This window comes from Miscanthus floridulus, chromosome 6, assembly GCF_019320115.1.
Source record: "Miscanthus floridulus cultivar M001 chromosome 6, ASM1932011v1, whole genome shotgun sequence".
Taxonomy (NCBI): Eukaryota; Viridiplantae; Streptophyta; class Magnoliopsida; order Poales; family Poaceae; genus Miscanthus; species Miscanthus floridulus.
The window spans coordinates 97,080,395-97,224,573 of NC_089585.1; the positions used below are offsets into that span (position 1 = coordinate 97,080,395).

At 45.3% G+C, this 144,179-nt stretch overlaps 5 protein-coding genes, 1 non-coding gene and 1 pseudogene across 11 annotated transcripts; 4 read left to right on the top strand and 3 right to left on the bottom strand.

The window, feature by feature from the left end:
- Positions 1-50,268: 50,268 nt before the first annotated feature.
- On the top strand, positions 50,269-65,304 carry LOC136456382 (splicing factor SF3a60 homolog; annotated as a pseudogene).
- A 580-nt stretch (positions 65,305-65,884) lies between these two features.
- LOC136456383 (uncharacterized) lies at positions 65,885-71,519 on the bottom strand. Of its 2 annotated transcripts, none has more exons than XM_066456234.1 (7): positions 71,303-71,519; positions 70,282-70,375; positions 70,098-70,189; positions 69,205-69,301; positions 67,953-68,805; positions 67,729-67,862; positions 65,885-66,961 (listed from the first exon to the last, which is right to left on the bottom strand). In XM_066456234.1, the coding sequence occupies exons 2-7, from the start codon at positions 70,371-70,373 to the stop codon at positions 66,073-66,075; spliced, it is 2,157 nt and encodes a 718-aa protein (XP_066312331.1). In that variant the 5' UTR covers positions 70,374-70,375; positions 71,303-71,519; the 3' UTR covers positions 65,885-66,072. The 2 variants fall into 2 exon arrangements, with proteins under 2 accessions (XP_066312331.1, XP_066312330.1); XM_066456233.1 differs by having other exon boundaries at positions 70,282-70,425; positions 71,303-71,518.
- Positions 71,520-73,933: 2,414 nt separating this feature from the next.
- On the top strand, positions 73,934-77,098 carry LOC136458726 (D-glycerate 3-kinase, chloroplastic-like). 5 transcript variants are annotated; one of them, XM_066458650.1, is made up of 12 exons: positions 73,934-74,134; positions 74,217-74,575; positions 75,073-75,152; positions 75,235-75,286; positions 75,417-75,458; positions 75,566-75,644; positions 75,802-75,840; positions 75,925-75,989; positions 76,057-76,131; positions 76,209-76,325; positions 76,414-76,464; positions 76,700-77,098. In XM_066458650.1, the coding sequence occupies exons 1-12, from the start codon at positions 74,128-74,130 to the stop codon at positions 76,838-76,840; spliced, it is 1,107 nt and encodes a 368-aa protein (XP_066314747.1). In that variant the 5' UTR covers positions 73,934-74,127; the 3' UTR covers positions 76,841-77,098. The 5 variants fall into 5 exon arrangements, with proteins under 5 accessions (XP_066314747.1, XP_066314749.1, XP_066314748.1 ...); XM_066458652.1 differs by having other exon boundaries at positions 75,925-75,971; XM_066458651.1 differs by having other exon boundaries at positions 75,802-75,833; positions 75,921-75,989.
- A 1,033-nt stretch (positions 77,099-78,131) lies between these two features.
- On the top strand, positions 78,132-78,206 carry TRNAE-CUC (transfer RNA glutamic acid (anticodon CUC)). The gene has a single exon. It is a non-coding gene; the product is annotated as a tRNA-Glu (tRNA).
- A 280-nt stretch (positions 78,207-78,486) lies between these two features.
- Positions 78,487-82,177, bottom strand: LOC136456385 (serine/threonine protein phosphatase 2A 57 kDa regulatory subunit B' kappa isoform-like). The gene is made up of 2 exons (XM_066456235.1): positions 80,446-82,177; positions 78,487-79,104 (listed from the first exon to the last, which is right to left on the bottom strand). Exons 1-2 carry the CDS (start codon positions 81,610-81,612, stop codon positions 78,769-78,771), a joined length of 1,503 nt encoding a protein of 500 aa, XP_066312332.1. The 5' UTR covers positions 81,613-82,177; the 3' UTR covers positions 78,487-78,768.
- A 5,634-nt stretch (positions 82,178-87,811) lies between these two features.
- On the top strand, positions 87,812-94,682 carry LOC136456386 (katanin p60 ATPase-containing subunit A1-like). Its single transcript, XM_066456236.1, has 7 exons — positions 87,812-88,063; positions 88,847-89,312; positions 90,429-90,626; positions 91,100-91,344; positions 91,599-91,757; positions 93,730-93,817; positions 94,215-94,682. Exons 1-7 carry the CDS (start codon positions 87,945-87,947, stop codon positions 94,494-94,496), a joined length of 1,557 nt encoding a protein of 518 aa, XP_066312333.1. The 5' UTR covers positions 87,812-87,944; the 3' UTR covers positions 94,497-94,682.
- A 2,122-nt stretch (positions 94,683-96,804) lies between these two features.
- LOC136460865 (uncharacterized) lies at positions 96,805-97,707 on the bottom strand. The gene is made up of 3 exons (XM_066460407.1): positions 97,638-97,707; positions 97,359-97,502; positions 96,805-97,109 (listed from the first exon to the last, which is right to left on the bottom strand). Exons 1-3 carry the CDS (start codon positions 97,705-97,707, stop codon positions 96,805-96,807), a joined length of 519 nt encoding a protein of 172 aa, XP_066316504.1.
- Positions 97,708-144,179: the final 46,472 nt, after the last annotated feature.

Here is a 144,179-nt window from a genome sequence, read left to right on the forward strand (position 1 = left end):
CGCCCAACCCCGCACTCGACAGCTGTGGTACTAGCATAACGCTTACTGGTACTTGGCTAACCAGAGGAGGGCAACGTCGTGCGCTTCATCTAGCTGGTCCATGGCATCCTCAAGGGACGCCTCGGCTCCCCATTTGTTGTACGCCCTGACCCTTGGTGCTCTATAGTCGAGGTCAGTCGGAAGGATAGCCTCAGAACCGTAGACCATGAAGAATGGTGTGTAGCTAGTGGCCTAGCTAGGGGTCATCCTCAGACTCTAGAGCACTATGGAAAGTTCCACAACCCATCGTCCGCCAAACTTGCTTCACCGGTTGAAGATCCTAGGCTTGAGGCCTTGTAGGACCATGTCATTTGCGCGCTTGACCTACCCGTTCGTGTGGGGGTGCGCCATGGCGGCCCAATCGACGTGGATGTGGTATTTATCGTAGAATTGGAGGAACTTCTTTCTGGTGAACTACATGCTATTGTCCGTGATAATGGAGTTCGGGACTCCAAAGCGATGGACGATGTTAAGGAAGAATAACATGGCTTGCTCAGACTTGATCACGGAGATCGGTCGAGCCTCTATCCACTTTGTAAACTTATCTACGGTGACAAGCAAGTGCGTATAGCCCCCTGGCACCCTATTGAGATGTTCAACCAAATCGGGCCCCCAGACCGCGAATGGCCATGTGATGGAATCATTTAGAGCGCTTGGGTCGGTAGGTGGGTCTATCGAGCATAGTATTGACACCCTTCATAGCTGCGCATAATCTATTTACCGTTGGCTACTGTGGTTGTCCAGTAGAAGCCTTGTCAAAACGTGTTTCTGACCAGGGTCCTAGGCACAACATGGTGCCTATAGACCCCACCATGGATATCACTCAGCAACTGCTTCCCTTGTTCGATGGGGATGCAACGCTGTAGGATCTCGGTGTGGCTTCGCCTGTAGAGATCATCCTCAATAATGACAAAGGACTTGGCGCGACACGTGAGCCGTTGAGCCTCTATTTTGTGGGTCAGTAGCGCCTCATAGAGGTGGTAGTCGAGGTAGGGCATCCTCTAGTCAGCCAAAGGGTTGGGCTCTGTCATTGGATCCTCGTCACGCTCCATGACCTCAGGGTCGGATGGAGCCACCGGCTAGTTAGCCCCTAAGCCTAGGGCAAGCGGTGCATCACCGGTCTATTCTGGCTCCTTGTAGCGGACCGAGGGCTTGTACTAATTGCTAGCAAAGATGCCCATCGGCATTAGCTCTCAGCCAGACACCATTTTTGCCAGTGCGTTGCCCGCTTCATTGAGATGCCTCGGGATGTGATTGAGCTCGAGACCATCGAACTTGTCCTCCAGCTGGTGGACTTCTCAGTAATACACGACCATCTTGGCATTATGATAGCTTGATTCCTTCATGACTTGGTCGATGACCAGCTAGGAGTCGCCCTAGACATCAAGCCATCAGATATCCAACTCAATGGTGATGCGTAGACTATTGATGAGTGCCTCACATTCGGCCACATTATTGGAGGAGGGGAAATGCATGCGAACCATGTACCTCATGCATACCCCGAGGGGCAAAACAAAGACCAGCCCCATGCCGGTGCCTTTCTTCATCAATGATCTATCAAAGTACATCGTCTAGTACTCTTGGTCAACGGCTACTGGCGGCATTTGGATCTTGGTCCATTCTGTAATGAAATCAGCCAGCACTTAGGACTTGATGGCCGTCCGGTGGGCATATGAAATGCCTTGACTCATCAGCTCGAGTGCCCACTTGGTGATTCTTCCCGTGGCATCCCAATTTTGGATGACCTCACCGAGATGGAAGGATGTCATGACCAAAACTAGACGTGACTCGAAGTAGTGATGCAACTTCCTCTTGGCGATGTGGACGGCATACATGAGCTTGTAGATTTGGGGGTAGCGGGTCTTGGAATCGGACAAGACCTCACTAATGAAGTACACGAGACACTGCACTTTGAGGGTGTGTCCATCTTCTTCTCGCTCTACCACCAGGGCTACGCTGACCACTTGCGTGGTGGCCGCAATGTAGAGTAGAAGCGGTTCCCCGTTGGTTGGAGGGACTAGGATTAGGGCCTTTGTCAGAAGCTGCTTGACCATGTCAAGTGCCTCCTAGGCCTCGAGCATCCATTCAAAATGGTCGGCCTTCTTTAGGAGCCGATAGAGGGGGAGACCTCGTTCGTCGAGGCGTGAGATAAAGCGGCTGAGTGTGGCGAGGCACCCTGTAACTCATTGTACCCCCTTTATGTTCTGAATCGGGCCCATCCTTATGATGGCCGAGATCTTCTCCGGGTTAGCATTGATGCCACGCTCAGAGATGATAAAACCCAACAGCATACCCCTTGAGACCCCAAAAACACACTTCTTGGGGTTGAGCTTAATGCCGTTTGCTCGTAGTTTCGTGAAGGTCTACTCTAGGTCGGCTATGACCTGGTCAGCCTATTTGGACTTGACCATGATGTCATCCATGTAGGCCTCAATGGTTCACCCGATGAGGTCCCCAAAACACTTGAGCATACAACGCTGGTACGTAGCCCCCATGTTTTAGACCGAACGGCATTACGATGTAATAGAATGATCCGAATGGGGTGATGAAACATGTTGCAAGTTGGTCGGACCCTTTCATCGTGAATTGATGGTTCCTGGGGTACACATCAAGGAAGCAAAGGGCTTCGCACCCTGAGGTCGAGTTGACTAGTTGGTCTATGTGTGGCAAAGGAAATAGATCCTTTGGACATGCCTTGTTGAGACCCGTGTAGTCAACACACATTCTCCATTTCCCATTCTTTTTTCGTACAAGAATGGGATTGGCTAACCACTCGGGGTGGTATACTTCCTTGATGAACCCGACCGCCAAAAGCTTTGCAATCTCCTCATCGATAGCACTACGTTTCTCCTTGTTGAAGCAATGCAGGCGCTGCTTCACCGGCTTGAAGCCTAGCCTTATCTTCAAGGCGTGCTTGGCAACTTCTCTTAGAATGCATGGTATGTCCAAGGGTATCCATGCAAAGATGTCTCTGTTGGTGTGGAGGAAGTCGATAAGCGCGCTTTCTTATTCGGAGGAAAGCGTGGTGCTAATGCGCTCCACTTTATCTTTGGAGCTGCTAGGGTCTATGAGGACCTCCTTGGCGCCCTCTACAAGCTTGAAAGACATGGTCGACTGCTTGGGGTCAGGTGCTTCTTTGATGACCTCCTTCCTGATGGCCACAAGCTCTTTGGAGGCGACAATTGTCGTGGTGTGTTCGCAGCACTCAACCTCGCACTCATAGGCGCGTTGGAAGGAGGTGCCGATGGTGATGACCCTGCATGGACCCGACATCTTCAACTTTTGATAGGTGTAGTTGGGGATGGCCATGAACTTCACATAGCATGGATGTCCTAGGATGGCATGGTAGGTCCCGTGGAACCCAACCACCTCGAAGGTAAGGGTTTCTATCCTGTAATTGGTCAGATCCCTAAAGGTGATGGGCAGATTGATCTACCCAAGTGGTAAGGCCTGCTTTCTAGGCACGATGTCATGGAAAGGTGCCCCGATCGGTCGGATGCGCGATCGGTCGATGCGCATGGTGTCGAGCGTTTCAACGTACATGATGTTGAGGCCGCTGCCTCCATCCATCAGCACCTTGGTGAGCCGCTTCATGCCAATGATCAGGTTGACCATGAGCGGATATCTTCCTGGCTATGGGAAACTTTCTTGATGGTCGGTCCGATCAAAGGTTATGGCGGACTTCGACCATCGGAGGAAAGTAGGCGTGGCTGGCTCGACCGTATAGACCTCGCGGCGCACAAGCTTCTAGCGGCGCTTGGAGTCATAGGCCATTCACCCTTTGAAGATCATGAGGCAGCCATCCAGCATTGAAAAGTTGTCGTCCTGCCCCTCGGTGTCCTCCGTGGTCGGCTTGAACTCCTTCCTATGCTCCCACTTGTTGGAGCCTCTAGACAAGAACCGCTTCATAAGGACGCAGTCCTTGTATAGGTGCTTGATGAGGAAATCATGGTTCAGGCATGGCTCTTCGAGTAGCTTCTCGAAGTGGTCTGGGGTACACTCGGTAGGCTTTCGACCCCCCTTGCGGTCAGCGGTGGCCACGAGTGAGCTCTCGTGCCGCTGCTTGTTCTTCTTCTTATTGGGACAGATGGAGACACCTTCTCCAGTGTCCTTGTCCTGCTTCTCTTTGCCTTTGAGGCGGTCGAAATTTGCTCTGGCCACCTCCTCACCTGAGGCATGGCTGGTGGTGATGTCGAGAAGTTCCTTGGTGATTCATAGGCCCTTATGTCCGAACTTGTGGACCAAGGACTCGTAGGTGATCCCAAACAGGAAGGCTCCTATGATGTTGGTGTTGGCGATGTTGGGCAGCTTGTTGCACTGCCGAGAGAAGCATCGGATGTACCCATGAAGAGTTTCCCCGAACTTCTACCAGCAGTTTTTGAGATCCCATGGGTTCCTTAGATGCATGTATGTGCCCTGGAAGTTTCCCACGAAGATCTCTTTTAGGTCCGTCCAACTTTGAATTCGGTTGGATGGAAGGTGTTCCAACCACGTTCGCGCCAAATCGGCCAAGAATAATGGAAGGTTGCGGATAATGAAATCATCATTATCCCCTCCACCAGCTTGGCAAGCAAGCCATTAATCCTTGAGCCACAGTTTGGGGTTCATTTCCCTGGAGTATTTTAGGATGTTAATCGGCGGTCGGTACCGCGGTGGGAAGACAATGTTGAGGATGTGCCGGCCAAAGGCCTAAGGTCCTAGCAAGTTAGGGCTCAGGCTTCAATTCTCATCACTGTCATAGCATCCGCCATGACGAGGGTCGTAGCCGTGGCTAGCCTCCTCCCTCGCATCTCTGCGGGTACACCAACGGACATCGAGGGTGTCGCACGTGTCATTGTGGAGGCCAAGACGTTCATGCACTAGGACCATGGTGCACAGCCTACCGCCTTGCTACACCTAGTGGGCCGACATGACCTTGTTGGGTCGCTTTGATGGCTCACGGTGGATGGCGTCGAGCTCACATCGTCGGGACAGTGAGCTCTCAGCCTGCTGTGCCGCCACACGCTCGAGTAGCATACGAATCTCATGATGGGCCCAACGATTCTCGGGCATCACGGGCCCTGAAAGCCCCCAGAGCAAGCCCACAGTAGCAGCAATGTTCTGGCTTGCCCAGGTGAAGTGTGGGAGGGCTTTGTCATCCTTGATGATCCTCCGGTTCATGTTGCAGGCCACGGCACGCGCACCGTCTCCGTGGCGCTCGAGCTCTACGCATTCCTGCTCAAGCTAGAGCCATGCTTCCCTGATCTCTTGGTGCTAGGCCTTTAGCTGCTCTACCTGCAGGTGAGGTGGGGCCCCTACTAAAAGGTCCTAATGGCTAGAGGGGGTGAATAGCCTAATAAAAATTTCTACAACAACACTTAATAAAATGGTTAGACAATTATGAGGCAAAGCAAGTGTTGCGCTAGCCTACTTAAAATATAAGCCACCTACCACAATTCTAGTTTAGATAGTATCTATTCACACAATAGCTATGACACTATCCTATGTTAGTGTGCTCTCAAAGGCTAACTAACGAGCCACACCAACCAAGCAAGCAAACTCTCACAACTAGATATACTAAAGAGCTTGACAACTAGTTTGCGGTAACGTAAAGAGAGTGATCAAGAAGATTATACCGCTGTGTAGATGAAGGAACCAATCAATCACAAGGATGAATAACAATGAAGACCAATCACCTCAGAATCAATGAAGAACACAATGATTTTTACCAAGGTTCACTTGCTTGCCGACAAGCTAGTCCTCGTTGTGGCGATTCACTCACTTGGAGGTTCACGTGCTAATTGGCATCACACGCCAAACCCTCAATAGGGTGCCACACAACCAACATAAGATGAGGATCACACAAGCCATGAGCAATTCACTAGAGTACCTTATGGCTCTCCACCGGGGAAAGGTCAAGAACCCCTCACAACCACCACGATCGGAGCCGGAGACAATCACCACTCTCCGCTCAACGATCCTCGCTGCTCCAAGCCATCTAGGTGGCGGCAACCACCAAGAGTAACAAGCGAAATCCGCAGCAAAACACGAACACCAAGTGCCTCTAGATGCAATCACTCAAGCAATGTATTTGGATTCACTCCCAATCTCACAAAGATGATGAATCAATGATGGAAATGAGTGGGAAGGCTTTGGCCAAGCTCACAAGGTTGCTATGTCAATGTAAATAGCCAAAGGTGTGAGCTTCAACCGGCCATGGGGCTTAAATAGAAGCCCCCATGAAATAGAGCCGTTGTACCCCTTCACTGGGCACAACGCGGGGTGACCGGATGCTCCGGTCCGATCGACCAAACGCTGGCCCTCAGCGTCCGGTCACGTGATACATGCCACGTGTCCCCAGCTTCAAATAATGTTCGTCAGATTTCAACGGTCATCTGTTGACCGAACGCAGCACACAAACTGACCAAACGCTCAGCCTCCAGCATCCGGTCATTTCTAGTAAGGTTCTAGAAACAATTTTCTTTGACCGGACGTGTCCGGTCATGCTTGACCAGACCCTACAAGCGTTTGGTCACTCAGTGACTTTTCTCTACGCTACCCGACAACAGGACCAGACCCTAGTCCTCAGTGCTACCCTACAAGCATCCGGTCACTCTGCTGCTACTGACCAGATATGCTGGTCCTTTAGAGACCAGCGTTCGGTCACTTATAGTGGCCTCAATCTTTTCTGTCTAGGGCACCGGTGGCACGCACCGATCCTTCAGAGACCAACGTTTGGTCACTTACAGTGACCACGTTCACCTGAGTTTAGGGCACCGGTGGCACCGTCGGACTGTCCGCACTCTACGGGCAGACACTCCACCGGTGAAGTTCCTAACCCTTGCTCAAATATGCCAACCAACAAGTGTATCACCTTGTGCACATGTGTTAGAATATTTTCACAAACATTTTCAAGGGTGTTAGCACTCCACTAGATCCTAAATGCATATGCAATGAGTTAGAGCATCTAGTGGGACTTTGATAACCACATTTCGATACGAGTTTCACCCCTCTTAATAGTACAGCTATCAAACATAAATGTGATCACACTCACTAAGTGTCTTGATCACCAAAACAAAATGGCTCCTACCATTTATACCTTTGCCTTGAGCCTTTTGTTTTTCTCTTTCTTCTTTTCAAGTCCAAGCGCTTGATCATCACCATGGCATCACCATCATCATGATCTTCATTTGCTTCACCACTTGGAATGTGCTACCTATCTCATGATCACTTGATAAACTAGGTTAGCACTTAGGATTTCATTAATTCACCAAAACCAAACTAGAGCTTTCAATCTCCCCCTTTTTGGTAATTGATGACAACCCTTTCACAAAGATATGAATTGAAATTCAATTGAATCCATATTGCTTGCCCGAGCATATTTATCATGTGTAAAAGAATATGGACAAGTTTCACGAACCCCAAATGGTAGCAATTGCTCCCCCTACATATGTGCTAAGAGTTTGGATTGTAGCTTGCACATATGCTTAGATAGGAAAAATAGGAGACAATGTCTACCGAATGATGCTAAGGTGTAAAAGATAGACCTTTGAAGCATGATACCAATTGAAGTGCACCATTATACTATCCTTAGCACCATGGTTAGCTCTATACTTCTTGGAAACACACTTTGAAAAGATACCACTTGGAAATACTTGGAAATGAAATCATTAGATATCCTATGCATGCTAGTTTTTCATTTTATCATTCAAACCTACGACTAACATACACCACACAAGCATGGATATTGAAATTTAAAACTTGTGTCATGCAAGCAAACATATGAATGCACATTTAAATGCACTATACAAGTTTATGAGCTTGCTCCCCCTACTTGTGTGCTCAAAATTTTAATTGATCCCTTTTCTTTGTCATATTTTTCCCTCATGTCAAGTTTTCCCCCTTTGTCCAAATTCTCCCCCTTATTGTCTTTTTACCGCCTTAGTACACTAATATATCTTTTGTCTTTCTCCCATGTACTAATATCTTTGTTATTTCTCCCCCTTATTACATATATCTTTGTTTCTCTCCCCCTTTGTCATCAATGACCATAAAGGCTTAAATTTTAGATAGGTAGAGATTATCAATGTCAATCAATGGAGTGAGGATCATTTTACCAAATTTTGTCCAATCTAGATTATTTACCAAAGATATTTAACTCGGTTTGATCCAAGGACAAGCTTCTTCACACCTCCATATAAGGGTTATCTTGTACCATGTTGAGTTAAGCACTTAGAGCTCATTTTCTAGATTAAACACTAGGTCTACAAGCCCATAAACATGTCATATGCTACCACTAGATTAAGTCAAGCATAGAAGCAATAGTGGTACCATATAAACATCAAATTCATTTGATTTTTATGAATGAGCCTAGTAAAATTGAACCACTTGAAAGGTCCTAATAAAATTGAAAATGTGACTAGATGCACTAAACATGTCGTTAGCAAGGATGTATGTCATGCCAATCAACTTTTACCTTGAATAGCTCGAAGGAGATGCATGTCATATAAGTGAGGGGGTGTATCAACACATATTTGAGAAATCTAATATGTTCAACTCATTCCTTAGCTTGCAAAACCTTTTCTCATCCAATGCTTGGTGAATATATTGGCAAGTTGATCTTCGGTGCCCACACTCTCAATGCAAATGTCCCCTTTTTGTTGGTGATCTATTATGAAATAGTGGCAGACATCAATGTGCTTTGTTCTTGCATGTTGAACCGGATTGTTGGTCAACTTGATTGCACTCTCATTGTCACATGGCAATGGCACTTTCTTGAACTTGATTCCAAAATCACTCAAAGTGGCCTTCATCCAAAGTATTTATGCACAACAACTACCGGTGGATATGTATTCAGCTTCGGCGGTTGATAATGTAACACTATTTTGCTTCTTTGATGACCATGAAACAAGTGATCTTCCTAACAATTGATATGTGCCCGAGGTACTCTTCCTTTCAACCTTGCATCCCGCATAATCCAAGTCAGAATAACCAACTAGCTTAAACTTTGCTCCTTTGGGATACCACAAACCAATATTTGGTGTATGCTTTGAGTACCTCAATATTCTCTTTGTAGCCTTCAAATGACTTTCTCTTGGTGAGGCTTGAAATCTTGTACACATGAATACACTAAACATGACATCCGGCCTTGATGCGGTCATATAGAGTAGGCTTCCAATCATAGACCAATACAACTTTTGATCCACCATGTTTCCACTTGCATCACTATCCAAGTTGCCATTGGTTCCCATTAGTGTGTTAATGACTTTACTATCAATCATTCCAAACTTTTTGATTATGTCCTTGATATACTTGCCTTGACTCACAAATATACCATTCTTCAATTGCTTGATTTGGAGACCAAGAAAGTAACTCAACTCTCCAATCATGGACATTTCAAACTCATTAGCCATCATCTTTCCAAACTCATCACAAAAATCTTGATTGGTTGATCCAAATATGATATCATCAATATAGATTTGCAATATAAATAGATCTTTTTCTATCTTCTTGATGAAAAGAGTGGTGTCAACCTTGCCCATTATGAACCTTTTAGAGAGTACGAAGTCCCTCAATCTCTCATACCATGCTCTAGGTGCTTGCTTCAAGAAATGATTTCTTCAACTTGTACACATGGTTCGACTTCTTGTCATCTTCAAAACCGGGAGGTTGCTCAACTTATACTTCTTCATTGATGTAACCATTGAGAAATGCACTCTTAACATCTATTTGATAGAGCTTTATGTTGTGGGCACAAGCATAGGCTAGCAAGATTCTAATTGTTTCCAATCTAGCAACTGGGGCATATGTTTCTCCAAAGTCAAGACCTTCAACTTATGTATAGCCTTGTGCTACCAATCTTGCTTTGTTCCTTACTACTATCCTATCTTGATCTTGCTTGTTTCTAAAGACCTATTTGGTTCCAATCATATTGTGTCCCTTTGGTCTCTCTACTAATTTCTATACTTAATTTCTTGTGAAGTTATTCAATTCTTCATGCATAGCATTCACCCAATCAATATCCTTCAATGCTTCATCTATCTTCTTTGGTTTAATGGATGATACAAATGAGAAATGCTCACAAAATGATGCCAATCTTGATCTTGTTTGTACACCTCTAGAAATATCACCAATGATAGTGTCCAATAGATGATCTCTTGCAATATTAGTTGGTTGGAGCATTGGAACTTGATTGCTTGCACTTGCTTGATCATTTGGTTGAGATGATGTACTAGCCATTTGATCTTGTTCATTATCATGAGATCCACTTGTACTAGCTTGAGTTGTATCATCTTACACATTTGAGTTAGAGAGCACTTGCACTTGATCATCTTCTTCATCATTCACTTACCAAGGCCTCAATTCACCAACATTCATGTTTTTCATGGCATTTGAAAGTTGAATGCCTCTAACATCTTCCAAGTTCTCATTCTCTACTTGTGAACCCTTGGTTTCATCAAATTCAACATCATGAACTTTCTCAAGAGTACCACTATCCAAATTCCAAACTCTATATGCTTTGCTTGTAGTGGAATAACCAAGTAGGAATCCTTCATCACATTTCTTGTCAAACTTACCCAATCTAGTGCCTTTCTTCAAGATATAGCATTTGCAACCAAAGACCTAAAAATATGAAATGTTGGACTTTATACCATTTAAGAGCTCATATGGTGTCTTCTCTTTCAATGGATGACAATAGAGGTAGTTGCTACAATAGCAAGCCGTGTTGATAGCTTTGGTCTAAAAAGATTGACTCACATTGTACTCACTAAGCATAGACCTTGCCATATCAATGAGTGTTCTATTCTTCCTCTCAACAAGGCCATTTGATTATGGAGTGTACTTGGCTGAGAATTGATGTCTAATTCCAAATTCATTACACAACTCATCAATTCTAGTGTTCTTGAACTCACTACCATTGTCACTTCTAACTCTCTTGATGGTTGTTTCAAACTCATTGTGAATACCCTTGACAAATGATTTGAATATTGCAAATACATCACTTTTGTCCACTAAAAAGAATACCCATGTGTATCTAGTGTAATCATCCACTATCACAGAGTCATATTTGTTACCATCAATGCTAGTGTATTGTGTTGGCCCAAACAAATCCATGTGCAATAACTCAAATGCTTTACTAGTGCTCATCATGCTTTTCTTGGGATAGGTGTTTCCAGCTTGTTTGCCGGCTTGACAAAAGCTACAAAGCTTATCCTTTTCAAACACAACATCTTTCAAGCCTCTAACCAAGTCATGCTTAACCAATCTATTCAATTATTTCATTCCAACATGACCAAGCCTTCTATGCCATAAGCAACCCATGCTAGACTTAGTGAACAAGCATGTAGATAATCTAGCTTCACTAGCATTGAAATCAACCAAGTATAGATTCTTATATCTAAATCCTTTGAAGATCAAGTTAGAGCCATCTACACTTATGATCTCTACATCATCTACCCCAAATATGCATTTGAATCCAAGATCACACAATTGAGCCATGGATAGCAAATTGAAGTTCAAGCTCTCTACTAGCAACACATTGGATATGCTTATATCATTCGATATTGCAATCTTACCAAGCCCTTTGACCTTGCCTTTGCCATTGTCACCAAATGTGATACTATCATAACCATCATTTCCATTGGTATTGATTGAGTTGAACATTCTTGCATCATCGATCATGTGTTGAGTGCACCCACTATCAAGAACCCAATGCCTTCCTCTGGCTTTGTAATTGACCTACAAAAGAAGATTAATTCTTTTTAGGTACCCAAACTTGCTTGAGTCCTTGAAGATTAGTCACTAAGCTCTTTGGTACCTAAATGGCTTTCTTCTTTGAGCCTATCCATGGTTTACCAATGAACTTAGCCTTTACACCATTTGTACCCTTAGTAAGCATATAGCATGAATCAAGCTTTATAAAGGATACATAAGCATTTTTGCTCTTGCTGTTGCATTCTTGCTCTTTATGACCAACTTGCTTGTAACTAGTGCAAAACCGACCATTGTTCTTCACAAAACTAGTTTTATGAGGAGCAAAGGCCACCTTGCCTTTCTTGGGTGTATAGTCCAATCTCTCTTTGTACAGAGAAGCTCTTTGGCTACCCAAGCACATAAGCAAGCGGTCCTCACCACCATAAGCCTTAGCTAAGGTGTGAGTGAGCTTGTTGACCTCCTTCTTAAGGTTCTCATTCTCAACCACTAGTGAGGCATCACAACTGAGACCATCACTACTAGATGAGATAGAAGTGGAAATGCTACAAGAAGAGTTAGTGGGAGCAACAATGATAGGCATAGATAATGATTCATCAATTATGTCACAAGTTAAGCCTACATTGCAAGTTTCAACATGCTTCTTTTTAATTTGCTTATCAAGCAAAGAGGAATGAGCCTTTTCAAGCTTTTTGTGAGCCTTGCCAAGCTTCTCATTGACTTCCTCTAGCCTCTCATGAGATGTATTAAGCTCATCAAAGGCTTGCTTAAGGTCTTTTAGTTCCTTACACAAGCTTTTGCATTCCCTTCTCTTGATGTCAAAGTGTTCTCTAGCATCTTCTAGCATGTCAAATAATTCATCTTTGGTGGGTTCATCATCATCACTATCGCTATCATGGTTATTTTCATTTTCATTTACATCATCATGTTCTTCATCGCTTTCATCATCACTAGTTTGTACCTTAGTGGCCTTTGCCATGAAGCATGATGAAGATTCGAAGAGAGAAGGCTTCTCATTGATTGCAATGCTTGCAAGAACCTTCTTCTTGGTGGTCTTGACATCATCACTATCCTCATCATCGTCACTTGATGAAGCATCGCTATCCCAAGTGACTACATATGAGCCACCCTTCTTCTTGAAGGCCATCTTGTCCTTCTTCTCTTTCTTTTCCTTTTTGTCCTTCTTCTTGTTCTTCTTGTTGTCATCATCATTGTCGCTATTGTATGGACATTGAGCAACAAGATGATCTTTGCTTCCACACTTGAAACATCTTCTTGACTCTTCTTTGTTCTTGGATGAGGACTTCTTTCTCCTAGCACGATAGCCCTTCTTCACCATGAACTTGCCAAATCTCTTGACAAAGAGAGCCATCATCTCATCATCATCATCATCATCCCATGAATCATCGTCTTCACTTGATGTTTCTTGCTTAGCTTTGCCCTTGGATGATATGACTTTGAATGCCATGCTCTTCTTCTTGTCATCCTTCTTCTCATCTTTCTTCTCCTTCTTTTCTTCCTTCTCATCATCATCTCTATATGTATCATCGGTCATTATATCCCCCAATACTTGGTTTGGTGTCATGATGTCCAAATCGCTTCTCACTAGAATGGTGACTAATGTACCAAATCGTGAAGGCAAACATCTCAAGAACTTATGTGAGAAGTCCTTGTCCTTCACCTCTTCACCAAGTGCTTTAAGATCATTGACAAGCACTTGAAGCCTATGGAACATCTCCGGCATACTCTCATCCTCCATCTTGAAGCTTGCAAACTTCTCTTTGAGGATGTATGCCTTTGCACCCTTCATGGCTTAAGTGCCCTCAAATGATTCTTCCAACTTCTTCCATGCCTCATGAGCCATCTCAATATTCTTGATTTACTCAAATGTTCTTTCATCAATTGCATCATGAATAGCACTTAGAGCAATGTCATTGTTTTGGAGAAACACTTCTTCGGCCATGGTGGGATTCTCCAGATCACCAATCTCAATTTTGGTCTCTACCACCTTCCACACCTTTCTATTGACTGACTTGATGTGTGTGGTCATCTTTGACTTCCAATAAGGATAATTTGTGCCATCAAATTGGGGTGACTTCTTGGTGTTATTGATTTGAGCCATTTTTATACCGAAGGTTGTTAAGCCTCAAATCACGGTGACCTCGGCTCTGATACCACTTGAAAGGTCCTAATGGCTAGAGAGAGGGTGAATAGCCTAATAAAAATTTCTACAACAACGCTTAATAAAATGGTTAGACAATTATGAGGCAAAGCAAGTGTTGCGCTAGCCTACTCAAAATGCAAGCCACCTACCACAATTCTAGTTTAGATAGTATCTATTCACACAATAGCTATGACACTACCCTATGTTAGTGTGCTCTCAAAGGCTAACTAACGAGCCACACCAACCAACCAAGCAAACTCTCACAACTAGATATACTAAAGAGCTTGACAACTAGTTTGCGGTAATGTAAAGAGAGTGATCAAGAAGGTTATACCATCGTGTAGATGAAGGAACCAATCAATCACAAGGATGAATAACAATGAAGACCAATCACCTTGGAATCAATGAAGAACACAATGATTTTTACCGAGGTTCACTTGCTTGCCGGCAAGCTAGTCCTCGTTATGGCGATTCACTTACTTGGAGGTTCACGCGCTAATTGGCTTCACACGCCAAACCCTCAATAGGGTGCCACACAACCAACACAAGATGAGGATCACACAAGCCATGAGCAATTCACTAGAGTACCTTGTGGCTCTCTGCTGGGGAAAGGTCAAGAACCCCTCACAACCACAACGATCGGAGCCGGAGACAATCACCACTCTCCGCTCAACGATCCTCGCTGCTCTAAGACATCTAGGTGGTGGCAACCACCAAGAGTAACAAGCGAAATCCATAGCAAAACACGAACACCAAGTGCCTCTAGATGCAATCACTCAAGCAATGTATTTGGATTCACTCCCAATCTCATAAAGATGATGAATCAATGATAAAAATGAGTGGGAAGGCTTTGGCCAAGCTCACAAGGTTGCTATGTCAATATAAATTGCCAAAGGTATGAGCTTCAACTGGCCATGGGGCTTAAATAGAAGCCCCCACAAAATAGAGCTGTTGTACCCCTTCACTAGGCACAACGCGGGGTGACCGGACGCTCTGGTTCGATCGACCGAACACTGGCCCTCAGCGTCCGGTCACATGATACACGCCACATGTCCCCAGCTTCAAATAATGTTTGTCAGATTTCAACGGTCATCTATTGACCAGACGCAGCACACAAACTGACCGAACGCTCAGCCTCCAGCGTTCGGTCGTTTCCAGTAAGGTTCTAGAAATGATTTTCTTCGACCGGACACGTCCGGTCATGCTTGACCGGACCCTACAAGCGTCCGATCACTCAGTGACTTTTCTTTGCGCTACCCAACAACAGGACTAGACCCTAGACCTCAGCGTCCGGTTAGTCCAAGACCCAGAATCCAGTCATCCAACCGACGCCAACATCTTTGCTGCCACACTTGACCGGACGCGTTGGTCCCTCAGAGACCAGCGTCCGGTCACTCAGTGACCAGCAAGACTAACTCCTTTTCACCTCTAACTTCTTTACCCTTGCTTAAATGTGCCAACCACCAAGTGTATCACCTTGTGCACATGTGTTAGCATATTTTCACAAACATTTTCAAGGGTGTTAGCATTCCACTAGATACTAAATGCATATGCAATGAGTTAGAGCATCTAGTGCCACTTTGATAACCGCATTTTGATATGAGTTTCACCCCTCTTAATAGTACGGCTATCAAACCTAAATGTGATCACACTCTCTAAGTGTCTTGACCACCAAAATAAAATAGCTCCTATGGTTTATACCTTTGCCTTGAGCTTTTTATTTTTCTCTTTCTTCTTTCCAAGTCCAAGCACTTGATCATCATCATGTCATCATCATTATCATGCTATGATCTTCATTTGCTTCACCACTTGGAATTGCTACCTATCTCATGATCACTTGATAAACTAGGTTAGCACTTAGGGTTTCATCAATTCACCAAAACCAAACTAGAGCTTTCACCTACATCCCCCTCGACCTCATCGTCAAGGTCATTCATTGGGGTAGCCTCTCCCTCGTGGATGCTTTCGACATATCCCTCGGGGGTACCTACCATGAAACATTCACGAGAAGGGTGATGGCTCCCCTGCTGGAGTCAAAGTCAGAGGGTGACCCTGATTCTACCATGAGGAGGTTGTGGAAAGATTCTATGACATATTCGATCATCCCCATGAACTCATCGTTCATGGAGGATAAAGGCATGCGTTGCGTCACAAGGTGGCCAACGGTTTTTGTGGCATTATGGAGACTAGACAGGAGTGCTGTTGGGGCGCTCTGGATGAAGTATTCTAGGGAGAGCGGCTCTCCTCCAATAAGCTGCATCATGACAATAGCGAACGAGAAGATAAGGTGGCGAGGTCCTTCTGGGACGGTCGGGGTCCCAGAAAGGCGCCGAGCTGGTGCTCTAGCCTCCCATAATCGAAGCCAAGGAGCTGGTCTCTCCCGTGGGTGTGGGCCTCCGGTGCATGTAGCTATAGCTCCTCGAGCGCCTCAGTGATCGTGTCGAGGCCAATGGAGTGGAGACATTGGACCGCAACAGGAGCCTACATCAACTCTCCCTCTGTCATGATGATAAAGTCTAGGTTCCCAAAGTGCACGTGCATGCCTGGGACCCAGCTAATGCCATGACTAGCCATCTGAGGCCTAATGTGGACATCGAGACACGCAAAAAGCCCCTACCTGGCCCGCCAACTGTTGGTGTTTTGAGTTACCAACTAGTAAATTTTTAGTATTACGCGTCTTGCTCGGGTGGTGTGCTTAGAGGACATGAGGTTTATACTGGTTCGGGTAGAAAGTCCCTACGTCTAGTTCATCACTTCTACTCATGTTACTAGCACTAAAAGTTTGTAGTAGAGGTTACAAATGAGCGAGAGAGGGACAGGTCCCAAGTCTCTAATGTGCGTGTGCTCCTAAGGCATGTTAGGGCATGTGTTTTGATGTCTATAGCCATGTAGAGCGGTTAACCCTCCCACCTCCTAGGATGTCCTGCTTGTCCTTTTATAGATGAAGGGGAAAAGCAGGTTACACAGAGATAAATAGGGAGAAGAGGCAAGGAGAGGAAGGCTTCCAGGACCGCTGGGCCTTTCTCTTCCTTTATGCGGGTCCCACCAACACTACAGATGGTGATAGGGATGGCTCCACATCGGGCGCCTATTCATCGTTGATGCCACACCCCAGCGTTGTTAGTGAGTCATGACTTCCCATTTTGTCCTGGCGGGCGACGCAGCAAACCAGCGTGCTGGTCAGCGGCCGTACAGAGAGTAGGCAGCATAGTGACCACACGTCCATCACTGTTGGAGATGTGAGTTCCCTAGAGTGACATGCTGTGGGCACGGGTCATGTTGAGATGTGCTCGCTCCCTGCACGATGCCAGAAGTTTGACCTTGGGTTGTACTTTTTGGCCTGTAGTGGTTGGTGGCGGTACAGGCTTTCATCAGGTGCCACGCCTGAGGGGTTGGGCGAGACGGAGCCCCTAACCCAGAGGCTGGGTGAGGCGGAGCCCCTGACCCAGAGGTCGGGCGAGATGGGGCCCCGACCCAGAGGTCGGGCAAGGCAGAGCCTACCCCTAGAGGTCGGGCAAAGCAGGGCCCCCGACCCAGAGGTCGGGCGAGGCAGAGCCCGCACGCCTGGGGGTCGGTTGGAGCTATAGTCGCTCTCTTGACTGCTCGAATAAATCAATGTTGATGATCATTAGCTTCTCCTCTTCGGGTACCCTAGTATTAGTCCCCGACACTAGGTGCGGTAGAACCGCCTAATCTAATGCCACCTAGGAGTACTTGTCTTCCATTACACACTAAGTTCCTAAGAGAGGACACTAAACTATGCAGTTCCATCGAGCATACCCTAAGGGAGAACTCGAAAATCCACATTTTTCCATCAGGATCATAAATGAGAGAATAAAGCTTACAACATTCTTAAGTCATTTCTCACACTACTTTATTACAGTACCAGAATATTACCTCAATTTATTATAACAGCAAAATATAATAATGTTATCAGAGTTATAGAGGAAGCGGGATTACTTTAATGATATGGTGGAGCATTAACATAGTGGATGCTAGCAGATTTTACATATTTTCCTATAAAAACATTTTGTGAGGGTTATAAATAAACACTACAGTCGTAGTGCGAAAGGAATCCTCTCTGAGCCCACCTGGAGGTTTCCACACATAAGTGTTGGCTCTACATATTCCTATCACCTATAACAGGGTAGAATAAACCCTGAGTACTCAATTGTACTGTGCAAGACTTACCCGTCGAGAGGAAAGAAAAGACTCCAAGGATATGCAATGCTATCTGGCTTATGGGTTTATTGCATCTGCAGGAAGCATTACTAAGAGTGCATCCTTATATTTTATTAGCAGTCATCATGAGTTCATTAACTAACCATTCTAGGTAAGCACCTATGCTACTTTCAAGCAGGTGGTAAGCAAACATGACCATTTTACCATCTTTCATCTTCTAGTTCTTACTATGGTGCTACATTATAGACAAGTCATACCGGATTACCTGGCAATTCATGAATCAATGTGCCTAGTTGGGTACCCCGAAACACACGCCCCACTTGTACCCTAGGCACAAATAGGACCAACCCATCAATGTCCTATCAAGGGGTTCAGGTCCCCATCCAAAGTTGGACTCCAAGTCCCCACACCTGAGTCTCGGACTCAGTGTGGTGCTTAGACCTTCACCATCCCTGCCTCCAATCAGTCGGCCCGAAAAGAGCTAGAACCCACGACAAGAGAGCAACGAGTATTCCCTACTCCCATAAACAAGTATGTGCTCAGGATAATAAGTCTGTGACCTGACTACCATCCACAGCAACGGATGGTCCTCAATTGACACAGGCGAAACAAGTGCAATTTGAGCCTCGCTCGAATGCCTAACCAAGACCAGATTCAAAGTACCATTCCGCCCAGTCTCTGATTATCATCCATATATATTCCATGTGATAGTAATATATTAACAATAATATCTTTCCTATCTCTCGCGAGTGATAGGTAATCACTCGACTTCTACCAGATCCTATAGCATAGCAATCTACACGATCCTAACATACTAGTAGGACTCATAGGATAAGGATATATATTTATATATGCAAGCGGGTTTCATTCAGCTCCTTAAAACTTAATGCACAAGCATAAGATAAAGTGCAGAATAATAGGGGTTATGCACCGGGGCTTGCCTAGGTAAGACATAACCAAAAGTTGGCATTCTTCATGGTGACACGATCATCAAGGCACTATCTTTTCTGCTACTTCGGTCATCTCCACGATCCATCGTTGTTCCTATTATGATATACGTGGATGCAACGTAGACACGCAATTAATCAATGGTAATTGTAACTCTATAATACGATTACGCTCCACAAGCTAATGAGCTAGCTTTAATGACTAATGTACTAGTCTACATATCCAAGCCATCAAGTAAAGCTTTGTCTCCAGAACAATGTTTTAATTCTAAAATCCCAAGGTGTTTCAGCAATTTATTGCTTAAACATATATTTTTGAACTAGGGCTCAGTTACCTAAGCAAACTAATTATTATGGAGCTACAAAAATTACAGTGAACACCTAATAATATTAGCAATTTACTGTGAAAGTTTCAGAGCCAACACTATCACCAATTTATCACAACAATTCCTAGAAGTTTATATTTTAACAATATTAAGTATTTCAAATTAATTATATAACTCTTAAGAATATTATAAAACTATGTGAACAAAATAAACTAGCAGATAGATTATGATTTTAGCAACCTAACAAAATTGGTTTCACAATTTTTGGTTAACCACACAATTTTATACTAAATTTACAAGTTTACCTTAGAAACTAAATTAGAAAATGCATTAGAAAAAGAAAAGGCTGGCAACAACCCTCATAGGCCCGGCATCCCAGCAACAGCCCAAGGTCGGGGTGCCCACGCGCGATGGCAGCTTTGTAGAAAAGCCCCCGTGGTTTTAGATAATAACATGACTACTATGCATACTATTCCTACCATCAGTAACTTTGTAACCAAACCCTCGGATGTTTTCGCCTTTACCACAGGGAGGTCCCTGGGGATCCCCGCGTGCGTCGGCATGGCAGCTGACGAAATAAGGTGGTTATGCCGGGCAACCTAGGCGTTCTACGACGGAAGTAAGGGGCCGACCACCATCTACAGCAAAACGAGCAAGGATCGGGGTAGTTAGGGACTCGGAGGCGCACTGTCGTGGGCTACAGCGGTGAGCGGCTATCCTCGGTGGTCGCACAACTATTTTGGTGAGCCTACGCCCTCATAGAAAGGTAAAGACGGTGGAGGAGCATTAGTAGCTCACCGTGGTGCATGCCCTACTGACGATTGAAGCAGGGGAGCACTGCAACGGTCTGGCCATGTGCGATCGAGCGGGGCAGCGGCGCTCTGCAATGGACACCAGCGCATCACCCCACCAACGATGAGCACCCTAGCCAAAATAGTGTGAGCACTGGATAGAGGGAGTCAAGACGAGCTTAGGGTTACGAGCAATCAAACTACCACCACTCCTACATGCCTTACCTCCCAACCTATCGATTCACGCGGCGCCTATGACCGGCGACGAGCATAAGGCAAAATTACTGGATGACAGGGCATGACCGAGCTTGAGGGGAAGGAGACGGCTAGCCTACTTCCTAAGCTACCCGCTAGAGTGAGGAATTGAACAGCAAAGCCACTAGCGCTAGGCAAATAGGAGGGCGGAAAAGCAAAGCTCAAGCCTCGGTCAAGCCATAGTGGAGCACACGAGTGAGCATGAGCACATGGGCACAGGTGGCAAGACAGTGGAGGGATTGGCATGATGCGCTTGAAGTGGAGCAACAGAACTTGAGCCGGCCGCACCGGCATTAGCTAGCGAGGGCAAGTGAGGCAGGAAGGCATCCCATCGCCACTATGAGCGAGACATCGACCAGACATTGCGGCAGCCCATACACCTAGGGCATGACGCGGTAGGTGATATGAGTGGTGAGGCGGACGCCACATCGACCGAGCGATGCAGCCATAACCACAGCGTGGCCCAGCGGCGAATCGTGCGAGTGCAGCGCACGGCAGCAGCGGGACTAGTCCCAGCCAGCTAGGACAGGCCCACTCTAGGCCGTAAGCACTGCGCGGCATCACCCGGGCGCGCGAGCTGGCCAGCGGCAACAGCCCAGCCACGGCCTAAGCCTGGCACCAGCAGTGCCCACATGCTCGATGATCGTGAACTCGGGCCGAGAGGTAGCAACTTGTGACGTGCACGTATTTTAAAGCAAAGCAAAGGATGCCAATCATCTCAACCGAAGTTCAACCAATCCTACTAAGCTAAAGTCGACACTGCTAGTGAGCGAGCGAGCAATTGTCATGACCCAAGAGCAACTAGAGAGAGAGATACAAGGATGCCAACTTGGGTTCATTGTTGGAGTGCCGGTTCTCGAACAGAGTGCCAACACGTGGTTACAATGCGTTCTAAGGAGGTTTGGGCAATTTTTATGAGAGCAACGTGACATCCAACACAACTTCGACCTACACCATGCTCATGTACTCACTTTGATGCAATCAACAATACCAAAAATAGGCAGCTAGTGTTTAAACATTTTTGTCAGAAATTAAATTTCAAAATAGCATTGTCTTACTACTTTTCCAAACTTAGGAAAGTTAAGGTTTTCAATTGAGGCTAAATAACCATTAACTCTTTTGTCGCAATTTTTAATAGATCTAAACCTTGTTAACTTCAACCAACAAATACTTCATGCAATAGTCCATACCTTATACTAACCCGTAAGAGCAAAATATTTAAGCACCATTTAACTATTTTGCTCAATATAATTGGCCAAAAATAGTATTTTAACAATAGTTTAAGTGTTTGTCGTCTTAACGAAAAGAGCTTGTCTTCATGTCAAATTTAATTTTTGAGCTCCCAAAACACTAGTTAACAACATCTATTTTCTAAAAGTTAAAGTTGCATTTCCATCTACTAAACTTGTACTTCAAATTTTTTAAGTACTAAATACAAGTTATGTTTGATCCTTGTTCCTAGAAATTGTTTTTCGCCTCACGTGCGTTATAAATGTTTAAAACCCGGAAACTTGTTAGGTTAATCCTTCTCGGACCTAAATCTTGGTGCTAAGTAAACTCGTAACACCACGGGTGTTACACTAGGTTGCATAGAAATTCCTCTCATAAGTACACACACTTAGCTAATACTAGTAGAATTCCTCGCGTGTTGCTGCGGGATTTTTGGAGACAGTTTTTGATGAATGAAAAAAGTATTAGAGAGCTAAAAAGCAATGCACATATATTGTATCCTAGAGGGGAAATATAACACCCTCGGTGTTATGCCCTAAATAAATTACTACGTGATAATGCATGTGATGGAATAAATAGATGGAGTATTGCAACCTAAAATAATTAATAAAAAAGTTAAATGAGAAGTTATTACACAACTCATGTATATCAAGTAGGGTTTAAAACCAATTTTCATTAAACAAAAATACTATAGAACATATATGTGGCACTTAACTAAAGTTTGGAGTATGAACTTTGTAGATGACAATGAAATACTTGCTGTAGAAAAATAACATTGCTAGCTAGTGTTTCTAGTAGCTTAGAAATGGAACTTGAAATCAAAACTAGCTTAAAGACTTAGAAAATTTTTAAGTTTAAAAATAGTTTGATAGCACCGGGTTTGCGAATTTATTTTGAGACATCTAGTTAAATATTAGTACTATATTTTAGTTCTTAGGGGTAGCCTAATATGTTCTCTTAAGCACGGTGAAGGTGGCTTGGTTCCAACATCATTCGTTTAGTTTTTACGGGTGCTTTAAAATCCGTGCACGACACAGCCTCGGGATGGTTGGCGCCATGCGCGCGGCCACCCCGCGCCACGCATAAGGCCATGTCCCATGCGGTCACCCCATGCCACCATGTTGGGTCGGTCGAGCCCACCAGGGCTTGGCCGAGGCCAGCCACAGCAAGCCGCTGGCCCTGCGCCCTGCCTCGTGCTACCGCCATTGGTGCCACCACGGCCATGCTGCACTATCATCGTCTCACCGTCACATCCTCACCCCCTGCGGCTCTACACCGTTGTTCACCCTACCGGTGGCCCAGCCACTGCTCCGCATGCTTGGCGTATCCGTGGCATTGGCACATGGCTGTACCTTCTGTCGCCTCACCCATAAAGGCGCGGCAGTCACTCGTGCCATGTTGATCGCAGACGCGCGCACGCCTTGTTCGTAGCACTTGCGCGTGTGCGTCCTGATCGCACCGCTCACATCCCGCCAAGGTGAGGACGAGCTAAGCTCTGACCTACCCCCTCCCCTCTCTCTTCGCTGCTACCATGGTGGACTAAGCCACACCATTAAAATAAGGAGGGAGAAGTCGCCATCGCTCGATTCATCACATTGCTGGCTCCGTCACCTAGCTGCCTAGCTACCCACCCTCGCCCCGCCTTGAATGGCGCCTGGACGAGCTTCAATTTTGGAGCTTTTCCCTGCCACCATGCCGATAAGGCTGAGTCCGCCCATCACCGAGGGCAGCTTCCATCAGACCACCTTAGGCCAAATTGGCTGCACCGCTTGACTCATCTCGAACCCCTCCTCACCATGCGCACCTGAGCCATACCCCTACCACTGTTCCAACGCTGTTAACACAGTCGTGTCCGCCGTGGCTCGTCGCCGAGCTCACCACGCGTATGTGGCCAGCCTTGCTCAGGGCGTCTTCGGCCGAACCATCGCCTCGACCAGGTCTTTGGTGAGTCGCTGATGCTCACCCGCTACCTTTACTGCTCCCTTAGTGTTGTGGCTCACCAGAACATTGTCGTCACCACCGTAGGTTGCCCGCCAACATGGAGAAGTCGCCCTACTTTGTCTCTAGTCTCTGAATCACTGTCCATTGTTGCGTGTTGGCCCGTAGGTGAGCATCGGTCCTCTAGATGGGTTAAGGGAGTCCCCAGTTGTCCGGCGTAGCGACCCAGTGCCGGTCAATGCCGCGCCAGCGAGCGCGGAGGCGTCAGGGACCTCCCCGATATAAAGATGGGTTAATACGAGGGCCTTCCTGCATAAACGCTGTCTGTAGAAATAGTGCGCATAGTCATCGTGTTAATAGAGGATAGCGCGGGGGTGTTTCTGCAAAAGCGCCAGCGCGCGGGGGCTTCTCTGCTGTGGGTCGGCCTCGCGTGGGCCATGGAAGTGGGCCACTGCGTGTGCGCACGTCGCGTCGTGTGGGCCACGCGTGTGGGCCGCGCTGGAGATTGGTTTTTATTTTTCTAGGAATATGTGAATGGTTTTCTAATTTAATTCTAGAACTAATCTTTAGTAATTAATATAAAATCATGTAAGTGTCCAAAAATTATGAAATAAATTTTGTTAAGTTTCTAAAATTGTGATCTATCTGTTAGTGTATTTAGTTCATATATATACATGTTGATACCAGGAGCTATTAAATCATTTGAAAGTGCTTCATATTATTAAAACGAATCATTGTAGGAATTTTCATGGTAAATTGGTGATAGCTTTAGTCCTGAAATTTTTATGGTAGCTTCATTGTATTATTATGTGCTCACTGTAATTTTTGTAGCTTTAGAATAGACTAAGCATTAGGGTAGTTAAATGCTTTTTGTTTCAATATACATTAAATCATTAGTAGAAATAAAGATATATCCTTCATTTGTAAAGCTAGGTGTTTGTTAGTTGAACCCAACACTTTGCTTGGTAAAGATGATAGTTAGCTTAGTACCTTAGTTATTAGAGCTAGCTTAGTACGTGTATTCTTAGTTTAAGAGTTGTTGTTGCCTAAATGCTAAGTGTTGCATCATAATTGCATGCATGTAGAGAACAAGTTGGCGAAGATCGTGACCACCGACGATCACGAGCTCGAGGAGATCGCCGAGGAGTACAAGGAGGAGATTCTCGTTCAGGAGGAGGTCCCGGAGCTCCCACTGACTGACTCAGCTGACACCATGCCTGCCTAAGGCAAGCCCCGATGCATAACCTATATTTTATAATTCACCGTATATATATGTATTGTGCATTTACGTTACAATAATTTTATGGAAACCACATGCATAGATACACCTGTCACAAGAGTTTTACTAGTGCAGGTTCGAGTAGATGCTATGCTTAGGTCATTGGTAGCGTGAGTAACTTGCTTTTATTCACAATAGGAGATTATTATTACTCGCATAATAAAATGATGAAAGGAAAAATAGAGAGAGGACAGGGATATGGTATGTGGATTGGTGGGTGTAGTAGGTTATGTCCCGCAGCCAATGAGGCTTAGCTTAGTTACACTGTTTTCTCTGTTCGTGACGATTAAGGACCGTCTGTTGCTGTGGATGGTAGTCAGGTCACAGACTTATTATCCTTAGCACATACTTGCTTATGGGAGCGAAAAGGCTCGTTACGCTCTTATCGTGGGTTCCGGCTCTTTTTAGACCGACTGATTGGAGGTGGGGAAAGGTGGAGGTCTAAGCACTATATTGAGACCGGGTCTCAAGTGTGGGGGCTTGGAGTCCAAATTTGGATAGGGACCTAGACTCCATGACAAGAGTGAAATGGGTTGGTCTTGTTTGTGCCTGGGATATAAACAGGGTGTGTGTTTTGAGATACCCAGCTATGATACATTGGTTCGCGAATCACCGTTTCTATGAGACGGTACGACTTGGCTATCGTCTAGCACCGTAATAAGAACTGGAAGATAAAAGATGGTGAAATGGTTCTGATTATTTAACCCTTGCTAGAAAGTAGAACATGTGCTTACCTAGAATGGTTAGCTAATGAAATAATCATGGCTGTTAATTAAACTTGATCTTAAGGACGTATTTCTAGTAATGCTTTTTGTAAAGAAAAAAAGAAAATAGCAAACCCATATTACCTATCATATCTTTGATAGTCGAAAAACTATTCCCATTAGTCGGGTAAGTCTTATGAGTACATTGTGTACTCATGGTTTATTTTACTCCTGTTACAGGTGTAGCTTGAGGAGTAGCTCTTGTGTGGAGGATTCTTCTGGTGGGCACAGACGGATCCTTGTATCGTTTCCGCTAGATGTTTTTTTTTCTTCATTCTGTTGTTTAATTATCGTACTCTGAACTCTGGTATTGTAATAAATAATTTCCAAGAACTCTTGTTGTATGAAATGGACTAAGTATTGTAAGCTCGTACTAATTATTGGATTCTAGATGTAAAACGTGGATTGTTTCGAGTTCTCCTTTAGGTTGTGCTCGATGGAACTGTTCGATGTAGCTTACTTTCGAGGTGCTTCATGTCTGGTGGAAGACGAGCGCCTCTAAAAACGTGTTATTTTGGACGGTTCTGCCATAGGAAATATTAAATGATTATCTAGTGGTTCGTGCTTTGTAAAACAGAATTACTATTAGGATCCTCCACAATTTACACTGAGCAAGCAAGATAAAATATTTTAGGCATCTTCCGTACATTAGCAATGAACTTAACTGATAAAAAAATAATTTATTTTGTGGGTTCGTAAACTGCACGTGATGGATAAATACTATTGCATGACTCCTGGGTTCCTTGATGGTTTTGCAGCAATTATTTTCATGTCTCTTCCTTCCTTCAAGATATTTGGTGGGAGTATAATTTATAATTGAGCTTAGTGGTTTGGTGAGGCCTCAAGATAATGTGGCTTCACGGAATTACAGAGAAATATTGTAGTGGGGTTTTACTTTATAAGAGATATAGATTACGCTTTTATTCGTAGTCTATAGGCTTAGCTAGCCAAATCAAGTATGTTTGAGCACTTGGCATGCTATAATAATGTTTCTTAATAGGTGAAACTCAGAGCGAGTTTGGTATGGCTCCAGGGACTGCTTCTTCGCTGAAGCCGAAGTCAAAGTGGCAAATGTAGCTCTGCATCCATACGAACTAAAATGGTTCAGGCTCCTCTATTCAGCACCAGAAGCGCTCCTCCTCGCACAAATGTTTGGTGCGAAAGCTAGGTGGAGCCGTAGCCAGAGCGCACCAAACTGGATCTCAACGTGACAACATTTAGGTTGTTACCTCTAATTCTTTTAGTGGAATCCAGTGTTGGGATTATGGCCCTGTTCGGATGGTATGGTTCTGGAGGAATTTGGATGGTTTGGGGAATTCTGGAGGAATTTGTGAGAGAAAAACACTGTTCCGGATGAAAAAAAGAAACAGATAGCCGAGTTCAAGAACACGTCCCTAGAAATATATAATATCTAACCTCGATAACGGCTACATTTATGGTTCCAAAAATCCATCAGGTTAAGCATGTGCCGATTAGGGCTCAGTTTTTGCAACGAGATGATGACGATTAGGGCTCAGTTTTTGCAACGAGATGATAACAAACCAACTTTTGCGGAACCTTTTACAGTGAAATTTACACAAGGATGAATTGCTATCGATTAGAGTCTGTCTACTCACCACTCGGTTATTCTGTTGTTTGGTACCAACCGGTTGATACAAAAGCACAAAACAACCGAACTCTACCAATTCACTAAATTGGTTGTTTTGAAGCTTCGTAATAACCGAATGTTTGAAACCCATAAAACAACCGAATGCAAATGAAAACAAAAAGCGATTGTTACAAAACAAAAAAAAACAACCACATTAAAAATAAACAAATCAGAAACTAAAAAGCCACAAATAATTCAGGAAAAAACTGATGTAAAAAAACAAAAAAAAAACAAAAAAATAATCTAAGGGATTAATTGCTGAAAAAATGTTAAAAATTTTCTGCAAAGCAAAGATTATTTGCAAAAATGAAAACATAAATACAAATAAAACACATGGGATTCCATAATCAATATCTGCATGGTACACCTAATAGGGATCAGAGCCACAAAAATTATAGCAAAAAAAAGGATTTTATACATACAAACTTAACTTTACAAAATTGAACAGCTGTAAGTAAGACAATATGTAAAAAAATCAAACAAACAGAAAACATAAAGAATGACTGCCTCAATGACATTGACAACATGGGAAAGCATATATATACATAAACAATAACGAAAAAAAACTATATATAAATATATAAAAACAAAGTAGCAGTTTAAATATTACAATAATATAGAATTTCAGGTTCAAACAACCATTAAATAAACAGCTCAGATAAAAAAAATGTCTTCTAATTCAGGTTCAAACAACCATTAACCAAAACAGTTCAGATGAGCAAAAACTGTCTTTTAATAAAGAGAAACCAGCAGTCTCGGGCGGTTCGGCGTGCATGCACGTTGATGAAGCCGCTGTGGCCTTTACCACGCTGGCACGTGAGCCTGTACGGCACCAAAGATTCCTGTATACCCGTGAGGCGTTCTGTGCCGGCTGCTTGTCGATCTGTGTCACGCGTTGGCCATGTCGCAGCGGCAGAACTAGCAGATCTACGGGGCGACGCTCCCGGACGTCCCGGCCATCCTGGACGGCCTCCGCGCCGTCGGCCTCACCAATCATACGGCTTAGAATCCGGTTGTTTTGAACTTCCAAAACAACCGGTTAATGTATAGCATATCTGTTTTAATTTGGTCCCGAAAAAAGACTACCCTACCTGTACTGTACACCTGCCATTCATTAACCTACAAGTCAGTGGTCACCATCTTTGTTTCCTCCTTTTATTTGCCCGAATGCCCCGTCCCGGACCCCTAAACTCAACGGATCAGTATTCCATTGGCCCTTGAGTACAAGCAAGAGACGGTGCTGATTGGGGCCGTGGTCAAGGGGTCCCGTGGCATTTGACAAGCTGCCATGTAAGCCATGGCTGAAAGCCCTGTTCATTTGGGCTGATTTGATTTATAAGTCATGACTAGAAGTACTGTTGACTGGTTTAGTGTAAGAGCCTAAACATGGCAGCACCGCAGCACTGAGCATTGCCATCTGCGAGTGCTCCCCCTGGCTCATGGGCATGGGCTCATGGCCATGGGCAGTTGGCCACGGATACATGGTGCATTCCCCATTCCATGAGCGTTTTGGGGAAAGAATGGCTGCGCCTGTTGCGCTGTCTGCTGCGTGATGCTGGGCAGCTGGCTGCTGATGCTGGTCACGGTCTCACGGAAGCGAAGCGAAGCGATTTCTACAGTGCGATCGGACGGTGCGCTCAGACGGGACGCTCGCCTGGCCAGTCTGACACCCTTCCTATTCATTTAGGTGGCTAATAAACCATAACTGAAAGTACCGTTGACTAATTTAGTATGAGAGAAAAATATTATTCTATGTAATTAATTATTTTTTAGTCTATATTTAATACTACATACATATATATAGATATATCTATATAATATATAATATATATATATATATATATATATATATAATCCACCGACAATATCCGAGGTGACAGTGAGTAAACAAGCTGGTAGTAGTGGATGTGGGGATAGCAAAGAAACCACTTGGAAAGACGTGATGCATCCCCAGCTGTCGGTTGGTTGGATTCGTATCGTTGCTGGTTCGTGAAGAAGTACGCTGGGCTGGTTTGTGTGAGGGAGAAAATATGTCGGTGGAAATTACGATCGTTTACGACAAGCCACAGTCGGTGTATGAAATTAATTAAATAAACAAGTTCGAAAAAAAAACGTTATACTACTACTATTACTATAAGTGCTTTGAAATATCATACATTTGGAGAAGTTGATCGAGTTCCGTGGATCGGTGATCTTTTGAAAGAGACATTTGCCAGATCGATGTGTTAGCAGATCCAAGGACTACTTTGCCGAGTCATCATAAAAGAAAAGAAAGAGGGTGCCCACTTGCTGATTTGTTGCCAATTCCCATGCTTATTTCTAAAAATTCACAGTTTCCAAGGCAAATATGCCGCCAACTTTCACATGGCATCATCGTGTGCTGAACAGCAGATTACTCGATGTAATACAAAACTTTCCCAATTTACATCTATGGTTAGGAGGAATGCCCCACAAGTGATGCTTCATAAAAAGTAAATATAGAGTGAGGACTACCACAAAATAGGCAAGTACTGTCAAACTATCACCATGGGTTGCTTTTGAACGGGGGCATTGATAATACAACGGCAATGAAACTCCAACTATCACTGGTTCATGGTTACAACCGATATTGATAGTCTGTGTTGCATATTCAAATATTTAATATAATTTCTCAAATAGGATTTGAGATGGTTAACAATGTCGAATGCAAACAAAGTCAACATCAAAGTTGTAATATTCGACGAGACCTATAACTCTGCAGTTAACAACTTTTCCATTTAAGATCGTCTAGAGTATCAAATATATTTCCCCCGTTCCAAATTATAAGTCACTTTGACTTTTTTGGTACATCAAATTTGCTATCTATCTAGATATAACGTATGTCTAAATACATAGCAAATTCGATGTACCAAAAAATCAAAGCAACTTATAATTTGGAACATATGGGGCATAATATAAGATTCATAAATGTATAGTTAAAATAATAGCACCAGGTCATATAGTCATAAATGTTGCGTAGCTCGACTGGTAAGGACATTTGAGAGGACATTGGGGTAATGTTGCATAGCTCAGCTGATAAGGATGCTTGAGAGAGAACGTTGAGGTCTTGAGTTCAAATTATGAAAACACAGGCTTTATCACTTTCGTCCCGTTCGCTTGGAGGAATTCTGGAGGAATCTGGATGAATCTGGAGAAATTTATGAGATGAAAATACTGTTCTGGATAAAAAAAGAAGCGGATCAAGCCAGATTTAAGGGCACGTGAATGGGTTTATCATTGTCAGGTCTCGAACTACCGATCTCTATCGATTGCTTTCTCTTTGTCTCTCATCCGATCAGCAGCGATGCCAGGTTTAGATCTAACAGTGATATTTTCTGTTTTCTTTATCACTTATCACTAGCGAGTCTAGTGTGATGCCAAGTTTGGATTTGTTCACGTGTAATTATATCTGTGTCTGAAAGTCATATGCATAATTGTAATTCATTTACGCATACAATGTACACTGACCCTTGAGACGTTTATAATAACTTGGTTACTCTCAAAAATCAGCCTCGCATAGATATTCATATGGGAGTACATCTCCATGCTATCTCTATTTTAAATTGTAAGATGTTTTAGTTTTTTAAATATATATTTTTTGCTATGCACGTAAACATAACTACGTCTACCTACGTAGTTAAAGCAATATATTTAGAAAAATCACGAAAAGACCGGTAGCCTCTAGTGGGTACAAAAGCCTCAGTAGCATCTTAGATCCTGGTTTGACTCCCCGTGAAACCGAATATTTTAGAGCCGCATGTGGTGATTTCGTTAAACTCGATGATTTATCGGTCCAAGTTCGTAGGGGTAAGAGAAGTCAAGACATATATTATAAAATAATAATTACTGAGGGAGTCAGAGCGTACGAGCAGCTGCAATCGTATTGTTTTTTATAAATAAAAAGGAATATATATTAATTCATGTAGCAAAAATACTTCGCAATAGTGGCAATCTACGGAACGATCTCTAGTACTGTATCAGTCTACGCGACTGTAGCAGTATTTTCCATTGACGGAATGGGCCCAACCCAACTTTGTGTCCTGGGACCAATCATTTGCACCTCTGCAAGTTGGCAAGGACGAGATCTGAATGAGAAGGGAAAAGACAAACTTGCCCCTACGGATGGTAGACCGGGAGAGGCTACCTGCTTATATAAGCATCCGTGATTATCACAATATATATTAGTGGATATATCGTATTAATTTCGCAATATATACGCGCAGAGAAACATAATTCTTTTCGAGGGGACAAATACAGGTGGGTGGTGCAGCTCGCTGCTCGCCAGGCGACGAGATTCTATACCTGTCACGTCCCGTGATGTGCACGTGAGATGACCATGAGCATTTTGGCGTCGGCGCGGCGCCTTTGCTACGCGGCCGAATGGGATCAAGCGACACATTGTTGAGTGGAGCATTTCCTCAAAATATATAAGCACAGACAGTAGGCCCTCTCACCCATTAGCCGATGAACCCAAATAGGCAAATACCCACTCTTTGTATGTAGTTAATCTGCCACGAAAAGAATACAATTCTAGCATACCCACTCAAACCGTCTTAAATTGACCAAAATTATCGAAAAATATCAATATCTATAATACCAAATAGATATTGTTAGATTTTTATGGAATTCGTTTTTTTAATACACCTATCCGGTATCATAAATATTGATACTCTGTTTTATAAGCTTAATCAAATTGTTAGATAATTTGATTCATGACAGAGCTATTATTGGAAAGAAAATACCATGGACACCATTGCAATGCTGGAAAGAAATATTGATACTCTGTATCATCTTATTCCTAATGTTCCAAGCATGCCATAAGAGCATGAACAAATTTGCCAGCACCTCTAATGAATTGTTATGCACCAGCATCAATAACCAATCGGGACCAGTCCAGAACAGGGTGTGCTCGGCTGGCAGTAGCCAGTGATCTCTCATAGGCTGACGGAGAGCCAGAGCATGGGGACAGACCACCGAGGCATGGTAAGCGTCTTCAGCTTGCTGCCCAGTGCCCACACAACTGACAAGTATCCTGCTGCTCGAGATGGCGATACTTGAGGCCTCTTTAGCATGGCTTATGTCGGCTTCGGCTTCATTTATTTTGCGTAAATCGAGGCACTGTAGCGTGAAACCGTTTTGTAAGCCGGGCTTAAAATAAACTAGAAGCCGGAAAAAGCCAGTTTTTCTGGCTTCACCGGCTTTGGCTTCATCGGTGAAGCCGTTTTGGATGAGCCGTGCCAAATGGGGTTTTATTAGTGCAAGTATGATAGCAGGCTGTAAGCCGACTAAATGCTGAGGTGGAGAAGAGAGGAGAGAAAGAGAGAGGAGAAACGGGCTGTAAGCTTACAGCTGGCTTGGGCACAAGAACCAAAAAAGTCTGTGAGAGAGACAAGTGGGCCATGTATTAACTGTAAAGAGCTAACTACTATATGAGTGGGCTGAAAGAAGGCTAAAAAAAACCTTACAGCCAGCAAGTCAACTGTATTATTAGCCTTGCTCTTATTGACCTGGGCTGGCAAACCATTACTAACAATCTTCATCGCAAATACACTAACCTTGGATGGCACTTTAACTTGCCATAGCTTCTTCCACCCCGCACGGCCCTGCTCTGAGATTGAACTACCCCCAATGTCACCAACACCATAATGGCTATGCAGAGCCAGCCTATAAGCGTTGCGCACAGAAAAGGTACCCGATTTCTCATAATGCCAAGCAACAAAGTCAGCCGAACTATTCACAGGAAGCTTAATTTTTAAGATCTCAGAGACATCACAAGGGAAGAAATACCTGCGGATAGCAGTTTCATCCCAGGAGCCATTGTCATCAATGAGATGATGTACCCATCTTAGTCTGCAGGAGTGCCGGGGGCCAACTGGTTTCAGTCCATAACCCCTCGGAAGCCAATTGTTACGCGCAAATCTGCGTGCTTATCCCATCACCAATTCTGCTAATGACGCCTTGTTTCTACAAATCCAAACCATATTCAACCGCACGCCATGTCTGTGAAGCGTAAATTTGACTACGTTTGTAACAATTACAACTTTAAATAGGTACGCTATCGAAATATAGTTTATGGTGAATCATTTAACTAAATTATTTGGTAACATAATTATTTTTTTGTATTTGGTTAAACTAAAGATAGATTGATTTGGTATCATAAATATCTTCTACTTTATAGTATTTTTGTGTACTATGAAATATGGTAACTATTTTTTACAATTACAACTTTTTTGGGAGGAGTATTTATTATCTTCACATAGCAAAAGAGCCATAAACTTTGAGATAGATTGGAAAGTATTTTCTTACATAGTATCTACTTTCTTCGGTCCTAAAATAAATGTACATCTCATTTACCGAGAAGTCAAAGTTTGTAAAGTTTAACCAAATATATAAACAATATTCCCTCCGTCCCAAAATAGTTGACATTTTTGAGGTTGTGTACGGATACTAATGTTGTAAAAGGCCAAAGTATCCCTATGAAAAGAAGGGAGAGACAGAATAGAGATGTGTCGGGAAATGAGAAAGTTGTATTGGGAAAAGAGAAATGTGCATTGAAAAGCGAAAAAATCAAGTATTTTGGGACAAAATTTGAATGATATAAAGTCAACTACTCTAGTGAAGGAGGGGGTGCACTATTATTTATAATAAATTATAAGTATCAATACATTATGCATTAAATATACTTTTATGATAAACTTATTTAGAGATATAAATATTGATAATATTTTCTATATTTTTAGTTAAATTTAAATGAAAAGTTTGACTTCTCCAAAAGCGAGATGTGCATTTTTCTCTAGGAAGGAGGGGTAGTTAAATTTGAGATATAGTATTAAGTCTGTAGGAAATTAAAATTACAATTTTTTAGGAGGAATATTATTTATTAGCTTCACGGAGCCCAAAGAGCCATCTGATCCATATCAGTCCAGCCACTCAAAGCTTTCTCACTGAAAGCGCATTCATCTCCACCCAAACGGAAGAATTTTGTTCATGTGCAGCCAAAACGATCTATAAATTAGAGGACAGAGTAATTTAAACGTATCTCCTATCAGCCTTCTACTAATGTCTTGCCACCAAAGTACTCTACGTAAGGCTGGACAAAGAAAGGTTTTGTTTCTGCATTACAACAACTCAGCTTACCTAGCTGCCTCAATCAAATGTTAGGTGACTTCCAACTCAGAAGCTATGGAAGAGGATCTATAAGGAATCACACCTACCACTGAGGAACACAAGAAACCATCAGACCACAGCTAGCTCCGGTTCTTCTCTTTGTGAACTCCAAAATTGCCATTGGATACATAAAACTTCTTGGATTTTTTTATATGGCGCAAGCAAATACAAGATCCAACCTGCAATAGTTTGCCTGAGAAGCTCAATTTAGCCATAAACAAACAAAACTTCAGTCTGGGATTTTTTTTTCCCAAAGGGAATGGTTTTTTAAGTCTAATCTGGTTGGTAAACCATTGATTAATGTGCACACCCCACACGCACCAACCCCAATGTCAAAATCGCTGTACCCCTATTATAGTTGCTGGTTTGTCGCTTACTCCCTTTATTCGAGGTTTTAGCTAAGACAAAGCCACCTGCCTCCCATGTTCCGCAGACAGGCCATGGTGCGTGGGAATCTGGAGATAGGCAAGATACCATGTCGTCATCTTCCGTCAGCACTCTAGAATCTCCATGTTAAATAAGTGAACATCTGCACTCAAAGGAGTCAATCAATTTGAAATTCAATTAGATTATACTCCTTAAGTTTTTTATATATCACATTAATTTTGCCTAAGTACCTTTGACCATCCATTTCAGAAAATTATATAGGTTCATGACATAAGATATATGTTTTTAGATTCACTATGAGAAACACTTTCGTAATATATGATTCATATACATTGTTAAATTATAAGCATTTTTTTAATGATGGACGAAGATAGGAATGTTTGACTTAGAATAAAGCTAATGTGAAATGTAAAAAAATAGAGGAAGTATTAACATCTGTATATTGTAATTATTAGTACTTTTTTGTGTCTATTTAGTCAAACTTGAGATTTGTTAGCTTCTCGAAGTGTGAGATGTGCACTTATTTAGAACAGAGTGAGTATATCTATATCTATCTAATCTAATATTAAAAGCAATCAATTTCTTTCTTTCAGTCTCTCACTCTCTACCTCGTCTTTATGTCATTCACTCTTCTTTCGTTGCCACCGTACCGCTCATGTCATGGCCTGGCCACCTGAGGTCGTGCATTTTGTGATGCACGTGTATTTTGTGAGGTGCGTGTATATGTCGTTGCAAAGCGCGTGTAAGCTTGCTAGTATCTGTTATGGAAGTAAGGTAATTTTTCTTCCCTCACTCAGTCCGTGGACCCTTACTCCCACTCCTCCTTTTTCTGGAACTCCCATCCCTTAATTTGTCATTACTTACTCCCACTCTTCCTACTTTCATGCATGACCCACAACATGAGTCCGAGACCTGAAACCCAGCGAGGTAGACAGTGTCCTCCTCCAATACGACACTAGTTGCGTCGTGGCCTGGCCAAGCCCGTGTTTACAGCTCGGCACAACTTGCCTTCCCCATTTCTCAACCTAATAGTAAGAGCATATGATAGCCATTCATTTAAAATGAGTTAATCTCCGATAAAATTTTCATCCACGATCAATCATTTATTGCATCTATCATTTACTATGGGTCCTAAAATTTATTTGATTTAATTGAAATAAAGTTAGGTGAAACCCAATTAAATCCAACTAAGATGTGTTTGCTTGCCTCAAATCTATATCTGTACCTTGGAGGAAAAGAATGTAAACATTAATGTGACTTTCGGTTAAAAGAACATTACAACCTATGACTGAGATACCACGAATGATAACATTTGGCACTTCATGTGGGAGTGGGACAACATATATCATGTTTGCCCACATGCCACCACATGCGAAAATGCATTGTTTGCTGATATTATTCTCCCTAACAATTAGTATTTTGGGCTAAAAAAATCCTCATGCAACTTAGAATTAAAATTAGTAGATTGTCACAACAAAGAGAGCCCTGGGGGCTGGACGGCTGGCTGGGGGAAATGAAAGGGAAAGCATAAGACCAAGACCATCTCGTCAAGCATGTGGTCCTCGCGCGCTTGTTGGTGTTGGACGCCGACCCTACGGTCAGCATATCGGTAGGTGCAAAGAAAGCAACGCAACACAACGAGAAAACGCCTCCCTCCTACCAGGCGTCCCCACAAAAGCCAAAAGCGGTGCACAGATGCCCCCATTTAGGGCCCGTTTAGTTCCACCCAAAACGCCAAATTTTTCAAGATTCCCCGTCACATCGAATCTTTGACACATGCATGAAGTATTAAATATAAATAAAAAATAAAACTAATTACACAGTTTAGACGAAATCCACGAGACGAATCTTTTAAGCCTAATTAGACTATGATGGAACACTAATTGTCAAATAACAACGAAAACACTACAGTGCCTATTTTACTAAAAATTTTGGAACTAAACTGAGCCTTAGTTTGGCCACTGATAGGGAGCTCTGCTCTGCATCTATGCCCTTTTCCTCCTCTTACTTTGATGAAATCGCTGCCTCTTTGGACTCGATCGCCATTCATGTGTTTCAGGCCCGGGGGAACCCGAGCGATTCCCGACACCATCACAGGAGGAAAAAACTTAACCAAAGCGCTCCCCACCGGCCACCTAATAATAGCGTGGAATTAAGTAGTCGCATCATTGTAATGGGCACAGAATCGGCATGATAGAGGCAGTAAGATTTCGCACCGGTCCTTTAATTTGTTCTTATTCAGCCCAATCTCCTTGGCTTGCAAGTCTGGATCTTCTTTTGATCTTGGAAAATAGATTTAACATACGTGTATAAAAATATGCTCCAATCGATCCTCTCGCATCTGGTCTTCGCTTGTTGAGCCCATGTGCTTTGACGTTGATGTCCTAGCGACCCACTTGGCGTTTCGGAAATTCTTCTTCGTGCTCTGCTCTCTCCAGGAACCTGGACTGTGCTCTGAAAGAGATCACCAGATTTGTGGCTGGGACAGAAAAATCACGAAGAACTGCACCTTTTGGCTTGTTCCTTGCACTGAAGAAGATATTTTTATTCAATCCTGCACTTGCCATTGGGGTAGCAAGGTTCCAAACGGACACAGGGACACGTACTTTGCCTGTGATTGCTGTAATGTTGATTATTGGTCAAATATGGTTGGGTAGGACGGGTTTATCGGTCACTGAGAAACACTGCAACTCTCTCTCTCTCTCTCTCTCTCTCTCTCAGGGTGTGTGTGTGTTTGACAAACTTGGCCAAGCTACAGTGCCCAGGGCTCTCTCTCTCTCTCTCTCTCTCTCTCTCTCTCTCTCTCTCTCTCTCTCTCTCTCTCTCTCTCTCTCTCTCAGGGTGTGTGTGTGTTTGACAAACTTGGCCAAGCTACAGTGCCCAGGGCCCCGGGGCCCCGGAGTGATCGCGAGATCCGCGACTGGGATATGTAGTACTCCAGTACTATATATAACTCGTTGCTTGTATCACGGTTGCCTGCTGGGTGAAGCGAGGCGCGATTGCAGTTGCAGCAACCCGATCAGTCTTTCAATGCAACAAAGGAAGCGTACCATGGCCTGATGATGATGGTTCGTGTGCCAACCACTAGCAAGGAGAGAGAGAGAGATGACTTGCGTCGAAAGAAGCTTGAGCTGAGTGAGTTCACCAGCAGCTTTCGGTTACAAGTAGTAGTACAAAGTAAACGGCAAGAGCTAACTTTGCAGCAGATCAATTGGCAACCTGGAGAGTTTGTAATGAAGGCCTCTTTCACTAAAAAGTGAACCCGATGAATAGTACCACTTTCGTTTTATTTGGCAAATATTGTCCAATCGTGGACCAACTAGGCTCAAAAGATTCATCTCGTGATTTCCAACTAAACTGTGTAATTAGTTATTTTTTTTACCTACATTTAATACTCCATGCAAGCGGCTAAAAATTGATGTAATGGAGAGAGTGTGGAAAAAACTTGAATTTGGATGGCATCTAAACAAGGCCGAAGATGCACTGGCTTGTAACGTTTCTACTACTCCATGCTGTTGCTTTCGTTCGTATTTTTTTTTCTTTCCAACTAAATCCCAACAAGGAGAGAACGTAAAATGATGCGGAGCGGCAAGTCGTTCAAAGTTGTGTTGAACTGTCGTGTTTCTATTTTCCCATGCCTTGATCTACGTGAATTCTCGGTGATTCTGATTATTCTCTGAATGAAGAGAAAGACTCCAAATCCGATGCAATCACATAGGAGTACGTACGACGATATGGAGGAACGGCATGTTGTCGCTCTCGAGCGCTAGGACGTACGTGCTGCAGAGGAGCGGCAAAGTCGCAGCAATAGCTGCAGAAAGTCATACATGTGAGGCATGCCAATGCCATGTATGTAGCCGCAACCAGCTGATAGCTAGAGCCTAGAGGTTTTTTTATATATATAAAAAAAATCCAGGCGTTTTTTTTCTCTTGTTGTTAGAAGAGGTTGTAGGCGAAACAGAGAAAAAGATCTTCTAGAAATGAATTTAACTTTTCTCCAGCAGCAGGAGGTAGCCGAGAAGATTTTTGCTGCGCAAATCTCCAGTTAAGGATCCAACCATCAGTTTTTGTTTATCAGGATCTATGATCTATCTTAATAAAGCCTATGAAAGATGCGATTCTCGCAGTTTTCTATTTCTGGCGCAGATATATAGTGTAGGTCATCCCTTGGAGGCAACCAAGGTCGAACTCTAACCAGCAGCAAGGCACCCATGCAGGCAGAGGGCAAATAATCTCTTGCTTGCAATTAACAAAGCAAGATTCCTTGCAATGATCCAACACCAGTTTGGCTTGCCAATGATCATATCTAATTGCGCCACAGATTCGTGTACAAGTTGAATAAAAAAATATAGGGACAGAAAGGAAACGAGCAGCCGCTGGTAGCCGTGACGAGGTCATGCCATGCTCCATGCATGCATGTCTGTTGTGTCGCCGTTAAGTAGCAAATGGCAACTCAGACCTGGCATGCAATATGTATCTTTTCAGTCGTGTGTATTTGTACTGCCTACATACTAGTATATAGTATAATAAAAGTAAAAGGAACAAAACAGCAAGTCGTCCATGTTCTAGCTCTTCATAACTTCATTCACGCTGCTTGACTGATTGATTATGTTATTCCTTCGCGGCTTCGGCTTGCCCCGTCCGTCTAGAACCGCAAGAGCTGGCTGACACCGGAAACTCGAAGCAGAACGGCAATCAGGGCACGGAATCCGCCAACGATCCGATGGGTCTCGCAGCCAGTTTGCCGGCGCCGGCCCCCCACGCCAACGGCTTCCCGTGGATGCATACGCGTCCTGCGTGCAGCCTCACATGCCACTGTGCATATAGGAAATCCAAATCGGCGTTGGCTAGCTAGGGCCTTGTAGCTAGTGCTTTGTTTTCCAGCTGGTTGGTTGGATAAGGGCGGAGCCGTGCATGCATGCATAACATCCAACGCCCCCGACGCAGCCAGGCCGTTTTTTTGCTTTATCCGTCTCGTCCGTCGCCGTCGGCTCGCCTCGCATCATATACGACACGGGACGGGACGGATCGTCGTGGCGTCGCATAAAAATTTTCTGCCGATCGAGCGGCGTCGTTTCGCCCGCGGGTAGTCGTCGCGTAGGGCGCGGACGAAGCGAGCGCGGCTCTTTGCCTTTGGATTTGGATTTTGTCCCCGTGTCGCGTGGCCAGCAGGCTCGAGCGCGTCGCGGCACGCAGGAGTGGACCGCGTCTCTCCGTGTGCGGGCGGCATGAATCGGTGTGCCCAAAACAGAGGCACCAACGCACGGTTCGGAGAAAAGCATCGATCGGCTTTGCTTGCACAGTTGCACGCGCTGCTCTCCTCTTTTTCGTTTCCCTTTTTTGATCAGTGGTTAGGGCCTGTTTAGATTTCAAAAAATTTTGTGCTAGTACCTGACACATCGAATCTTGCGGCACATGCATGGAGTACTAAATGTAGACGAAAAAAAAACTAATTGACATAGTTGGGTGAGAAATCGCGAGACGAAACTTTTGAACCTAATTAGTTCATAATTAGACACTAATTGCCAAACACAAACGAAAGTGCTACAGTAGCCAAAATCCATAATTAGACACTAATTCCCATGCAATTGACTTTTGTCTCTGTGCTCTGACGACACCTGCAGCTGAGTGGCACGGCAGTTTTCCCCCTAGTGCCCAACAGAGGACAGTGCCATCGGTGTCCCGGTACAATAAATTAAGTATAAGCATCAGCATAAACTAAATTTCAGCGAAGTGTAATATGAAAGGTAGAATTTCCAACTGTGCCGGTTTAATTTCACTAATAGACAAGAGGCGTACGCAAGAACTTCTTGTGTTGTGTACAAGAGTGCCAATGAGTGTGGCAACCAGGACAGGAGCACAGTGAATAGCTTCTACGGTTTGGCTAAGCCTCTAGAAGTTGACTTGGTTGGGAAGAAAAAATCACCACACTTTGCGTGGATAAAATGGTGGGCCAAGCCGACAAGACTTGGCCCTGTTCGCTTGAACTTATTAGCCGTACCTTTACAGCGAAATAATAGTATTTTTCTCTTATAATAAATCAGCATCAGCATCAGCCGTTTTTTCAGCCAGCTGAACAGGCCGAACAAGGCGTTGGATGCTGCAGACATTTCCAGGAAAAAAATAGATGTAGCCGACCTGTACCTGGCGCAACCTGCAGACTTCCAGTCATCAGCTGTAACAACCCAAAAATCTACACACCAAAAATCACAACTACAAATTTTTTTCTTAAAACCCCATGTGATGATGAGTGACATTGTAGGAGCCAACCCTAAGTGTTGCATTAGAAGTAACCCAACTAGATAATTTCATGAGCATGGCATGTCATTTATTATCATGTTTATTTAAGTACTGACAAATGAAACATAGCATACATTGTCAACTCAAATAAGTGATTTGGATTTTCATTTGTTTTATGTAATGTCTAACAACACCTTTAAAGAAATACACCATAAAGTAATTAATACTCAATCAAAGAATAAATGCTTCAATTTTTGTATAACAAAACTCCACCTAATTTTTGTTATACAAAATAGCTAAATAAATTCCTAATACACACATATAAAAGAATGTTGTGGGCCTCACATCTAAAAAAACTCCAATGAATAAGGTGCACCAAATTGGAATTCAAATTTCAAAACCAAATTTGAATTCAAACCAAAGAAGAAGAAAAACAAAATGGAAAAAAGAAAAAGAAAAGAAAGGAGGAAGCCTCGCTGTGGCCCAGGCCTGCTCGGCTTCACGGCCCAGCCAGCCCCACCGAGCCAGCCAGCCAGCCCAATCGGCCTGCCAACCGCGCCCGCCATTTCCCCTTGCGCGCGCACGCGGCCCACGAGCCGGCCCAGCACCCCGCGCATGCCCACGCGCCCTCCGCTTCTCCTGCTGTCGCTGCCTGCCGAGCCCCACCTGTCAGCTTTCTCCTATTCATCTTCCTCGCGCCCACGCTCAACCGCCCGCGCGACCAAGAACCGACAGCGGTGGCAGAAGCGAGCCAGGGGGTCACGCCCGGGGCATGGCCTTGCTCCCCCTTGCGCCGTGCCCACGCAACCTCGCGCCACCGTCGGATGCACTGCACGCGCCTCCACTGCACGATGTCGTCCGCCATTGGAGCTTGGAGCTCGGCTATAAAAGCCCCGGTCCCGGTTGCCCGGGAGCTCGTCCCATTGCCCTGCCGCCACCTAGGTGGCCGTCCACTTCACAACCGAGCCAGAGAAGGGAGAGGAAGAAGGAAGGGAGAGGGAGAGAGCAGAGGAAGGCGCCATCGGAACACCTCCGGAGCCGCCGGAGCAGGAGACGACGCCACGACGCTGCCCTGCACTGCTTTCGGAGCTACACGGCTGCAACTCGTCACTGCACCGCCATCCCATCTTCCACATCACCGCCGGTGAGCTTCTCGCCGCTGAGACCTCCTCCTAAGCCCCCTGGACACGAGCACACACGGGCGCGCACCGCAGCCACGCGCATGGTTGTGGCGAAGCCACCGCGGCCGCATCACCGTAGTGGGAGTGACGCCACCGCCTTGGCTGGCTCCTTCTCGCCGCGGAAAAACTCCATGCTTGCGATCAAGGTAGACAAAGGCCACCGGGGAACTCCCGAAGGCCGCACCACGCCGCGGCCGGAGCGCCGTCGCCATCGCGTCGACTCCACCGTGGCCAGGACTGCTGGGAGCACCTGACGTCTCCCTGTCTCGCCTGACCTGTTCACTAGAGCCATGGGAAGCTCACACGCCCCGCCAAGCAAGCTCCCAGCCACCACTTCGCCCTGTTCGTGACTCGTCGACGAGCACCGCCACGCCGAGCACCGTTCATCGTGGCCAGTGACCTAGGGAGCCTTGGTCGCCACCTTGATCCCACCGTCGCAGTTGCCATGGCGTGGGGGAGTTTTTCCCCTTCTCAATTGGACACTAGCGCCGCCACGAAGGCTCACCAGCGAGCTCGCCGTCGGCAAGAGCACTGCCGAGGAAGAAACAGAGGATTTCTTCCTCGCCGCCCCGCCCACGCCTGCACCCGGTGTACATGGACCCAGCCAGGAGAGAGAAGGGTGGACTTAGGCCTACCATGGACCCTGCCTTAGGTCCATGGACCGTGAACATGGGTCCACCGTGAGCCACGCTCACGCCCACGGCCTAGAAACAAACCCCTGTAAAGGCCCAAGGCCACGTGGCAGCGCCACAGCATGCCACGTGGCGGGCCAAGCTCGGCCCAAATCTAGCCCTGTCTAGGCCCAGATTGAACCCGGCCCATATTGACCGTTGATCGGTCAACGTTGACCGTTGACCTGGCCCCACATGTCAGTGGCACAGACACTCTGGACCCACATGTTAGATGTTGACGTCATGCTGACGTAACACGGGACCCACACGTCAGAAGCCAACAGAGCCAGGGTGACGTCACGATGACATCAACTGCTGACGTCAGTAGCCCTGGCCCCACATGTTAGTGACCCTGACCATTGATCGTAGACCGTTGACCGTTGACTCGCCGTTGACTTTGATCGGACCCACATGTCAGTGACCCAAGAGCCCCTGGACCCACCTGTCGGAACTGATGACGTCAATGACGTCATGTTGACGTCATGCTGATGTCAGCTGGACCCCACCTGTCAGCTCGGAACTGAGACACTGATGTCATGCTGACGTCAGCATGCCACATGGACCAGTCACTGCGAGACACGTGTCAGCCCAGGATTAATTCAGCCTTTTTCTATTTTCAGAAATAATTTAAACTTCGGAAATTCATAACTAATTCATACGACCTCGGAAAAATACGAAACCAGGACCAAAATTCATCTAAAATCAAGCTCTACACAATGAACCTATGTTTGAGTGCATTTTGCTCTTTTGAATTTCCATTGCTTCTTTGTGCTATTCTATAGACGTCGCTAACGCGACTATAATGCGATCGATGCAGACTCGAAGGAGAACCAGACAGACGAGGATCGTGAGTACCGTGAGGAGAACAGAGACGACTACACCGAAGGTGCTGCATCCCACCCAATCTCGTAGCACCTATTACGCATGGCTAATATAGAACTGCTATTGCTTTACTTATTGCTACAGTCATATTATAATAGGACTTGCATGGTAGTATGCTTATTTAAAGGCCTTTACCTTGACGCAACCTTACCCCTGCATACACTGCTATTAGGTTAGACACACGCTTACTGCTATATATTTCATTACTTATACTTCTACTACGCTTATACTACACGCGTGGTGGAAACTGGTGTTATCTGGACTATGGAGAGAGTGTTGCGTGTGTGACTTGGGTGTGTGGAGGGTGAGGGTTGTGTCGACCAAGTTGGAATATACGATGAGCCTGGGGCAAGTCTTACCATGTGGTGCTACCTGGGCACCCCTGGAAATGGATACCTATGGTGGGTAAATGGTATATGTGGTGGACCTGGGTGTGAACCTGTGATGGGAGGAGCCCGGGGTGGAGGTGCTGTGGTGGCACGGTAAATGAAAACCCTGATGAAGACATTCTGGCTTGGTCATCCCTAAGGACTTACTAGTACTCAGATTCACCGGAAAGCCTTACATATCACTCGCCCTATATGGTGCGGGATGGCCGGACTACTTGGTAGGATATTGCCACTACTGCTAGGTTGATAGCGAACAGTGTAAGGAGGTATGGGGCGCGGAGGATTTTCCCCCACACCTTTCCGAGACTTCATGGAGACCTTGTGGACCCTGCTCATGACTTACAGTTTCAGCCACCCCAGACTGGACTTAGGGGTGTACCAGGGCTGAATGGTAGAGTGGCATTATCCTAGGCTAGCAAGTGGCCGGAATCAGCCCAGTTGACGACGATCAGCGAGGAAGACGGATCTTGTGGTTATGTAAAACCTCTGCAGAGTGTATGGTTGATCGATCGATACATGTGCCGACCTGTCGGCTATGGACCTTTCCTGGGTTTCGCTTAAACTAGATAGTGAGATGAGTCCTTCTCTTTCTTCCCCCGTGAGAGAGTGTCGGTCGTAGCCAGGGGCTACGGGCCTTGAGACAGTGCCAAGAGAGAGTTGACCTATCGACTGAGCGATGGTATGGTTATGGTATGGTGATGGTGTGATGATGGTGGTATATCGATCCCAGGATCAAAATCTGGCTCGAGAAAAGGAATTGGGAGGATGGTGTGTAGGAGTGGTGTTAAAACTTGGCTATACTTTTATATATACTTGATATGTTAAGTGCATAGGAAACCTCAGCCTTATAGATTTCTTTTGACTATATCCACTTGCATCCAATTTCCACAAAGCAATGCTCATAGGGTTGGGAGTGGCCAGTATAAATCGTATTGATACATTTTGGCACACAGGTTCTGCTGAGGAGTATAGCTCCGAGGAGTTTGACGGTTGAGGGGTTCGTGCCTACGCTCGAGTTTGACGATCTTATCCTCAAGCTGTTCTAAATGAATGTTACTGTTGTTTCCGCCAATGCGGCGATGTAATAATTTATGTAATTCCGCACTATTTGTACTCTGATATTATCGTTGTATGGATGTGATATTCGACTGGAATTTGGGTAATATGATCTACAACGGTCTTATTACACTTCGACGCTGTGGATTTCCCTTCGCGGAAATCGGGGTCGTTTCATCAGCCTGTTTGCTTGGTCGTAAACGATAGTGGATTATAAGCCAGAACAGTATTTTTCTCTCACACCAAACCAGCCAGCAGTAATAATCCATGATCGTTTCAGCCGAAACGAACATGCTGCATATATTGACACGTGTCCACTCATCCCAGTCATATATTGACACGTGTCCACCCATTCCACGTGCTTCTCTTGATCCAGCAGGTCTGCACAAAGCGCATTATCACCTGGCCGTACGATCAACTACTGGGACACGTGTTCCTCATCCGCACTGGCCCCGCACGCTGCGTCAGTACAGGCCGACTGCATCGAATTTTTCTCCCATTTCCAGGGCGACGGCTGCTAGTACAACTTGTTTCCCTTCCCCATTGGAGCTGTGGTCCAATCGACTGGTGCCTCGTTTCTTTCAATTCCAGTGTCCATTTCAGAGACGTCCATATATATACCCACTCAATTATGAAGGTGTCCGGGGGTCCCAACCACTCAATTATCAAGCTTCACAGTGTGGCAACCACACACCAAAAGAGACCAACCATGTGACCTGCCTTCGCCATAGCTCCAGTACCAGCCTCCCTCGAAGCAGCTGAAGTTGCAGTTCTGATCGACGCCACACCTACCTGCGAGTTGACCAATCATCGTTCATGTACAACATGCCGGATCATCGGATCGGAACGAAAAGGCATGGAGGACATCATATCAAGCGGGTCACGATCCTCTGTCTCCCTCTCACGTCCCGGAACGGACATCATGCATGGGGCATGGCTGCTAGCCTGCTTGCTAGCTCTTCTTCAACTTGCCATGTCTGCTAGCGCTACCGTGCTTATCAGATCAGTTCTGAACTCTGATGGCTTCTACTAGTGCCTCACAGTCACAGTCGAAGTATATCTTGTACGAGTACATATCAATTTTACTCCTGGAACGAAAGAAGGGAGAAGATAGAGCATCTCTTACACGTTCCAATGCACAACTTTCGCGAATTCGATGGTGGCCGGTAAATGGAGGCAACGTGATCTCCGATCTCCCTCCAGATAGAGACATCAACTAGAGCGTACTCCTACTATAAGAAATGAAAGATTCTGCTACGTGTACAAAAAAAAAAAGGATGATCCTGCTCCACGTCACCGTCGTTGAGATCGGAGAACGACACTTGGTTAAAGTTTACTCCTATACCTCGCAGCTAGGCAGAACAAGTGGCCAGACGCCCCGTTTGACTTGAAACTGATGGAAAACACTGTTCTGACTGAATTGTTGTGAGAGAAAAACACTGTTTCAGCTAAAAAAAAGAAGCCGAATAAGTCAGCTTCTGGGTAAGCCGAACGGGGTTTACCCATCCCAAGTCAAAAGCTCCAGGCAGATAGCTCACTCCTCCCCACTCCTCCGGTGGGGAATAAAAGAAGGGACGTCGCGACCTGGCAACGCCAACGAGTTCTTCCGCCACCAGTTTGCAGCGCCCGTGGAACCCGACCATCCGTCGCCATCTCGTTGCATCATTGCCAATTTGCCATGACCCTCCTTTCCGCGCATCAAAGCGAGTAAACTAACCGTGTGAGCACGTACGCAGAGACCGTAGCGTGAGTAACGAGACGTTCGTGCGAACAAACAAAGGCCAGGTTGAAAGGCAGGAGAACCTGATCCTGATCGGCGGAGGAGGAGGAGGAGGCGCGGCCGCTGCGGCGACTGGAGGGCTCCGCGACCCACCCGACGCCCAAGGGACGCCGCGCACGTCCCCTTCGCGCGCGGACCGATGCGTTGCGTTATGCTGTGTCCTCTTCTGGCCGGCCGCGGCGATGCCGAAGCCTACTCGCCCTACCCTATCGCTCGCATTGGCTGCTCGCGGCCGCGTCCCATTAGAAAACGAAGCTGGCTCGTGTCATGGTGGCGCCTTGCCATCTTGGCACGGCGCGCTATTTGCTAAGCAAGCACCTGATGGAAAAAGGAAAATCTAGTACCGAGCGTGGACGGCTGGCGTGACATAGCCACCTGTTGTCTACTTGTTATCCACAACCACAACACGGATCGAGGGGGATTTCTGTGGGAAATATACAAACACATACAGTGGATTAGTTATTACATCTTCAACTTTAACCATTTCGTAGTGCTTTCGATTTGTAAAGATGACATTGCAATGATTACGCCATGGGAGGGTATATGTGTATTTTCAAAGTTTGATGTTGTTTATTACGGATGAGTTCGCGTCGGTTATTTTAAAAGCGGCTGCGGGTTTATTTGGAACCATGCTACTGGACTTGGTCCTCACCCAGATGAATGAAACTGCCCCAATCTCAGAAAATTCAGGCTATGATTTTGTTATATAGGCCCTAAGTACATGAGACATTGGCCCAGTTTGGCCTGCCATCACCTGGCCTGCAGGCTGCAGGCAAGAAACCGGCCCATAAAACGTGAGACGCAGGATCGCCTGGTCCAGCGTTCGGTCGGATCCATCCCACCGCCCATTTTGCGGAAAAGCCAACAGACTTTTTATATCATTCCTAAATGCTAAGAATAGAGATTTTATTTAAAAACTATCCTCCAACAACTTCTCTAAATATTTATCTAAATATAGTCATCTTCTATTCCGTATTTTTCGCTAGCCAAAAATAGAAGACGAGAATGACTCTCTAGACTGTGCATGAGATATAGAAAAGCGGTTGGAGAGTGAAAAGATATAGAAAACAACTTTTATGCAAATAATTTGCTAAATGATGATTTAGAGAGTGAGATTTAGAGAGCCTCCTAGAGATACGTGATACGTTAACCCGGAAAAAGTGAAACATGACGACGTTCGTTGTTCCAGATATAGATGGTTTCACGGACATTTTACGTTCTTGTTTTGAAAACATTTATATTTTTATTTTTATAGTACAAAATTATTCTAACACATCGCTTCACATTCTCATTTCCGTTCTACGAGTAGTACCTAATCTACACCACCGGATCCGGATAGAGAAAACATCGATTTCTTACGTAGAGACCAAAGCAGCTACTAGAGACGGAGAGGACCGGTGTTTTTCGTCCGGCGGAAACATCCTCTCTTTGGTTGGCTCCCTTTTCGCCTCTACTGTGAAAGGCTCGGCGTTTTGTTTTTTTTATAGGGAAACACAACTGCATTAGGCATGACGTCCAGGCAAATCGCCATTAACGAGTTCTGTTACACACTCTGGGGCTTGATACCAAGACACATCGGAGCCAGCGTTGGTAAGCTGAATTAGTATAGGTTGTGCATGTTTTTTTTTTTGGTTACATGGAGCTTCAGCGCTCTCAGACGAGCCCAAATCTACGAGGCTTTTATCCGTGTGCTATTAAAAAAGTTTGTAATTACGCATAAATCATTAAAAAGGTTGAGCTCCTATGAGTGTCATCGTTCTGAACTCGTCATTCCGTCTATGTTATGTTTGTTTTTCATCGTTTGACAGCCCTGACATGTGAGCCCGGTCAGTGTAAACGTCTAAAATACCCTTATCTCGTTGTATCCTCTTGCTTCTTTCTATCTGCCTAGTGGTGTCAAGTTGTCAGCGACCTGGCTTCACCTTAATCCTCGCCGCGCGCCAGCCTCCTACCGCGCCGACGCCGGGGCAGAGCTCGCTCGCCCGCGCTCGCGGTGGCCGGACAGAGCTCGCCTGCGCCGCCCAGCTGGAGGAGGCACTTGGATGAACACACGATACGACTGTCGGCAGGCACTGTATAGCTCGATCGTGTGGCAGCAGATGCAGATCCGACTGGCAGGGAGGGAGAGGGAGGTGCTCAGGCGCACGACTACTTTAAAAGCCGACGCGCCCTGCTCGCCGGTCACCGCCGCAGATCCATTACAACCACAGCGCAGGCGCTAGTTGTTCATCGATCGATCCTTGATCGATCGGAGTTGCATGACGGAGCTAGCTAGTTACCTGCTTCTTATTTGAAGATGTTCTTCAGAGCAGTGCAGCACGCCCTCAGGTATGACTATGACTATGACTATGATCGACCTCAACTTGAATTGTTTGTTCTTGGATCGAGATCGACAACTAGCAAGGACATTGCTTCTTTTTCGTTCTTGCTTGCGTTGGGTTCTTCAATCCGATGAGACTCACTCGATTAGAGCGGTGTGTGTGGTGTGGTGTATCGGTCACAGGCAGGGAAAGAGCCGAGCCAGTGGCCCTGCCTAAAGTCGGCGTCACCGCTGCCGGCCGCTTCTCCACGGCCGCAGCAGACTCACAAAGGTGCCCGTCACCCGTCCTCATCATATTCCTTCGGCGCCCTTTTGTCTTGTCACACATACGTCTCTTTTGGTTGCTCACCATGCATGCATGCACGGCCGCCGCCTGCTGGCTAGCTCATCATCTTGCAGGTTGGCCGGGAAGGTGGCCCTGATCACAAAATGGAAGGCGTGGTGCTCCAGTCCGAAGACATCACCAGGGCGGCGCTGTACCTGGCATCTGATGAGTCCAAGTACGTCAACGGCCAAAACCAACGCGGGGAGGCGGCATCCGCGCCGCGCGGGCGATCTCCACCGGGAGCCGCTGTTCAAGCCTACGGCGGCACCACCTCGAGCACTCAGACGACAACGAGGGCGGCGAACCCGACCGTAGCGCAGAGCTCCCTCGGCCCTCGTGTGCACATGAAGGAGAAAGAGAGAGAAAGAGAAAGAGAAAGTTTGGGTGTGATAAATGGATCTCACTATCGAATAAAATGGATATTTCATCTATTTATTTAACACTGTTAGATAGAAAAGTGAACGGAATGACTTAGAGAGAAAAAAAATTCAGAACGGTAGCCCACTCGTGGAAGCTCAATTTTTTTTATGGCTCGTGCGTAATTATAAATATTTTTAACGGTAGACAGGAAAAAATCGTGCAAATCTATCCAGGGCCCTCGTCTCGTCCTCGTCCTCGTACCGCGAAATCGAAATCCACCACAACTACCCGGCGCAACTCCTCCCCCTTCCCGCCTCTCTACGGCGCTGCGCGACACCCGGCCTCCGCTAATCCGCTACGAAACGCCGCCGGAGGCGGGTGTAGCCTAGCGGGCGGGCAATGGCGTCAACGGTGCTGGAGGCGACGCGGGCGGCCCATGAGGACCTGGAGAGGCTGGAGCGGCTCGCGGTGCGCGAGCTGCAACGGGAGCCCGCTAACCCGCGCGACCGCCTCTTCCAGTCCCACCGCGTCCGCCACATGCTCGACCTCGTCGTCTCCACCTCGGGCAAGCTCGTATGTCCCCTTCTTCTCTTTCTCAGGGTTCACCACTCCATCCACTTCAGTGATTCGCTTTGCTTAGCTGGGTTAGGTTTGGACACGATCGATATTTGCCGTTCCTGTCCAATCGGGATGTTTGCTTAGGGTTGGCTTCTGAGTGTACGAGGAGTTACAGATCCGGCTTTCTCGCAATTCCTATTACATGTAAATCATGTTATGTTTATCTCTGAATTCGATCTGTGTAGATGGATTTTGTGCTCTTATTTTTCAGTTGGCACAACCTGGTTAGTGTTGTTTCACCGGAGGTTTTAGCTAGGGTTATTTCTGTACCGTTCTGCCCCCTCCTTTCTGTTTTGGTCCGAGTGAGGAATTTCCCTTTAGAAATTGAAATTTTGCTGTCCAGTGACGATCTCACTTTTGCTAATGTTGCTTGTGACTTGTTTAGGTGGAAATCTATGAGGACGAGGACAATGCTAGGAAGGATGAGATCAATACTCATCCTACTGCGCCCACGCAAAGTGGACTGTTTAGCAAGTACTATGAAAGGCTTAAAGAGGTATATATATAACCTTGCGTAGCTGCTTGCCTGACTGTGACAAAAGTCAATAGATTCCAGTACTCACTACTCAGGCACCAAAGCTCATGATGCTGCATATTATGTTTTTCTTTTTGAGATGAGTCTCCTCTGCTTTTAAGAAAGCAATAATGTACGGTACAAACTATCTGGCTGGAGATACTAGCATGCAAAAACAAATAAAAGCAAACCGGAAAGAATTATCCTGCTACAACGTAGCTAAAGCTCCGTAATGTCCGGGACAGGAATAGGTGTCTGAAGTTGTTCATCCAGTTCCAAATGATCTTCTCCACTATAATGTGGTCTTTTGGCTTTAGTAGTGGTAGCTCCATCCACTTCTGCAGAAAAGATATAGCATAAAACAGCACTTCAGTGGGGTGGCTAGGATATTTCCTCTCAAATTTCATCTTATTCATGTTTTCCAAATTGATAATGCCAAGCCTGCAAAGAAAAAAGAAGGTATGCACGCTGGGGTAAATTCAGGTTAGTTCTAACCTAACTTCCCATGAAGTCAGATCTAGAAATGGGATGAGAGTCCCAACCGAAAGCCTCTGTAAAACTGCACCATGCAAATCTAACAATAGGGCATCTAAAGAAAATATGGTCTATGTTCGCAGGTTCATTAGAAAGACCAATGCACACGCCATTTCTAGGCCCTTGTTGAAACTGTTGTGGCCTGTAATTTACCATAGAAGAATTGATAATTTTCATGGGCGGTTTTCATTTCCAAAGTTCTTTTGTCATACTGTCGCTGACCCCTCCATCAGTTAAAAGTCTCTAGAGAGATTTGGTAGTGAACTGCAGCCATCAAATCCACCAATGGATTGTAGTGAGATGAGGATAGAAACCCACTGAAATTTATACCCCTATCATCTTCAGTTCAATATTAAGCTACTGTAGCATTTGGTTCTTCACAAATCCTACGTAACTCAGGGTACTCGGTTTTTAAATGGCCAATCCATATACCATTCCAGAAAAAAATCTTCCTGCTATTGCATTGCGTGCCCTGCAAATAGCTCCACATTTGAACAAATATGTAAAACTTATGTAGGCCCTTATGTTTGTAAATAGCTCCACATTTGAACAGATGTCTAAAACTTATGTACAGAGAATTGCATTTATGTTTGGAATTAAATGAGCTATGATTTATCATCTGGCATGTATTTGGTTTGAAGAATTCTGAACCAAGTACTATTTGAGCCTCGCACATATTTCCAAATCCATTTTACGCGCAAACATTCATTCATAACCTTGGTTTCAATTATCCCAAGAGCACCTTGGTCCTTGGGTCTGACTACCATTTCCAACTAATTTATCTTATGCACTTTGCTAGATGATTTTTGACTTGATATAGTTCATCACTTCATCTTATCATGAACTCTGCTAATTGTAAAATCACATTGTATATATAGGCATATGTTAACCTTCCCAAGATTAATGTTTTACCCTTCCATGGGTCTAGTCCCCTCGGCATCTTATTGTGAATATCTGAAAATGCATTAAACCCCATAATATGTCAATCAGAAACAGGTAGGTGCATATTATGTATCAGTAGAAGAACATGATATTGTTTTTCAATGGTGTTCCCCCTTTTTAACAAAATTACTCGTGTGAATATCCAAAAGTAGACAAGTTGAAAACAGAATGATTTGACAGCAACCAAGATTTCATGCATCTAATTAAAAACATTTCTTTTTTGTGGTGTGTGTGTGTGTGTGTTGTGGACTCCTTTATAGGACGCCACTATAGGCGCAGGATGAGGAGGGCCACGGCCAGCAGTGGCTAAGGCCTTTTCAGTTTTAGTAAGAGAATAATCAGGGAGGATTTTTAGGATCTAGACCATTGTTTGTTAGGAAGGAAATGCACCTGGACTATAAAGGATGCACTTAGGAATGTAATCAATCTTATCGAAGAAGAATAGAACCTCCCAGGCGGGTGGGGTTCCTCTTCGACGGTGGCTGCGCGCGGTTCTGCCGCTGCCGCCGGCGATCTTCCCACCGCGCCATTGCCCCGCTATCCTCTCCGTTCCAATCTCCAGTCCCAGCTCCTCCGTTCTCCCCTGCATACTCCACGACGGCAACGCCGTATCAATTTGGTATCAGAGACCATCTCTGGTGCATCGACTTCCATGTCCGGCACCATTCTTGATCCTGCGGCCATGGACGCAAAGTTCGATCGCATCTTGGGCCAACTCACCACCATCAACAACCGTCTCAATTCCCACGACTCTCGTCTAGCGCGCGTGGAGACCGGCAAGACCAACGATGACAAGGGCACCGGCGGGAACGACGACCACAGTGGTGATGACGAGGTGGAGGACGACGCGCACGACATCGAGCGCAACCGCGCCTGGGCCTCGTTTCGCGACCGGGACCGCTTCACCCGCGGCGCATTCGATCGCGACTTCTCCAGCCGCGGCTACAACGATCGTGGTGGCCGCGGCCACGATGATCGCGGTGGGCGGGGTTACGACAACCGCGGTGAGCGTGGCTACGAAGACCGGGGCGGCCGCGGCTACACTTACCGCAGCGGGCGCGGCTACACCAACCGCGGCTTCGACGACTACGACGCCCGCGACTTCAGCCGGGGCGCCCGCGACTACGGACGAGCAGGCCGCGACCGTGACCAGGATCGCGACTACGACCGCGGTGGAGGCCGTTTCCTCGATCGACGTCGTGAGCCGCACAGGCCACCCAAAATTCCGTTTCCCACCTTCAATGGGGAGTCGGATCCATTGACCTGGCTCAATAAATGCGACAATTTCTTCCGCGGCCATCGTGTTCCAGAAGATGAGAAGGTGTGGATGGCCTCTCTGCACCTCGACGGTACCGTGGCGGAGTGGTACTACCAGATGGAGCGCGACTTCGGCATGGTTCCGTGGCCGTGTTTCGTGGACTTCGTCAACCTCCGCTTCGGGCCGCCGATCCGCACCAACTCGATCGCGGAGATCAAGGCATTGATCCGCACAGGCACCGTGGAGGACTATTCGTGGCGCTTCCTGGCCCTGCTTGCGCGCTGCGACGACCTCGCCACGCGGACGGTGATTGACCTCTACACGGGAGGTTTGGGTCAGCCACTGGCCCACGACGTCGAGATGCAGCACCCCGCCAATCTTCAGAAGGCCATGAGCCTTGCGCGGGCGTTCGAGCAGCGCCAAGCGGAGTCCTCTATTGTCAACAGTTCGGCGGCGCCTAAGGGCTCTAGCCGTCGGGCAATTGCGTCGGCCACCACTGCTGCCCCTGGCACCATGGTGTAGGATGGCAAGACGGAGGGGCCGCGGCCACGCTTTCGCCGCCTCACACCGGCGGAGATGCAGGAGAAACGCCAAAGTGGGCAGTGCTATTTCTGCCCGGAGCCGTACAACAAGGATCATAAGTGCGCCGCCAAGGGCGTCTTCCTCATGGACTTGGCGGACGGCGAGGACGACCCCCTCAGCGAGATCAACGACTTGGAGATATCCCTCTCCGCGCTGACTGGCCTCAACTTCGCTGATTCTATGCTGCTGCAGGTCACAGTGAGCGGCGTCCAACTGCGGGCGTTGGTGGACACGGGCTCCACCCACACGTTCATCCACTCCACGCTCGCGGAGCGCCTGGGTCTCACCGTCGCCGCGCGCCGGCCTCAACGTCATGGTGGCCAACGGCGACCGAGTGCGCAGCCCGGGCGTCTGCCTCGCTACTCCGGTCACCATTGGTGGGGAGGCCTTCTCCATCGACTGTTTCGCACTTGACTTGGGCGGCTTCGATCTGGTCCTTGGCGTCCAGTGGCTTCGGACGCTGGGGCCCATCGTCTGGGACTTCGGCGCCCTGGCGATGTCTTTCTGGTACAACGGCCGCTCCCATCACTGGACCGGCGTGCACAGCCGGGGCGTGGCCGCCTGCGTCATCGCCGACCCCCGTGCGGTGCTGGAGGAGCTGCTGCAGTCGTACCACGACATCTTCGAGGAGCCCCGTGGGCTGCCGCCACCACGCCGCCACGACCACAGGATCCACCTCCTGCCGAGCACCCCACCTGTGGCGGTGCGGCCGTACCGGTACCCGCAGCTCCTCAAGGACGAAATCGAGCGGCAGTGCGAGGACATGCTCGGCCAAGGGATCATCCGGGAGTCGACCTCACCATTTTCCTCCCCGGTGCTCCTCGTCCGCAAGCACGACGACAGTTGGCGCTTCTGTGTCGACTACCGCGCCCTCAACGACGCCACCGTGAAAGACAAGTTCCCGATCCCGGTGGTCGACGAGCTCCTGGACGAGCTGAAAGGTGCCCGCTTCTTCACCAAGATCGACTTACGCAGCGGGTACCACCAGGTGCGCATGCATCCGGACGACGTCGCCAAGACTGCCTTCCGGACCCACCGCGGGCAATTCGAGTTCCTCGTCATGCCCTTTGGCCTCACCAATGCACCGGCGACATTTCAGGCGCTCATGAACGATGTGCTCAAACCATTCATCCGTCGCTTTGTTCTGGTTTTTTTGATGATATTCTAATCTACAGCCACTCGTGGGCTGAGCACTTACAACATGTCAAGGCTGTGCTGCAGCAGATGCGCGACCATCATCTCTTCGCCAAGCGCTCCAAATGTTCCTTCGGCGACCCATTTGTGGCCTACCTCGGTCACATTATCACAGCCGAGGGGGTCGCCATGGATCCTGACAAGGTCGCTGCGGTGGAGGCGTGGCCACAACCCCGCTCGGTCCGGGCGCTGCGCGGATTCCTCGGCCTCACCGGTTATTACCGAAAGTTTATCGTCGGGTACGGTGGTGTCGCAGCGCCACTTACTGCTCTCAAGCGGGAAGCCTTCACCTGGACAGCGGAGGCCGAAGCGGCTTTCCTCGCCCTCAAGACTGCGCTGATCACTGCGCCTCTCTTCCAGCTTCCAGACTTCACCAAGCGGTTCGTGGTGGACTGCGATGCGTCTGGCGCGAGGTTTGGCGCTGTGCTGCACCAGGGTGACTGCGCCATTGCCTTCTTCAGCCAGCCAGTTGCTCCTCACCATGCCAAGCTGCCAGCTTATGAGCGCGAGCTCATTGGGCTGGTCAAGGCTGTCCGTCATTGGCGTCCTTACCTCTGGGGTCGGGCGTTCACCATCCGAACCGACCACTGGAGCCTCAAGTTCCTCCTCGACTAGCGCCTGACGACGATCCCTCAGCACACGTGGGTGTCCAAGCTGTTCGGCTATGACCTCACAGTTGAGTACCGCGCTGGGAAGCTCAACACCGTCGCGGACGCGCTGTCACGCCGTGACGAGGTGGCGGCGGTCCTGGCTCTCTCCGGGCCCCTCTTCACCGACTTTGATACCCTGCGTGCTGAGCTGCAGGATGACGTAGCGGCCCGGAACCTTCGCCACCAGCTTGCTGCAGGAACAGCGCCGGATGGCTGGCAGCTCGTCGACGGCTTGCTGCTCTACAAGGGCCGTGTCTTAGTTCCAGAGACCTCCAGCTTGTGGCCGCAGCTGCTCCGAGATGCTCATGAGGCTGGCCATGAGGGTGTCCAGAAAACTCTCCATCGGCTGTGGGCTTCCTTCTACAACAGCCGTGCCCATCGGATGGTCCGCGACTTCGTTCGGGGGTGCGCCGTCTGTCAGCGCAACAAGACGGACCATCTCCACCCGGCTGGTCTGCTACAGCCCCTGCCGGTGCCGACCCATGTCTGGAGCGACATTGCCATGGATTTCGTCGAAGGCTTTCCACGGGTCGCCGGGAAGTCGGTCATCTTGACCATCGTCGACCGCTTCTCCAAGATGGCTCATTTTGTGGCTTTGAGCCATCCCTACTCCGCGCAGTCCGTCGCTCGGGCCTTCTTCGACAACATCGTCCGGCTACACGGCTTTCCGTGCTCGATTGTCAGTGATCGCGACACGGTCTTCACCAGCCACTTCTGGGAGGAACTGTTCAAGCTGGCCGGTGTCAAGCTCCTACGGAGCTCGGCCTTTCATCCCCAGACGGACGGTCAATCGGAAGTCACCAACCGAATCATCGTCATGTACCTGCGGTGCCTAGCTGGTGATCGCCCTCGTTCGTGGCTGCAGTGGCTGCCTTGGGCGGAGTACTGCTTCAACACTTCGTACCAATCAGCGCTTCGGGCCACGCCGTTTGAGGTGGTCTATGGCAGGGCACCACCGGCCCTTGTGTCCTACACTCCAGGCGTGGCCCGGGTGGCTGCTGTGGATCGTCAGCTCCGTGACCGTGACACCTTCCTGGCAGAGATTCGTGAATGGCTCAGGACACCATGCGGGAGCACCAAAACAAGAAGCGCCGCCATGTGGAGTTCGCTGTTGGTGATTGGGTACTGCTTCGTCTCCATCAGAGCAGTGGCGGACCCATAGGGTAGTTTAGGTAGGCCCAGGACTACCCTGGAATCTGGTCCAAAGTTTATTTAGTACTCAGCATTTTCAATCCTTTAGCCTATAGAAAATATGACCCAATAAAAAACTGAAAGAAGCCCACGTTATAGTAGTCACGGAGTGTGCGCAGTCAAGGCCTGTTGTGCTCCTGCGTGGTGAAACTGGGGAGTAGGCGGGGCCTCCTGCCTGAGTCATGCGGCTTTACCAGAGTGGCTGGGCCGTTCGACGGCTCTCTCCCACTAGGGAAGCAGATGGGGACGCGCCTGGCCAGTATCGATGCCTAGTGCATGTGCTGCATGGCGCTGTGCTGTTGGGCTCTTTTGGAGTTTGCTAAGTGGACGTTGACTTCTCTTTTAAAATTAATATCTTTTGGATCCGAGCTCCCAATATAGCAAATAATATGTCTGTTTCGATTGTCTCGACGAGCTCTTCGCATTGGTGTACTCCAAAACTTTGTTTGATACTATTTTTCTATAAAATAAATTTCGAATTTCTTTTATGTCCAATCTCCGCCAAGTTCATGCTTTCATGGCAATGAAAAAGCGCAAAGCAAAAGCCTTGAACTAGAACTTGTATTATAATCTCTTATTTATGTAAGACCTTATATAAGTTTGGTTAATTTATATAAGTTTTGAGCCTTTCAATTGTATTATCTCAATTTGGTTAATTTATAGCCATTTTACCGATTTTTTTTTTTGAATTTTGTCGTGTTGCACATAATTTTTTTTTTACTAGGACTACCCTGGTTTCAAATCCTGGGTCCGCCACTGCATCAGAGGACAGCTGTGGGCATTACATCCGCCTCCCCTTCCAAGCTTGCGCCACGCTATTTTGGGCCCTATCAGGTGGTTGCGCTGCTGGGCGCTGTGGCTTATCGTCTGCAGCTTCCTCCAAAGGCGCGCATACATGATGTCTTTCACGTCGCCTTGCTGAAGAAGTATGAAGGTGATCCGCCTGCTGCCATTATGCCATTACCAATCATTCTTCGTGGTCGTGTGGTGCCTACTCCTTCTCAGGTGGTTCGAGCTTGTCTCAACCGTGGTACCTGGGAGCTGTTGGTGCAGTGGACAGGTTGTTCTCCTGCTGATGCCACTTGGGAGCCGATCGCTGATTTCAAGGAACGTTACCCGGAGTTTCAGCTCGCGGACGAGCTGTTTGTTGGGGAGGAGGGAAATGTTGTGGACTCCTTTATAGGACGCCACTATAGGCACAGGATGAGGAGGGCCACGGCCAGCAGTGGCTAAGGCCTTTTCAGTTTTAGTAAGAGAATAATCAGGGAGGATTTTTAGGATCTAGACCATTGTTTGTTAGGAAGGAAATGCACCTGGACTATAAAGGATGCACTTAGGAATGTAATCAATCTTATCGAAGAAGAATAGAACCTCCCAGGCGGGTGGGGTTCCTCTTCGACGGTGGCTGCGCGCGGTTCTGCCGCTGCCGCCGGCGATCTTCCCACCGCGCCATTGCCCCGCTATCCTCTTCGTTCCAATCTCCAGTCCCAGCTCCTTCTCCGTTCTCCCCTGCATACTCCACGACGGCAGCGCCGTATCAGTGTGTGTGTGTGTGTTTGGGGGGGGGGGGGGGTAGTCTTTTTTCTGCTATCCCAAAGCAAGCCTTGGAAATTGAACTGATCAGTGATCAGACATTGGGTCGGTTTCCCTATTATTGTGAGATTTGCACCATGTTGATCCTTTAAATGCATCCTTTTTTGGGTCCAATTGGCCCTCTGCTGTGCTAGCAAACAAATATTCATTTTTCAGCAAATCTCTAGTCTTTCTTAGTTTTTGTGAATTTTGCCTTAAGTATATTTTTTTGCTTGCTTACAGATCCGTGAATATCATCGGCGGAACCCATCTGCCCGTTTTGTCAGTACAACTGATGACTATGAAGAGCTTCTAAAGGAGGAGCAAGTTATTGAATTCACTGGCGAGGTATTGTCACCTTTTTTGTTGCTTGTAACTCTGCTCGATATTTTGTGTGCCTTTTTGTCATGAGCCATATGATTTTTAATCTTAGTAACTTGTTACTTGCATGCATTTTTCCTTGATGATTGATACTTATATTCCTGTGACTATTCAAGCCTTTAAAATTATTGCAGTTTACCTGGATACATCTTTTTGCAATTGTTTGTGCCATGTTATAGTCTTTGTTTTAACCTATGCAAGTTACATTGCTCATCAGTAGGGTTCTGCTAAAAACCTTTTAGAGTCCATTAGTGCCCTTCCTTTTCCTTTCACTACAGTAGTCTTGAAGCTGAGGGTATCTCCGTTGTGATACATGTACTTTAATTTCTGCAGGATTGTTTGATTCCTCTTGTGGGATTTTGGTGGTGTCGATGGTAAGATTTAGACAATGATTGAAACTGCGATGGAGAATGATCAATAACTTGACAATCATTCAATGATCTATTCCTTTTTTGATTTTCGCCGCTGTGTGGTCCTTCTCCTGCTAGATCATGTTGCATATTCACTACATTTCTTCTGTTTATATTCTACTATTCTCACAATAGTTTTAATTAGGTTTGCTAATGACCTGGTTCTGCATTTTGATAGGAAACTTTTGGCCGTTACCTTGACTTGCATGAGCTTTATAACGAGTTCATAAATTCCAAGTTTGGAACGCCCATGGAATACTCGGCTTATGTTGGCTGTTTCTCCCAGACGGACAAGATCTCACATAGTCATAAAACTACAAGGTATGTCATGCATTTTCACTAAGGTCTGAAACATATGATCTCCTGGCATGGGCTTGACTAGTATGGCTATGCCATATCCACCTCTGGTTGAATCCCCTTTTTCTTTTCTGATAGTGGTAGTATGTCGTGAGGGACACTGCAGGGAAATTACCTACCGTAGGTTAGTAGGGCTCAACATGTTCAAGTCTATATGTAGGATAGTTGCTCAGCTGTTTATTGTTTAACCTGTCTAGCATTCATTTCATATGTTTCATAGGGGAAAAAAACCTAAATCGTGGTATAGGGTAATGCATATCCAAGTACATATGTATGATAGTTGCTCAGCCTTTTCACCTGTCTAACATTCATTTCATATGTTGCACTTATATGTCAATTGTTATGCTCAATATTGTTTATACCTTTCAATTTGTTTAATTGACAGACAATACAGAGAATACTTGGAACACATTTTGGAATATCTGACATCATTTCTGTATCGCACAGAGCCATTGCAAGACAATGATAAGATTTTTTTAAAGGTCAGTCTTATTTTACATTTTTTCTATATTAATGTCCCTTTGTGTTCCACATGCTTATGTGATTATGCAGTGTTTTACTTCGGATTATACTCTGCTTTGTAGTGTTTTTAACTATGATGTCACTCCTTTATATTCATTTAGGAGCTGCTAATAGTGGTTTGGCAGTAATTTGTTCAATAGCATAGAGCATATTTATGATTAAATACTTATAATTAACATTCTAATGTCATACATTTGTACAGCTGGAGAGTGAATTCGAGGAATGATGGGCCAATGGAGAAATACCTGGATGGGGAAATAAAGGCGCAGAAAAAGAGTCTGAAATAGATCTTGATTACTACAGCACAGTTGAAGAACTTGAGCTTGGCCCGGAAAAATTAAAACAGGTTTGATCTTAAAACATTATGCTGTTACCAAGCATTATTTTCTTGTCTGGTATCTTCGACTGTACATCGGTTCCTTGTGTGATGAGTTCTGTTGATTCATTTACATCCTTTTAGGCTTTAGCTGCTCGAGGTTTGAAGAGTGGTGGTACTGTTCAAAAGCGTGTGGATCGGCTTTTCTTGCTGAAGGTGATATTAAAGACGCTAGTATTACCTATTTTTGTTACCTTTTTACCATTTCTTTTGAATTTACTTACTGTTGATTATATTTTGCAGCTTAGACCGTTGGAGCAACTGGATAGGAAGCATTTTGCCAAAGTTCCACATACTAAAGATGGCTCAAACACAGCTTCCAGTGGCAACATTTTTAAGGATGATATGAAGAAAGAAATTGCATTGATGGAAGTAAAGATGAAGCGTCTTTGTGAGCTGCTAGATGAGGTTTGCTCTTTAGCTGCTCCCTGTGTTTACGTTACGCATGTAATTTTGGACGCACAGTCAATCCTTTTGCGACCACTTAATTCCTTGTATAAGATAATCCTATGAAGATGAAACCCGTTTACTTTGAGGAATGTACTTCATTTCCATCTTAAGCTAGTCTATTCAAATGGAAGACCATCTCGTTTGTCTAGATTGAGTTGGTCTTCTCTAGAAATCTGGGATCATTTTTTGTTTTGGGTGTGTGGCTTGCTGGCATTACACTGTTCCTCAAATTACAATTTTAGGCATGCAGGGAAGTACTAATAAGGTATGATTGTAGACTCATTCTGAAATAGTTTATGTGATACGTGTGTTAGACTGTAAATGTATATATGCGTGTGTATATGGGCCTGGGCCTTGGTATAGCCGGCCGGTCCTCTATTTGGTTGGATAGATATGAGGAGATCTCGGTTTGGTCCTGTTTCTATAAACCACGAGATCTTCTCTTCCCTATATATATGTACATAGGTCTCTCCAATCAATCTATTATTCCACGCAATCCTTATTGCTTTCAATGTGGGTGCTTTCTTCGTTAGTCTATCCATGTGATGTGGGTGCTTTCTTCTTTTGTGTATCTTGTATGTGTGAATTCTCTATCACCTTTTGTTTGGGTTGAAAGCTCCATTTACATTACCACAACTTAAAACATGCTTTGGAAGGCTTTATAAAAAAATTAACAGATGATTAGTGCATCGCCTCTTGCTTTTTTCCTAATAAGTTGATACTGTGTATGTTCTGGTCACCAATGTAATCACATGCCAGTTTTAATATGGTAGATATGTATATTTTTGTTTGCAAACCCAAGCACAAACTGTACGAGGACTGTGCTACAATTCCATTCCAGAACGATCTACTTCTTGTTACTACTAACCTTCCTTTTTGGAAGGGCTACTAGTGTTCACTACATCGTTATGTTGCTTGTGTAGGCCTTTGTAAGGACAAAGGAAAATGCGGAGAAGAAGCTTACTTTGACGTATGAAGAGATGGAAGCAGAACGGGAGGAGGTAATTAGTTACTTATCCCCCTCTTTTATAAAAAAAAACTTATCTATTTGTGTCTTGCACTATTCATGGAGTCCAGAGCGTGTTCTCTATTTTCAATGTTGTAGCTGCTGCTATTCTTTGTTGTGCTATGTTATGACCGGTACGGTCTACAGGCGCAGACACCGTGGCTAGGAGCCCGGCTGAGTCGGCCCAGTTGGTTATCAAGTCCTAGAATCTAGGATACTTATCTCTTGAGTTTGTTACTTGATTAAGTTAGAGTTGAGTCGGTTGAAGATTTGCTTGTATAAGTATTGAACAATTACGATTGAATGAATTAGCCTGGGATTGAGATACTCTTATCTCCCTTGGGCACCCAGCCCTTGCCTACTGCTATTCGTCATTGGCTTTTCACGCTGACTAGCGCCGGCGCCGAGCACGGCGCCGCACGTTCGTCGCCGCGCCTTCAAGCCTCGACCACCCGTTCACCACCGCTACAACCTCAGGAGCCTGAGCCTCAACATGCTATCTTGAAAACACCAATGAGTGTGGTTTTTAACAATTTTAAAATATAAACTGACATATGCATGTCCAATATGCTTTAGGAAGAAAACTACTCAGCTAGACATGCTTTTGGCTGCTTTTTTATCAGTATTGTTGCCTACTGAGATATACCAAAATCATATTCATGGACATGGAGTACCATTTTCCTTTCCCCTAAAACAGTTCTGCAAGTGTCTTGGATGTAACCCCCCTCATTTTTGTATTCTGAAAATCCATTCTCTGGGTCATGGTATGCCCTTTTGCTTTGAAACATTGGTACAGTACATAGCGAATAAGTTTCCAAGTCATTTACTATGTATATTCCATGGTGATTTGCTGATTAGTGTTGTCACATTTAGCTCTAATAACTGATTAAGCCGCATACCATGGCAAGTCCAATGTAAAATCTTATTGGGTACTCGCTTCCAAAAAAAAATCTTATTGGGTACTGGTAGTAGCTTGTTGTAAAGGTGAGCGAATGTTTTCAGTTAGGAAGTTAGAATGCAGTTCTTGGCTTGTTTGCTTCAAATTCCTTGTATGATCTTATACGACTTGGCTGAACATAGTATTTTTCTTTCATGGAAGTAAACTACTTAGTTTTTCAACTAGTGGCTTATATATATGTATATGTATTTTTCTATAGGAGGAGGTACAAGCTGACACTGAGAGTGATGATGAAGAGCAACAAATCTACAATCCTCTCAAGTTGCCAATGGGTTGGGATGGCAAGCCTATCCCCTATTGGCTGTACAAGCTACATGGCCTTGGGCAGGTAACTAGTTGTCATATTTGGGAGTTGGGAGTATATTTCCTAGTAGCTTGTTCCCTCTAGTCGAGTGAGATGGCGCGTACCACCAATGCTTTCACTCATGGTACAGATTGACTATTTGACACCCATTAAGATGTCAGTCATTTATGGACTGATCAGTCGTCACTTCAAATTATGACGCCAAAAATGAAATTCTGTTTTGCTATATAAATTGGCAGCCATCCTTGTTCAGCGACTAACACTTCTGCAAGGTAATAGTGATGTTGCAGTATAGGATGAATATAGAGCTGTATGTGGTTTTGTGTATGTCGTGTTGTATGGGTTCTTACCCCATTTCGTTATCTTCTTAATATAATGATGCGCAGCTCTCCTGCGTTTTCGAGGGGAAAAAATGAAGTCTTCTATTATGTTTTCTGCAGTGTTAACATTTGATAGTAACTTTTGGACTTTAATTTCTAAGCACTTTCCACCTACTGAGGTGGTTGTTTTCTCCTTACCCAGTCTAGAGCATTAAAAGATTCTGTTTCTGCGTAAATTTTATGCTAATTTAGAAATGTAATCCATCTGACTAATGTATTTATGTGATCACATGTTCACGTTTGTTAGTGCATTTTCCCTCTTCCGGAACTGCTTTGGACCGGAACATTAAGGCACCCTTTGCCTTTTATGCTTAGTAATCTCCATCAAATTTGGTATCTGATGCATTTTTAACTGTTATGGTTTGTTCAGGAATTCAAGTGTGAGATATGTGGAAACCATAGCTATTGGGGGCGAAGGGCTTACGAGCGTCATTTCAAGGAATGGCGTCATCAGCATGGGATGCGATGCCTTGGCATTCCCAATACTAAGAATTTCAATGAAATTACATCCATCGATGTATGCCATCTCTTGTTTTGTTGATATTATTTTCTTTACTTGGTATACTTATTGATACATAGCTTACTGCATTGTTTCTCCAAATAATGAATAGTTTGGTCTTTTAGTTTTTATTTGCTCATATCATATTGGTTTTCCACTTTTCATTGTGCTTTTTTTATTCTGTTTCCTTGTATGAAACATAATGCAAATGAATGCATTCCTTGCCTGCCATATTTCTTGACATTGTCCGTTTTATTGAATGTGTTTAACATTTTTTTTCTACTGTCAGGAGGCTAAAGCGCTCTGGGAGAAAATTCAAGCACGACAAGGGGTGAACAAGTGGTGGCCAGACCTAGAAGAAGAGTACGAAGATCAAGAAGGCAACATCTACAACGAGAAGACCTACACTGACCTGCAGCGTCAAGGCCTGATCTAGGGCTCCTGCTGGTTAAGTTGTTGGGATTTGTTCAGAACTCTATCTCATATAAGCTGTAATTCTGAATATATTGGCCCATTTGGCATGCTCATGTGCGCATGTCCTGGTTGTCATGGTAGTCTTCTCCTGTGTTCGCCTCATGTGCTTTGCCCAGCCTGGTTGTCCATAACACTATGTTATGTTTTTCTCCCTCCGTACTAAAAAATAAAGTCGTTTTAGATAGCGACAAGGTTTCCAAAGCATAACTTTGACCACTTATTTTTATAAAGATATTTATCAAAAAGTGATATATGTAAATTTTTATGAAAGCATTTTTCAAGACAAATCTATACATATACATATGGTTTTCACATTTCTAAACTTTAATAACTTAAAAGTTATTTATGATTTATATTTTTAATGTTTGATTCAGTCCAAAATGACTTTATTTTTGAGTATGGAGGGAGTATGTTTTATACCAGCAAACGTGTCCTTGCAATGCATTCGCACACGACTGAATCTTATGTCCGGCTTTAATCAGTGCCTATGTTTTCAATCTCACGCTGCTGGCGCTTTTCCCTATATTTGAGGAAAGGAAATACCCCTCAAAGCACATTAGCACTTCATTTACGATCTCTAAAGCTTCATTTACATCGAACTTTGATTTATTTCTCGGCTGCTATCAACAAAAGCCTAGAAATCAATTACTACAACAAGCAGCTTTCTTATGAAAAACATGCCTTCAAAACTGTTGCAGCCATTACATGGAGCCAGGATACATCGTCAAATCATGTTACAAGCCTTTTCCAACTGGGTGATAATTTCAATGGGTAGCCGAGTAAATGATCAGCAGACCAAAAATTCTGAAAGTGAGAAATTTCTAAACTAGTCCACAAGATTTACCAACTGAAAAAAAAAGACTCTTACAGCTATTCCTGCTTCATCTTAGATTCTGATTGGCGACATGGGTGCAGCAACACAAGGATGCACAAAAGCCAGCAGGGAAGATGGACAAGAAATAGGTACAGATACGTTGCGCTGCTCCATTCCCACAGGAACTCCATCCATACCCAGAAATCTCCAACATCTATTGTCCACGACCACGATCCCTTGGACACTCCTTTCATAATCAGCAACGCAGCTGGAGGAAAACCCAACACAGCAAAAGCTATATTTGAAGCCAACAAAACTGCCCGAGGAAGGAAATTCATCCCTGACGCCTTCAGAGGCCGAGAAAACAAACACATTGGGATTACTATCAGAGCACCAAGCTGAGCAGTGGCAAAATTTATTATTGACATGAGCCCCAACCCGATGGAGATGGAAGTGATCATGGTAGCTTTCAGAAGTTTCCATTCAACACCAGCTGAGTATGGTGAGCCAAACAAGACAGACAGGGAGATCAGTACAACGATGGAGAGCACAGCCCAAATGAGTGCGCTTTGCATAGGTGTGGCATCAGGTATCTGAGTAATGTAATATGGAAGTAGTGAAACAAGTACTGCCCATAATTGGATAACAAACAATACTTTTGCAGCTCGAAGCCATTTCCATGATCCACCATTGCTTTGCAGAATATCAGCAATGTCATCTGCTTTACCGTCGTCTATCAACTTATCTACTGTTTTTTCCATGCTTCTACTGCCATCAGCAAGGGCAGCAGCAACTATTGGGAGAGGTGCCAACAGCAATGCAAACGGAATCATATACACACCAACCGAAATGAACTTGCTTGGAGCTGTAAGGAAGTACAGGAAAAAGGACTGATGGAACTTCTCAAGCAGATTGTTCACAGAACGTGCCACTCCTTCAATTAACCTGAATCAAAGCATTCTCTAACATGTCAAACAAATTCTGCTGAGGAATCTTTTGCAGGACATGAAATCAAAGCTGTTAAACACCCTAAGGTTATCACCAAGTGGCAACATAAGAAGATCCTGTTCCTCTGTTTACTTCAGTGCAACATTTGCATAAAACACTTTCATCCATGCACATATTTTACATTGGGTTGTTACAGTCACGCAAAAAAAAAAAAGAAAGAAAAAAGACAAGACCAACTAATTATGGTGTTTCTCCAAGTTTTACCAGTTCATGCTAATAATCTCATTCGTACCACTTATATTAAATAATTTTTATGCACATAATGTCTATGTACTGCCCTCGACAAAACCGTAATATGCTAAAATCTTATAAAATCATAGCTATGAAATGGTCAGAGGCACAAATAAGACTGGACTCAAGTAAATTTTTGCCTTTTATGTGGTTCTAACATGTAATCGTATCCCTGATGAAATAATTTTCTGCAATAACTTGCAAGGTCATAGCAGATACAGAACTATTTACTGATCAGCTATTTGTCACTGGAATATAATACAACTTCAGCAATTGTTACATGTACATTAAAAACAGTTCAAATAAATTTTTGCCTGTTATGTTATCATTGCTGTGAAGTTATGGTACAAACATTTCAATGCCTCAATGCATGAATGCAAACTCTTCTAGTCCATTATTAAAATCAAAAGGTGGTCCCCATGCTCTAACAACAATGAAGCATTAAACAGTGCAATTGAAACACAATAAGATACCTTCCACCCCTTAGAAGAAACAAAGATTTAGCATTCTCATTTTTGACATGAAATGTTGGTGAAAATTCTAAAGAAACCGCGTCAACTTGATAATCACGGAAAGCACCATGGGACCCTGTGGGCACTCCAAGAGCCTGTATCGAACAAACCCCAATAAGAGGGACTGCAGAGTCATAAAAAAGGAAAGTGACATTAAGGTGAATGGGAAAGCTAATTTCAATTACCTGGTTGTACATAGAGTTAGCTAGGTTTGCAGTCCCTTCCACATAGTCAGGGACTGCAATATCAAGCTTCCAGTCAGGATTTATTTTTCTTAACACACTCCCAAGAGTATGTAAAATTTCAGCAATAAACCTAAGCCATGCAGAGCTCAACAACGAACTAAATGCAGCGATGTTCACACGAAAACCTTGTCTGTGAACAGCCAAATAATGCACCACATTCAGAAGGTCCAAGTTTGGCATTTGTCCATTAGATGCCTCTGCATAAATCATAACACTATCCCTGTCACTATATCTTCTGGTTTCCCCAACTTTAAATATGAGAGCAGCAGCCATTGTTCCAGCACGTTTGAAAGCCGTGACTTCTGTTTTTTCTGAATTACCATCATATATATGGTTTGCACCATACATCTTGGTATGCAATACCACTGAGTGACTCAAAAACACAGGATTATGATACTGGTTTAACCATGCAGAGACTGCAGCATACTCTCCAAACTGTGAGTCTGCAGATAACCACACAACATCCTTGGACAGCCATGCTGCTTGACTTAAGAGGGAGAAGACAGAGAAACCAAGAGCCAGCGATAACAGTTCATTCGACTGAACTCTTTGAGAATTATAAGGAGTAACCAGCACTATTGCTTCTTTTCCATCGCCACGAGGAGCTCGTACAATGCCGATAGTGTTTATCCCAAAATTGGTGGCAGTGCCATTAGGTTGAATAGCAATATCATTTGTCATGGAGGTGAAGAACTTCAGAGGATGAAAATTCTTGCTATGAGGGAGAAACTTATGGTAACACACTTCTGCACCTAGAGCTTCTATTTGTTGTGCTATGAAATTTGCCATACCACTGTAACATTGCACGCAGAATTGTAAATTAGAGGAAAATTGGCTAAAACTATTTACCTTTTGCAATCCTAGGATTAAACTAGTTCCCTGTGCATATTCTCATATTTACAAGTCATAAAAAATATGACTTTAGCTTAATGAACTTAACAAAAAAAAGTTTATAGACATGTTTCTTATGCAAAACTGAAAAAAATAGATCTTTTTACTATCAAAGCATTGAACTCCGATTTTGAGTTACATGGATTCTACTTGTATGCTTACTAGTATAACTAAAATGCAGTAGTAATCTTGTACTTTACCATAGCAAGTCTCTCAACAGCAGTCACGAAATATTGAACATAACAGACCAGTTACAAAGATCGATGCATACAAATATTAAAGGCTGAATGAAGTAACATACATTACACCTCTTGAGTCTCCAGCCACAGCTTCAATTCCTTTCATAAACCTGTTTGCTTCGATGGCATCTTCAGTAGAAAATAATGGATTGGCAGAGCCTACATCCAAGAGGCTCCAGTTTTAGAGAAGGTTCTTTATGTAAGAAGTTCCAAAAGAGAGTTATAAATGAAAAATGTCATTATCATTAACAACATATATGTTAGATAATCTGCTGCTCTTTCATCAAGCTCTTTTGTCATAGCAGGTAGAATAGTAGCAACTAGTGGACAGCATGGCCCTCAGTTGAGTTCATGTATTTTTGCTAGGACTTATATATGAAAGGTGGAGGCATAGCTGCAGCTTTAGTTCAGCAGCACCATTCACTAGTGTTCATGTGTGTGCGCGCTCTGATCTCCTCTTCTTCAACGTCCGGCATGTGTGAGTGAGGGGTGTGGTGATACACACCTGAGCGACAAAGCAGGCCAACAATATACTCCATTTTGTGTGATTTATACTAGCTCGGTACAATGCATATTTTTGCAACCACATTGGATATGAATAGTCAGTCTTAAGTATCTGATAACAAACATCAAAACCCACTATGTTACATCATATTCAACCATTTAATTTTGGAAGGTATTCCTTGGCACATGATAAATCCAATGAGGCCCAAAGCTAAACTGAACACCCAAAGATCCAGGATATTTAGCAATATTGATATGTTGCTTCATCAGAGGACTTATATTCAACAAAGCATGCTGAGAACACTACAATGCACTTTAGGATAAAATATCTACAGTATGCAGTCTGAAGATCTGGGTGTATGGCCACCAGACAGGCACACCCTTCAAGAACAACAGCGTGTATGCATCAATAAAATAGCAGTAAACAAAAATAGAGAGGAGGGTAAAATACCAGGTATAAGAGCATTCTCCGAGAGGTATGTGTTTTTTGCAAGTGAAGGAAGTAGTAGTAGTGCGATAATGCCTGCAAAGCAGCATATAACACTGATCCAAAATGGTGAATAATGAGTTAGGTGAACGAGAAAGGACAAAAGGAAGGATTTAGACTGCAAAAAGAAGGAGAAAGGAAGGTGAACCTGAAGAGAATGTGGTGAGATGCAAGGAATACACCAAGGCGCACAATGAGCCGCGGTTTTGGCTGTGTCTCTTGCTCGGCTAACGACTTCATGACTGTAATATAGTTTAGTAATAGCTTGAAATGAAATCAACTATTCATTTGACTGCAAAATGAAATGAGAATAAGCACATCAGCAGCGTAAAAAGAAAGTTTGAAGTCAACTAAAATATTATCAAGCATTTTGATTTCTGGTTTAGAACATCCATTTTAATTCTTAAATCCATTAAGTTATATTTTATCAAAGGCATCCATGAAAAAAAAGAGATGAATTCATGATCAATGATCTTGAGGTGTCACTAATGAATCAATTTCTTTTATCAAAACAAAATAAACAATAGCTAATCATTTGGCCTGGATGCAAGAAGAATGCATATGGACAATCATACTAACCCTCCATCATTAACTTATAGTCTTCATCCATTAATACATGCAGTGAAGCTTCAAAACAGCCAGACAGGTGCGGACTTGCACCAATCCACAAAAGGTTTGGAATAGAAACTAGCACTGGGACTCCACTACGCGGCAAAACATAAGTGCAATAAACTAGAATGGTTGGAACATCCATCACAGTAAGTTAGAGCTAGATATTTTTCCCCCTTTTTAGATGGAACAGATTTGACCTTTGCTTTCACTGGAAGCACACTGTTCAGCAGAGCTAGCATGTCTTAAGAAAGATCTAAAACTGAATGATGGAATTTAGAATGCCCCAGGCCATTTATTTACAACAAATGATATTAGAGGGGCAGCGGGATCGAACCTTCACCATTTAACAAAAAAAAGACTGTTTAGCTGAATCGAATGAATTAGCTCCAACACTAGCTACAGGCCTACAGCCTAGTCCACCGTCACAGGGGGCAGACCCAATAAAGGGTACACATGTAGTGATTAGATCAGATCCGAATACAGATTGCCAAATAGATTAAATTAGGGTTTGGGTGCTCAGTTTTGCACAGCAAGAAGAGAAGAGCGGGCGGGCATACCTGGTGTGGTGGGTGCTGTCGCCGTCAAAGAGCCCGACGAAGAGCAGCGGCAGCTGGCCGTCGGGCGGCGGCGGCCGCCTAGTTGTCCCGCACGCCAGGTAAAGCGGGAGAAGAGAACGAGAAAAAAGAAGGAAACACCGGAACAGGCACCTTACCTGCGCGCGACGGAACGAGATCCTGTGTCACTCACTCGGTCACTCCAGTCGACTTTTCTCTACCATCGACACCTGAACCGTCTATTTCAGATGTAACCGTGACTCTACGGCTCTGAAAGCTTACCCATTCTAACGGGCCAGCAGCCAGCCGCACTATTTGGCGAAAGATAGGGTGACTACACGGTTGGCTGATTCGTATCGTTGTTGCTGGTTCGTGTTGGTTGGTTTATGTGAAAGAAAAATACTATTTTAACTAAAAATTTATGTTCGTTTACGATAAGCCACAGTTAAACGAACAGGCTGACAGATAGGAGTCGATGTCCAGCACTGCAGAGGATCTCGTTCCACGTGTATGGCATCATCGGATATTCGGATGGAGACTAAATATGAGATAATTATAAAAATAATTGCAAAAATATGGACTAATTTACGAGATGAGTTTATTGAACCTAATGTATCTATCACTAGCGCATTTTACTGTAGCACCGCATTGTCAAATCATGGACTAATTAGGCTTAATAGATTCGTCTCGCAAATTAGTCTCCATCTGTGCAAATGTTTTTTCTCAATCACGCAAATGATTTGCGTGTTTTTGTATTAAGAGAGAATCATTTGTTTACAGCGCGCCCACGAGGCGCTCTAATTATAAGTACTGTGTTACTGTTTTTTGAAAAAAAAATAAAAAATATATAGTTCATACTTGGAAATGATAAAGCATTTTCCTTTTATACTCAAAGGTGGAGACCAGATAAATAAAAACCGAATGCATTATTCTAATTGCGTGCCCGTCTAATTAGAGCTGCCTCTATTACCATTGTCAATGGCGGCTGGGTTTTCCAACCACTTCTAAAAATATACTTCTAGTGACAATTAGATTAGTGGAACCCAACAAAGGCCCCGTTCGCTTCGCTGAAAAAAAAAACGAAATACTGTTCCGGCTGATTTGTTGTGAGAGAAAAATACTGTGCCGGCTGAAAAAACACGCTGAAAAGTACGAATTATAAGACAAGCGAACAGAGCCAAAGATGTGAATTGAGCCTACTCTGTCAAAAATAGGGCTATTGCTTAAAATCGTTTCTCTAGTACTGGTACTGGATGCTAAGGGGGTAAGGGGAAGAAAGGTTAAATAAAAAAGAGATAAATATCAGGGGTTATCTTCCTAGCTTTTGTTAAAGTGTGAAATCGAGTTGACTTTTATCTATGTGTAATTGAGCTGATAATCTACGCAAATAGCAGGAGAAAATATCTGTTGCTGCTTTAACATGTGCAGTAGCATGATCGGAGCAGATGCTCTAGCATATTTGATCTCATTCGTTTAAAAGAAGCAATAAAATGGTATATAGAGATTTTATTCATAGCTGATCGTGATTCTATATATGTATTAAACAATGTGTAGACATTCAAATATATAGGATCCATTATATAACTTTTTTTTGTTGTATCGGGTGACGTGGCAAAACTTAGGTTGTACATGACAGAAACTTAGCTTGAGCGACGTTTCTAACTTACCTTCTAGATGCTCCACCCGCCTATCTGCTAGGTTTTGCTAAAAGTACAGGTTGCAAACGTATTTTTTAAATGTTTCAGATATTTCAAAGGTATGTTGTAAGTGTTTCGATGTTGCAAAAATAGATTGATATGTTGCATATGTTGTAATGGTTCTACACTTATGTTGTAAAGGTCTGTGACTAATGTTTCATTTGTGTTTTTAGGACGTATATTGCGTGTGTGTTTACCTAGATTTTGCATATGTTTCAGACATATGTTGCAAGTGGTTTATCTGGATGTTGCGTATATTTGCAATGATTTTTCAAGTGTTTTCATGAGCTTTTTTCAAGTGTTTCAGAAGCATGTTTCAAGTGTTTCATCTATCTTCTTTTTGTATGTTGTATCTGAATGTTTTAAAAGTAGATCGCCCGAGTTTAGTAGGTCTCCATCTGGTTGGTGTGGATCAGATTTTCGACGGTGTTTCTCGACTCCATGGTGGTTAGTGGCAGCGGGCAGACTACACCCCTGCAGCAGTGGTCATCTGCAGCTTGAGGCAGCTCTCAGACAGGTGCCTCTAGCGCGCGGGCCCGTGTGGGGCGTGTAAAATAGCGTGGAGGCGAACTGCAGGTGCGGACGTCCGGACGACCTGTCCAGATGTCCGAGCGCAAACCGTTCCCCTTTTATATATGTATTAAACAGTTTGTATATTCATTCAAACATAGGATCCATTATATAACTTTTTTTTTTTTGCTGTATCCGTGTGACGTGGCAAAAACTTAGGTTGTACATGTTGCAAGTACAGAAACTTAGCTAGAGCGACGTTTCTAACTTCCCTTCTAGATGCGTGATGTTTATGCTCTTTTTTTTCTTTCGCCGATAAGTATGCTTGCGCGGCAGAGACAATTTTTTTTCCTCCCTCACGATCTTTTTCTAGCTGTCCAGCACCTGCCCTCGTCTCACTCGAGCAAGCATTTTGTTACTATTATTTTTGTCCTTGGTATATAATACAATGTTCGATGACACACTATAAACAAATTCCCGCACCCTCTCTGTCGCTAAACCACAACGGTTCCCTTCCTGGCTTCCTTGTTTTGGAGAACCGATCTTCTGTTAGCTACTCTTATATACTGCCTAGCCGATCATCGATCGATTATTTCAGGTCCTCGGATCTTGACTGCGCGCATGGACGGTAATCTTCTCGTCGTCGTCGACGATTAAAGAAGAAACTTGCCCGTCGATGGTCTAATTTCTTGTCTCGTCGCTCCGGCCAGCGTTCCTGCCATGCCCGGACGACGGCCCAACGGCTTCGCCGCCGCCGCGCGCTGCCGCGTCGTCCTCCCCGTCCCCGGCGCTCAGCGCGTCCGAGCGGGACCTCTACGACTTCATCTTCAGCGGCCCACTGGTGGACAGGATCGGCCACACCAAGGAGAAGGTCGCCGGCTCCATCGACTGGTGGCTTCGCTGCGGGGTTCAGGTGGCGCGCCTCCTCCGCCTCGACGAGCGCCGGCTGTCGGAGGCCGAGAAGGCCCGGGTGTACCAGTTCTACATCCCCGTCTTCCTCTGGTGCGAGGACCAGGTCGTAGAGCACAGAGCCAAGTACGACGACGGCGACGACATCCCGCCATTGGTGGTATGCACTCGCATCAACATTGGCCTTTTTTGCAGTCGTTACTACTTGCTTAGATGCTCATGTTCATATCGATGAGAGGCTTAGAACTAAGGCAATCGACCCCATCAGTATATCGTCGTCATCGCACAAATAAAACTGGTGTGTATCTGGCATAAAATTTGTCCTCGAGTGAGGTGAGGATACAATCCAAAGCTCTTATGCCATGTTCCCCTTCCACCAGATGTGCACAAGAGAACATGTTCCTCTGAATTATGCGGGACAGCACACAGTAGATGCTAAGCAAAATATATTAAAAAAGCATATGCTGTCCATGAGACATGCTTAATAAAAAGTGCATCTGATCTTGTCATCTTAAACCTGATGGATCGAGGGAATCACTAAAGGAGATGTTTTAACCTAGACGGGACCTGAATCTGATTCTGAGTTTACATGGATGAACAACCTACTAGCAAGTTCAGTTCACATTTGATAAACGAGAGTATCTTTATCTAACACAGATCGGGGTCAGCGCTCCCCAAGGAAGTGGAAAGACGACTCTAGTCTCCGCACTTGATCATCTTTTTCAGGTTGCTGGTAGGTGAGTTCTCCTCATTGAACTGATCATAGTGCTCTTTGCCCCTGTGAATGAAATTTAAGAGCCAAACTTCTGTGTGACATAGGAAATCCGCCACATTGTCTATAGATGACTTCTATTTGACAGCAAAAGAGCAGGTATGAACTTCTACTAGATGGAAAATATATCGACCATATACTCTCTCCCCTCTTTCCCTCTCTCCCCCTAGCTAGTACTGAGTACTGAAAATAGTGAGATAGCTCACACATAGGCTTTTTTTATGTGCAGAATGAACTGAGGGACAGATATCCTGGAAATGCTCTTTTAGAGGTACAAACTCCCTCACTCCAGTGGGCTAGTGAATGTGGATTTACTTATTACTTTCAACATTGTAACGCAAGCTGAATTGAGAGTAATAACTGACCAAAACTTTCCAGCTCCGTGGAAATGCTGGAAGCCACGATCTCCAATTCAGTGTTGAAACACTCGAGTCACTGATGAAACTAACAAAGGAAGGTACCAGTTTAGACAACTATTTGGACCTTCTTCAAAACTATTTGTTTTTGGATGATGATTTGTGCACAGGGCTTCTCTTCTTGGAAAATTACTAAAATATTTTACATCGTTTTAAAATATATTTTTGTGAGCTCACAATTGTTTTCACAACATTTAGGCATCAAGATGAAGGTTCCACGGTATGACAAGGTAAAAGGTGCAGTTAACGTTCCTCTAACTGATGTTTATAAGCTTATAGCTGATCAGCTGCATGATACATGCCACATGTCCATGTAGTCAGCTTTTGGGGGAAGAGGCGATCGTGCTGATCCTTCTGTATGGCCGGAGGTTGAAGGGCCCTTAGAGGTAATCTCATGTTTAGTCGACGAAGATTAGTTTGAGAACTTAAAGCGTGTCTTCTTTGCTGTCCTAGGTTGTTCTCTTTGAAGGATGGATGCTTGGATTTAAACCTCTTCCAAATGAAGTTGTGAAAGCAGTGGATCCCCAGGCATTTATCTGATTTGTGGTTTTTACTTTACCTGTAGCAACAGTATGACACTAATTTAGTAATTTTGTCATATTCAGCTCGAGGTGGTTAACAAGAACCTTGAAGCATACTATGACGCTTGGGACAGGTTTATCAAGTCATGGATCGTTATAAAAATAAGAGAACCTAGTTGTGTCTACCAGTGGAGGCTGCAGGTCATTACTCGAATATCTGACTAGTGACAAGACTGAACTCGTAACAAACCATGAATTGCAATTTCTGAGATTAGTATTTGGACTGCAGGCAGAGATAGCCATGAAAGCAGATGGAAAACCTGGAATGTCTGATGAGGAGGTGCATTCCCTGACAAAGCTATCTCTTTGTTATCCTAGTTAAAGTCATGGTAGTGGAAAGAAAAATTACTGATTGACTGGTTAGCGAATAGCGATGTACTTCTTTCAGCAAATCATTTTCACGTCATTTATTTAAAATGGAAGCCTATCTGCTCATTTATCCAGCAATTAACTTTAGTTTTTTTTTCTAGAGCCGTTGATTATCTACAGAAATATAATGCTGAGAGTTCTTTCAGGTTATGGATTTTGTATCACGCTACCTACCAGCATACCACGCATATTTACCCAAGCTGTACAAAGAGGGACCGAATGGTTCAAAACCAGACCATCTACTGGTCATCGACATAGACGAAGGGAGGAATCCTATTTGTGGTTGAAATCCTTATGAGTATTTTTCACAAATAAATCCTTGATGTACAATGTACATTTGCTGAAATGGAACTTATGACCCCACGGTGGAGCATGGGCATATTTCTGAGACTTCTTATGCCTAGCAAAGAGCAGTGCCTCTTGTTTTCTAGACTTAGTTCAAATATATCCCAATTATGTAAAATTCATGTATGCTCATATTTCTCCTCATATTTATGCTCGAACTTATATATAATCAATCAGAGAAGTGCTCTGGTAGACCTCTTTCTAAAAGCTGCACAAATCCCAAAGTAGCCTTGTAATTCCTGCATTTGAACAACTTTATCCATGCTAGGCCGCTTCAGAGTTCAAAGTGTGCACCGTTTCGCAAAGGTGTGAGCATTATATCAGGTTTTATAGTTGAGAGAGTTACGTAGTCAACCACTGGCATGCTAAGTGTTATGTAAGTAGACTTTTTTTTCTACTGCTTGCTGACTCACCGCCATGTCAGCACCTACGTAATATGCCACATCAGAGAAAACACCTTCAAAGTCGCCTTAGGGGCTTATTTAGACAGGTTTTAGTAGTGTAAGGGGAAGAATAGCTCGTTTTATAGGTGAAGGAGTAAATAAAGTAGACAACAACGAATAGTTTGGGAGGTTAAGTGGACTTTTTTTAAAAGTATTCTAAGTTTTACATCGTAGTGTTGCTATTGGTTAAAAAGAAATTGACATTCTCTATGTGTGCTATCCCATGTTACCTAGTTTTTTCCCCTAAATTTACTGCCTATGTTTAGGCTGCACTTGAAGTCAGCTACTCAATTTGATATGTAACCAAATTTCCTTCTATATACAGAGCTACTGCCTCCATTCACAAATATTAAGGCACATTTTAACATGGACAGTTTTTTCTTAGTACAGATGCACGTGCTCACTTGTGCTCACTTATACTCACTAAATATTAAGACATAGTTTAATTTGGACATCTTCTTGTTTTCTCTCTCTGAATAATTGAATCAGTAGATCTAGGATTGATAAAGTCATCATAGACGTTTCGACGTTGACCGTTAAATCTAAAATAAATACAGAAAAATACAAGCACTCATGTCAAGTCAAAGGTTTCAATTGGATGAACACGTTTAATTCGCTATACAGTTTCTAACTTACATTTAACCTAATTATTGCTGGTTACGACATCAAAATCATACAGTGTTAAATAATATGGATGTAGCGGTCACTTCTGTATTCCTAAACTTGTAGTTGTTGTTAAACGTTACGGTGTTTTGGATAATAGGGGTAAAACAAATAGGCATAACAATATTCCGTTGTAGTATAGCTTGTTAGGATACTCGGCTCTCACCCGAGAGACCCGGGTTCTCGAGTCCCGGCAACGGAATCGTTTTTTGTTTTTTCTGTCTCTATTTGTATCGTTTTACAAATTTTGTGGCAGAGCTCCGACCTCCGGGAGACCCACTTTTTTTTTTTGAACCTGAGACCCACTTTTACACTGAACTAAACTTAAGTACAGTTTCGTGCTTTCTTTTTCTCTCGAATTTCATACTCCATTTGATAGAGTATTTAGCCAGGTCAGTCGTTCTGAATGTAGCCGAACATGTGAAAAGGCAAAACACTACTTCAGCAGTTTTTTTTAGCAAACGAACAACGTTTTTCCCTTATAAGAAATCAGCATAAGCATCAGCAGCGGCTAAATTTCAGCGTAACGAAATGAGCCCACATCTGCAGGACACTGCATGTAAACCATGCATGCCTCCTACCATAGCATAAAGACGGATATATCCCATAGTAGTTTCAACTTACAGTTACAGCAAGACATACTACTACTACAAGTCTACAACAACAAACTAAACAAGCAAGGTGAAGTTGGTCACGAGCTTTTCAGCAATTGGCCCATGTTGCCAACAAGACGGAGGAAGGAGGAGCAGCCCTCCACTTGACGCCTAGCGACTCACCAGGACGGCAGTGTTGCCTGTCACTGGCTGGAACGCCGCTGCAGACTCTAGCAGCTCCCAGGCCAGCCTACGTTTACCTTCCAGCAGCGCTCGCATCTCTTCGGCTTCCTTGCGTGTGGCAAGGCAGGCTGAGAAGAGCTCCTCATCCATTTCTGACAGCATCTTCTTCACGTTGGTTGTCAGGTTTAGGACTGATACATTCCAGTGGCTCTGGATATTCTCTTCTAATGCTGGGGTGACGATGGGCATGATTGCTTGCCGATTCTGTGCAACCAAGCTGATGATGTGATCATTGTTGCACATGAAGAGTGCTCGTTCTGCAACCTGAAATAGTTCATTTGATTTGACTCAACCACTTGAAGGGAACGTCTTAAAAAAGGAGTAATTAGTAACAAGGATCAAAATAGTGAATGATGGATATCATTAATGGAAAAAGATAGCAGCAAGCCCAGAAATTGCCACACCTGCCGAAGAGGGTTCATTTCTACTTTTCAGGGACACCAAACTTGGCCAGAGCACCAAAAACCAAACGGTTTCCTGGTTAACTCAATTATCCAGTCTGATTCATTTTATTTAGCTTTTGCTTCCTTAACATCAAATCCAGCCAAAACTGATCATACCATACATAGCAGGCACCCAACTAGACACATTGCTTCGGCTGATGCTTTGCACAGTTTAATCTTCTACTTTCTTAAAAGAAGGGAAACTGCATATCAACTATGGCCATATCCCATACCCAGACCATAAATGGTGGTGCATGCTGGCCTACCATTATTTGTCCACATCTTTCAGAAAATAACAGGTATTCGTTGCTTATTTGGCCTGTCTACAGGTGGTGCACATTTCATGCATCAGGAGATCCATTGAGCCTGTTCGTTTGGCTGTGGCTCGTCGTAAACGATCGTAAATTTTCAGCCGGAACAGTATTTTTCTCTCACACAAACCAGCCAGCAGTACTTTTTCACGAACCAGCAACGATACGAACCAGCCAACCGAACAGGCTGGTGTGTGGTTACATTACGATAAGTACATTTTATGGCCATGAATGTTTCCAACTGGATGAGTGATTCTTTGGACTGTACCATGTAGACGACATCGTAAAGTAATGGGAGTGACAGAAATGAATTAGATTAAAGCATCAATGAGTGGGTGAAGCTCTTCAGTCTTCATTTGGTACTACATTTTTGCAAAATGCATATCTTTTGTGTTTGAGAAAAATGCATATCTTTCGTGTTTTGAGAAAAATGCAGATCTTTGATGGTTTTTACACGCTGCCATCACCCTTGCTATTCAAATCAAGGAGAAGGCTCAATGCTGGGTACAAGCATGGTTCCATAAATTGAGGTCACTCTTTGCTGGCATCAATGTGTAATGCCTTTCTTAATCTTAGGCTGCTTTAGTTTACTTGTATATAATAACCTTTTGAAATTCTATGCTGTCTAAGCCCTTCCCTAGCTTGGACGTGCGTGTGGTCACACTTTCTACTCCTCTTAATGAAATACATGCTCAGACAGATTCCAGAAAAAAAAAATGCATTATGTAAATAGAGGGATATAATGCATGCAGACTACAGAATGGACATGTGAATGTAAATGTAAATTTAAATCGCAACACACAATTCATTTCTCCTAAACAAGGTGAGGGTCAACATAATTTATGAGTTACCTGGAAGTGGGAACTGTTGATGCATTGAGCAATTCGTCTGAACAACGGAACCATGCACTTCTGGAATTCAACTGTGTTGGTTGCCTCCAGGACCTCTTCAATCTCACTCAGAAACATTATTTCTTTCTGGCTATTTGTTATTGGCCAGTATCTGAGCAGACCAAGTATCACTGAACTTGCAAGCTTTGGTTCCTTCTCTACAAACTGGGTCACACAGTAGGTTAACTGCTGCAGATACAAACCAACTGATTTTGGCTTGTGTAAAGGAATTAGAACCCTCCAAAGAAAGATTTTGTGTTCTTCCTTCAGAGGCAATGCAAAGCCACTAATAACACTACCAAAAACCTCCAGTAGTTCAGCAATACCATTATGGCGATCAGTCTCAAACACGAAGTGGTAGAATATATTGGTCACTGCTTTGCGGATGAAGGGACGGTGCACCATGAACTTTCCATAGATTCGATGCAATATTGTTTTCAAGCAATCCCTTTCTCTTGGATCCTCAGAATCGAACAGTTCGAGTAGCTTCACGATGAATGTATGGTCAAAATATTTCTTTCCTACCTTCGTATCCAGAGATGAGGAGCCAATAAATTTCAGTAGCAGATCATACACAAGATGCAGATGGGGCCATGCAGGGTCAAACATTGGCTCCTCCTCTTCACCCTCGCCACAGCCGGACGAACCAGAAAGGTAATTGGGAGGGAAGACCCTGAACAGGTTGATGGTAAACATTCTACAGCAGGCAGCAACCATTGTCTCCGTGAAACGGGAGGATGCAGAATCCACATAGTCCATAAGATCCAGCAATGCCTGCCTTTTGAAGTCCTTCTCCGCAGAATTCTTGTTGGGGTCCGAGAAATCAAAGACAACGCAGCACAGGCTCACCTTGCTGACGAACAGGTTCTGCTTCTCCCCGTTCGGGACATCCTTGAACGACACAAGCGGCTCAATGCCAGCCACCACGCTAGAAGGGAAGACCGCAGACGACATGCGCTTCACGCTGGACACCGGACGGGCAGGCCCGGCGCCGGGGCAGCTGCTAGTGCGCTGTATCGTGCCCCCGTTCCCAGCATCATTGCGTCCCGGACTAGAGCCTGAGCCATGGTCACCCTTCCCGGAGGCAGAGGACTTCTTAGGCAGCTTGGTCAGGAACTGTTTCCACATCTTTCCTCAGAGATTTCTCACAGCAACCACATGCCCAGATGATCCTGGGCAGCTAACTAGCACACCAAAAACCGCATGCAAATGAGCAGCAGCGACCAGAGGCAGTAGAACAAGCACCCAGGGAATCTGATTCTACTGCTAATGATGCAGCGAGGTGAAGTCCGGGCAAAACCACCAGATTGAGCACGCTCGGACAGCGCGTGCGCGAGTGAATCCAAGGGGAGAAGAAACCCGAAACTATATAGCAAAACCACCAGATTGCACAAATGCGAGCTCAAGTAACAAGCGAAACCGAGAACCCAACCAGAGAACTGCTAGTGGAGGAAGGAGTTCACCGGGAAGGCTGGGATTGGTTCGGATCTGCGGCGCCTCGGCCAGAGATTGCCGGATCCAAACGCCAAACCGCGGTCCTGGCGGCAGATCGAGATGCCGAGAGGGGTGGGCTACTGGGGTAGCAGGCGAGGCGACATGGGGAACCTGGTGGAAATCCGGTGGGCTTCGGCTTCTGGGGAAGAGAACAGGAAGGCGAGGGAGAGAGAGAGAGTGTGATAGCGGGGCGAGATTAACGAGGGAACGAAGGGTGCGTGTGTCTTCTTCATCTTCCTGGCTAGTTTTTGGGGGAAATTTCTCGTGTGCTATAAAAAAAAATCGTAATGTCCAACGTCTTTCTGAAAAAGTTCATCTAACTTTTTTTTTTTTTTGGCCATCCATACCATTGCCGATGGTTTGGGCTCCAGAGTCGTCAAACTGCAGGTGTAAAAAGTCAAAAATACCCTTAAGTCTAAATATATTATTAATTTTTTGAGCATATTAACGATTTCAAATGAAAAAAAACTAAAAACTAGAAAGTTGTAGATCTCGTCGAAATCTATAATTTTTATATAAAAATTATCTTCATTTAATTCCACAAAAAGATATAATTTTTCTAAGATATATTAATCATATAAAATCATATTTTTTTGCGACACTGTAGCTGGAGCCATGGGAGCCACAAAACAAACTTCTCCGGCTCTAGTGGTGTCAGTAAGAGAGGAAAGGAGGAGAGAGAAAAACGGCTTCGGTGAATAGTGCAGCTACAGTGATTCGGCAGCCGGAGCCGAAGCTGCCCAGAGCCCGGCCAAACGGGGCCCTATAGTGTCATTGTTTTAGTATTTTAAATTTGATCAACTATAGATAAAAAGAATTAAATATTTATAATATCGAATAAATATTAGATTAATTATAAAATGTATTTTTTTAATAAATCAATTTGAAATCATAAATGTGAATTACCATTCATTAAAATTTTGGTCAAACGTAAATCACTTTAAATACACGCGATCCATAGTTGCATTTTTTAGACTGAGGAAGTAAATTTTATTATATATCTAGACATATCATATAGAGTCTATTCGCTTGTTGGTTTTAACTAGGACTTATTAGCCATGATATATTATTTTTCTCTCACAACCAATTAGTATCGGCAGGGCTTATCAGTCCAGAAACCAACCAGCGAACAGGCTGATAGTATCGTGGAAAAGCTAAAACGGCTTATAATTTCAGACAAATGGTGGATTTTTTTATCGCCCGAGACAAATTAAGCTAGAGATATAGCGCTTGTTTAAACGACGCCTATGGCTGCTACGCCGCACCTGCGGCTGCGCCAAATGTTTGGCATTGAGAACAATTGCCACACATTTGGCAGGGTGTGGCAGCAAATTTGAACTAGGTTGTGCTTTTGTTGCGGCACGCCTTAACTTGGTCAGGAGCCGAACGCCAGCCAGAGTTCGTCATATTTACATCGTGAGAGTTTTGGCAATGTGCAACGACGAACCAAACAGGCCCTATGTCATCCAAATACTACAAACAAACACAGGAGTGCATAAAGATATTGCGCCTTTGGAGCCTGGCTAGCCTCACACAAGCTATCAATCGGGCCCTTTGTGTTCGTCACCTTCCTGTGTTTTGCTTTCTCTAACCGTAGCATGCAATATGCAATAGCTATGATTTATGACCGTGGTCGATTTTTTCCTCTTATGAAAAATTGGCAGGGCTCAGGCTTCGACTCGTCTTGTGGAGCACCTTCTCAGGTGCAACTGAAATCGTCTTGAAAAATATTTTACAAAAACAACTTAAATGATAATTTTATAATAATTTGTGTCATTGTAAAGAGAAGCTGGGAGTTTTTTTTTTGCTCTGCATAGTAAAAAAAAAACTGGCTCCCACTCCTCCGGGCTCCCTTTTTTAATGACTATTTGGTAGAACTCATTGGAAGAAGCCGCTAAAAGTCAAAACCAAAACCCCACCAAATGTGTTTAAGAATTAAACAACGTCCCTAAAACAACGTGATGTTGCTTATCTAGGCTTAGAGCATCTAAAACAACGTGATGTTGCTTATCTAGGCTTAGAGCATCTAAAACAACGTGATGTTGCTTATCTAGACTTAGAGCATCTTTAATTAAGAGTTTTTTTTAACTTATTTTCTAAATCATCGTTTGAATGAAGAGCTATTTAAATAAAAAAATACTTCCTATATATTTCCACACTCTATCAACAAAAGCTAACCTAAATCGGATGCCGAAAGGCTTCAGTTCCCTGTTTGTTGGTCAGGCATCTACAACACATGCTTCTGAAAAAAAAGGAACAGTACAAAACTAATGTTACTGAGGGCATCTTACGTAAGATCGATGCCTTTGCCCTACGATTTCTTTGTAAGGCCTCGTTTAGTTTCTTCATCTAATCATATCGGATATTTAAACACATGCATAAAGTATTAAATATAGACTAAAAAAATAATTAGTTACACAGATTGCGACTACTTTGCGAGACAATTTTTTAAGCCTAATTAGCTCATTATTTAACAATGTGGTGCTATCGTAAACATGTGCTAATGATAGATTAATTAGGCTTAATAAATTCGTCTCGCGGATTCCTATGGACTTCTGTAATTTATTTTGTTATTACCGAACACTCCGATGTGACATCTCCATGTAATATCCGATGTGACGTCCCTAAACTTTAGCATCGGATTTAAACACCACCGGATAAAAACTGAGGGCCGGCAATTTGTTTGTCTTCTCATATGGTTCCGTCATTCCGTGAGGCGAGCCGCGAGCGTACGCTCCGGGCTCCCGCGTACAGCTAACTGCAGCATTGCAGCTGTACAGCATGTTCGTTTGTTAGTTTCAGCCAGCCTAAATCAATCAGCCAATAATATTTTTCTTTCACAACAAACCAACATCAGCCAGCCCAAATCATTCTAGAAACCAACCAGCGAACGAGCCGGTAACCTGCAATGGAAATGGGCAAACGTGAAACAGAGGCTTGGCGCGATGATACGGAAGAGCAGGTGGGTTCCACACGCAAAACGGCCAAATCCACCTCAACCTTTTGTTCGAAGTCCACCAGACCACCACCGTTCAGGGAGAGCCTTTACTCGCCTACTACTCGGGCCCATGGCCTGAGTACGCAGACTTGCTGACGGCCGTGACACGTTGGGATATTTCTCGTCCGGTTTATAAGCGATATTTTTAGCCAGCGAATGATTTTTTTTCACACACCAAATTTGCGAACGGTAGGCCCTGGGTCGAACGGTGGGCCCTCGGTCCCCGTTGGTACGGACTACGGAGCAGCGCGCCCCTCGTGATTTGTCCGTGCCGTCGTCGCCCGTCGGTGTGCCTGGTATGATGGTGCCAGGGGTGGTTGAAGTGCGGCGGTCGGCGCCTCCGTGGAATGTGACAGGCGGGGGAAAAGTACTCCAACAATTATCTATGTGTATTTATAGTTTGCTTGGTTGTCTTGTCGTTGAGAATCAGACTCACGTTGGACAGGCTACAGTGATACTCCCTCCGTACTAAAAAAAAATAAAGTTGTTTTTGGATAAAACTTAGATCAAACATTGAAAATATAAATCATGAATAATTTTTAAGTTGTTGAGTTCGGAAATAAGAAAGCCATATAAATAGATTTGTCTTGAAAAATACTTTCATAAAAATATACGTATATCACTTTTTGATAAATATTTTTTATAAAAACAAGGAGTCAAAGTAATACCTTGGAGACCGTGTCGCTGTTTAAAACAACTTTATTTTTTTTAGTATGGAGGGAGTACAAGCTATCATTGTTTAGTTGAATAGATCCTAGCTGAGAAGAGATAATATTTGATTGTCCACGTAAAATCATATTATATAAAATAAAAATAGATAAACAAGTAATCTAAACTCTAATAGTTCCTATTTTACTTCTAATATCACTTAATATATATTAATCCCAACACAAATGAAATATGTATTTGATGAGCCAGGTCGTGGGATGCTTTTTGCATCTAGAGAGCCAAGTCTAGACTCCCATGCATGTCACCAAACACGCTGAAGTTACGTCTGCAGATTCTGGTATATGCAGGCAACCAAACAAACTATTAGGGTCTACACTAGGGTAGAGCTCTATTAAAAATAAAATTGCTTATCATTGATAGTTCCAATAAATAACTGGCAATAAAAAACGACGTATCAAATTATTACTAGTACCAAGGTCAGACAATTATTTTAGGATTTGAGCTAATCAGGCCCTTAATGTTGCGGTGTCTTTTCAGTTTTCTTGGCTAACCACGCGCTACCGTAGATGAAAACTCCGTCAATAACGTGTAGCCGCTGGCACGTGCATCACCAGCTCACCCCCTTTCACCCACAATTGCATCGCCCGCTCACTTCTTAAGCTCAAATTGCATCATCAGATCAAATTTATGCCTGTTGAAAACTGCATTCCCTGCTCAAAAATTGGACACGCCTAACATAATTGTGATGCCTTTATACTTTTTTCGCCACTCCACATTGGCAATCACTTTCAAATTCAATATTCATATCCATGTTGGCATGCCCTATATAAGTAGCCAAGGAGGAGAACAATCTCAAAGCAATTCCGATAATCTCTTCCCTCTCTCTATCTGATTCATGTAGAACAAATAGACCCGGAATAGGGTTCGACCTAAATGAAGATCCACCATGTTCATGCCTAAACCAACCCATAGATTGTTCTCATGCATATTTAAAGAAAACAACTCATGTTGACCATCGCTACTTTCTTCTAAGCACTTTGATTTCAGTATACTATAATGTTTGTATTCCTACACTCTGAAAGGGATGCCGTCACCATAGTGAATTAGTGATGGACATATGATTCTTTGTCCGGAGCTAATGCTGTAATCACCTTGCCAAGATAAAAAGCAAGAGTACTGCATCTACTTCAGAAAAAAAATCTAAGAGTTACTAGAAACACCAATATCACATATAAAAGCAAGAAAAAAAAACTTGGTTGACATGTCTTTTTATGCTATTTACAAAATATTTCTACATGTGGTTTTCCTCTCAGTTTTAAGCACTAAATCTATGTATTCAAATATGAAGCGGAGAACTTATTCTTGGACAAGTTGTGACGAGCTGAGACATTAGTGCTAAAGGCTTTACACAATCGAGAAACATTTTGCTGTCTATTAGTAGACCTAATAACGATGAAGAGAGCTAGTGAAAACGATTATGATCTTTGTGACAGGGATATAAGATCAGCTACCCTATCTGTTTCGCGGAAATTTAGCTTATGCTGATTTGTTGTGAGAGAAAAACACTGTTCGTTCGCTGAAAAGTACTGTTGAAACAGTGCTGTAGAAACATGGCCTTGTCTTATTTCAGCACAGAATTATGTTCATATTATTTGCATTTGATACATTTTATATGAAAAGCAATACAATGATATATATGAATTATTTTTATGTTTGATCATTGTTTGAAAGTATTAAATAGTTTGCAGATCATCAAATAGATAACACATTGTACGAATTGTCTTCACTTGACTATGCGTGAAGTGAAAAATTTGTAGACATCAAACTTGACGTGGTTTGTAGATACCTTAGAACAACAAAGCGTGGGAGCGAGCGAGTAACTTGGACGTCGAAACGTCGTGATAACTTCATGTTTCGCAAGAGAAAAAAAACGGCCAACTGAAACTACATTTTGTCACTGGCTTGGGATCACGAATTCAGGATAAGTCAGACGGATGTTAGGCCTTTGTCAATGACAGTGGACCTTTAGATATTGACAGCGGCCGCTCGAGCGTCATTGACAAAGGTTTCGCAAGAGCCCAGCGGCCCCAGCCCGGTAGCGCCGCGGCGCCACCCACCCCCCCCCCCCCCCCCCCCCCCCCCCCCAAACCCACACGGCCCACACCACTCATTTCGTCCCCGAAATTTCGATTTTCGAAACCAAACGAATCCTCTCCAACTCCATCGACCTGCTCCTGCTCGTCTCCTCCCACACCAATCCAGTGATCCACGCAATTCGTCGGGGACCCTAGCGGCGGAAATGGCGAATCCCCTCGCGGGGCTGCAGGACCACCTCAAGCTCGCGCGGGACTACGCGCTCGAGGGCCTCTACGACACCTCCATCATCTTCTTCGACGGCGCCATCGCCCAGATCAACAAGTGAGCTTCCTATAATCCCCTGACCCCGGCGTCCCAGTTGCCCTATTACCCCCTGGATTCGATCGCTATCAGGCCACTACGGCGAATTGGCGATCGGTCGGTGTGAATCGCGACGTCCGGTCTGCGCGGATCTGCGGGTTTGGCCGCACGGCAACGGTTTTCATTTCGGCTGCTGCTTTCAGTTGATTGGCAGTCGTAGTTTTACTCTGTGGCGCTTTCTTCTGAAACGCTGGTTATGTTGTTAGGTCTATCCCTATTTTTAGTTTGCATTTTGTTTAAAGGGAAAAGAGACAAATATAATTGGTTTGTATCCATATATTAGGACAAATGATTCACATTCCTTTTCATTTATATATCAACTACCTATATAGGATAAATGATGGTAATAATTGAATACTGTAGGTGGGAAGATATCTAAAAGCTTAAAAATGTATTTACCTTGTACTTCATGATAATATATGATGGATAAAATGTGCAGGGCATCTGGCTACTTTATTTGATCCTCTGATTCATACAAAATGGATAAAGTGTGAAGCAGCTTTATGCTTTATTTTAGTCTTGCAAATTTCAAAATAGTATGTGGTGTGTTTAAAATAGAACAGTGGAATCATGTCAAAGTTACTGTTAGACAGATAATAGCTTTGAAGCACTGTCCCAAAGGGTGAAATTCGCATTGTTTCTTATTTAATGATAATGATAAAATAACTAGGAAAGACACTTAAAAGCCTAGATAATGTCTTTTCCTTGTGTTCCATGTTATTGAGGTTAATCTTAACCATACAGGCATCTAACTACTTTGGACGATGCTCTGGTTCGTACGAAATGGATGAACTGCAAGAAAGCAATCTCTGAAGAAGTGGAAATTGTGAAACAGTTGGATGCTCAATTAAAGTCCCTTAAAGAAGCTCCTGGGACGAGGCGGTCATCGTCACCTCCTATTCGCTCCAATAAATCATTTGTTTTCCAACCGTTGGACGAGTATCCAACATCTTCACCAGCACCCTTTGATGATCCTGATGTGTGGGCTCCACCAAGGGATACACCAACCCGAAGACCAGCAAGAGGTCAACCTAGTGCAAGAAAATCCTCCCAAGATGGAGCCTGGGCACGTGGTTCATCAAGGACTGGAACACCTAGCCGAAGCGCAAAACCTAATGGGAGTAAAGGAGGCTCTGCGGTTAAATCATCAGCTGCCTCTAACAGTTCTGTAAGGAAAGGAAAACCAAGTTCAAGCAAAGCTGATTCAGCGGTAATTTCTATCAAACAAGTGTTTACATACCTAAATATTTTGTTTCAGAAAATATGATGTGTATTCATTCTAATTTCCATTGTGCACATTGTCATAGGTAAACAATCTGACTCTTACTGATGTACTAGTACCTTGTTTTTTGTTTTCAGAAGTATATCTATGTACTCCCTCCGTTCCAAATTATAAGTCGCTTTGACTTTTTTGGTACATCCATTTTGTTATGCATCTAGATAGATAATATGTCTATATACATAGAAAAATGGATGAACAAAAAAAGTCAAAGCGACTTATAATTTGGAACAGAGGGAGTATCAATCTTCATAGTAGAAAACAATACCTCGATAAAAGCATCTAGAATATGCACTTCTTTTATAATTAGTTCTCATGCGGATATACATTGCAGAATGTGTCTCTACCTTTTAAACTAGTCCCTTCTCAGGGTACACAGAATTTGAGTAAACATATTTCTTTGGGGTATTGCTCAATCAATCGTCTATTGCCACTTAACCCTCTGTGCTTTCTAGAAGGTGGCTAATATATATATATATATTTTAGATGAATATTCAACATCATCGTCATCATCTATCCCTTCTGTACCTGTGTCGAGGGAGGCTGCCAAGTATGCAGTCGTGATTAACAGGTTGTCTTGGTCAGGACCCAGATGCCTAGGCGCTGTGGTGGCAACCTGGGTCAGGGTACTCTAATGATCAAATCTTGAAGACGAGATAACAATTCAATCAAATCACAACTTAAGCAAACATACATGATGAAGTCTCTTATCTATGTTGATATACTCGTATTACCATTTATCTCCTCTGTGCCTGGATTGTCTGGATATCTTGTAGGCATAGTATGGTAGCATACTAGATGAGAATTGACGTTTAGATGGCAAAAGGACATAACATAAAACTATGTTGAAACGGCAGTGCCTATCATTAGGTTCTTAATCAGTACACTGGAATATGTATGTATGTGTGCAATCATAACCCCCCTGTTATCATCCTTCTGTAAGATAGGCAATTGCCAGTTACTTTTTTTTGCAGGCAAATTGCCAGTTACTGACTTCTAATGATAAATTTTTTGAAAAATCTTCTTTTTCCCAATTCCTTTTTCCAGAGTAGTGATGCTGAGGAAGGTAAGTCCAAGAAGGGTCAGTATGAAGGCCCAGATATGGACTTAGCTGCAATGCTTGAAAGGGATGTTCTGGATTCTACTCCAGGAGTAAGATGGGATGATGTTGCCGGACTTAGTGAGGCCAAACGACTCCTCGAGGAAGCAGTCGTGCTTCCTCTCTGGATGCCTGAATATTTTCAGGTAATAGTCTATATTCTGCTATGCTGTCCCTTATTGGTTCAAACTTAGCACTGTAAAGTATCTGAAAGATTTTTATTTATTCTTGGCGCTAACAAATTTTACAGGCGCATAGCGATGGGAATGATCTGGCATTACAACTAGTTTTTTTAGTGCTCTAGCATGGACATTGTCTAGATATGCACAATTACTAGTTTTTTATACCACTCTAGAAAATGTTGCTTGGAACCCTACTATCATTTTGAAATTTTACTCTTTTATGTTTATGGCCGTGAACATGATATGGCATGAAACTGGTGCTTCCTTTATTTGGTGCCATGGATGGTTTCTGGATACTTGTCTTAATGTGATACCAATTTGGATCATGTTGTTCTTGAATGATCATAAACCCAACCAATCTGTTCTCTCTTGTAGCCTTTTTCATCCAGTCTAAACTCTATACATAGTGGCTAATTATGTCCACTCTTCCTTATCAGGGTATTCGTCGACCTTGGAAAGGAGTTCTTATGTTTGGTCCACCAGGCACTGGAAAGACTCTTTTGGCAAAGGCAGTGGCTACAGAATGTGGAACAACGTTCTTTAATGTTTCCTCTGCAACATTGGCCTCTAAATGGCGTGGCGAGAGTGAACGCATGGTCCGTTGTTTATTTGAGCTTGCGAGGGCCTATGCTCCAAGTACAATTTTCATTGATGAAATTGACTCCTTATGCACGTCGCGTGGGTATGTGAAGTTAATTTTGCTAATTGTTGTTCATGTCTTCAAGTCAATGAAAAATCCCTTAATATTTTGCACCATAAGCATGAATGTATCATTCTGCTGGACAACAAAAATTGTACCTATGATTGCTTCTGATGGGTTTCAACTCTAGCCTACCCCGACTTGTTTGGGACTTAAAGGCTTTGTTGTTGTTGTTGTTGTTGTTGTTGTTGTTGATTGCCAGTTAATGTATTATCCATTTTCTTTGTAAATATTAGGGCATCTGGTGAGCATGAGTCGTCAAGAAGGGTGAAGTCTGAACTTCTAGTGCAAATTGATGGTGTAAACAATAGCTCCACCACTGAAGATGGTCAGCCAAAAATTGTTATGGTTCTGGCTGCTACGAATTTTCCATGGGATATTGATGAGGCACTGAGGTTGGCAAACTTATTCTCATATTCACTTCATTTTAGGTGCTACTGCCTACTTATGAATAAGGGTTGATACCTGGAAGATGCATAGGATGGGTCACATAAACCAGTCATACTTTAGCAGTAGAGCTTGATTGCTTGAGTGGTGCTGCTAGTAGTGTTAGATACTGTCGAAGTCAGAGGCAGTTTATTTGATTTCTCAAAACTTTTGACATAATCTTTTTGTCTCATTCATGCTGCATTTGTCACACCACTGACCACTGTTTATTTGGTAAGATAAGAAACTATCATAGTTCATAACTGCAGTATGTGGAAGATTTAATTTACCAGAGACAAATCTGCACCTTGTATAAGACATGTAGCCAACACAGTATGTAAGCAGTTAAGGATGGACATTTCTATGAGGGTTAGAGGTGTTCACGGGTGAGGCTGAAAATAGTGCTAGCCATCCCAAATTCACATTATATCCACCTAGGACAAAAATCATGCACCCACGACAGCAGCCATCTGGCCGATCAAACCAGCCAGTGATGCAGGCATCCACGCTTGAGTGTTAGCCGTGTTTGATCGGAGGCTACTCTGAATGCTGCCATGTGCCATGTCATATAAATACAAGTACGTTGAACTTACCTAATGCGTATCTTCTATCTTGGTGATTTTTTTCTTAGAACCTCAACTCAATTGATTGTTGCATATGTTGTATCCACGACAATGAGCCCACAATGTGTACACAGTTTCCTAGTCTTGGATATCGAGCCCAAGTGATCATGTCACCCAGTCATCCTATGTTGCAGTCCTCTCTTGCTGAGCTCATGGCTCGTCCCTTCCTGGCCTTCTGCAGGCCAGGTTGATCACCAGAGTGCAGAGGACTGGTGGCCGAGGCCAAGGCCACTCAGTCCTGTATTTATGTCATTTATATTTTTCAATGTATCCAGTTACTTTTGTTCTAAACAAAACAAATCCACTAATTGCTCATTCCAGTTCCTTTTGTAATGATTTACAATTCTGTGTCATTGCGTTTATAGTGCCTAATTCTCTTTCAGTTATGTAATTTCCTTCAAGCAAAGCACCCAATTTTGCAAGATGACATAATTGTGTCATTATTTGTCCAAATGATAGGGTTAGAGTTTTTAAATTGGTTCTACAAACTTGCAGAGAATTAATGTGAAACTACAAATTACACTTAACTATTGATGTCAAAATCATTGGCTATTTTACCAGTAAAAAATAAATGGTTATTTTGGTTCAATTATATGTATAGGATACTAGTTTATAATAATAGACATGGCTGCAAATGAAAAGGCTATACACCCACACCCCCCTCCAATTGCCCGGTTTCGCCTCAGATGGTTTTTGTTGAAATTAGGTGGGGAGCTGACATCATGCATAACAGTTTTATGAACATTGGTATCCCTTTTTTTGGGCAACATTCATGTCTGGTAGTTCCCTGCTTTATATAGACACTAGACACTATTTTTTTACTGGTTCAACAGAATTTTGCCTATGCCTAGACTAGCAGCATTTTACCTGCTAGTTATCATTTACTCTAGATATTTATTTTCCACATGAAAACACTATTTTTTGTTTTTTCATTATTACTTTTCACCTAGCTATTCCCATGTATGCTACTTCTATTGCCATTGATACTTCTCTTCTCCATATGCATCTACCACTTCCAATCCAAATTATAGTTCACTTTAACTTTATCCTAAGTCATTTTTTTTAACTTTGACCAAATTTATGGAAAAATGTATCACCATATACAATATCAATTTTATTTTCATAAAATTCTCCATGAAATATTTCTTAATAGTGCATTTATTCGAACTTGTAGATGTTAATATATTTTTCTAAAACTTTGGTCAAAGTTAGAGAAGTCTGATTTAGGAGAAAGCAAAAGCGAAGTATAATTTGGAAGAGGGAATATGTTACTTGTGTTCACATTAATGTGCATTATGTTGACTCTTAAATTGCCCAGGCGGAGGCTGGAGAAGCGCATTTATATTCCACTTCCAGATTTTGAAAGTAGAAAGGCGCTTATCAACATTAATCTTAGAACAGTTCAGGTATGTGTTGTGGAGATATCTTTCTAGATCATCTTGTGATATCTTTATCCCTTTTCCTTTGTTTCATTTGAGTCTTTGTGAACAAATTGATTTTATCAGACATGCCATGATGCACATGTCAAAATTTTTGGCACTTAATTTTCTGAAATCACATGCACATGCCTGCATCATAACCAGTATATATGTTGGCCTGCATTTTTCTTTTTTGAATTTCTCATTTTCCTAATGATATGTAAATGCCCTTGAAAATGGATACTTATCTAAGCACTGCACTGGTGTTTTTTTTTTGTCGAACCAATTTGCTCACTACTCTAATACCGTACATGTGGGTTATCAATTACTGTGTCATATCTTCAGTGGCTTATTGTTATTGCTGTACCTCCTTTTATATCAACAGATAGCTGCGGATGTTGACATCGATGAGGTTGCTCGGAGGACAGAAGGCTATAGTGGAGATGATCTGACAAATGTTTGCCGTGATGCTTCGATGAACGGTATGAGGCGCAAGATAGCAGGCAAGACCCGCGACGAGATCAAGAACATGTCAAAGGACGAGATAGCCAAGGACCCAGTGGCCATGTGCGACTTTGTGGAGGCTCTGGTGAAGGTCCAGAAGAGTGTCTCGCCTGCAGACATAGAAAAGCATGAGAAGTGGATGGCTGAGTTTGGGTCCGCCTGAGACCTCGGTCATCTCCTTAGATCTTCTTCAACACTGTTTTGTGTGGTTGACATGGTTCCGTAGCAATGTATGCTGTTATCCACTGGTGGTCTTGTTGCATAGACCAGAGGCACGAACTATCTTTTCTATTTTCAGTGATGCTAGGATTATTTTCAGTTCAGGATTATTTCAATTCTTGACACGTAACTTTCTGGCTGTGAAATGTGCCTCATCAATTAGCCGTGGCAACCATTGTCAGATGTTGATCGAACGTAACTGCAGCCCCGCCTACATTTCTAGATGCTTCTTCTTTAGGCCCTGTTTGGATTGAAGGAATTTCACAGGAACCCAAATTCTATACTTTGCTGATGTCACGTGGTGTTTGGAATGGATGAATGGAAGTCTCCTTTCGTGTGGAATTCTTGTACAAAATGGTGGAAACAACACATCTACTTCAAGCTCTTGCAAAATTTTCCTGGGTGCGAAGAAAGCGCTAATCACTTTGTCACTGCGCAGTGGTGCCACTGTAGAGCTTTTTTTTCATCTCCAGTGTGTTTTTTGGCCGGTCCTGTGTTTTGCATTCGTCAGTTCCAAAATCCAAACACGCTGTCAACGTGTTGCCATTCACCCGTCATGTTACATAAAAGCACTTCTGCTATCGAACAGTACATTTGCTCGCCCGTTAGTTTCGCTGAAATTTGGCTTACGCTGACATTGATTTGTTGGTAGAGAACGAATACGCTCTGTTCGTTTGGGCTTGTTGGGCTTGTTTTGACTTGTTTTCAGCCAACGAACAATATTTTTCTCTCACACCAAATCAGTCAACAGTACTTTTAGCCATGACTTATAAGCCAAACACGACCAAAGAACATGTGTTTTTCGGTTTTCAGTCGCTGCAGGGGCCTCGAAGCAGCCAACAGCCAAGGCAGCACAAGGCTGGGCAGTGGCCAGTGGGCACTAGGTCGTCTGATCGTCTCTCGTCAAAGAACATGTGTTTTTCGGTTTTCAGTCGCTGCAGGGGCCTCGAAGCAGCCAACAGCCAAGGCAGCACAAGGCTGGGCAGTGGCCAGTGGGCACTAGGTCGTCTGATCGTCTCTCGTCTGGAGCGGTGGCTGCCGGTCTCAGGTCTGCGTCTGCTGATGAAACAGCCAAACAGGGCATGTCGAAAAGGCCAGATGCTGCGGCTTTATTTAATCCTCTGGAATCATGCCATGCGGCTACTTCTGGTACACGTAATCCAGAGGCAGCGTGGATACTGCTACTGTACCAGCTACAGCTAGGACTGACCTTTCGTGTGACTTCTTCTTCTTTTTTTTGATAAAACGTATCTGTATTACTTAGATAAGGAAAACATACACTGACACAGACAAATATAGATACGTGAGAACAGGATACAGCTGTCCCGACCAACTTGCACAAAAGCCCCTAAAGAAAACAAAAATAACAACAACGTCCTTGGCCACTGTGCACACCATCCGCGTCGGAGAACTCCACCGCCGGCCATCACCGGTGCCGAAATCACCCGAAGCCGCCCAGATCTAGAGGAGCCCCATAGCTAAAAAGCTTTGAAGCGAGCCGCTATGGACACCCGTAGACGGGTTGAAGTCGTCGTTGAAAGAACATCGGCCAGGGATGCACCCCGAGCTCCTCCGACCATGGATCGGAGCTTGCCGTCGACTAGCGCCGAGGGTATCTCGAGCTCGATCCACTCTCCATCCTACCGCAACGCCCGAAGCTGTCGCTGCATCCTTGACGAAACGCGTCGCCGGCACCGCCGCATCGAGACGACGAGACACCAGCCGACGTAGACTCCTGTACATGAGCCGGTGAAGCCCGACTCCACCTCCACGCACTCGTCGACGGCGCCGGAGAAGAGCACCACCGAGACGAGGAAAAGCATAGGAGGACCTTATTCCTTGACGCCGCCGCCGCCGCCTCGACCACGTCTCCAGAAACCTAACCCTAGAACTACTAGGGCCCTCACCACCGACCGACAAGAGACCAACGATCTCCACCACCTCGCGAAGCCCCATGGGCCATCGGAGGCGAGGAAGACTGCCGGCCCCGCCGGCGGAGACCGGTGCGCCCGCTTCTGCCTCGCTCAACTGTAGCTGGAAGGATTTTTTTTAATTTTTAACACTTTTTTAAACTATTCTTAATTCTAACACTGTTTGTTTTTCCTTCAAAAGTAACACTTTTGGCCGTTCTTATTTCTAGGGCGCGGCAAAACAACTCTGCCGCGCCATGCATGGTGGCGCGACAGGGGTGCGTACGTGGTAACATCCCGCCCCGCTGGTCGCTGACGTGGCAGGCCTTGCCGCGCCACCGATCAGGGCGTGGCTGTGACGCGCCACCCATCAGGGCGCGACAGAGCCAAATAGAGGCCCGCGGCCCAGTCCCTTTCCTCCCTCTGTTTCACTCCACGCCGCACAGCAGCTGCCTCCGCGCCGTCCAGCCCCCACCGCCGCACCTCCCCCGACGGCTCCCTTTCTCCCTTATCTCCCTCTCTCAGTCCCTCCCTGTCCCTACTGCGCCGCCGCCCCTCCCCGTCGCCGGCGTGGCCGTCGCTTTCCAGTGGTGCGGCCTCCCTCTCTTCCCGTCCTTTCCTCCCCTGCCACCCCCTGTCCTTAACCCCTGTATTTGGGAGAGGAGCTTCGAGCCATACCTTGACCCGACACAGTGGCCACCTTATCATGGTTATGACTACGTGCCGCCTGTAGTAAGCGGCCTCACCTGCATTGCCTTGATCTGTCTGTCGCCTGTAGTAAGCGGCGTCCGCTTCATCTGCGGCCTCTACGGCCTGAGTGAAGAACGCGTTGTCATCCTCCTCCGCCTACAAGCCTGCCTCAGCTAGAATGATGAGATCGCTCAACCTGGCAGTACCGTCCTCATCCTCGTCCCCCTCATCAGACAACACAATCGAATATTGAACGGTGCGACCAGCTCGCATTCTGTGCTCATGTAACTTCTTTTCCTCAAATCTTGCATGGCCCACCTCTACAGCATGGTCCTCGCTACATCTAATCCCTTTATGTATGAAATGCAACAAGTTAGCAACATGATTATATTACATTTAAAAGCAGGCAATGAAAATAACAAGGCTTCCAATGACTCACTGGCACACAATGCAACAACATGGTCATTCAAGACTTGCATATGTACTCTTTCCTCCTCCCTTGCCTCCTTCCTTGCCCTCTTCTTCTCTAACGCCCTCCTTCTCTCCAACCCCCATTTGTCAAGCCTAACATCGACCGAGTTACGAATACTGCGTTGTCTAGCAAACTCACACATCTTGTTTTTGTGATGTTTAATGAATAGGTTGACGTAGTCAGGTCCATATCCCCTCTCTCGTACAATTACTTGTCTCCCCTTCAATTCACCCAAGAACTTAGCTTGACCATCATAACATTCTCACCTGCATTTTCTAGTGCTCTGTTTAAACAAAAAGTTATATCATATGTCTTAGCAAAAGAAACAAAATACGATTTCATGTTTACCACAAAAATAACCAACCTCATCACAGTCAACCATATGACCGCAATAATGGCCTATTCCAAGCTCCGAAGGGACTAGACCATAGTTGGATTTAACACCACATTCACACATGACTGGAGGTGCTTTGTAAATTAACCTTTCTTTTTTTCTTTTCCTTTGGCTTTGGTGGCTTCGACCATTGATTCTTAGGACCGTAGAGCCACTCATTGAAACGTCACTTCGCAAATCCATAACGCTACAAGAGAATACATTAGTACATGCACACATATAGAGATAAACATTTAAATAGATACACTTTCCACTTACTTCGTGCTTGTTCGGATACATAAACTCCAACGTATTCTCAGGGTTTATCATAGCTCGATCTCCACATTCGCACAGAGGAGGTTCCTTGAGTCATCTAACTGTGGCTAGGTGCTTCTCCTTAGCCGTCATTGGTGGGGGGTTAGGGGGGGTCGAACCCATAGCTCAAACCTATCACGTGGATGTCTCCCTCTACACTAATCGTCGGAAAGGAGGTACCTAGGGTCAAACTTATCTGCACCGTCGATCCACTAAAAGAAAAAGCACCTCTCATGGGCCTACACAACAAGATTCCAATAAAATATTAGTAACCTACTTACACAAATAAAGAAAAAAAGACAGTGAAAATAATTACTCACTGTAGGAGTAGGAGTACAAAAATATAGTTATGAATGAATTTTTACATGTTATAAGTAATTTAAATGACTGCATGTGTAGAAGCAACGCATCGCTGTGTCTGGATGTCTCGATTGAAACACGTTGGCCAGGAAACCACAGTCACAGTTAGGGACAGGGAGGTCAGGAGTGCGTCGGGGTATAATTCTCTAGGATGACCCTGTTTTCGCCAAAACTCCTCCCGATACATGTTTTGAATCTAACAAAACGGTTGTAATTTAACAAACAAAAATCAAAACATCACGAATTAATGTCAAAGAGAACCATTTGCATTACAACAAATAAAATATAACCTACACTTTGGTGCAAACTCTATCTTAGATGTAAACATGCAAACTATATAAAAACTATACTTTGGTCACTAAAAATAAAATTTGGTACATTAACAATGTGTCCATATATTTATTCACATATAAAAGTTGAGATGCAAACTGTCGGGGACCTAATGCTGGGGTACCCAATGAGGTGGAACTAATAACCATCAAACGTTGATGCTCCCAAACAGACAAGAACGTAGCTACACTTCTTGCCTGGAGGACTGAAGATTGGCTCCACCGCGTCCGACCCCTGAGGGCAAGACTCCGCCTCACCCGACGTCTGAGGGCTGGCTCCGCCTCGCTCGATGTCTGAGGGCTGGCTTCGCCTCGCCCGACGTCTGAGAGCTGGCTCCGTCTCGCTCGATGGCTGAGGGCTGGCTCCGCCTCGCCCGATGTCTAAGGGCTGGCTCTGCCTTGCTCGATGGCTAAAGGCTAGCTCCACCTCACCCGACAGCTGAGGGCTGGCTCCGCCTCGCCCGCCGTCCTGGGGCAGGCTACGCCTCGCCTGACGTTCCAGGGCTGGCTTCGCCTCGCCCGACGACTACACCCTGCTCCTTCATAATGATAGGCACGGGGTAAGACAGGACATTCGAGTCAACCGTAGTACCGAGGACCATGCCCTGCACGCCTGTAGGAAGATACCGTCAGGATATGACGAGACGGGTGCTCTAAGCCCTTCTAGGCATGACAGAGTCCGAACAGTGTTGTAGGTGCCGACTTTTATCCTATAGTGTTGTGGGCGCCGCCATCAGCCCTCGGATGCGGATCCTGACATAAGCATATGACAACCACTACGATCCAAGAGAGAACTCGCATCATCTACAGTGACAGGCGTATGGTCACTTCCCCATCTACTCCCCGTAGGGTCACAACTCGGTACCCTAGCACGCCGCACCGTCCGCCTGTGTAGGATGGGATATAACCACTTAATGAACGAGGCCAGAGCACGGCCCAATGAGGATTAGCGAACATGCCATCCCTGGCATGGTCTGCCATGTCAGCAGGGCAGGCTCAAGGGAAAAGGAAGACCTGGCTCCTTCGTAGGACTTTCTCAACCTCTGGTTTTTCCTCTTTCTCCCATCTGTAATCTCTGCTCCTCCTTGGTCTATAAAAGGGAGGGCAGGGCACCCCACTAAAGGGATGGATCGATTCCACACACAACACATAGCCAAGCAGCAACCGAGCTCTTGGCATCTTTTTGACCTTTCCATCAGAGACTTGGGACCTATCCCTCTCTCGGTCGTTTGTGCTTCCTACTACGAACCTTTTTCGATACTAATAACATGAGCAACAGCAAATTGGACATAGGGATATTCTGCCCGAATCAGTATAAACCTTGTGTCCTTTATTACACCATCCGAGCCTAACATCCAACAAATATAAATTTACTAGTTGGTGTTTGTTCGAAACACCAATAGTTGGCGCGCCAGGTAGGGGCCTTTGCGCGTTCCAAATTAGGCCTCGGAATGCTAGCCACGCAATCAGCTGGGTCCTAGGCGCACTTGTGCATTTCGGTAATCTGGACTTCATTGTCACGGTGGGAGGAGAGTTGGCGTTGGCCCACGCCGCCATCCAATCTCTCCCCTCCATCGGCTTCAACTATGGGAGGCTTGAGCGCCAGCCCGGCGTCTCCCTTGGACCCTAGCCGTCCAGGGAGGACCCACGCCACCTCACCCTCTCTCTAGAACACTCCACACGGAGCACCTCGATGGCGCTTCCGTTCGGTCTCCGCAATGCTATGGCGACCGTTAGTCACCTTATGGCGCAGCGCACGATCCCATTCCCCGTGAACAATGAGTTCGTGGGGATGATCGAAAGTGTCACGGAATCCCTCCACAGCCTCCTCGTGGAGGAACCAGGGTCGGACTCTGGCTCTGACTCTAGCAGGGGGAGCCATCACCCCTCCCATGAATGTTTCATGGCGGGTACCCCCGAGGGACACGTCGAAAGCAACTCCACGAAGGAGGCTACCCCGACAGGCAACCTCGGCGATGGAACCGAAGGGGGGACAGTGGCCCCACCTCACGTAGGGGTGGAGCAGCTAAGAGCCCAAAAGTGGGAGATCGAGGAAGCTAGGATCCAGCTTGTGCGGGAATGCACGGAGGTCGATCGGGAGATCGAACACCGTGGAGACGGTGGGGGCGCACGCGCCAGGGCCCATGACGTGAACCGAAGGATCATCGCCGATAATGAAGCCCTTCCTCGCTTCGCTCAGGTGAGCCAAAACATCACAGCCGCAACGGCCTTGCTCCATGGCCTTCTAGAGGCCGCGACGCCCGAGGATCGTCAGGCCCACCGTGAGATTCGCACGCTACTCGAGCGTACGGTGGCGCAATAGGCTGAGAGCTCACTGTCTCAACGACGTGAGCTCGATGCCAGCCAGTGTACAACCTCAGTGCGCCCCACCAGGGATGCGTCATTCCATTAGGCACCACAAGGCGGCAGGCAGCGCGCCGCGGTCCCGGTGCATCAACGCCTCGGGCGCAACCGCGATGCACGCAGCACCCTCGACGCCCGCAGATGCACCTATAGTGACCCGAGAGAAGGAGCCCATCGTGGCTATCACCCTCGTCATGGTAGATGCTACGATAGCGGCGAGGACTAGAGCCCGAGTCCTGGCCTGCTAGGCCCTTAGGCCTTCGGCCGACATATCCTCAACACTGCTTTCCCGCCAAGGTACCGACCGCCTACCAATATCCCTAAGTACTCTAGGGAGACAAACCCTAGACTTTGGCTCAAAGATTATCAGCTTTCCTACCAAGCCGGTGGTGTGGATAATGATGACTTCATTATCTGCAACCTTCCACTGTTCTTAGCCGATTCAGCACGAGCATGGTTGGAACACCCACCGTCCAACGCGATCTAGAGTTAGGTGGATCTGAAGGAGATCTTTGTGGGGAACTTCTAGGGCACATACAAGCACCCTAGAAACCCATAGAACCTCAAGAACTGCTGTCAGAAGGCCAGTGAGACCCTCCATGGGTACATCCGGCGCTTCTCCCGGCAGTGCAACGAGCTCTCTAACATCGTCAACGCCGATGTTATAGGAGCCTTCCTGTCTAGGACTACCTATGACTCTTTGGTTCATAAGCTAGGACGTAAGGGCCCACGAACCACCAAGGAGCTCCTAGGCATAACCACCAGCCATGCCTCAGGAGAGGAGGCGGTCGGAGCAATCTTCGATCGTCTTGAGGGCAAGGCAAGGCGGGATGAGGGCGTCGACAAAGGCACCTCCAATCGTTTTGCCAAAAGGAAGAACAAGAAGCAATGACGTGAGGACTTGCTTGTAGCCGCTGCTGACCGCAAGGGTGGCCAAACCACTTTCAAAAATTACTCGAGGGGCCATGCCCGAACCACGCCTTTCCTGTTAAGCATCTGCTTAGGACTACAGCCTCATGCGGCGGTTCTTGTCCGGAGGCTCCAACAAAGGGGAGGAAGTGAAGGACCCTGCCCCCACTGTGGACGATGCTGAGGAGAAGGACGATGGCTTTCCAATGCTAGACAGCTACCTTATGATCTTCGGAGGATCGGTGGCCTACGACTCCAAACACCGCCAGAAGGTCACATGCCGTGAGGTCTATACGACCGAACTGGCCACGCCTACCTTCCTCCGGTGGTCAGAGTCCGCCATAACCTTCAATCAGGCCAACCATCCAAATAGCGTCCCGCACCTAGGGAGATATCCACTCACGGTCGACCCAATCGTCGGCCCAAAGCGGCTCACCAAAGTACTGATGGATGGGGGTAGTGGCCTCAACATCATGTACACAAAGACGCTCGATGAGATGGGCGTCGGCCGAACACGCCTCCACCCAACCCGAGCGCCTTTCCACAGCCTCATGCCTGCGAAGCAAGCCATGCCACTCGGGCAGATCGATCTGCCCGTCACCTTCAGGGATTAGTTCAATTACAGGACTGAGACCCTCACCTTCAAGGTGGTTGGGTTCCCCAGAACTTTCCACGCCATCCTAGGACGTCCATGCTACGTGAAGTTCATGGTCGTTCCCAACTATACATATCTCAAGCTAAAGATGCCAGGTCCCCATGGAGTCATCACCATCGACACCTCCTTCTAGCGGACCTATGAGTGTGAGGTCAAGTGCTGCGGCCATGGTACGGCGATCGTCGCCTCTGGGGAACTCGCCGCCCTCAGGGAGGAGGTCACCAAAGAAGCACCTGACGCCAAGAAGTCAACCAGGTCGTTCAAACCGACAGAGGGCTCTAAGGAAGTCCTCATAGACCCCAACAGCTCCCAAGGCAAAATGGTACACATTGGTACCACGCTTTCCTCCAAATAGGAAAGCGCGCTTGTCGACTTCCTCCGCGACAACAAAGACATCTTTGTGTGGAAACCCTTGGATATGCCAGGCATTCCGAGGGAGGTCGTCGAGCATACCTTGAAGATCCACTCGGGCTCTAGGCTGGTGAAGCAACGCTTGCGTCGCTTTGATGAGGAGAAACGCAGGGCCATCGGTGAGGAGATAGCCAAACTTTCGGTGGCCGGATTCATCAAGGAAGTGTACCACCCAGAGTGGTTAGCTAATCCCATTCTTGTGCAAAAGAAGAGTAGGAAATGGAGGATGTGTGTTGACTATACGGGTCTCAACAAGGCATGCCCAAAGGATCCGTTTCTTTTACCACGCATAGACCAAATAGTCAACTCTACCTCAGGGTGCGAAACCCTCTGCTTCCTTGATGCGTACTCCGGCTACCATCAAATCACAATGAAAGAGTCCGACCAACTCACGACGTCTTTCATCACCCCCTTTGGATCGTTCTGCTATGTTTCAATGCCGTTCGGACTAAAGAACGTTGGGGCTACATACCAGCGTTGTATGCTCAAATGCTTTGGGGACCTCATCGAGCGGACTATTGAGGCCTACATCCACGACATCATAGTTAAGTCCAAATGGGCTGACCACCTTGTTGCTAATCTTAAGCATTCTTTGCAAAACTCCGAGCGAATAGCATCAAACTCAATCCTAAGAAGTGTGTTTTCGGGGTCCCGAGGGGCATGCTGCTTGGCTTCATCGTCTTCGAGCATGGCATCAAAGCCAACCTAGAGAAAATCTCAGCCATCACAAGGATGGGCCCAATTCAGAACATAAAGGGGGTTCAGCGAGTCATAGGGTGCCTCACCACACTTAGTCGGTTCATCTCACGCCTCGGCGAATGAGATCTCCCCCTTTATCAACTCTTGAAGAAAGCCGACCACTTCAAGTGGACATTCAAGGCCCAAGAGGCACTTGACATGGTCAAACTGCTTCTGACAAGGGCCCTGATCCTAGTTCCTCCAAGCAACAGAGAATCCCTCCTGCTATACATAGTGGCCACCACGCAAGTGGTCAGCGCCGCCCTGGTAGTAGAGCGGGAGGAAGAAGGGCATGCCCTCAAGGTGTAGCGCCCTATGTACTTTATCAGCGAGGTACTATCCGACTCTAAGACCCGCTACTCCCAAATCTAGAAGCTCCTATACATCGTCCTCATCACCAAGAGGAAGCTACACCACTACTTTGAGTCACACCCCATGATGGTCGTGACGTCATTCCCCCTCGGTGAGGTCGTCCAGAGCCAGGATGCCATGGGAAGAACCGCAAAGTGGGCACTTGAGTTGATGGATCAAGGCATCACGTATGCCTCCCGAATGGTGATCAAGTCCTAGGTGTCGGCTGACTTCATCATGGAATGGACCGAGGTCCAAACACCATCGACGATCGTCGATCAAGAGTACTGGATGATGTACTTCGACGGGTCGCTGATGAAGAAGGGCATCGATGTGGGGCTGGTCTTCGTATCACCCCTTGGGGTTCGCATGAGGTACATGGTTCATTTCCATTTCCCCTCATCCAATAATGTGGCCGAGTATGAAGCACTCATCAATGGCCTATGCATCGCCATCGAGTTGGGCATCCTATGCCTCGACATTCGAGGCGACTCCTAGCTGGTCATCAACCAAGTCATGAAGGAGTCAAGCTATCATGACGCTAAGATGGTTGCGTACTACCAAGAAGTTCGACAGCTGGAGGACAAATTCGATGGCCTCAAACTTAATCACATCCCAAGGTGCCTCAACGAGGCGTCCGACGTGCTGGCAGAAGCGGTGTTCGGTCGAGAGCCGGTGCCAACGGGTGCCTTCGCCAGCGACTAACACAAACCCTCACCGTGCTATGAAGGGTTGGAATGGGCCAACGATGGCTTGTCTGATCCAGCCTCGAGGGCTAACCAACCAACGGCTCCGTCCGGTCCTGAGGTCATGAAGCTTGAAGAGGATCCAGCGACAGAGCCCGACCCTTTGATCGACTAGAGAACGCTCTACCTCAACTATCTCCTCCGTGACACGCTACCAACGGACAAGATGGAAGCTCGACGGCTCGCACATCATGCCAAATCCTTCGTTCTTGTAGAAGGCAAGCTCTACAAATGAAGCCACACCGGGATCTTGCAGCTCTGCATCCCCATCGAACAAGGGAAGCTTTTGATAAGCGATATCCACGGCGGGATCTGTGGTCACCATGCCGTGCCTAGAACCTTGGATGGGAATGCGTTCTGATAGGGCTTCTACTGGCCCACTATAGTAGCCGACGCTGAGCAGATCATACGCACCAGCGAAGGGTGCCAGTACTACGCTTGGCAAACTCACCTCCTAGCCTAGGCACTCTAGATGATCCCCATCATGTGGCCCTTCATGGTCTGGGGGCTCGATCTAGTTGGGCCTCTCAAGAAGGCACTCAGAGGCTACACCCACTTACTTGTCACCATAGACAAGTTCACAAAATGGATCGAAGCTCGGCCGATCCCCGTGATCAAGTCCGAGCAAGCTGTGCTATTCTTCCTCGACATCATCCATCGCTTTAGAGTACCAAACTCCATCATCATGGATAATGGCACATAGTTCATCGGCAAGAAATTCCTTCGATTCTACGATGAACAACACATCTGGGTCGATTGGTCCATTGTCATGCACCTCCGAACGAATGGGCAGGTCGAGCGCGCAAATGGCATGCTCCTACAGGGCCTCAAGCCTAGGATCTTCAACTGGTTGAATAAGTTTGGCACACGCTAGGTCACCGAGCTCCCTACAGTGCTCTAGAGCATAAGGACAACCCCTAGCCGAGCCACCAGCTACACGCCTTTCTTCATGGTCTATGGTTCAAAGGCAGTCCTCCCAACCGACCTCGACTATGGAGCGCCAACGATCAGAGCATACAACAAACAGGGAGCCGAGGCATCCCACGAAGATCCCATGGACCAGCTAGACGAAGCTCATGATGTCGCCCTCCTCCGCTCAGCCAAGTACCAGCAGGTGCTGCGTTGGTACCACAGCCGACGAGTGCGGGACCGAGCCTTCAATGTCGGGGACCTGGTTCTCCGCCTCGTGCAGAGCAACAAGGACCATCACAAGCTCTCCCTGCCCTGGGAGGGGTTGTATGTCGTCGCGGAAGTACTCCGACCAGGTGCCTACAAGTTAAAAGCCATCGACGATGAGGTCTTCACCAACGCCTGGAACATTGAGTAGCTACATCGTTTTTACCCTTAAATAAACGCATACCTTCTCTCATCAATTTTTGTCATAAAAAATCCCCGATCTTTCGTGACATCCGACCCCTGCAAAGTGCGAGGGGTCAGACCTCACTCAGGGGCTGATATAAGTACGTTTATCTTGCAAACACTCTCTGTGTTATCTTGCAAACATTCTTTGTGTTTTCCATCTTTTCTCATGGTAAGTCCTAAAGTCTAGATTTTGGGAACAAAATCTGAGTATAACTGTTAGGACTGTAGGAAACCCACGCCCCAGTGGCTATGGCCTCCTTGCTCACTAGCATGATCAGAATTGGCTCACCCGCACTTTGAGTTTTTTACGACCTTAACTATGGGAAGGGTCAGAAGGCACTAAACCACTTTTACAAAAAGAGGGAGAAGAGCTGAAAAGCTATTTGCTGTAACAAAATTTAAAAACTTGTTCATTTTTTGCACAAATTCATCGCTTACAAAGTGATTTCATTGCAAAAAGGGACTGATGTATTCATGAGTACAAAAGACTGTTCCCACAGGGGCTCCCCCCATAACTTAAACGATTACACTTTCTGACCAGATCTACTCTAAGTACTACTATGATCGACGCACCACGCTCTCCATCGGCAACGTCCTACCGCTCCGCAGGATCCCTGAGGGTGCCATCGTCTACAACGTCGAGCACCACGTCGGTGACCATGGCTCCTTTGCCGGGGCGTCCAAGGACTACGCCATCATGATCAGCCGCAACCCTAACAACAACACCTAGACAGGGGGCGCTCCCCGCTGAAGAAAGGCCACCATGGCTGATGGATGTCTCTGACATCTCATCAAGCTTCATGAACTGGCCGATCTGAGCAGTTGCATGGGCGCAACCCCCTATCGACGCAGTCCTGAGCAGCTTCAGCACCAACAAGGCTCATCCAGAGAAGATTCGCCGAAAGAAGTCCCCGTATGGCTCCATTCTGACAAAGGCCTCGCGGACGACGACAAAGCCAACGATGCTCAACACCCTCCATTGCGCCTCCTCCTTCAGCAGAAGCAGCTGTATACACCAAAATTTGGAAGAAGAGTCGCAGGGACTCAAAAGCTCCCAAGATCATGTCATCAAGGAATCAATTGCGTGCAGATCGGAACCAGTTGATTCGGATGCAAAAACTGGAATCGACTTTCTTCAGATAGCGCCAGCGGATAACGACAAAGGCTACGTTCGGCGCCAAGACGAAACATGTTGGACTCTACAAAAAGGAAAGATTAGAGTCCAAGTTATCTTAAATTAGGAATGTTTTCTTTAGGGTCAAGAATTGTGATGAGTCGTGCTTAGATAGGAGTCATGCGTAGGTCCCGAATATAAATATCAAGCCTCGACTATTGTAAAAGGACAACAATCAATCCAATATACAAGTCATTTACTTTTCGGCTCCGGCCACCCTTAGGAGTAGGAGTAGAGTAGATCTCGGCGAGTCCTTCAGCAAGTACGGCTGCATCGATTCGGTCGACCTCCACTACTTGTTGTAAGTACCTTCATGGCTTATACCTCTGTTCGTACGGCTACATCAATCCGATCGACCTCCACTGCGACTCTGGTATAAGTTAGTTATCGATTCTTGCCTAGTTCAAGTATGGCTACATCGATTCGGTCGACCCCACTGCGTGAACTAGATCAAGGTCAAGTTATCGGCTCTACCTTAGGATGACAGTTTTTTTTGTAGATTTATTAAGTTACCGATATTGCTTATTGCTTTCATTATTTATCTAATTATAGCAATATCACTCTGCCCGATCGGGATTGATCTAGATCGACCTTATATCTTGTTTAGCCCATCGTTTGCTAATCTAAATTGATCTAATTTATACTTTAAACGATGAGTTATGTTTTATCGGCTATTTTATGTCAATCCTGATCGTGCATAGCGTGCGGTTAAGGCGTGTTGCGTCTTGAGTAGATTTATTAGCTAGCGAAAACCGTTCCATGGTCCATTATCATGGCCTGTGTGATTCTGTCTCACACCCCACTGTTAGCATCATGGAGTGGGGATCGTTATTTGGTAGATCTATTCCCGATAAGGCATGACTTTAACTGTGCGCTATGCCTGAATCGGCTATTTTTAGCCGATATCGAGTGCTTTCATGAACAGTTCGCATCACGAGACCGTTGAAGTAAAGATAGGTTGAAAGATGTGTTAGCCCCATGATCTTATTATTGTATTACGGCCTACATGATTCTGCCTCATACCCCACTGATATTAGTAATGAGTTAGGGTCGTCGAGTCTATTGTTATTTCTACGGCCTGCATGATTCTACCTCATGCCCCACTGGTCATAGCAATAGATGAGATCTAACATGTTCATTAGATTTATCCTTATTAAACGGTAAAATGGTGTTGAATTGTTTCTTTATATAAAAGGGGTTCGGTTACTTGTAATCATTGGCTCAGCATAAACCGATCATTATTGATATCTTATTGCCATTGATTAATATTTGTTCAAATAATGACATTTATCCTGAATGATAACCGATTCTTCTTATACAACCCAATGAGCTTTAACTGATTTATTCTCACGAATATGCTGGAATCGACTGTTTAGTCGATCTCCTTTCATATCGGCTCTTAGAGCCGCACATTCGGGACTGTCTGGCAACACCGACATGTTCCGCCCTTAATTACTGATAAATTTTCTCTCCTTGTCAATTACAGGGTCAAATTGACTGGCACGTCTCGGGAGGATTACGTAGGATCGACCATCCCTGCGCTGAAGCTAGGAGAATCTATAGCTTCATCGAGCAGACCCTTCCAGCTTGCTTCCTGTGTCCTTGGCACAGGACAAAAATTTTGTGTCGACAGCGGCCCCTTCTCGGCAAAGATGACCAGCACCGTCTCATCTACGTTGGATGACCTCTAGCTCGACATCGCACTCTAGATTCATGAACGGATCTGTAAGTTCTCCTCTCCCTCGCATTACCCTCTCTCACTTAGGAACCACCGCGACATGCGAACGCGCTCAGCGAGAAGGAGAAAGGAGGAGAGGTAGTGACTCAGAAATAGGCAAAGGAATAGGATGAGAACTCCCCTCCCTCTCCCTATTTAAGGAAGAGGCGCAACAACTAAAGAAAGGTGAAAGGTTGGGACGAAAAACCCTCTTCCTTTCCCTATTCAATGCAGATGGGAAATCAACACTGACAAGAATTCAAGGGGATGCGTCTGGACCAACGAGACGCGCTCTGCTCAACGAAATGCCGACTAGTCAAAGGGGCATGGCCTGGACATGGCCCACCACTACCGCACGCCGGGTGCGAGAAACAAGGCGCACCCGCATACAGGCGACTCTCCGCTTCCCCAGGTAGGACCTGGAAGGACCTAGCAATGGAACCCCCATCAAGGGGAGCCCAACGAGCCTCCTAGGTTGATCGGATGGCCCAGGTAAACGCCGAACGAATGGCCACCAAAAGATAAGCACCTTTGTTTACTTACTTTGCGTGTTAATTTCACTACCGAGCCTCCAACCCCAACAACGACAGGGGCACGGTCATCGCTCGGGGGCTACCGAGAGTGTCTACTTGTTTAGACATCCTCTTCACCCAACCCCTCCTTATGTTTAAAACCAGATGCATGGTGTGTGGGTATAAAACTTTGAGTAGAACTGGACGAACCGCTAGACCCTACGCCCCAGCGGCTATGGTATTTTTGTTCACCAACATAATCGAAGACACAGTTCCCCACACCCCAAGCTTTAGCATCTGCCTTCTTTTGAAGGTTTCGGAGGGGTCCTCTTACAGAATCTCCTTCAAGGAGAAGCTGTCAGGTCACCTAAATCGATCGAATAGCTCGGATCGCCGCCGAGAGACAGAAACAAAAAATTGCGATGCTCGTGTAGGTCACACCTGACCCATCGCAAACATTGGACCCAAAACCTACATGGACAAGTCCAGTAAGAGCTTCGTGTCGCTCATACCACCAAGGTAACATCACCGACCCCTGCTTTCATTTCAATTAAATCGTACATTAAACCCATACATCCAAACGTTGCATATGCAATCGCTGCATCTCAACGCTTCGTGTCGCGTCATGAAGCGACAGTTGCCTCATTCGATATGAGCAACAACTGACTGAGGTTCAAAGGCCGGCCCGCGAAGGGCTCAAGGCTGCCTCACGTCAAACAGAGCTAGGAGAGAAAAACCAAGATGAGCCCTAGCGTCCTTGCCGGACCCTGCTCAGAAGCGGACAAGGACACATCGACCTTTCTTGTTTGATTCTAACCTTGAGCCAAACCTACAGATTCTCCATCGAGGAGAGGCCAATGGGCCACCTAAGCCTATCGAACAGCTCGGGCATCTACCGAGAGGCGGGTTAAGAAGTAGTGGAATGCCACATGAGGGCTCGGCCGACCCCGTCAGCGAATGATAGACCCGAATTCCACATGAACATCCCATTAGCGAGCTCATTGAGCATGACACTCGAGCCGTCGAGGCAAGTATCATTAGCTCAGCCCTCCAGTTGTGGAAACCGAGGACTGGGTGACGTGTAAAACACGGCCGACCCCTATCAGACCCCAACGGGTTCAGGGGCTCAAGCCTCCCGATCCTAGATTGGGAGACCGAGGTTCGAAGGCTAGCCCGTGATGGGCCTGAGGCCACCTTGCATCGAACAAGAGCCAGGGGAGAAAACATAGATGAGCCTCAGTGGCCTTTGCCCAACCCACATAGAGGCAGATAGGGTCATCTCAACCTTCTAGTTCAATCCAGCCTCTAGCCGAGCCCATAGAATCTCCATTGAGGGGGAATCTGTTGGAAGACGGGTTACGGAACAACGGAATGCCACCCGAGGGCTTTGCCGACCCTATCACAAGCGATGGGACTGGATTCCGTTCAAACATCTCTGTTAGCGAGCTCATCAAGCGCGTCCCTCAAGCCGTGGAGGCAGGCGGCGTCGCCTCAACCCCTCCAGTTGCGAAAACTACGAACGGAGCGACAATCACAAAACGAGCCGACCCTTGACCGAATCCCCGCCATGCGCGGGGCTCGGGAAAGGCTGGGCCAGCAATGAAACAAAATGCATGGTCATGGAACGATCGTTAAAATCCTAAGTAAGGGGTACGTGCGAATACAAGAGCAAATTCGCTACCCTTGTTTTGGTCTCCAGTAACATTCGGCCCCAGCGACCGCAAGGGGTTAGATCTCACTCGGGGGCTGATAAGGGTATAATGTGGCAGAACCTCCTAAATTATAGGGCCCACATGCACCTATCACTGTCCGACGACCTTTGACATTTATGCACATGTTTCCGTTAACTTAAGAAGACTGTTGGGTGTCCTCGGGGAACCCCGAATCATCCACGATTTCCGAGCAGGATCACGTTACAGAGTCATTGCAGTATTACAACATTTATTCAAATATCAATACCAGAGTAAAAACAGCGGAAGTCTGACGATTACTTAGTTTACAAACCAGTTGTTTCAAACCTTACAAACTAAGTTCGATAGTTATTACAAACTGTAGTAGTGGTGGAGTGGCATTATAATATAATACAAAACACACAATGAAACTGCCCTGCCCAAGGGCCACACATTTACTTCTCATCGTCATCACAAGGAACAACTATCATGCAGCACGATCCAAAACAGATCTGCTCATGAGGCTCACCTGCAACAAGGGTCAACGAACCCTGAGTACAAAAGTACTCAACAAGACTTAACCGAAATATTAACTGATAAACTTAGGAATGCAAGCTTAGGGATTCAAGGTATGGCTTTAGTAATACTCAAAGTTCTTTTGCATAAAAGCTTTTTAACAAAAATCTTTATATAGAAAACTTCATAAAATCATATACAAAGCTGGCACGATCCGTGTTGAGATCATGACACTTCATATCCAACACTTTCTCAACCAGCCTCAAGTTCCAGTTATTAATCTACGATGATGAACAGTGAGTTGAGTCTCCATAACCGAGGAGCAACGACCATTTGAACCGATTAAAAACCCAGCTGGGAATTCCAGACCACACGACATATGCAGGTCCCCGACCTACATATACCAACCTACCCTCGAATCCTCTAAACAAGAACGGGTCCGCGCCACCCGAGAACACAGTACTCCACCAATCCAACCCATGGCTACGTGGGTACACACTATTCCCGCCATCTCTCAACTCCCAGTGCGCGAGTAGCCATTCTCATAATAGAATAGCCGAGTAAAGGCTTACCGGAGTATGTGGTTAGTACTACAAATTCTCATCTCATGCAATTCAACAACGGACGTGCCTTAATCGACACAGGCGAAAAGAACCCGCTCACAAGACCTCCATGTCTTGTGGCTCACACACACCGAGTTCGCCTGGTCTAGATTTATTACTCCACATTCCCATATCACATGTTAACATAATTAACCAAAGTTCCATTTAAAGTTCGCAGGTGACAGACAATCACCCGACTTTCGTCGTTCTACGCCTAGCCAAGCAAAACTAGGCATATACGAATTTAAAACTAGTAATAAGGTACATATGGAATAACAAGGGTGGTAATGCACCAATTGGGCTCTTACTTAACTCCTAATCACTTAATGCAGCAACGGAAAGCAAAAGCGAAATTAATTTGTAAAACACAAGGTAGGGTTGTATGCATCCGGGGCTTGCCTTTGTTGACGGAAAAGTCTGGTTCCTGCGACGTTTCACAAGTATTCGATCCGACCTTAACAGATGGATTAACCTCCTCAACAACTTGATTAACTACCACGTGTTCACCTTCGTTCACTACACGTAACAACAATGCCATGTTTAACATGATGCGTAATACGAAACGTGATGCTCGATGATGGATGCAAAAATTAACAATTTGAATACAACTTTCCTTCGCGGTACAGTTGCAAGTCAAACAAACTAAATCTTTTTCGTAACACATACATCAATTGCCAAGGATCATTATCAACAAATGACCCAAGGTCATCAGTCAATCAAAATTTCAAATAAAACCTAAATCATTAAAGGTTACTATTTGCTTTTATGAATTAATTATTTAATTCAAAATTATGAAATAAATCAACTTATTCTGATTGAGCTCAAAATTTTAGTAAATGTTCATTACATAATAAGTAAGTGACAAAACAAATTTCATAATTTTTGGACAATTAAATAAGCCTAGAAAAATCATGGAAATCCATTTATTAATAAATTGAGCAATTTTATCATATTAAAAAATACTGAAAAACATTATTTCATATTTTTCTTAAATACTATACATCACAGAGAAGTCACACAAAAATTTTCATAATTTTTGGAGCTCTAAATAAATCTACACAAAAATAACAAATTACATCACTATTCATTCAAATATGAAAATAGAAAAATCCATTTGAACGCTGAGTCGCTGACACCATGACCCCACATGTCATCTTCAACCTCCGACGTTGGCTACGATGACGACGGCGCTGACCGGCGCAAACTCACCGACGACGAGACCAACTGCGACAGACAAAGCTCTAATACGTTCACGACAATAGGACGCATCGATTGGTGGCAAAATCAAGACCCAACAGCGACTGGACCGAACACAACGCCGGCCATGGCGGACGCGAATGCACGGCGGTGCTATGCCGGCGATAACAGGCTGGTAGTAGTTAAACAAAAGGTCTGGGAAGCATCAGTAGCTTATCCCGAACGGTTTGGAGTCAATTACCGAGCCTAAGGAGCAACAACAAGGTGGTTCGACGATCAGTGCAAGCACGGCAGAGCAAAACATCGTCGGCGATGGTGTACCGATGACTGCAGTGGTAAAAATGAGCAACCAACTATGGATTAAGTACCACAGCATTAAGACGAAATGGAATCAACCAAAACCAAGGACGGAGATGCACCGTGGAGCTCTGGCCGCGGCGAATCATGCTCGACGGAGGGGTTGCCGGCCACGAGGAAGAAGACGATGCAACTCGAGTTCCCGACGAAGACAAGCCGAATTGGTGGGTCGGCTAGATGCGTAAGGAGTAAGCGAAGTTGGAACTAGCTTATCAGCAACGGTGGAGCACAACAACGACGGCGCGGGCTCACCGGAGATGAGCAAGGCGACGGAAAAAACAGAGCAAGGAGAAAGGGCAAAGACGACGGCGGCTCAGGCTATAAAGGGGGCCAAGAAGCTTGAGGAAAGCTGCGCTGTGGCCTTCACCGCGCCAGCGCGACGCCAAAACGGCCACGACCACGCTTGGAACGCCGAAGAAGGAAACGCCGGCAATGTAGCTTCGGCGGTGGGCACTGTTCACAAAAATTACATTTTTGCCATTCGCCAAAATTCCCATATTACTCCCAAATTTTTATAACAACTCAAAAATCTCCAAAAACAAAAGTTGTTCAAAATTCAAAGTTCTACAACTTTGCTTTTATAACCACGCCCAAATTCGGTCTAGATTTTGAAATGAACTTTTAAATTTCGAATGGGGAAATTTAACGAATTACGCCTTTTTTGAATTACTCCAAATTTTACTAAACAACTTGAAAAACTCCAAAAACAAACTTTGTTTAACTTGTCAAGCTCTACACTTTTGCTTTTGGTCTCAACCCCAAAATATTCTTAGATTTTGAAATGAGTTTTCAGGGTAGGATTTAAATATTAAAAATCAGGATTTTCGGAATTTCAAATTAATACAAAGATTTCAAACTTGATTCAAACAATACCAAGCAATACTTATACATAAATATAAACTTGTTTGAGTGAATGCATATCAAAGTTTGCAATATGACCAATGCCTTGCAATGCATATGATGACATGTCCAGTTTTTAATACTTAAACACCTGGGGTGTTACATATAAACACCTTTTTTTTGAAACAATCATTGCGTCAGACCTCTTCCTCACGTTAAGGTTAGCGGCAAGGTTTGTGGGAACAGATAAACGAGCATGCCTAGTAAGACTGCAAAAAACCCACGCTCCGACGGCTATGGTAACTTTGCTCACCAGCATAATCAAAATTTCCCCCTTATACACCTCGGGCCCTACGGTCTTAACGAACAGAAGGGTCAGATCACATAAACCTCTTTTCTCAAATGCAAAAAGGAACAAAACAAGTTCAGACAAACGAAACAAAATTACGAATCTATTTTCGGACACAAAAGTACCGACACTTGTCCATAGATTATAGATAAATGTTTATCAGACTCATTCGACTAACTACCTCCTCGGGGGGAGAACTATGTCTTTCATCCTGTCCACCAGGTTCCGCACAATGGGAGTCATCGCCTTCTCAATCTCATCCAGCTCGGAGGCTTCATAGCCAGGCGTGAAGCTGAGGCTCATTATCTCCAAGTTAATTTCCTGATCATAATGAGAGCGGGCAACAACAAAGGCTTGGGTGATCCCGGCGTGAAAGGCGTTCTTCTCAAGCTGGCACACCCGCGCCGTAATATCTATGACACGAGCCACAAGTGAACCGGTTTCCTCCGGACGCGTCACCCCTAGGTCATCAAAAACCACCCCGATGGCAGCGCGTTGGAGATTGTGCTCATCACTCTCGGCTCGAAGAATCCCCCGCACCTCGGCAAGCTCCGTGCCTAGCCCGACAGAGATGCTCTCGGCCTCCAACCTTCGGGCCACCATAGCTCCAAGATCCGCTCATAGGGAGCTGACCCCCTGACGCACCTCATCGAGCTCTCGAATGGCCTATTCGTGCTCCTCGTGGGCCATGCCATGCTCTGAGCGGAATCTTTCTACAGTCTAGCGCAGCTCGTCTCGCTCCCTACGTAGCCGGTCAACCACCTCAACATCCAGATTCGCCCTCTGCTGCACGGCCGCGGGCCTCTCCTCGGCTTCCAGCTTGAGATCCCGCTCCCTCTCCACCTCAGCCAGGAGGCCAACGACCCGTTGGTGGGCCTCGGCATCCTTCTAGAGCAGCTCGTCCTGCTCCTTTTAGACACTGGCAGCCGCGTCCTCGTCCTACCGCACCCTCACCGTCAGATCCTAGAACATCCCATGGACCTCCTCCGCGTCCCGACACGCTTGGCTTCCTACAGTTGGGCGGCAACAAGCTGGGCGCTCACATCTTCGCACAGCCGGGCCTCCTCGGTGAGGTGGTCCCATTCCACCTTCTGCTCATGGAGGAATCGGGATTTCTCCCGGCTACGAGCAACGAGGGACTGAAAAGAAGACCAGTGTCAAAAACATAAAAAGACATGAAGAAAGAAGAAAGCGAGAGGGAAGATCAAGCAGATACCCAGCCAGTGGGAACGATGACATCACACAAGATGCCCCTGGCCTGGTTCAGGACATCCATCATAGCTAAGATCCCTCCGTCGAGACTCTCCCGCTCTGTGCTCTCGATAGCATCGTTGAGCGAGAAGAGAATAGACATTGGGTCTTGAGGATCCATCCACAGGAGCAGCGACTCACCCCGTGCGGGCGAGCGGCTACCCCCCGACATCAGGGCCAAGGGTGACCCCCCGCTGGTCCTCACCACCATCGCCACGATGCCCGGGGACTCTCTGGCCATGTCCCCCTCCGTCCAGCCCGCCTCGGGCGCCGTTGCCTGGGCCGCCGGTGGCACGGATTGCGCTGCTCCCTCGGACACCACCGTGGCAGCGTCCGGCTGTGCCTAGCTTGTCACGGTCGCGGTCACCTCCGCATGCGATGCTGGGGCCTCGGCTTGTGGCTTCGCACCTACCATACAGGGCGCCACAAGCGCGAGTGGCAGCTCCATCCGCTCCGACGTAGGCGGCAGAATCACCTCCACCGTCGTTTGCTCGGTGACCCCCGAGGGTGCTTCTTCAGCCCCAGCATCTGCTCGATCCACCGAGGGAACGGGCACCACCACAGGCAGTGGCCTGACCGGCCGACGAGGCCACAACATCGGCTCCGCTCCTGCCTAAAACAGGAGCAACGTTAGGCGACGACGCCCGTCCCGTCTGAAGAGCAACGCTCTTCTTGGGTGCCAGTGCCAAAGAACGGCCCCGTCTTAAGACTCTGCAAGAGTTAAAAGGCATAAGGTCACACTGAAAAACAAAAAAACAAAAAAACAGAGGAATCGGTGACTTACGTTGGCGCTGTTGGGCGGTAGGGACGTTTTGGGGATGAACCCCCAGATTCCTGCTCCAATTTGTCTGGGCAGGACCGTTTTGAGCCCGCCCCCTGCTCTCGAGCAGAGGGGCTCGTCTCCCTTGCCTCCGAGGGCACAGTGGTGGAGCCACCCCTCTCTGTCAACACCTCAGGCGCGGCGGCAGATCCACCCGCCCCTATCAGCTCGTGGGGCGCGGTAGTGGAGCCACCCCCTCCATCGACACCCCGGGCGTGGCGGTGGATCCATCCGCTCCCACCGGTCCTGAGGACGGGCCAATGGTCTGGCCTACCTCCTCCGGCCTCATGGCCACGTCTTCCCCCGCGTGGAACGGGAAGGGTCTCTACATTGACGAGTGGGCACCTGTCAGCGCGTCCTCGCCTCGCGGGTCGCGCCCACTCAATGTCGGCAACTACCTCATCATCGTCGTCGTCACTATCTGTCTCCTCTCCTCGCTCCCGTGCTTGCTGCTTCTGTAGCATCTTCTTCCTCTTGAACTCCTTCGACTTCCTATCCCACTCGGTCGCGGTGCGATTCATCGTCACCACAGCGGGTCCTTAGGCAGCGGAGCTGGGCTATCCCAAGGTTAGCATCAAGGGGTTGGGAATTCAAGTAAAAAAGAGGCACAAGGAAAGAGAACTTACGAAGTCGATGAACCCCGGTTTCGGCCGCATTGGGGGATGCCCCGGCACCAGATACACAAAATCAAGGACAACGCCGGCGTTGTCCTTCGAAGGCTCCATCGCCTCCTTGATGTGTTGCGCCACTTTAGAGGTGGGGAACACTTCGTCGACAAGCGCCATCCCTTCGAGCGACGCCCCGGGCACCATCAGGTACAGGGGAAGCGCGCAGCTCATCAGAGGCGCCACCCTCCACGTATGGTAAACGCTGATGATCCTCGATCCCTTCATGCCCCTCTCCTTTAGAATTTGGAGGGCCGTGAGATGGTCCTTAATCTTCTTCTTGGCTTTGTCCGGGACACCCTACTTCCACGACTCTAGGACCTCTTCGATGATGCACCCGGGGAACGCTGGCAAGGGGGCAACAACGTTGTCCTTGACGTAAAACCAATGCGAATGCCACCCCTTGTTGGAGGTCAACAGATGCATCGATGGGTATTCGTTCACCCGGTTGTTGTGGAGATGAATGCCGGCACATCCCATCGGAGCGCTCAGCTCTTGCTTCCCGACCCGCTTCTTTAAAAGGTTGACGGCGAAGAGATACCACCACAGGTCGAAGTGGGGACTAATCCCCAAGAACCCCTCACAAAGGGCGATGAATGCCGCAATGTGCTGGACCCCATTGGGAGTAAGGTGCTGCAACTCCACCTTGTAGTAATCCAGCAGCCCCTGAAGGAACTTGTGGGCGGGGGTGGTGAATCCCCGCTCATGAAAGCGAGCAAAGGACACAACATAACCTTCGGGTGGTGATGATGCATCTTCATTACCGGGCAGCTGCCACTCCTCGGTGGTGGTCCACGGGCAAAGGAGGCCACGGCAAATGAGGCCCTCCAGGCGCTGAAGGGTGATATCGGATCTGCACCATGGCTCCATTGGACAATTAGGAGGGGGGTGGATGCGAGATTAACGGCGGCTGCGATGCAGGTGCAGGAGGCTTAGGCGATTGGCGGCGAAAGTTGTAGATGCGAAGGCGAGAAGGCAAAGTACGAAACCCTGGGGGTGAACCCCTTGGTTTTATAGGGGCGACGGATGCGAGAAGGGCAACCGTCCTCCTAGATCTCCGTGCCTGCCATGATACACCCCCACGTCATGTCGCGGGATATGCACCTGCAATCCCTATCCTTTTCCACCAGAGTCGCGCCGGACGTTTCGCCTTCCCGGGCAGACTAGGATTCTTTTCCCGCAGAGGGGATATGGGTCAAGACCCATTTCTCCGACCCGCCCGGGCCTAGGAGTTCAAGGGCTGGCCCAATAGCTTCGACGGCCGTCCCAACGAGGGATGGGCCCGCAAGCGGCTAGAACTCAGGCACACGAACCTCAAAGGAGTCTCGATCCGCAATCAAGTCTCAACTGGGCTGACCCTAGACGAACCCCCATGAACGGGATACCAGGGTTCCCTTTAAACTATCCAGTTCTCAAAAACCAAATCTCACAGCCAGACCCGGCTCCTTCGAATGACCTTCTCAACCTCTGGTTTTTTCCGCTTTCTTCCATCTGTAATCCCTGCTCCTCTTTGGTCTATAAAAGGGAGGGCAGGGCACCCCACTAAAGGGACAGATCGATTCCACACACAACACACAGCCAAGCAGCAACCGAGCTCTTGGCATCATTTCGACCTTTCCATCAGAGACTTGGGACCTGTCCCTCTCTCGACCGTTTGTACCCACTACTACGAACCTTTTTCGGTACGAATAACACGAGCAACAGCAAACTGGACGTAGGGACATTCTGCCCAAACCAGTGTCCTTTAGTATACCATCCGAGCCTAACGCGCAACAAATATAAATTTACTAGTTGGTGTTTGTTCGAAACACCGACACAAACTCAAACAAGTAAAATTCATATAAAAATTGACCTTAGAATACATGGTAATCATAATTCTAACTAATCAATTAACCTTAATATTGGCAATCCTAATCCTAATCCTTCAATCCAATGTTCTAACGAACTCATATTTTCTTCCGTACCCTAACTAATTCAAATCATTCGATCCACCTTGGAGGTCGAGGAGGAGCTTCATTACCTTGACAAGGCCGAGGAGGAGCTTCGAGAAAGGTAGGGAGAGGACCGACAAGGGAGGGAAAATTGGCGGCCGGCCGTGGGGGAGAGCTGGGAGGCAATGGCGCGGCGGTGCGGACTGGGAGGCGCGGCGACGGGGGCTAGGCGGCGCGGAGTGAAACAGAGAGCGAAGAAAGGGACTGGGCCGCGGGCCTCTATTTGCTCTGCCGCGTCCTGACGGGTGGCGTGTCACAGCCGTGCCCTGATCGGTGGCGCGGTAAAGCCTGCCACGTCAGCGACCAGCGGGGCGGGACATTGCCACGTAAGCACCCCTGTCGCGCCGCCATGCATGGCGCGACAGAGTTGTTTCGCCACGCCCTGAAAATAGGCGCGGCCAAAAGTGTTGCTTAAAAAAATAATGTTAGAATTAAGAATAGTTTAAAAAGAGTGTTAAAAATAAAATAAAAAATCGCTGGAAGAGAGAGTTCGAGAGAGGCCGAGAGGAGACCGTTTCTACTAGCACAGTCCGAGTTTCGTGTGACTTCTCATGGCACAGGCGTACAGCTACTACAGTAGATGGCAAATGGTCCTCTTACTACTATGCTTGCCTGCCTTTGTTAGAAAAATCTTCCGAGCGGAAAAGAACGAGGATAGTATATAAAGCTGGTTAACCAGACACAAGAGTACAAAACACAAGTCACACAAGCATAAAAAAAAAAAATTCACCGTGCACGTTTCATGTTTGCAAGCTTAACAAAACGTAATAATAATAATAATAAAAGCAGTTGTATAAAGCTGGTTGATCAAGACACGAGAGTACTACATAGAAGTCGCGCAAAAAAAAACATAAAAAAAAATTCTACGTGCACGTTTCATGCTTGTATTGTTAACAGAAAAGGACAATAAAAGAAGTTGTTGGTTTAGCTTTAGCGGGAATACTCAACTCTTACTGCAACGACGTTGTTTGATGTGACCTTAATTAATATAATAATGAGGCATATTATTAGTTGGTTATGCCTTATGCGAGTATGTGATCTGTCCGTCTGTGGAAGAAGGTGCGCGCCATGCAACCGGCAACCGGCATATTCCCGTGCGCACGCCGGCCGTGGGTCGGGCCGGGGCATATTCGTGCGCACGCACGCTCCATGTAGTGGACTGCCCATCCCATGGGCGCGCACGCGCGGCCGGTGACTGCAGATGGATGAGTGGCTGGGTGGTGGGGGGCTGCGGGCTGCCGATCCTCAGTGGAGTGCGGAGAGAGCCTGCCGCACACCCCCACCATAAAGCCAGCGAGTGTCGCGTGTCTTGCACGGACGTACTCCGATCTAGAAGGCGACGTACATGTAGTAGATGCATCCAGAATTCCAGATGCAGCGGTCGGCCTCCGGCATCTCTCACGTTTTCCATCTTCTTTCTCAGTCCTGTCCGTCCGTCCGTATTGGCATCGCCAGAACTGACCACTGCGGGCTGCGCCGCCGGCAGCCCGGCACAGTGACGACGCGCGCGGCGCGTTTTGGTCAATGTGCACCCACGCTTGCCAAAGCCGGCGCGGGCGCTGGAACGCGCGCGATGCCTCTGGGCAAGCGAGCAGTCGTGCTTGCGTGCCCAGCCGGGAAACCTGAACACAAAAGGGAGGGGAAGCAGCGGACGATTCAGTGCTTCTTTGACAGAATGAACCTGAATGAATTCAATGACATCACAAAACTACATATAGGGTCAACAAGGGAATTGCTAAAGCACAGGGTGCCTGATTTTTGCCTATTTATTTATTTATTTATTATCAGGCATTCAGGCGATGGACAACAACCGTCCGATCAAAATCTAATCGCCACTGATCATCTTCAGCCTCCCAAGCGAACTTCTTCTCCGTATCCGCTCGTTTCAGGTGTCCCGTGCCCCGTCCTCCTCCGGCCGCGCTCTTTCTTGCCGCCGGAGCCCGCCCCCCTAGCTGTCCCCCGCCGTGCTAACCACTCTATTTTGGACCTTCCCTGCTAGGCTGCTACCAGCATCGCCTACCACTGTCCCCGGCCACCAGCGGCCGATGGCGCCCCGTCTCGAGTCCACCGGGCTCTCGCAAGCCCCTTTTCTAGTTTCTAAAGCCGTAACATACATCCATCCCATCCTAACTGTCGGACGTAGGCGTTATTCTTCCATCGCCTGAATACTTGTCTAATACTATCAGGCATCTGATCTTTAGAAGGTGTGGGTCAAGAAACTGTGGTCGGTACAGATCGAATCTGATAGGGGCCAATCGAGTCAGGCGTATCCAAGGGCAAGCTTGATGTGAGCGTTGCATTATGGAAAGGTATCGTGCGCAGTGAACTCAAAGGCTTCCAACTTCCTGCTGGGTACATATGTCTAGCTGCCTTCGCAGCTTGCTGCTTCGCGTTCAGTAGTTCATCGATTCAGCTAGACAGAGAGACAGTGGCCTGCTGCTCGCCTATCCCTGCAAACTGCACACCCTTCGTGCATTAATGAATACCTTGATCTACCGGTCGCCAGATCCTGTACTACGCTGCCCGATATCATCGTTGCTGCTCCGGGCCTCTTTTCTTTCGAGTGTAATACCTCATCAAATCTGATCCCATCTACCCCATCCTGCTACCGTCTGTTGGCTTTATTTTGAGTCTGAGCAGGCATAGTATATTGAAGCTACGACGTGCCCTGTAGCCAGTTTCCTAGCTTGCATGGCTACTTTGCGTTCTGTCTCCCCGGATATAGGCCTGAATGCCTGATCACGAGCAGAGCGTGCGGCGCGGATTGCACTACTATCAGCGAGCTGTGAGCGGATTTTATTAATGTCAACTCTGGTGCCTGGAAGGTCTTTGCCTCTTTGGCTCTTTGGTCTATAAATAATTGGTTTATAACCGAGCAAATGCTGACGTAGAGGAAAAAAGAGATGAGAGAGAGAGAGAGGAGAGCTTCAGTTTGTGAGTATTACAGACAACACGAAGGCTGGACAGAAGGGAGGCAGAATCCCAGGGATCAAACGCCCATACCTTCCCGGGCCCTAAGCCTATCTGATTCAGATGACTTAGGAAAAGTTTAAGTGGCGAGGACAGTAGTAACAGAGAGCATAGCAAAGTCTACAAAACCAACCCCCAACCGATCGACTAGCTAAACCAACATAACTACCAGAAAAAGAGCTACATCAAACTCTCTGGATTGGAGCTTCCACGAATGACTAGTTTCCCTACCTCTGGTCGACATCCCTAGAATGGTCAGCGTCTTGCAGTCGATTTCCTGGCCGTTGTGCTTGTCCCTTGTTGAGAAGCCCTGTTGCAATCCTGAGCATGGTGGCTCACGCCTTCCACCTGCTTCTTCTTCTCTTCATCAGCATACAGACCAGCACAATATCAATCACGCAACAAATAAGTATTGGCCTTGAAGGATCGGTCTTTCACTTACGGATCGTTCATGAGTTCTACTCGCTCTCTTGCCATGTTTTTTTTTGACTCACAAACTTGTACTCATTCATTCAAACTTTTTTGTTTTGATGATCCTTCTTTCTTTGCTCTCCCTTGCTATTATCTTTAGGGAGGAGCGTTGTCATTCATTCCAATTTTAAAAGAGAGCTAATGCTCAATAGAACGGCCTCAAATTTTGAAACAGTAAACGCCACATGATGAACTGGTGAAAAAACGTGTAAAGAAGCGTTTATGATAGTTATAGTATCTTTTTATAAGAAAAGAAGCATTGGTCACTACCAATTGATCATACCCAACTGATCATACCCAACCTGACCACGACACAGAAATGTGCAATGAAGGCAAGAAAGCAATACTCTTTCTCCAAGAAATATGGTTTACAGTTTTACACATTTGCATCAAAATGAAAAATGTTTTGTGCTTACTATGTAGCAATGTTAAATATTTTTTCATGTCAATCAAATGGCGTTGTAGATCGATGGAACAAGGGAACAAAATGGGTAGAGATTTGGATCGGAGAAGCCGAGGCTTTAGACACTAGGCCAGGTAGAGATTTGGATCGCGTGCTCCTCCGCTGGTAACTACTCCGTATTCTCCTTTGCTGGACGCCTGGACACCGTTCATATGCCTGCCTTTGTACGCAGTGACAGAACACACGCTGTACTGTATCAAGGACAGTAGGAGTACATTTTTCCCCCTTCTCGCGAGAGGTTGTAACTACTTGCAGGTAATCAGCAGTAAACGCGGCAGTTTAAGCTAATAAGACCATATGCGGAATGCGGTAGCAAATCTATTTGGAGAAGTAAATGTTGATATTATTTTTTTTATAAATCTAATTAATTTTAATAAAGTTTGATTCATCTTAAATCTAGAGTTACATTTTTTTAGAGAGAGACCCTGTATATTAGTAGCATAGTATAAGAGTGTGTTTGTTTCCAAGGATAAAAGTTTGGTCCCTGTCACATCGGACGTTCAAAGTTCAAACGCTAATTAGAAAGACTAAACATGAGTTAATTATAAAACTAAGAGTCCATCTAACCGGCTGCCGGCCGGGCTGGCCCAACATTGATGATCGAGCTGAGCCCACGCCGTCGTGTTGTGCGCGCATGGATCGCAGATCCGCCGAACAAGCGCTCGTTTTTGGAGGGGAGGGCGTGAAGCGCGCGTATAGTACATCTCATCTGCGGATGCCGCCGCGCGCTTCCCTCCCGCGCCTCCACATACGTACGCGCGTCGCGCTAGCTGTCTGGCTGGGACGTACACGTACAGCACCAATAGGTACGCGTACGCATACGCAGAGGCAGTATAGGAGGAGTATGTGTGAAAGGTAATTGTTTGCTCGCTGATCGTCCGAAAATCAGGAGGATGGAAATGAACAAAAAATGATGCATATATAGTGGATAGATTGGTGGTAGCTAGCTAGCTGCCTGCCCAATACAGAGCACGCATTTTGTTCATTATTTCTGTCCTTCCGTGTTCCTCAGCAAGCTAGTCAGCAGCAGAAGCTACACGTCAAGAGGCGCAACCCACTTGCACCACACTGTCGGTGTATTCATATCTGGGCACAAAGCCCGAGCCCGTGAGCCCGGCACGGAGCCCGCTATTTAGGCTCGGCCCTAGCCTAGCCCGGCCCGAAGGTCAATGGGCCCGGGCTGGCACGGCACGGGGGTGCAGGCCGTGCTTGGGCCGCACCCTAGGCCCACAGGCCGGCACGGCACGGCCCGTAAAATAACGGCAGGCCCGTAGCGGCCCAACGGCAAGCAGGCCGGCGGCCGCCGGCCCAAGAACTCCCCCCTCCTCCCCATATATAAACCGCGACCCCCCGGCCCCCACCCCCACCCTAACCCTAACCCCATTCCCCTCCCAACCGCCGCCGCACTCGACACCCGCTCGGTCGCTCGTCGCTCTCGCTCGTCGCCACTCGCCTCCTCTCGTCGATCCATCTTCGCCGCCGGTGCGACCGTCGTCCTTGGATCCGGTGATATCGCTGCCGCTCCATCACCTCTCCCTGAGTTCCCTGCTCCCTCAGTCCCTCTCCGTCTTCCTTTTTACTCCTTCTCCTCTGTTTGTCGATGAACATGTGAGTCCGCCTCCCCGTCTCTCTTCCGCCGTCGCTCGCCGTCCTTCTTAATCCCGTCTTGCCCTTGTGTGGCCCTCGTCTTCTCCGGCGCCAGGCTCCGGTTGCGCAGGCAAGTCCATCCCGATTCGTAACCCTAACCCTAGCCCCTAGATCTATACGTTTCTCAGTGTTTTGATTCTATTTTTGGGATCATTTTCTCATCCTTTTCTTCTTTTCGTGTTCTTTTTCTTTGCAGGTCTGCTGCCGATGCCTCGTCGTCAACTAGCCTTGGTGTAGACGGACGACGGGCAATGGCACCGCGGCCAAGCCGTAGCCGCGCACTGTTGAGGAACGGTGCTGGAGTTCAGCCGTCCGCGGCCGAGGGCCCCATGGCGTGTGACCCGCAGGGCGACGATGCCATGTTCCCTGTGACTGGCGACGATGACTTGGTCGCGGCTGGGCTGTCCCCGGAGCACGACGACGACGGCCGTGACCCCTTTGCGGTGTTTGATGACGCCACCCGCGGGACACAGCCGGCGATCGACGTCGATGCCGTCGATGCAGGGGCAACGGGGACAGGGACGGTGGACTCCAACACCCACTCCAACAGCACTGGTGTTAATGGTAATGCTGATGGTAATGGTACTCGTACTCCTTCCTCTGGTGCTGTTTCTGGACTTGGTAAGCGCAAGTCTAAGTGCTGGGGTGACTTTGAGGAGGTTTATGAGAAGATTAATGGTGTCGATGTGCGTGTTAGAGCTATATGTAAGATGTGTAGAACTGTGTTGAGTGCTAGATCTGCTGCTGGTACTGGTCACATTCTTAGGCACCAAAAATCTTGCAAACAGAAACTTGATAATGCTTCTAGGGTTCAGTCTCGACTAGCTTTTAATGCTGATGGGTCTTTGCATAATTGGAACTATGATCCTGCTGTTGCTAGAACTGAACTGTGTAGATTGATTGCTAGGCTTTCTTCCTCTTGGTTTTGGTGACACTGATGCATTTGAGGAATATATTAAAAATTCTCATAACCCAAGATTTGTTAGATCATCTAGAAGAACCACCACTAGAGATCTGGATAAGTTATTTGCTGAACGTCGTGCTATGATTAGGAACTGTGTGCATGCTTCTGCATCTGTTGCTTTGACTTCTGACATATGGTCTGGTAATGCTAAAGAGGATTACATATCTGTTGTTGCTCACTATGTGAATGATGATTGGGAATTGCAAAAGAAGATTGTTGGTCTTAGGTTGATTCAAGTTAAGCATTCTGGTGAAAATATTTCTGCTTCCATTGCATCTGTTGTTGAGGAGTATGGCTTGGTTGATAAAATCTTTTCTATCACTTTAGATAATGCATCTTCTAATGCTAAGGCTATGGAAACTTTGACACCCATGTTTGCTGGTTATCTTGGTTGTGATCCTGCACCTGATGATCCTGCACCTGGTTACAGTCTTGTGCATCAACGCTGTGCTTGTCACATTATTAATCTGATAGTCAAATCTGGACTAAAAAGAATCAAACCTTATATAGAGGATTTTAGAACTGCAATTAATTTCTCGAACTCCTCTAATCAAAGAATTGCTATGTTTAGAAACTACTGTGAAGCTAAAGGTATGAGACCTAGAAAATTTGGCTTAGACATGGATATTAGATGGAATGCTACTTATCTCATGCTAAAACACTTGGTTCCTTACAGTGAAGTATTTTCTGTGTTCATAAATTCAAATTATGGTTCTGCACTGTTGTCTCCAGCCCATTGGCACGTGGCTGGGAAAATATTGGAGTTCCTGGAAGTATTTTATGACTCTACTGTTACACTGTCTGGTGTTTATTATCCTACCAGTCCTCTTGTGCTGCACCATGTTCTGGAGATTGCAACCCATTTGCATGCATGTGAAAGGGATGTTAATCTTAGACCCTTTGTGTACCCTATGCAGCATAAATGTCTTAAGTATTGGAAGGACATTCCTCTCTTATACTCATTTGCATTCATTCTTGACCCTAGAGCTAAGCTTAGAGGTATGCAAAGGGTCCTCCATTTACTTACTGAATATACTGGTACTGATTACACTATTTACTATGCTGATTTGAAAACTGAGTTGCATAAAATGTTTGAGAAATATCTGAGAAAGTTTGGTGCAACCAGGTCACAAAGGGTTGCTGGTCCTACCCCACCCACTGGTAAGAGAAAACAGGCTTGGGGGTAATTTTTGGAGGATCAGGTCTGCCTGGTCCTTCCAGTGGCACTGTCTGTTCTTCTTCTCACTCTACTGCTTCTGAACTTTTAAGCTATTTGGACAGCAACTGCATAACTGCTTATGAGGATGGTTTTGACATTCTTCTGTGGTGGAAGGACCACAAACTAACCTATCCCATCCTGGCTATTATGGTCAGAGATATCATGTCAGTTCCTGTTTCCACTTGTTCTTCAGAGTCTTGTTTCAGCTTAGCAGGGAGGATCCTAAAAGAACGGCGCCGGAGCTTGAAACCAGAACATGTTGAGATGCTGACCTTGTTGAAGGACTAGGAGCTAGGAGAGAAGAGGGAACAACATGAAGCTGCTGATACCAAGGAAATTGAAGATGCATTCGAGAATCTGTTTCTGGATGAACTAGAAGGTGAAGATGATGCATCTGGTGGCTGAGATTGGTATTGGTTGGCTGGGAGCGTTGGAGTACTTTTGTGTGAGTTGAGAGTGGATGTGTCCCTCACTCACTTGCTTAGTTTTTATTTGAACATTTGAACAATGGTCTATAATAACTATGTAAGATTAAGACATTTGGAGCTGGCTGCACTCTTTTTTCCTGCCTAGGGTTTCTCACAAGGGTGAGTTTTACCTAGGTAGGTTTTTAATGAGGCAACATTGCACAAAACAGCTCTTTTTGATATTTAAATCTGTTGTCTTCATCTTGCTGTTGCTGCTGTTTATTGCCTAAGTGTCCTAAATGGCTAAGTGTGAAAAAATTGTGTTGGTCAAAATTCATACTTATGTGTTCATGGTTGAAAAAAATGGATTGAGATGTTTATTTGGAGGCGTTTTAGATTTAACGGGCTGTGGGCTGGCACGGCCTGCTATTTTTGCCGTGCCTCACGGGCCAGCACCGCACGAAAAATGGCCCACAGGCCCGTGCCTGGGCCGAAGGCCAGGCCCGCAGGCCGATGAGGCACGGCCCGCAGGGCACGGCGTGCCTCCTTGGCCCGATAGCCATCGTGCCGTGCCGACCCCACTAGTACAGAGACGGGCTTTACTCCCGGTGGGGAACCCCCTCTAGTCCCGGTTCCCCACCCGGGAGCAAGCATCCGGGACTAAAGGGGGGGTCCTTTAGTCCCGGGTCAGGAACCGGGACTAAAGGAGGACCTTTAGTCCCGGTGGGTAACACCAACCGGGACTAAAGGTGCCTCCTGACATGCCACGATGGCCGGCACCTTTAGTCCCGGTTGGTAATACGAACCGGGACTAAAGGTTTTTTTCTTTTTTCTTTTCTTTTCATTTTTTTGTTTTCTTTTCAAAATAGGTTTTCGAAGTCGTATTGTACGCTGCTAATTATACATTTATACGCGCATATAGTATGTTTCGGTTCAAGCACAATGAACGTATTAAATCACACAATTCAAGCATAGAAATATATATATATATATATATATATATATATATATATATATATATATATATATATATATATATATATATATATGCATGCATGCATCATATATATATTTACATGCATGCATGCATATGTGTATTTTACATTATATTATTTCATGTGCATATATTACAAAAGATTGCATTATAGTTGTTGTGACATAACAAGTTTCTTCTCATCCTCTAGCTTGGCTTCAATGGCAGTGTTGGGTCGAAGTAGAACTCGCCCTTGGAATCGATGACCTGCTCATTAAAAAATCCGGCTATAGACTCTTGAATTGCTTTGATTTGGTCTTGCCGTATGACCTTTTCCTCCAACCATCGAGTCTACAGGTTTGAATTAAAGGAAAATAAATTAATATATGTACATATATATATATAAAGACATAGTAACACAATCAATAATAATAATTAAATGAATATATAGTGTATTTTTAACGTACTTTGAGTCTCTCTGTAGGAGTTCTTTGGGAGACCACCTTGATAAACTTGCAAACATAGTAACCACAGTAGTTGTTCCCCTGTTCCTGCCTCAGACACCACTTTACGAGAAAAAGATTTGTCATCCAATCTGGTGATCCGGTGAAAGCTATATGTTTAATTAATAAAGATGATGCGATTCAGGGGACTTACTTTCAATGGGATTACATTCAGTGGCGCTTTGCATTTTTCCATGTGTTGCTTCTCAATAAAGGTTTTCCAAACACTGCCCAATAAAAAATTTGCCACGTCATCAGATATAGTTAATCATCATGTTTGTGTGTATATATAGTTGCTAGAGATCCCGAAATTACCTCTGGATAATATCTATCATATCTTGGTAGTCTTGTTGTGGTTTTCTCATCGAGTCATAGATTATCAAGTGACTTTTCACCAGATCGATGTCCATCAATATCCAGTGATTGCTGCATGTGTTTATAGGATATAACGCATAACACTCATTAATTAACTAGAATCAACATATGAGCCATTAAGGCTATGATCGACATGATTAACACTCACTTGAAGTTATAGGGAAAGAGTATATCCTTCTTGTGGCGTTGGTTCACTAAGAAGTTCATGAGGTTACTCTCTGACTCAGACTTCCAATTAGTCATTGGAGTAATTGGGTCTTTGAATACTATATGGGGATCAACAAAACCAATTTCATTGCATCCTTCCTTTCTGAGCTCTGTCATTGTAAATCTGCATATATATAGTACTTGTTAGGATAATTTATATGCATATACACACATATGATGAGTTTAATAATAGATCGAAAGAATTATTACTTACAGGCAATAGCAGCTAATGATAACTTTGTCCAGAGAGGTCAGGTGGCATAGTTGATGAAATTCTGCAAAGTCAACATACATAACATCATCGCCACGGAACCAATGTTCGTCTCTAATTCTGACACCAACGCAGAAGTCTCCACTGGTAGACGCCTGCATGTACCACTTGTTTAGCAGGTACATTTGCGTCCCCAGATCAGATAAGGCTTGAGGGTTGTATAGACTCTGGCCTAGTACAAATTTTTTCTTCCAAATATCAACCTCCGCCGCACTCTCAATGTTTCCATCACCAAACATCTGGTAAAGGTCGAGACCAGTCTCATCAAGAAATTCACCAAGGTGATCCAAATCGACATCCGGAGGTATGTTTGCCTGATGCATTAATCCTAAATTCGAACCATATTCATTACCAACAACTAGCGGGGGGATTGATTGGTGCGCTTGTTGTCCGAGTTGGGCAACTCCTTTCCCTGCCCGCTTCTTTTTCTGTGCCGCCTCAATTGACTTGGTGAGAGTGCGGTCATAGTCTGATAACGTTGATTTGGACGGCTTACGAGATTCCCGCTGTTGATGCTGGTAAGAAGTCACTTTTTTTCTTAAAATATCCGGAGCTACGAAGAAGTACGGTTTCTCTGGGTTTCTCCTTGCTTCTTGATTCATTTTAAGTTTGTCATAGAATCTAGACATGTCTTTTTTATATGCATCAGTTCCTTCTTCCTTCTCTTCAGATATTATTTTGGGAATAGCCCTTGGTTTCACGGTGGCTTTCTTTGCAGGCGGGGACTGGTTCTTCGTTTGAGGGGCTGGCCTCTTGCTAGGCTTCTTGGTAGGCGGGGGCGGGGGAGGCGTTGGAGACCTCCTTGGAGGTGTTGGCAGCGGCGTTGGAGACCTCCTTGGAGGTGGCGGCTGCGGCGTTGGAGACCTCCTTGGAGAGGGTGTGGATGCAGCCTCGTCTTCCAACACAATGTCATCGTACAGAGCACTATGATGATCTGGCGATTGAACAATTGGATTTAGGTTGGGGGAGGATCTGCTACAAAAAAAGGAATGACATATTATTATGAGCAGATTGTTAATTATTTAAGCCAATACAAATTAATGATGTAGTGTTTTTATCCGCACGTACCTATGGTGAGGTAGTTCAGGAGGAGGTGGAGCCGACATCCCTGGAATGATGATGTAGCGCTTGCGCCATAGAATGAATGTCTTCTCCGCTTCTCCTAGAGTCTTCTCACCATCACCTCCAGGAATGTCAAGAGGCAAATCACTAAAACCTTTTTCAGCTTTATCTACCGAGATGGTGGCATATCCTTCTTGGATTATATTCCCATGAATCCTTGGTGTCTTGGTTCGGTCGATAGGATTAACAAGACCGATAGCCACCTTGATTGTGGAATTCTCCTTCGGAATGTGTAGCTCACACGTTGTACAAGGTTCAGTGACGTCATCCACAGGGAAGCGCAGTCCTGTGTCCCCTTGATTTGGTATCTCCGTGGAAGCGCAGCTGCTTTTCAACTGAACAGATTGGCTAATGTTGATTCCTGGCTCTGATGCCTGCTTGCTTGCACTCACTGCTATTTGCACTTGCCTTTTGATTTCCTCCTGCATTCTCGCTTCAAGGTTTTTTTCCCGCTCCTGTGCTTCACGCACCGCTTCCTCCAACCTCTGGAGCCGTTGTGCCTCTTCTTCCTTCTTTCTCTGGCGACTTCTGTAGGAAGGTCTGTCCTGAGGGAATCCATGCTCCCACGAGACACTTCCTTTGCCTCTAGTTCGGCCACCATGTTCAATAGTCCCGATGGCGTATGTCAGCTCATCCTTATCTCTGTTGGGCCTGAACGCACCACTAGCAGTAGCTCTCTGAGCATAAAACAATCTTTCTGCTGCTTCTTGCAGTCTTGCGCCATAAACGCACTTCCCTGTCTCCTGGTCTAGTGTTCCCCCATGAGCGAAAAACCAATTCTTTGCACGTTCTCCCCACTCGAGTGATTCTGGTCTGATACCCTTGGCAAGAAGGTCTGCTTCCATTTTGTTCCACTTCTTAATGGCAGTCGGGTAGCCACCTGATCCCAAGGTATGGTGGTATGTCTTCTGTTGGGCATTACGTTGGTTCTTTATCACCCGACTCACACCCTCTTCCGAAGTCTTGTACTGTACAAACTCATCCCAATAGGGCCTCTGCTTTGAGATCGGGCCTGGGACAGTAAAATCTGGTGCTATGTTCTTCTTGACATACGTCGTGTATAGGTGTTTCTTCCAAGTCTGAAACTGGGTGGCCATCTTCTTCATTGCCCAATCCCTAACTCGCTCCTTCAATTCATCACCATCTATTATATCATCATAATCATCTGTTTGGAGCGTGAAATGTACCAAGACATCATTCCAAATTAACGCCTTGTCACGATCGGAGACAAAACTGATATGAGGAGCATTGGTCTTCTTCTTCCATTCACGGGTACTAATCGGGAGCCGGTCCCGTACAAGGTAACCACAGTGGTGCACAAATTTCATTTTATTCGGCCCCCCCGGTTCTCCTGTATCCACATTGAACTCCGAGATGATGAAGCGACCCTCCAATGGCTTTTTGGGACCTCGAACATTTTTACTCTTCGTTGTAGTTGTTGATGTCGATCCAGAGGGCTACAAAACATAAACATTATTTTTAATGTCATGAGCACACATAAGACATATGATAATATATATATATATAGCTAATAATAAAAAATATATACTTGGCCAATATGTTGTTGCTCATTTTGTTCAAGAGCTAAGTACTGACTCCCGTCATCTACATCCTCTTGCACGTTATTTTTAGCACCATCATCGCCGGCAACTTGAGTGCCAGTGTTGATCAAATTCATCATCAACTCCTCCTCATCCATATTTCTCGGGTCGGCCATCTAGCTTCAAAAAACAAAACCAATATATAGTACGTCAAATCTTTGCTTATTACATGCGTAAAATCTACAAACAATATGCATTATTAAATCTTGCCCCTCGATCACGGACGCAATTCGCCACACTAGGACGAACTACGTCGGTACTAGGGCGAATTAGGGCACGAGAAAGGGCGGTGTGACAAGAGTGGCGGTGCTCCACTCCGCCGTATATATGTCTGTACACATGGGTGAACGAGGGCGGCGGTGCTCCGCCGTATACATAGAAACGCATGGACGAAATGCATATGAATACAAATGACGTATATATACGTGTCGACGCGGTGGCCGGTGTGCTGACGACGATGACGTGAGGCGGGCCGGCGTGCTGACGACGACGACGACGTGAGGCGGGCCGGGGCGGTGTCGGTGCGTGATGTTGTGATCCTATGTACCATGTGATCAACCATGTAGTCATTCATCATATGAGAAAATTCTATGTTAATAATATAAGTATAAGTCATTATGAAATGTAAGTATATGTGTCTTATTGCTCATATAACCATTACTATTTCCGAAATGATAAGAATTTATTTTCTTCTTCTACAGGCGATCTCTGATGCTATGATATAAAGTTTGAAGATAGTCTTCCCGGAAAAAAATATGTAATGCTCATATTACTTTAGCAACATTAATATATTATATCTGTATATTCAAAGTTCACAAATGAAGAAACATGTGATATTTTTGATAAACTAAAAAACGCTTAGTTTACAAACTGGGTATCAAAATTGAGTTCCTATTTGACCATTATATATCCTACAACAAATCCTTCAAAAAAAAAGACCCTACATGAATATATTTGGATAAAATTTCGTTAACAAACATTGATCTATGAAGATAGAAAAAATTCTTCTATTGAAACTGCATCTTGAAATAATGGCATATCATATAGTGATGAATATATGGCGGTTGATGGGCTGGATCATTAGCGGATGGTTCGTAGCGTTGTTTCCAAATAATATATAGCGTGTTTATTATACAAGCCATGGATTTACATCGATCTAATTAATTTCTAAAGTAATTTCATTGGTGATCCTAAATTATACTTGTCATTTAGAGTTCCAAATATTCAAAACTTGCCTTAAGATATGTTTTTATTTAAAATCATTTAGAGTTCCAAATATTCATTTTTAGTTTCTAGATTTTGTGATTCAAAATTTGGAATTTTCAATCGACCTCGACCGTTGACATGGCTTACACCAAAGTTGTAGTTTTCGACGTGATCTATAACTCGGCAGTGGAGGGCTCGGACGAATGTACAAAGAGATCGACGAATATATCACCTCGAAGCTCGGCAGTGTACGTACTGGAGGGCCTCGGGCCGGCGCGGTGGGGCAACGCGCGGTGGAGGGCCTCGGGCGCGGAGGAGGGCGCGGTGGAGAGCCACGGGCAAGCGCGGAGGAGGGGCACGGGCGCGCGCGGTGGAGGCCGCACGAGGAAGAAGACGGCGGCGCCGGTGTCACGGAAGGCGAACGGACGCGGCGCGAGGAAGAAGAGGGCGGCGGTGTTCGACGAGGAAGAAGACGAGCGGATCGATCTGCCAGGCGCTGGAGGTTATATAGCAGAGGAGAATTACTCCCGGTGCCAGCCACCAACCGGGAGTAAAAACCCTTTACTCCCGGTGCGTATTACCAACCGGGAGTAAAGGTACCTTTACTCCCGGTGCGTGTTACCAACCGGGAGTAAAGGTATACCTTTACTCCCGGTTGGTAACACGCACCGGGAGTAAAGGCTTTTTTTTGGCGGGCCACGAAACTGCAGCCCACCTTTACTCCCGGGTGGGCTTCCCACCCGGGAGTAAAGGTGGCCTGCAGTTTCGTTTCCCGCCTGTTTTAAGCAATAGGCTTGTTAAATACAATAGAAATGCAATAGTTTTTATTAAATACATAGTAAATTAAATAAAAGGCATAAAATTATTTTGTTAAAAATATGAATTTTATTTTTGTTTATTGCACATAGGAAAAATCGATAACCTAACTTTTTTTATTTTTTGTTAGAATTATAAAACATAATGTAACTAATATTTATTATTTCGTTAATGCAAAAATGTAGTGTTTAATTAAAATTATTAAAATTATTGGTTTTGGACAGGAAATTTGTTTTCACATCATTTTAACGTTAATATTTTAATATTTCATCACTCAGTATCCTAATTTACCTTTTTGAGAGAGAAATCCCACCAAATCAAACATTGATTTAATTTGAAACATGACATAATAAACATCTGAATTCACAATTATTACATAATATCTCAAACACACACTATATTAAATCACTATATCATCAAGTGGGCACAGCAGTGAACTTCTTCTTTACGTATGTCCCTTGGTTATGATCGCTTCGTAACCATGGAGTGTCCTCATCATTTACCAAGATGCTAGGGTCTTTGTTCACTTTGAAGGGCGGAATTCGGTCATCCTTTTCATATTCTTCTGACATGTCCGACTTGTCCTCAATTCCCACGATGACTCTTTTCCCTGAAAGAACTATGTGGCGCTTTGGCTCTTTGGTTGAGTCATTATCGTTTTTCCCTCTTTTTGGTTTGGTAGACATATCATTGACATAGAACACCTGATTCACATCCTTGGCAAGGACGAATGGTTCGTCTTTGTACCCAATATTACTAAGGTCTACTGTTGTCATTCCATACTCGTTGTCTACTGTTACCCCGCCTCCGGTCACCTTGACCCATTGGCACTTGAACAATGGGATCTTCAAAGTAGGTGCATATTCTAGTTCCCATATTTCATCTATGCGTCCATAATATGTCTGCTTATTCCCATTCGGGTCTGTGGCATCTATGCGGACACCACTGTTTTGGTTGGTACTCCTTTTATCTTGGGCTACTGTGTAGAATATGTTCCCATTTATCTCGTACCCTTTGTATGTGACGATATGCCATGATGGTTGCATAGCCAATAAATACAGTTGCTCATGGATGCTCTCATCACCTTGACATTTTTTTCGCAACCAACCGCCGAAAGTTTCCATGTGCTTATGCGTAATCCAAGCTTCAGTCTTCCCTGGAAACTCGGATCGTAAGAGATCCTTGTGTGTCTCAATATACGGATCTACCAAAGAGGAGTTCTGTAGAACTGTGTAGTGCGCTTTATTGAAATAATCATCATCCGTACCAATATATGTTTTCCTCCCTAGTGTCCCCTTTCCGCTTAGTCTCCCCTCATGTCTCGATTCAGGAACACCAATCGAGTCAAGGTCGGGAATAAAGTCAACACAGAACTCAATGACCTCTTCTGTTCCATAGCCCTTGGCGATGCTTCCTTCTGGGCGAGCACGGTTGTGAACATATTTCTTCAGGACTCCCATGAATCTCTCTAAGGGGAACATGTTGTGTAGGAACACAGGACCGAGAGTGAAAATCTCCTTGACTAGGTGAACTAGGAGGTGTGTCATAATATCAAAGAAGGAAGGAGGGAACACTAACTCAAAGCTGACGAGACATTGAACCACATCATTCTGTAGTTTAGCTAGATCAGTTGGATCAATTGCCTTCTGAGAAATTGCATTGAGGAATGCACATAGCTTTACGGTGGCTAGACGTACATTTGGAGGTAGAATTCCTCTTAATGCAACTGGAAGTAATTGCGTCATGAGAACGTGACAGTCATGGGACTTTAAGTTACAGAATTTCTTCTCTGGCACATTTATAATACCCTTTATATTCGAGGAGAATCCAGATGGTACCTTGATGTTGTTTAAGCATTCAAACATGATTTCCTTCTCCTCTTTGCTTAGAGTGTAGCTAGCAGGACGTAAGTAATGGCGTCCATCATCTGTCTTCTCTGGATGCAGGTTGTCTCTTTCTCTCAAACAACGCAGGTCCTGTCGTGCTTCAAATGTGTCCTTAGGCTTTCCATACACACCCATAAAGCCTAGCAGGTTCACACAAAGATTCTTCGTCAGGTGCATCACGTCGATCGAGCTACGGACCTCCAGGACTTGCCAATAGGGTAGGTCCCAAAATATGGACTTTTTCTTCCACATGGGTGCGTGACCGTTAGCGTCTTTCGGAATAGGTTGGCTTCCATGTCCTTTTCCAAAGACGACTTTCACATCATTGACCATATCGAGTACATCCTCACCGGTTCGGTTGCGAGGCTTGGTCAGGTGGTCTGCTTTCCCTTTAAAATGCTTACCTTTCTTTCTTACGGGGTGATTTGCAGGAAGAAATCGACGATGGCCAAGGTACACGACCTTTCGACATTTTTTCAAGAATACACCTCTAATATCACCGAAGCAGTGTGTGCATGCATTATATCCCTTGTTTGACTGTCCTGAAAGATTACTTAGAGCAGGCCAATCATTGATTGTTACGAACAACAATGCTCGCAGATCAAAGTGTTCCTGTTTGTACTCATCCCACACACGTACACCTTCTTTATTCCACAAAATGAGAAGTTCATCAATAAGTGGTCTCAGGTACACATCGATGTCATTGCCAGGTTGCTTCGGGCCTTGGATGAGCACAGGCATCATAATGAACTTCCGCTTCATGCATAACCAAGGAGGAATGTTGTAGATACTTAGAGTAACAGGCCAAGTGCTATGACTACTGTTCTGCTCTCCAAAAGGATTGATACCATCTGTACTTAAAGCAAACCTTAAGTTTCTTGCGTCATTTGCAAACTCCGGGAATTCTCTGTCGATTGCTCTCCACTGGGACCCATCAGCAGGGTGTCTCAACATATTGTCTACCTTACGGTCTTCTTTGTGCCATCGTAACAATTTTGCATGTTCTTTGTTTCTGAACAGACGTTTCAAGCGTGGTATTATAGGAGCATACCACATAACCTTGGCAGGGATTTTCTTACGTGGACGTTCGCCCTCAACATCACCAGGGTCATCTCGCCTGATCTTATACCGCGACGCATGGCATACCGGGCATGCATCCAATTTCTCGTACTCTTTGCCACGGTATAGGATGCAGTCATTAGGACATGCATGTATCTTCTCTATTTCTAGCCCCATAGGACAGACAACTTGTTTTGCTTCGTAGGTAGTGGCGGGCAATTCATTGTACTTCGGAAGCATCTTCTTTTGGATTTTTAGTAACTCTCCAAATCCCTTGTCAGATACACCATTCTTTGCCTTCCATTGCAGCAATTCTAGTGTGGTTCCCAACTTTTTCTGCCCTGCATCACAAGTTGGGTACAACAATTTCTTGTGATCTTCTAGCATCCGCTCGAACTTGATCTTCTCCTTTTCACTTTCACATTCTCTTTGTGCATCACGAATGACCTGACAAAGATCATCAGCCGGCTCATCTTCTGCGGCTACCTCTTCTTCAGCTTCTCCCATTGCAGTATCATTGAAGCACGCACCATCAGGAATAATATCATTGTCGTCCCATTGTTCTTCTTCATCTTCTTCCATTACAACACCGGTTTCTCCGTGCTTTGTCCAACAAATATAGTTTGGCATGAAACCCGACTTGAACAAGTGTGAATGAAGAGTCCTTGAGCAAGGATATTCCACCGTATTCTTACATATGGCACATGGGCAGCACATGAAACCGTCGCGTTTGTTTGTCTCGGCCGCACGTAATAAAGAATGCACGCCGTCAATGAACTCTTGTGAGCGGCGATCAGCATTATACATCCAATGACGGCTCATCTGCATTACATGACATAAATATCATATTAAAACCTAGATCATAATTAATTATTTATACAACATGCGTGCCACCACAAAAGATACAAATTTATGAAAGCATCGCTACAATGTAGACAATCCCAACTACCACTAAAAGAACTAAAGCTAAAATACATTTCAGGAGCACAAGGATTTCGCGACCAATCTCAACTAAAACAGACAGATCCCCCGATTGTGCAACATCTTTGGGCTTCTTCGGCTGGATCACTGCCTCATTAGCCGCCGTATCTGCCTGTTGTGCAAGATATTTTTGCACGAGTTCAACATACTCTTCCTCCCAGTAGAAGCCTGAACATCGTCCACTGCCATCCCACTGAAATTAAAACAAAAAATTAGAACTTTAATCACAACCATCATGAAAATAGGTATAAACTAACCATAATCATTAAATACGATAAAATAACTCACATTGCGATCCGGACACTTGTAGAAGATACGATCCTTGTTGGGACCCTCCTTCTTCACTCGGTACTCCATCACAATCTTCGTCTCATCACGACACTTGCCGCATGGAATGAGAGGAAGGCCCGGCCTAAGTCGCTTTGGAAACCCATGAGAGGCCGATGACCCGGAAGCAGTTGCCATCTACTCTCTATACTCATTTTTTAATACACTATAAATTTCTTCTTTTATAAACAAATAAAATTAACAAACTATAAAATTATCTAGATCTCTAAACAATGATATTTTTAATGGTCATTGTGTTCTCGTCTTTTACTGCGGCAGGTAAGTAATTCATATGATATTTCCGCAAATTAACAGAAGAATGGGAATGTACACACATAACAGACTACTACGACGATATCGGGACGTGTGAATAAATAACCATCCGTACTAGTTGACCTTGCTTACGTGATCATCTCGGCGAGCATTTCTCCACCGGACAGCACCGTACTTGGTCAAGGAAGAGCTCCGATTCTATGAGGAAGGGAACACGGTCTCCCACGACCGTTGTCGCTCTCCCTCGTAGAATCAAAGCTCCTCCTTGATGTCCGTTACCGCTCGACAGAGAACATGCTTGCCGAGCTGAACACGGTCCGCAAGTTCAACTAGTACGGATTTTCTATAATTTTCTAACTATTTTCTAAGTTTTTATTTATATATACTACGTTTAGGTACGGTGATTGACAGACTACTACGACGATATCGGGACATGTGAATAAATAACCATCCGTACTAGTTGACCTTGCTTACGTGATCAGCTCGGCGAGGATTTCTCCACCGGACGGCACCGTACTTGGTCAAGGAAGAGCTCCGATTCTACGAGGAAGGGAACACGGTCTTCCACGACCGTTATCGCTCTCCCTCGTAGAATCAAAGCTCCTCCTTGACGTCCGTTACCGCTCGGCAGAGAACATCCTCGCCGACCTGAACACGGTCCGCAAGTTCAACTAGTAAGGATTTGCTATAATTTTCTAACTATTTTCTAACTTTATATTTATATATACTTTAACCTTCTTTCATGTAAATATGCAAGCTTAAAGTGATTTTGAGCTCAAATTGCTTACAAATGAAAAAAAACCACAATAAAGAACCATAAATATATATAGTGAATAAAATGGCATAAGAAAATGGTAAAAAATGAGAGTATGAGATTGGTAACCTTTACAACTGAAGAATCGACGGAGGAATCGAAGAATGGATGGAGGAACAATGGAGGGAGGGAGGAAGCAAGAACACTACTGCAGTGAGCTTCAAAATGTGCTGAGCTCGGGCTCGGGGAGGAAGGAGGAGACGGCCGATTTATAAAGGAAGAACATTTAGTCCCGGTTGATAGATCCAACCGGGACTAAAGGTAACTTTCCAACCCCGGGCGCAGCCACGGCCCGGGAGTAGACCTTTACTCCCGGTTGGAGCCACCAACCGGGAGTAAAAGTATACCTTTAGTCCCGGTTGGTGGCTCCAACCGGGACTAAAGGTCCCTGCCACCTCTGTCTGGCGCAGTAGCCGTTGGGCAGGGACCTTTAGTCCCGGTTGGAGCCATCAACCGGGACTAAAGGTATTTCTAGTCCCGGGGGCAAAAAATTCCGGGACTAGAGCCCATTTTGGCCGAAGATCAAAGGTCTGTTCTCTACTAGTGCCCGTGACCGTGCCGTGCCGGCCCGGGCCGGCACGATGCCCAGATATAGGTGTATTACTCCATGCCGTATTAGCTTTTAAGTCAAATATTTATATTTTTGGCCATCAACTTTTTAAAAAAAAATCATGACATAAGTTTTTGGTTTTAGATTTACTATGACATGCTGTGAAACTATTAATTTTTTTTAAAGAAATAATCAAAGCTAGTAATATTTGGTTTAGGACAAAGTTAATGTAACATATGAAAAAGATCAGAAATAGTTTACTACCACTCGACTCGCGGTCACAAGTACTAGTAATAGGAACATTATTACGAAGCTATCTGTTATTATGAAAAAATAACATTAATTGGCGTCGCCACATGGTGGTGCACTGCTGGCGCCATGATAGAAAAATTATGTAGCATTAGGTGACCTATTTTGACCGTGTTAATAATAAGCTCGAGGTTATGGCGATTTTTACTAACCGAGTGTTCGGTTGGCATTAAATTGTTACTGTAGCAAATAGAATGCTGAAATTTGGTGAGAGAAAACCACTGCTCCGGCTATGAAAAAATACCAGCCAGCCAGCCAGCCGAAGCTGACCAACCGAACACGCTCTACAAAGTTAGGACTTGTTGCGCATGTATGGTTTTTTCTTAAGTGCCCCTTTGAAGAAGAGGAGCTATAAATTGTAGTTCCTCCTCCAGACCTAAAAAAAAAAGTTCGGCTCCTCTGCTACTCACAGAAAAAGATGTTTGGTCCGATTCCACCATAGAAACCGCTGCCGGAGCCATAGTCGAAGCCTACTTATGTGCACCACCATAAATTCATTTTTAGTTTAGCCCCTGAATAACTGGCCAGCTAGTGCTAATTAATAGCACTAGTACTGCAAAAGTAATGCACAGAAAAGGAAATAAATATGAAATTTAAAAGGCACCAGTCTGCTTGAGTTTTGTTCGATGTATTTCATATATGCATGGAAGCATCTATGAGTTTCATTTACACTGCGTAAGGGCAGCCATCAGTGAGGTACTATTCATACTCATAGTACAACCATGTTACTGTTATGTGGTCACGGTTCACATCTTATTGCACAGTATAGCTGGATTGTCGGCGTCGTAGCATACCACACCTCACTGTGCAATGATGCAATTTATTATAAATGGTCCAGCCAGTGGTAGCAGCCAACAAAAAAGGATTCTCTGGAATGATTAATAATGTCTATATGCTTATCTGCATGCTAATAGCACATGCAAGTAGATCAGCTGCTTCAAGCAACCTTAGGCCCGGTTGGTAGGGCTTCTCCATCAGCTTCAGGAGCCGTTTTCTGCCGAGCGGAGTAAAGTGAAATGACTTCACTAATAAAGTCTCTAAAAACATGCTCTTACAGGAGTTTGAGGTGCGATAAAGCCAAAAATAGTGGCTTCTCCCGACTCCTTCTCCAGGCCCGTGCGCCATTATCCTTGGGATTTGATGAAATTACGCGATCTGCCACTAGGAAAAATGTTCGCGGGTCTATTTCTCTTCCCTCAGTAAGTTCTCGCGAGTTCTTTTGGGTCTTCCCTCGATACTTTTGTTCTTCTTCCCTCCGTAGTCTGCTAATACTTTATGTTATTTTTTAATTTTTATTCTTTTATAATTTATAATTTACAATTTATAAATTTTAATTTTTAATTTTGAAATTTTAGTTTTGAAATTTTAATTTTTGAATTCAAATCTACTCGGATGGAAAAAACATATAGATATTACTATACATGTACGTATATAGGGGTATCATGGACAATTGGCCTCTCTCAGCCATGCATGACAGACAGGTAAAGTCGTTTTGCCAAACGGTTTACCAAAACAGGTTGAGCTCCACCAATGAAACCGTTCGTGGAGCTGAAGCAAAAAAAATTAGCTTCACTACTGAAGTGAAGCCCTATCAAACGGGGCCTTAAACTTGTACATTTGCACAAATATGTAATTCTGGTAGCTAGGATATACTCACTCCGTCTACAAAAAAAATGCAAATATGAAATTTGTGCCTGTCAAATTAGTTTAAGTCTAATCAAGTTTGTAACGAATATTATTAACATTTGTGCCTCTAAGAAAGTTTACTATAAAATATGTTCCATAATTAATGTAATGGTGCTTATTTATTAGTACTCCCTATGTCCGCAAAATGATGCAATTATGGGAACTGTGCCACTCAAATTAGTCTAAGTTTGACCAAATTTATAGCAAATAATATTAATATTTATGTCTTCAAATAAATTTATTATAAAAATATATTCTATAACTAATCTAATGATATTTATTTTGTATCATGAATGTAAGTATTTTTTTATATAGATTTAGTCAAAATTCAAATTGCTTGACTTCTAAAAAAACAAGAATTGTATTGTTTTGTGGACGGAGTGAGTACTGTTTTATATAACTATAGTCGAAGTTGACATTGTTTGACTTATCATAAAGCGAGAATTGTTATGTCATGGACGGAGGGAGTACATGAGTATATTTGATGTACTTCGTTCACATGCATGACACACTTGAGGAACAATTGCGGATCGGATAGACTCGGATCTAGCTAATCACGGGTACGTCCTGCTGCTGTTGCCTTTTTGCCGAATTGCAGTGCAGCACTACTCCAGCACCCATTAATTCTTCTTCAACTGCAAGGTCACTGATCACTCAGGTCACATGCTGAGCGTCACACACACAAGTTTGCAAGAGCAATGCAAGGAAGCTTAGGCCATCCCATCCAAAAACCAAAAATTTTCAAGATTCTCCGTCACATCAAATCTTGCGGCACATGTATGGAGCATTAAATATAGGTAAAAAGAATAACTAATTACACAGTTTGCCTGTAATTGGCGAGACGAATCTTTTAAGCCTAAATAATCCATAATTGAACAATT

What these genes read in the sequence shown, in the direction of transcription:
- LOC136456383 (XM_066456234.1), bottom strand. Translation starts at nt 70,373, where the DNA reads ATGAAGTCGTTAGCCGAGCAAGAGACACAGCCAAAACCGCGGCTCATT. An exon ending in GGAGACTCAAGAGGTGTAAT is followed by an intron (nt 68,806 to 69,204) that starts GTATGTTACTTC and finishes GCAATGTTACAG; the next exon opens with TGGTATGGCAAATTTCATAG. An exon ending in CTAACTCTATGTACAACCAG is followed by an intron (nt 67,863 to 67,952) that starts GTAATTGAAATT and finishes TGTTCGATACAG; the next exon opens with GCTCTTGGAGTGCCCACAGG.
- LOC136458726 (XM_066458650.1), top strand. An exon ending in GATGAAACTAACAAAGGAAG is followed by an intron (nt 75,645 to 75,801) that starts GTACCAGTTTAG and finishes CACAACATTTAG; the next exon opens with GCATCAAGATGAAGGTTCCA. An exon ending in CTGGAATGTCTGATGAGGAG is followed by an intron (nt 76,465 to 76,699) that starts GTGCATTCCCTG and finishes GAGTTCTTTCAG; the next exon opens with GTTATGGATTTTGTATCACG.
- LOC136456385 (XM_066456235.1), bottom strand. Translation starts at nt 81,612, where the DNA reads ATGTGGAAACAGTTCCTGACCAAGCTGCCTAAGAAGTCCTCTGCCTCC. An exon ending in TCAACAGTTCCCACTTCCAG is followed by an intron (nt 79,105 to 80,445) that starts GTAACTCATAAA and finishes GAACTATTTCAG; the next exon opens with GTTGCAGAACGAGCACTCTT.
- LOC136456386 (XM_066456236.1), top strand. Translation starts at nt 87,945, where the DNA reads ATGGCGAATCCCCTCGCGGGGCTGCAGGACCACCTCAAGCTCGCGCGG. An exon ending in GGATGCCTGAATATTTTCAG is followed by an intron (nt 90,627 to 91,099) that starts GTAATAGTCTAT and finishes CTTCCTTATCAG; the next exon opens with GGTATTCGTCGACCTTGGAA. An exon ending in TCCTTATGCACGTCGCGTGG is followed by an intron (nt 91,345 to 91,598) that starts GTATGTGAAGTT and finishes TGTAAATATTAG; the next exon opens with GGCATCTGGTGAGCATGAGT.
- LOC136460865 (XM_066460407.1), bottom strand. Translation starts at nt 97,707, where the DNA reads ATGGGGGTTGGAGAGAAGGAGGGCGTTAGAGAAGAAGAGGGCAAGGAA. An exon ending in AGGCAAGGGAGGAGGAAAGA is followed by an intron (nt 97,503 to 97,637) that starts GTACATATGCAA and finishes TCATACATAAAG; the next exon opens with GGATTAGATGTAGCGAGGAC. An exon ending in GGGGGACGAGGATGAGGACG is followed by an intron (nt 97,110 to 97,358) that starts GTACTGCCAGGT and finishes TCCCAAATACAG; the next exon opens with GGGTTAAGGACAGGGGGTGG.